The sequence below is a fragment of the Vidua chalybeata genome, chromosome 6 (assembly GCF_026979565.1).
Source record: "Vidua chalybeata isolate OUT-0048 chromosome 6, bVidCha1 merged haplotype, whole genome shotgun sequence".
NCBI classification, from domain to species: domain Eukaryota; kingdom Metazoa; phylum Chordata; class Aves; order Passeriformes; family Viduidae; genus Vidua; species Vidua chalybeata.
Window position 1 is genome coordinate 9,444,428 of NC_071535.1, and position 133,817 is coordinate 9,578,244.

The 133,817-nt window shown below is 43.0% G+C and overlaps 1 protein-coding gene across 1 annotated transcript; it reads right to left on the minus strand.

Moving 5' to 3' along the window:
* Positions 1-8,479: 8,479 nt before the first annotated feature.
* On the minus strand, positions 8,480-102,731 carry KIF26A (kinesin family member 26A). The gene is made up of 15 exons (XM_053946521.1): positions 102,489-102,731; positions 102,054-102,299; positions 71,740-72,240; positions 55,440-55,603; positions 36,656-36,839; positions 24,569-24,778; positions 22,491-22,584; positions 21,740-22,002; positions 21,306-21,489; positions 20,860-21,019; positions 19,018-19,180; positions 15,083-18,461; positions 11,465-11,655; positions 10,440-10,590; positions 8,480-9,952 (listed from the first exon to the last, which is right to left on the minus strand). Exons 1-15 carry the CDS (start codon positions 102,540-102,542, stop codon positions 9,777-9,779), a joined length of 6,120 nt encoding a protein of 2,039 aa, XP_053802496.1. The 5' UTR covers positions 102,543-102,731; the 3' UTR covers positions 8,480-9,776.
* Between the last annotated feature and the right edge of the window lie 31,086 nt (positions 102,732-133,817).

Genomic DNA, 133,817 nt, shown 5'->3' on the forward strand with positions numbered 1-133,817 from the left:
CTGAAGAAATGTGCTAGAATTGTTTTCACCTCCAGTTAATTCGGTTCCATTCAATAATGTGCACGAAGCCCGTAAATTAGAGAAGTGCCTCCTGAAGCATGGCAGGGAACTAAGGAGTGTGTGAGCATCCTTTCTAAAACGCAGGTGATTTCCTGAATGAAGGAATGAGGACCAAATCCTCTCTTCATCAATGCTGATGTAAGTTCAAACAAACTGCATTTACCTGAGTGTACTCTCAGGTAAACCTGTGCCAGCGTAATCTGTAACCAGAATCTGGAGCTATCAGAAATTCTCCTAAGCAAATGCCAGGACAGTGCTGTTTTCAGCTTTTCTAACCCCACAGAGCACAGAACCACTGGCTGCACTGATATTCTCTCTTCTCAGCTACTTAAAATTCATTCCTGGAAATAAAGCAGAGAAAGGTGTTATTTACTGAGAATAGCAAAACCCTATTCCAGATGTATCTCATTATAGACAGATCTCATTATAGGCAGATGACCTCAGGTTTAGGACAAGAAGTCACTGAATCACTCAGGACTGTGTAGCTTCATTGTGTATTTTTCTGTTCTAATACCATGCTCAGCTCTGAAAGCAAATTATTTAGATAAATACTGCACATAGGAATGCATCTCACTGCTGAGCCCTATTATTCAATAGCACTGTACATCTCACCATTCTCCCCCTTTCCGCAGTAACTGGGAGAAGGGTTGGCCAACATCAAACAAATCTGATCAAGGACAGAAATCTCGGTGATAATTACATTCCCACAGGGTTTCATGAAAACTGGCAGTGAGATAGAGGAGGAAATTAACTCCTCCACCAAGGGGAGGCAAGTCAGGCATCTCACTATCCCTGTGGCATCAACTGGCCAGGCAGCCAGCACACAATTTGCTCCATACTAGCCAAGGCACACACTGCCTTTTGTCTGCAGGGACTGTCACTGGGAGCATGTCAGGAGATCAACTTTAGTGGGAGGGGGTTTTAAGTCCATAAGAAACTGTGCTACTCTGCTCCTCCTGCCAGATACCATGCACAGCCCGAAGTGCAGGCCATGGGACAAAGCTCTCTTGTTTTAATATTAATATATTACTGGTGTGTGGGAATGGTGCTGGTCTAGTGCAGAACAATCAACTCAGAGAGAGTTACTAATAGGCACAGGTTCTCTTCTGCTCTAGTGTTCTGCAGTTTTCCTACTGTCGTTTTATGATGCAGTCAGAACATGTCTGAAACACCCAATATAAAAAGCAAACTGTGTTTCTATTCAAAGGCTTTTGGACAAGTTCAGGTTTGGACAAAATGGATGCCTGTTTGCTAAGGTATGAAACATCTTACCACTGTCTTTGGTTCATCATGCATCTTAGAGGAGGCAAAAATCAACATAAAGCAAATAAAAAGAGCAGTTTCTTTTTATACAGAGCAAATCTCCAGCTCTTGTTGGATTGATAGGTGTGGTGAGTCACCAGCACATTGCCAGGGCTGTCAAGTTGTCACTTTAGCTGGCTGCAGTACAAAGCTGAGTCCTTCCACATGGTCACCACTCCCCTCTCTGCGTGCAAATAAAGACTACAGCCTTTTCACTTCTTTTTCCAAATGCACAGGGAAATCTGTTCTTTCTTCATCAGTCTCGCATCCCCCTGGGCAATGGGAGTGCTCATCATCTGATGCATGTAAATGCTAACAAAACTCCCATCTTGACATTAAATGGTTTAAAACCTATAAAATGGCAAATGCCGCATAGTAATGACAAAAACTGGCAGGTTTCAGGTGGCCTACAGCATTCTGCCATGCTGGCAGGGACATCTGTGACATTGCTAAGCTAGCCCTGGGACTTCCCAAAGACTGGGAACTAGCAGGAGGGCTTGAATTATGGTCTGGTTGCCACAAATATTTCTGTCAACCAGTGGAGCTGCTCAGTCATGCACTGACCCTCCCCAGCCTACGTGGGTGCACTTCAGAAAGGAAAAGGAGCAGCAGGTTCCTTAGATGAGCTCGTGCCAGTGCGCTGCAGGCTGGCAAAACTCATCACTCATTCACTCTGATAAGATGATAGCACAGCAAAGGCAAGGCTGATGCAACACCTTTGTAAACACAGAGCCACGCTGGCTTTGTTGAAGTACTGCCACATTTTAAACCTACATACAAACAGCAGAACTACTGCACCATGTTGCAGGGGGAGGCTGCAGCCAAATCACCCCCTGCAAAGCAACGAGAGCTCTGTGTAAGCAGCCAAACGAGTGGCAGCCACTTGAAATGCATGCAACAACTTGCACTGGTCCTCGAGTGCCGCCAGCAGCCTTGCCCCTCAGTTGCCATCAGCTGGAAAACCATTAACCAGCTGCATCCATGCAAAGAGCAGAGAGAGGCTTTTGCCAGGGAGAGGGAGGCGGGGCCCTAGCGTTTCCAAAGGGTCCCAGTTAGTTTGCATACAGTGCTGTCAGACTGCTGTGCTCCTTTCCAGCCTGATTATTAACATTGCTAATGGGGAGAGGCCTTGGAGGACAAGGACTGTAGAGCTGCATGTCTGGTGCACACAGAGCCAAGATTCCTGGCCATATTCCCAACATATACAGACCTATCTACTACATTAACGGATTTTATAACATCAGAGATTCAAACAGCACATCCACACTATGGAGGGGTTAATTTTACGAAAAAATTCAATCCTATATTTACAATTTACACACCTGAAAAGGGATCTTTAGTTGCTATAGTAAGCTAGTCAGTGTGTTGTCAGTATATTGTAAGACTTTCCTTACCTAGACCTGAATAGATTTCCTAGTTCTCATTTTGGAGGAAAAATAAGTGAGACATGTGATTGAAGTATAATGCTTTAATGCTATTTCAAATCTTGGTTTGTGTTGGGTCACCTATCTATCAAGGACAACCCCATCAAGAAACTTCATTACCATCACACAACAACTAATAGTAAACAGCATTTACAATAGGATTATTAGTAAAGAAGAGCAGGAAGAAAAGGGAGAGAGAGTTTAAATACTAAAGAGCAGATCAGAGACCAAGTGAGGCATCCAAAGAGGAAACAGCAAGAATTGACAATGTCCTACTGAGTACTTAAAAACTGAGAAAAGGGAAACCTTGTATTTGCCAAGTGTTTTAGAAAATTTCTACATCAAAGCTATACATAGGGGGCTTGCGAATGATTTGGTTGGTATGAGGCTGAGCAGAAATCTCACCAAGGATATAAACAGGGGAGCAACACACTCCACTCCCTTGTGCTTGCCCAGAATGAACAGCTTTGCAAAGAAGTGCACAATCCATGTACTGGCATTTTCTTCCATTATGGATGTATTTGTATACGTCATTACATTTTCTTCCTTCTGCTTCTCTCCCCAAAAGCCAAATCAAAGCTTTCCCTCATTTCCTGTTGCATAAATAAGTAACATTATCTTCAGTTTGAAAACTGAGCAGTTTGAAAATGGCAGCCCATTGGAACCTGTCTGTAGGGTTTCAGCTGCCACAGCTGAATGTTTTTCTCTGTATTCAGCAAAGGACATTGGAAGAGACATATTTTTAGGAACTTTTATAAGCTCAATTTGAAGGCAAACACAGTAGTCCATTTTGTCCTTCCCTCTCGTTCCCTGTCTGTTTAGGCTAAAAAATTGTGTTTGTGCAGCACTTAGCCCCCTGAGACTGAAGCCTTTAGGTACAAATGTAACTCATTTAAATGGTAATATACAACAAAATGAGTGGCACTCTTCAAAACAAGCAGCATTTGTAAGTGTATCTCTGCCAGGTGCTGACAAATGGAGGGTCATGGTTGCAGGCAAAGGAAAAGGTCTCGGTGAGACAATATTTAAAAGTCAGTTTTTCCAGTCAAAGGCCAAACTCTAAAACGTCTGCTTATTTCTCTACTGCCTATGCCCTGAGGCACTGTGCTGCCTCCCAGAGAGCAGCACATGAGGACTCCAAAGGTATTTCCTATACAAGGTCAGATCAATTAAAATGTGCTTTAAATAGAGTCACGTGAGCCATGTGCAGGAACTCCACAGCCTGATTAGATCCCTGACACACTGAAGGGCAGAGTCTGAGACAATCTACTGACCTCGGGTAGGAAAGCCAGATATCAAGGAGGCAGGACCTGCTTTTTACCTACCCTGGGAATGAAGGCTTTGCTCCTTCTGGTCATCTAATATTGCTTTAACATCAGAGATGCCAGGAGTTAACTAGTGACCTGGTTCTTTTCCTAATGAAGTCAACAGCAGAACTCCAAAACCCGGTCTTTCAAAAGTCAGAGCAAGCTCTTTTAGCTGTTCCAGCAAGCCCAAGCAGAAAGGAGTTGCTGCTGCTGCCACCCTTTTCCAGACTTGATAGGAAGCTCTCAAAGAAATGTTTACATTAAAGAAATAAATGAAGCAAAACCTTGGCAGAGTGAAGTCATACTGGTTCATGCCAGGACCTGGGCTGTCCACTTGGAAGACAAAGCAAACAAAACCTGTCTCAGAGAGACCTTCTTACAACCAAGATTTGAAAGGTCCTAGTCTCAAGAGGTAATATTAATATAAAAGTGCAGCAAGTGAATTATGCTACTGAATAAGTGTTGATGCAGTGGAGAGATGGCAGAAATATTATTTGTGTCTGCTGTAAGAGCACCCCTTTACTCTCTACCCCACAGTGAGATGCAGTCTAGTGATACCTGCCCTTCTGTCTCATATCAGGGTCCCAGGAAAATACTAAAACCAGGAATGACCTGTCTCAATCTAAATTCAGAAGCAAAAGACATATAAACAAGGTTAAAGACAGGCTGCTGAGGGAGTGCATCACCTGGAGTCCCTGTGTGGGTTGCCCTGAAATATTCCCCTCCCCTTGGCTCCAGCTGTCCCACCCACCCTCTGCATGTGGGGAGGCTCTTGGGAAGGGAAACAAGGAGTGAAGCCATTGGCTTCCCTGTAAGCTACTCTAAGGTCACCGTCATGCCAAACACACCCCATCATCCAGCAGTTCCCCTCAGGCCTGATAATAAATCTCTGAGCATTTACACTGTCAAGGGTTATGTCTTATTCTGTGTATTCCACAAGCATATTTCTGCAAGTCAAATTCTGCATAAAGCCATAGGATGCTACACACAGAAGCAGCCTGGAAGGCAGTTTCTGCTTTCTAATTTGCACTTGTGATATCATTGCACATCAATACCTTTCCTTCCTCCTAAATACCACTAATAAATAAAATTATTTTAGCAGGATTTTCATCTGGTGAAAGTCAGGGTAAAACTCTGCTGAACCACTGCTAAAGGAATTTACACCATCTGAAGCCCTGGAGCAAAAAAAAAAAAAAAAAAAAAAAAAAAAAATCCAAGTCAATGGGATATAAGCCAAAATTGGAGTGTTTTGCTGGATACAGACCAGATTTACTTGCTTGCTTAAACAGGTGCCTAAGTGCTGTAGTGAAGTGGGTCCCAAATATGAAAGCATTTTTTATTTATGTCCACTTCTGCCAGCTTGGACATCTGATACAGAGGTCATCTTATAGCTAACATTTTTGTCTTAAACCCTGCCTATAGCCCCACTATAGAACAGCTGCCTGTGGAGTTATGTTCCACACATAACTTTAAAAATAAAATGCAAGTGACTGGAAATCGTGGGTTTATAACTAGAAAGAGAATACAAGTGTACCTCGAAATAGAAATAAATGAAACATTTTCTGCATACTGAGAAAAGAACTCACAATCTTTTGTTTCTACTGCATTCTCTTTTAGTACTGATGTTTCAATCTTGCAGTTTCAGTGTCCTAGAACTGCCTTAGCTGGAACTGGTTAGACCAGAAGCACTGTATGGGAAAAGGGTTTACACATACATTAAAGAACTTTTTGTCTACAGAGCATCTTATTTCTCTATAGGGAATCTATGTTTGTACTAACTGCAATTCCAAGCACTTGAAGCAATGTCCCCAGCTGAAATGCCATCTCCCAGGAGTAGTTTTATGCATTGAACCATGATCACTGAATGGGAAAAGGCAAAAGTAAGCATGGAGGCCATGTCCAGAACACAAGCTCCTCCTCACTTTCTCCAGTCCCTGGTCACCAGATGAGAGTCCTGCCTTCTCACTTGATTTCTGTTCCAGTCCATACTTCATCTCCTCCTGAAATAGGCTTGACCATGTGGGGACCTCTCCTCTCCTTGTCCCTCACACAAGTTCACCTCTGGCCTCCTTGTGAAACCTTGTGAGATGTGAAGTCTGGGGAAAAGGGAATTTGTGTCCCTGAGATTGAATCTTTAAGCTTTGAATCACCATTGCACTGGTTCCAAAAAACCCAGCAGCTGTCAATACTTTTTTTTCCCCTGTTGTTGAGAAATAAGTGTGATGTGAGCTGCTTGATAAACTGGGCCATCAAGGGACCAGGAAAGTCTTGCCCCAGCAAGGAGAAGGTGAGGGATTTAATGGGAAGAACTGTGAGCAAAGGAGAAAGAATTCCAGTGTGAACTATCCCTGCCAAAAGTTATTCAGGCAGCTCTCCAAAGCCAGTGGGTTTCTAAAGTTTTATTTGATACCGTAATAAGCTCAACACAATAAGGTGTTTGAGTGTGCAATTTAATGGCTATTTTAAACCATTACATTTAAATAGACAAGGAATGAAATAAAGCACTCAGTTTAATTTTGAAATTATTATGTGTAATCTATTTTTTTGTAAAATAGACTCAAATAATAAACTAAGTATTTATTTGTATAAGTTTTAGCTGGACAGAACTGCAACAGCTAAAACAGTAAGCTAAAAGATTATCTCTTGAAAGATAATTGACTACACCCAACTACTTATAAAGAACTCTATTTGCATAGTGAAAACTGTATTTCATTCATCAGTGCCTCACCTTATTTTGCATCTCAGGTTTGTTTTGTGCCACCAAGCCAGAGGCTAAATGCATTTACTATGCATATTATTGCCATGTTGACGTGGAACTCAGTAGCCCTGAAATATTTCATTTGTTTCTTCGTGGCAAACCTAACTATAGTTAGAAACAAAGGAGAAAATATCAAAGGATGCAAGTCTGATCAGCAAACACTACACAGGGGAATATTTAAACAAATTATCAGGTTTATGGAAACTGGGATGGATGATTAGCAGCTTGAATTTTTTTTCAGAGGATGGTAATATTGCCAGGGTGAGGGAGAAACAATGAAGACATCCAAGGAGAGGATAACATGGCTGGCAAATAAATAAAAGAAACAAAAACCCTTGGGTCCATTCAAGATGGTGTTAGAGGCTACCCTGAGGAAGAGTGTTTGCACAGCCTTACTGTGCAAGGTTCAGAGGTCCCACAGGTCACCTCATCCTGCCACAGCACCCCTGAGATGTGCATCCCCAGAGGACCAGTGCAGAACCAAACACCAAGTGCAGAGCTCATCATGAATACATTCTCTTTTTGCCATCATGTTTGTGGAGGTCTTCCCTTTTGCTAATAAATATTTGTTCCTCACCATGCTACTTTCTTTTGTTTGTTTGTTTTTATTTATCTAATCCTTGCTCTGAAAAGCCCACAATGCATTGAATCACTACGTGGTTTTGATTCTATATTTGAAGAACTGTGACTTTCTGCACACAGAAGTAAATTTAGATGGAATTTACAAGTTAGTAAATATAGCTGGTATTCGAGGGTATCAGCAAAGGGATCCTCCAGAAATTCTAGATGCCATATTCCCTTGCATACAACCAGACACAGTACCAAGCACCAGTAAACAAACATGGTGCACCCTTTTCCAGGGATAAATGAGAGGGATAGAGAAGGGCACTCTTTGTAACCCATGAAGTCAGACAGCTATTTAAGCATCGAACTCTTGCTCTGACTCTCCCACTTCTCCAGCTGCAGAATGAGGAGGAAGGAATTTACCCCTCCTCACAGGCTTCTTGTGAGTGTAAGAAAACAGTGCATGGATGCAATGCTGTTAGGGCTACCTAAGGAGAGAAAAAGAGGGAGGGAAAAACTTCCCACAGATCTGCCTTTTGGCCAAATGGCTGGGAAACACTGGAGCTGGTGTCACAAGAAGCTCAAGCTTTACATTAACCCCGTCTGGGAAGCTCCAGCCAGCACCAGGAGCTGAGGACAAGGCACAGCTGCTGTCCAGCCAGGGAGCAAACACAGCAGTGTCACAGAGAAATGAACGTAGCAGGTTGCCATCATGGACCTGTGGGGCCCAGGGCTTGATTCCACTTCCTAGTCTTCCTGTGATTCCAGCCCCATTTTTAATTGCTTTTTCTCATCAGGGAAAACAAGTATGTGAGCCACAGGTCTTTGCTCTGTAAACTATCAAGTGCTAAGAGAATATGAGTATTATCACTGCTATTTATTTCACCCTTTGGTGTTTTGTCTCTCTTTCCTGATTGGTTTATGATGACGAATGTCAGAACTCTGTTCCCAGTTATACACCTCTTGGGCAAGGAGACAATGTAATGTGACATTTAAAACAGTGTACCAGAGACCATCCTCCCTCTTCTGAATACTGAGATCACATACACAGCAAAAAGCACTCGTAACAATAGATGTATCTTTTATTCACAGATAAAAACAGAAGCAAGCTGTTATAATACATATTTATACAAAGGATTTGAAAAAACCATAAAAAGGAAGATGATTAGAAAATATGATTCATTATGAAATGTGGTATTACATACACTATTAAACCTTTTCAAAAGTATTTGTTTGGCAACAATTTATCAATAGTTTCCACACTTAAGTGGCTTCCTTCAAAAAAGCACAAATCTCATGCAGCATGTATAAACTTGATCCTGAGGGTTTGCCTTCCTTAGAAAAACTGTAAAAAGATATACTATTTGTCTTAAAAGTTCAAAATGCAAATGCTATATTTATAGTCAAAACTATATAAAAATATGGACCTAACTTAACATTTACAAAAACTTTTTGCTCCTTTTTTTTTTTGCTTGTTTTATGGTTTTGGTAATAAACATAACTCTCAATTCCTGCAGTCAGAGAGGAAAAAAGAAAACTAAAACAAACCACAGTGCCCTTTGCAGACTTCCTCACATAAAGTTTACGACTCCAAAAAAGACCAGGTCTGTGAAAAGTGAGGTTAGTAACCAAGGAAGTAGGTAAGCAGTTAATATATATCTATATATGTATATATAAAATGGAAAACAAACATTTCTTTTGATCTGAAAAAGTAATAATACAAAACCTGAAGGTAAAACAATCATCTCAAAATGCCATAATACTCCTTCTCAATAGATAAATGTTCATAAAAATATCTTGAACCCTAACCAAGAAAACAATTATAATACAATTTTAATTCTGCTACATAAAACAGCTTTTCTATGAAACAAGAAGGCAAGTTCAGGTATGAAAACATAATTTACTTATTGCTTTTGCTACAATGTTGTTTGTTTTTACATATAGTCATAAATACACTATACAGTATAAAATATTTCGTAGGAATACATTTTGTGGTCTGCTTAGGTTTGCTGGCTTTAATTCTAGCACCAAATACAAAAATGAAAATCAAATGAACTTTAAAGGCACTTCCATTTCATGTTTGTTTGTTAATTAACATCAGGGTTTGTACGAAATTTCTTCGCTTCCCTCTGGTAGAAGCAATACTTGATCCTACTTTTACCTTTGTACAGCTCAGGTCACATTGAGGCACCAAATATTTACGAACATTCCCATTCCTCAGCTGTTTCTTTCTCTTACAACATTCATTGTTGCTTTTTAGTCTTCACCTTTCCTCCTTCACTTCCCAGCTACTTTATCCGTTTACTTCTTCATGTCGGACGACCCAGCTTCACTTCCCTCAGTCCCTTGAAAAACCTCTCTTCAAACCTCCACCTCCCGCACTCCATCCTGCGCATCGCTTATCCCGATATCGAAACACGTCACTATCATGATATGTGACTTGCACAGATTTACACACTGCTCCAGTTCTTCTGTCACTTGTTCCAGTGCCTCCAGGTACTCCTGTGACTCCTTATCAAGATCAGGATCCACTTCAACTGTCAGACAAAAAAGTACTCAGTAAGAGAAACAGCTTATCATAAACATTATTCTATCACAAAGCAGCCAACATGGTAGAGTAAAATTTAGTTTCTCTTGAACTAAACTCCCCCCCTTTGTTCAGCAGATACAAAACTCTACCTTGAAGCTCCAGTTATGCACAACACTCAGTCTGGGAACAAATCTCATGCCTCAATTTCACAGCTATAACATGGATATGGAAACAATTTTTTTCCTTCTTTGCAAAGAAGAATAATAAAAGACTAATAAAAATCACATTTAATATTAATGGCACCATTTTAATGTTCTCTTCTGGTTGGTTTGGATGGGCTTTTTGTTTGAATAGCATATTACAGAAACACAGATTGAGTCACAAGTCAATTCAGCAAAATGTCTTAGCAAGTGAGTAAGTTTTTCAGTGGGACTGCTGACATGCTGAAAATCTGTTAGAGGCTGATCATACTGCTGTTTTTACAAAATACTTACAGTCTTCTTTCCACTTATTTGGATCCATCATCAACCTGCACTTTGTCTCTTCCAACTCTTCCTTCAAAAATTCGTGCTTTGCCTTTATTTCTCTGATTCGCTGCTGGCGCCTCTCTAGTATCTTCAGCTTGGTATGGAAATACATCAGACCCTTTTAAGACATAGAAAGACCATTCCATGAATTTTCCTGTTGTGAGCTGGCCTGTAACAGTCTGACAAAAATTGCTCTCAGCTCACTACTTGTAAGAGAGAGCAGGTGGGTTATTTTATTTGGTTGTGGGGTTGGTGGGGTTTTTATGGGTTTTTGGGGGGTCTTTTTATTTGACGTTTACATTAATGGATTCTAATCTAGAGGAACTGCAAGCTACATCACTTGAGTATTTGTTGCACTTCTCTGAATTAGCAAGCATCTCTTAATACATTGTGAAATTACTACTGTTTGTAGATTTTTTTTTTCCAGTAGTGAAAATGATAAACACAGACTAATGATAATGTCAGAGTTACAGTTAATACTAAAACATGAATTCTTGTTTTCTAAAAAGCATTCCTACCTTCTCAACATCCTGGAAAGGCTATTATAAAAGAAAGGGGGAAAAGGCATCAGTAGAACATAGAATTCTGGTCTCTAAAACAGAATTAGCTGAAGTGTTTTCCAGTTACAAGTAAGTTAAACTCAGTATATCCCTGGTTTAATAGAATCCTGTCATTTACATAAAGAGTTAATGACCCTGTCATTGAGGGAGGCTGTAAGGTTCCACCAGCCAGTCTAGGATTATGAAGTCTTCTCATAATGTATTCATTGGTAACTTCCATTTACACCATCAGTCATGTTAGACACAATTAATTTTAGACAGTAATCATTTTCATTTTCTGTGTTAAGGGTACCCCAACATATGAATTGTAAAATTAATAATTATAGTACTTTAATTGCATTCAATTTCCTGAACACCATTCTGGCATTCAAGCAAGGACTTTGTCTGTATATTGTAATTTAAGTTGTCTACAGTTGTAAAATATGTGCTGACCTCAGTTTCCTCTTGTCTGTGTCGCTGTAATCGTTCCACATCATCAATCTCATAAACTTTAATTTCAAATGGCTCTTTCAAAGTGCCTGGCAAAGGTGGTAGATCAACCCATTGGCCAGTGACACTGGGTTTTCTTCCTAATGAGGCAGCATCTGGCAATGGTGCAGGAATCAGTCTGCGACGCTGGAGACCTGAAACACAAAAACAAACATTCCTCAGGATCTAAGAGACTAACACGCTGCAGAACATACTGCAGTGAATTAAAGAAAGATCTAGGTTCTCAGTATACTTAGGAAGAAATGCTTTTCTTGATCTTTTCCTTTTAGTAAAATACCCTCAGGCTGCTAATTGAGTTACTGCCTTGACAAAGTAGGTTTCATTTGGTTCCCAGATGGGAGAAACAGCAGTTCCTCTCCCAAAGCAGATGTCTGAACATCAGTTCTTTATTCTCTCCTTGCAGAAATATTTTGCCTGGACAGATTTTTCTTTGGTGGACTACAGTGTTTTTCATTACCTTGCAAAGGCAGTGAGATAGTGAATAATCTAAAACTAATACTGATAATGACTTACTTATCTGGAAATCTTCTGCTCCCCCAGTTAAAGCCAAGCAAGGCTAAGACCTTGTCACTGCACTACATCTTTGCAAAGCTTAAACAGTTCCCTCCAAAACTACTGACTGCTATTTTAGGGTGCTAAATACCAGCCGTTTTCAGTGATTTTGTGGGATTGAGAGGCATTCAGAAGGCATCAACCAAGCTGCAACTTGAGCACCTCTAATGTTGAGACATCTCACACCTTTGCACCAGCACCCAGAAGCTCAGTGCATGACAAAACTCACCAATTCTGGGAGCCTTCAATAGAATGCACCCAGATTTTCCAAGAAAATCATACTGCTCCATTATGCTTCTGCTAGGGTTCAAGTTTCATGAAGCAGAGACTGACTTATATCCTTCAGAAATGCAAGAGCTGGCACTCTGGTGCCCAGAAGGTTTTTTGTGATTATTAAGTCTCTTACCATTCTCTAAAAATCTGACCTTTACAGTACATGTCCCAAGCATAAGTACATGCATAGAGCTGGTCAGGCAACATTAACAAGCCTGCAGCCCCATCCTTAAGAAGAGGAGGGCTGAAGGCCACCAGAAACAAGCTGAAATGACACAAGGTAGCAGTAAGTGTAAGCTGACTTTAGGTGACTGGTGACAATAAATTAAGTAATTAATTGCCTCTTCTTATTAAAAACTAAATCGGAGGTGAAGAATCTTGTTTCTTCTGCTCTTATGAAAGGGAGCACATCAAACAGACAAGGCAGCTCTGCTCAAAGGACAATGCTGCCAAAATAACTTCTGGGCTGAGACCTCTACAGGAGATGTAAGTGGAAGTTAAGGCTGTCAGATAAGCCCTCTCATGAACTCCAACATGAAGACAAAATCCCAGCAGGGGCACTCCCAAAGCAATACACCTCCAGTGATACCCCAAAAGTTACCTGCTTTACATATTCTTAAGAAAAACATCTCTCATTCTTAATTGTATCCTTGCTGATTTCTAAGTAACAAGAACAAAACGGGAATGTTTTCAAAAGGGGAAGGAAGACTTGATTCTACTTCTACAAAACCATTCTCACAACCCAAACCCATTCAGCCTGAAACACCACTATAGTCCTGTTGGATGAAGCCACCCACCGTAACCCCGACCCTGTAACGGCTGACAGGAGATCCCTCTGAGGAGGACACCAAACAGATGTGGTCAAGCATGTGCAATAAGCAGGCAAACTTCATTTCTCCAAGAAATGGGAACCAAATATCATTTGTCCAAGAATTAAGTTACAGGATAAGGGGACAGGTTTACAGTGACATACATGAGAGTAAGATGTGTCCTTAAATCCAGAGACTCTAACATAGTCTGGTGTTACATAAGCTATTCAAAGAATATCTAATAATGTGCAAAGATTACTATTATTTTAGAACAATAACAGCTCTGAACCAAACATTTCTCGTAAGAAATATTTGATGCACTTCCTGGTAAACCACATTTCATGCATAAAACACATTATTTTCTCAAAGTCTACAGCACTCCAAAAAAGTAATACATAATTTACAGATATAGAGCAATTACAACTGGAAAAAGAAATAGTTTGTCATTTTAAATGACCATATAAGTATTTCCTGGGGCAAAAACAAATACAAATCCATCAGGGGGTAATGCCTTCTCAATATGTGTGCAACTTATACAGCTGTTGATATTGATTTGTGGGAAAGGTTTAAAAGGCAGATATGCTATGGAAAGAAAAGAGCAGCAAATATTATACTAAGTTTCCAAAATGATTTACCACTTGCTGAAGCAACTCAGTTTTCTTGACCAGAAAGCCCCATGAGATCAACTTCATTCATTTGGCTTTACTGCCAGGACTGAGTATTGTGGGTATCTACAGGGATTGCAGTAATTGCCACTTTCCCACCAGAAGTTCAGACCCAGCACATTGCTGATATTAGTTCCTACTATATTTCCAATAGTCAGTATGCCCAGGTTGCTGAAGGAGGCTGCTGATCATGATCTACATGGCACTGGTTGCCATTGGTTCTTTACAATACCACAAGATCTCAACCTAGATCTGAGAAATTGTCACTGTAACACCAACCATATGAACCAGATTTTGAAGCTGACTACAAATACACTTGGACTGCAGCTGCACTTACATGAGCACCAGCAGTGAGAGCAATAGGAAAAGGCACCAGAGGGAAGGAAAGGGGACCTGGCCCCCATATACCCACTTTTTCTTGGCATGGTCAGACACAGTGAGCCAGAGTTGCCTCTTCCAAGCAACTCTCCCAGTCAGTTTCCTACTGCGTACACTATCCACACACACAGCCCGAAATTTCTTAATATAAATACTATTAGAGTGCAATACAATAATGTTGTGACTAGCTAGTCACTGCATCTTACACACTTGCCCTACTGCTCTAAGCCTTACCTTTGGGTAATCCAACGTACATTTAGCAATCCTCATTAATTCACAAACACTCTTCTCCCCTCCCAGCTTATTCCTTTGTTTCTAAACTACAGTCCCAGCCAGTCTCTCTGGCATTCCCTCACAGACACCTAGCAGCAGAGCTCCTCCTCTCCTCACTGCCCTTCTCTCACCAGTCTTTCAGGATCACTCACTCAATCCTCACAAAAATTCATCAGCACTCAGCCAGCACCTCACTTTTCCCATCCCACCCATAACACCTTCCTATTTGGGCCACCCTGGCCCTGGCCCTGCTGAGGGAGGAAGGAATGTCCCCCACCTGCCAGCAGCCACCTGCTGCCTCCTCCCTCACAGGGAGGCTGCCGGCACCCCGGGGCACCCACACCTCTCCTGCCCTCTCCACCACAGCACCTGTGTCACACCTGCAGCTTTGAAGTAAAATAAATGACAATTAGCTGCTGTCACAGCAATACACATGCACACACAAGCGCATGCAGTCAGTCCACCTCCCTGCTTTGAGCTCGCTCCAAGCCTCCTCTCCTCTCTGTCAGCGATGCCACAAAACACCTCCATCCTCAGTGGGGCACCAGCTGCCTCCACTGCTGCAGTGGGGCACCAGCGAACACCTGGCCACCTGCCCCTTCATGTCTTACCTGTTGACCGTTTCTTGGGGGATTTCAGGCTCCTCATCCGACCCGGTGACGACATCCCGCTCTCGCTCATGGAGTCGTGTGCCGAGGAGGCACTGCCGGTGGCCTCGCTGTCCCGAATCATGCTCTCATAGCCACTGCTGCCCCCACTGTGGTAGAACAGAGCCGTCCTCCCCATGGCTGGTGGCAGCTCCCCGCTCAGGACGCTGCTGTTGTCGCTGCCGTGCCCGCTGCTGTAGCGCTGCGGCCGCCGCGGTGCCGTTATCTTGCTGTAGGGAGACGGCAGCACCGGCATCTGTGACTTCTCGTCGCTGAGGTTGATGCCACTGTCGTTGCCACTGTCAGAGTCGGTGGAGCCTCGGAAGTGTCCCGCCTTGGCAGAGCCGCCTGACACCAGCTCGTTCACGCGGCTGTTGGCCGCCCTCATGGCCTGCTTGGTGCCCATGATGGTCCCGCGGCCGGGTTTGCTGCTGACAGGCTGCACAGAACGGGGGGCTGCCTTCCCACCAGGGGCCATGCCAGAGCCCTTCCCTGCAGGCTGTGCCAGGGACTTCACAGAGGAGCTGAGAGACTTTGACCCACTGGCAGAGAGGCCCCGGGTTTTAGTCCCATTGGCTTGCACCTTTTGGTTAGCTGTGGGTTTTGCCTGGTTGTTTTTACCAGGGGCAGTGAAGGGCAATGGTAAACCCATACTGGAAGCAACAGGAGGGACCCCCAGCCTGGGGACAGAGCGTCCTGCCCGGCTGTTGCCAGTGCTCCCGCTGTCCCTCACCAAGCTTGCTTTGGATCCAACTGATGTCAGGCTGTCACACCTCTCCAGAGACATGTGGCTCCCGTATCGGTGAACAGTTTCACTCTTTGACGCCTTCACCTTTAAGCTGGACGTCATCTTGGGCAAAGAGTGGTCACCCTTCAAGTTCATTTTGCAGCTGGCACTTTCACTAAAGTAAGAGCCAGCTTTCAACCGCAAATCTGCTTCATCTTCAGCCTTTGGCGTGGCAGCTCTGGCAAAGTCCAGGCCAGAAGCTTTCCCCCCACCATTACCCAGACCAACAGGTTTCTGCTCCAGGCTCGATTTACGTACAGGAGGTGTTGGAGGTGTTGGCCCACCTGGTCTGGGCAACATGGTTGATTTCTGTGGTGCGTTCTTCTTTCCCAGGGACGATTTCAAGCTGCCAGTGGCCAAGGGAGCATCTGAATTCCCTCGGGTCACACACTCCGGCAAAGTACTGTTAGCGTGTGACACTGGCATCACTCCCAGTGTGGTGGCTCCTCTCTTCAGCTGTGGCATCTTCATCGCAATTTCTGACTTCTTGGCAGCTCCACTGGAAGATTTACAGGCCATTTCACAACCATCCACAACCCTCTGCGAACAGGCGAGCATAGTCTGTGACTTTGTTGGCCTGGACGCTGTGCCAAAACCCTGGGCAGCTTTTTCTGGCTGCTTCTCAGTACCAAACGTGTGAGGTTTTGGAGACAGCAGCGACTCTGCAGGTTTTGCTTCCAAGTGATAATCGGTGCGTAACAGCCAAGGATCTTCAAATATACCATGTGGATTCTGCAGCTCTTTATAGCTGAGGACAGTATTATTGTGGATTGGAGAAGAGGTAGTTTTTGTTTTCCTAGGAAGACTAGAATGTATTGTTTCTATCACAGGCGCATCACGAGAATTACTAAATTTAATTTTTACTGGCTGATCAGTGACACAAAAAGCACTTTTTATCTGAGATGCTTTGGTAGTTTCAGAGGTTTGAGGGCTTTTACTGATGCCTGAGGAAAGCTTGCTGGAACTCAAGCTCTCACTCTCCAGCTCAGAGAAGCAAAATCCACTGTCATTCAGAGCACTTTTCAGGGGGACACATAAATGGGATGAGTCCAAGTTGAAGGGTTCCTTGGACTTATTACAGTTGTAAGATGACTGTGCGACAAAGCTGTCACTAGACTGGGCTCCATCACTTTCAATTGTACAAATGCTGACTTCACTGAGCCAGGAACTAATGGAGGAACGTCTGCTGCTGGTAAAGGGATCCTTAGCAAAGGGCACAACAATATCAATATTTACACCAGTAGAAGTCTCCTGTGAGGTATAAGCATCAAACTCATCATTTATGCTGCTGATAATACTGACCGGCCTCGAACCCGATGCAAGGGCCTGAAGGGAGCAGTCACTGTTAAAGCTAATGATACTGGAAGGTCTCCCATTATCCATAATTCCACTAATAGAGAGCTCTTCCACCACTGTGAAAACAAGCTCATCCTCTCCATTCAGCTCAACAGGCTGCTGCAAAGTCACTGTGGTGGTCAGTATATCCCGATCAAAACATTTCCCTCTGAATGCTGACCTGAAGCTGTGTACCTCTATCGCACCTGACTGACTCTGGGTGTTGCTACCAACAAGGAATGTGCTTCCTAAAGGGTTTTGCTCGGGTTTGTTTCCCATCTGTTTGCTCATTCCCACAGGAGGAGTCCGAACTGCATTGCTATTGTCCAGCTCCAAATTCTCAGCTTTGGAGCTTGGGGAGTGTTCTCTCTGCTGTGGAGGGGGAGGTGCTGGGCTTGGCAAGGGTCTCTTCACATACAAGGACTTTTCCTTAGTGACACATTCAGCTGTGGCCTTATTCTGCTCTGGATTCCTCAAAGGGCTACACCTTGAAGTCTGCAGGGAATCAGTGATTGTCTCTCTCTCCCCCTCTAGGATAGAGTCTATTATTTTGTTGTCAGCTCTGCTCTGCAGCTTGGAAAGCTCTGCTTTCAAGTGAGGTGTGCTATTTTCTTGACAGTTGCCATTGCCACCCCTTGGTGCAACAGCCTGGAAAGGAAGGTTATATCCTTTTTTGGGAGATGCAATTTCTTGTGGAATCAGTTTCTTAAATCCTCCAGAAGGAGAAGATACTTTTTCCTTTATCGACTTAGACTGTGCATTTTCTGTACTTCCAGGAGCAGAACTACAATTGGATCCAACAGAGATTTCTCCACAAGCAAATTTCATGGGTTCCTCACTTCCGTCAATGCACTCTAACCTTTCCTGCAGTTCAGCAAAAGTGTTGCATTTGAAATGGTCCTTGTCAGAACTCCTACTAATAGCAGAATTGTCTTTACTTCTCTTCTTATTTAGGGATGGGATAATGGGAACAAACTCAGGTGGACCTTCGTTATCTGTCAATTCCCTGTCGGACAAAGCTGCACCGTTGGGACCAACATAGATGACAGTATCACAAGACTGTTCACTGCTGGAGGAATAATCAGGATCACTGGATATATTCAGGACAGGAAGGTCAGGGTCAAGGGCAACAGTTCGTGGGTGGAATGGTCGCAAATGGGGCGGTCTCCGGACATGTCCTTCCTCACATGAACTCTCTCCTCCAGACGAGCTGGATGCATACTGCAAATGACAAGTAACAGCAAATTTATTAGTATCAATTGATAAATAAGTATACACATGTACAGAAATTGATTAAAAGGTCAGGTTGCAACATAATCTGTGCTTTGTGTATATTATCATGACTACATCTAGTGGGAAAATATTAGAGGGAAGGGTAAATTAAAATAACATGCTACATAAATTTTACTGTATGAGTCATAATATAACAATCACACCCTTTCAGATAATTTCCATTAAATATTATGCATTGTCTTTCTCCTCAATAGTTTTCTGCTCCTCCTCTATTGATTTTTAATTAATATTGATAGAAGCTTTTGAGATAGTTCCACATGTAAGCAAAGAAAGAATACGTGTTTGAAACAAAAAGAAGGGAATTTCAGGATTAAGGATTGGGGGCAGGATGATGGCTCAGTGCCAAGTCATTTGTCAGTTCCTCTCCTGAGATTTTACACATTTTGTATTACTTCCTACCATTGAGAAATCCCATGTTCCCCTACTGAGAGGTTAGGAAAACTCATTTTCGAATGAATTAATTTCTGCTGCTTTCTGAACCAACCTTGGATTTCTTCTTTCTCATGCGGTGGATTCGTGATGCGAGCTGAACAGTTGTGAGAGTCTCTGCATAATTGGCTGGGGAGTCAGAAATGTGTGCAATCATAGTAGTCCTGCAGTTGATGTTCCCAAGCGATTCCCTCAACAACATTGTCAACTTGTTGTCCCTGTACAAAAAAAATGGTAACACCAGGATTATTTAAAGAAACCACCCCTTTTTTTGCAGAATTTTACACCACAAGCTGTGTTTTCATTCTCATGCATGCATGGTACATGTAGATAAGAAATATGCTCCTGTTATTGACCACACTTAAAATGTGTCTAAATGTACACATACAAAGGTACCAATATTTTAAGTTATCTGCCTGTGTATTTACAGTATGGTAAGTCATTTTGTTGCTCAGAAAATTGTAAACCAATTGACTGATAATTATTTTTCTCAGGTTTAGGTCATACTACCTAAAAGAGCTCATGAGTGCTGCATTTTCAGCTGAACAGATATAGTACCTGGACAGTTACACTCTGTGAGCTCTATGCAAACACTTTTAACAATAATAAGTAAAAGAAGTCAATGGAAATGGTAAGAAATCTCTAAACAGATGTTAGATATCAGAAATACAAGTGTCTCCCCAACTAATCTACTTTCCATTCTGCCACCTGTGGTCTGCTCTGACATAGCAAAAGGGAAGCAGAACTTATTTCTGAAGGCTTTCCTGGTGATATAAAGCCTCCACTGTGGATAGTAAATCTGACAAGACAAGTGATATTTTGTCCTCCACTGGTCTCCAAGACATCTTTCCTCACGGCTCCTTGGAGTAGGAAGCTCCCTGCTCCCTAAGCAGTTCCAACCTGAAGGAACTCCTGTCATGTCTGGTCACTAAACCACAGTAGGTGACCAAGTAGAGGATCTGCCCTTCCCTATTCTAACCCATCCATCCTCTATTCCATACACAAGCCTAGCAAGTAGCCTGAGGAAAATATCTCTCTGCCTAACACAGAAGGAAAAAAAACACCTGTTTGAGATGCATCACTAGATAAATATGTGAAATGACATGATTGATAATGCATTATAACTTTGTGCTGTTGTTAAGACAAGCAGCAATTAAATTTAAGGACTGAAGGCCAAGTTCTGGTAAGGGTGTATACAATGTCACTGTTGTCTTTAAGCTGGGCTCCCCACAGGTGTGTTTGACAAAAAATTGTTGTCACAGACACTCCACAAAGGAACACACCTAAACATTCACTTCTGCTAAACTGATGTTCAACATGGTGGTCCTTTTTTTTTTTTTTTACTTTAAAAGTCGTATCAACCAAAAAGACACACAGAAATAACAACCTTTGCTGACTATACTTGATCAATACTCAATTATTTTCCAAAATTTCAGTACAATTTTTACATTTTCAAAAAGAAGAGAAAGTCCTATGAAATTTGGGTTCAATTATTCACAAAGTCCAACTGGCTGAAATCAGCCAGAAATTCCAAATCCAGGAAACAAAGAGAGAGAAGGAAGAAAAACATGGTAGCCATTTTTCCCTCACTTTTTTCAAGAATCAAACCCTTCCCAACAGTTCACCCAAATTCAGTATATACTAATATACCATTTTTGGCCATCTAACTAAGAATTTCACGTTACTTGAACATTTGAAAACCTGTGTGTATGTTAGTATGGACAAGGAGATGAACAGATACGTGTATCTATAGGAGTGACCTTAAAAGAAGACAGACCCCACTCTGACAGCATTTCCTTTAACTTCATATTTCATGAAGAGTAAATTGTTGATGCAATCCATTTCTCAGGTAACACCACCCACAAATTTAAGATAATGCAGACAAGAACTGACTTACTTATATGGCACATGCTTAGCACCATTAATTAAGGCCAAAATTACGTTGCCCAGGGCAGAGAGAGACAGACACAGAGAGCCTCCTCCATCTCGGCTCTTGCTCAGCACTTTTTCACAGCTCCCTAGATCAATGAGATGCAGACGACTGCGTCCTCCAGACACTAAAACAAAAAGGGGAAAAACAGTTGTACATCACATTCTTGCATGGACTCAAGCCAAACTTGGTATTCAGAAGGCATTCAAATGAGGAGAATAATGAATACAGAATGGGATAATGACCAAATTAATATTTAATTGTAAGGAAACCAGGTATTAGTCACAGCTACAGAAGTTAAAGGTGACTCAACTGGCTTGAGAGATCATCTCTAAGTTAATGGCAAATTATTATTAAAACTAATGCAAGACCACATCATTTAAAAATAAACAATATGGTAAGAACATTCATACTTCCTCCTTTGCCACTCTTCTCCATGCGATACTGGTATATGTGAAGAGTAAAGAGCATGTGTGAATTCCTCCTATCTTCCTCCTCACATTCAGGCTTGCTGGTGCTCCTGGCAGCAATTGCAGCATCAAGGAAAAAGGCAGCTTTCTCTGCTGTTGGGGCCCTTAGCTCACTTTGGTTTTGAAGCTTGAATATAGACAAGAAAATGACTAATTAGCACAGGGGCATTTTTTTTATTATATTTTTGCTGAACATGCTAAATCTCCAGGGCACTAAGAGAAACAAATATGTACGCCATGGGAGATGAGCTTATAAATTAAAAGCAATACATTTTTTTACAGGCTTAAAAGTTGTCATAATTGTTGTCAGATAAAAGGAAATAAAAAGTAGAAGAAAGTCAGGCTCAGAAAAATCTATGTTGTGATATTCATTATACCTGGGTTCCACATATTGGATCTTCTCTCAGATAAACCCCAGGAGACTGGCCATCCTGAAGGCTGCCAGTGGCTACTTCAGCTAACAAATCCTTAAGGTTTTCATCTTTGCCACTGATCTCTACAGCAGATACTCTAATAGAGAAACGAGTTCCAGTTTTTTCTTTACGTTCATTGATCAATTTGAAGAGCCAAGAAATTGCACAGGGGATGATACCAAGGCTTTGTGTGGAGTTATCCTTCCCAATCATGGTAAAAGATTTTCCTAGAATGAAAAGACAAACATAAACACAATTAACCTTTCCTGTACAAGGCAGTGTGTCTTCATATTGCTACCTGATATCATCACGGCATTACATGTAATGCCATGTGCTGCACAGATAAGGGAAAAAACAGATGAAAAAATTGAAAGTATTTAATTAATAACCCATTACTATTTATTCAATTAGGTTTGCAAGTTGTATAAGCCAGACCCACAGCAAATTAATACTAAAAACATCTCTGATCGTTTGATTTTCATCACAATGCACCTACATAAACTTGCTCTTGAATAAGCTAATATGATGCTACATTTTACCTTTTCAAATTAAAACTTACAATCACAGTGTAGAAATAAACCATGATAAGTTTGCAAAGCTAATTAAAAAGAAATTCTAATCTATTCATATACTCCAGGTTTATTGTTCCAGGAGCTGACAGCATGTAATTACCAGACTGACATAGTAATTAACTGTAACGAATTTGGGAGCTCACCAAGCTTGACATGACCAAAGCAAAATATGCAACCATCTGCACCATTCACAACAGACTGGATTACTTCTGCCACCGTTCCAGAGCATACCTCAGCCTGAAAGAAAAATTGGAGACAAATAAGTGAAAGAGCATATAGTGCTGTGGGTTTTACTATTCTTCTGTAATGAAATGAATGACTCAATATTTTTGAGGTGCAATATTCTCCCCATTTTTATGGCATCAGTCCTATTATTTTAGTAAGTATGCTATCTTAAAAAATAATAAAATATGCTACTACAGCCTAAAATAGTTTTCAATTCTATTAAACCTATTCTCTTGGAATATTGATTCTATGACTAATGTAGCAAACTGAATGCTATCCAACCAGGCTTCCTGCTGGTATAATAGCTTAGCCAAAGCTATTCAGTAATAGTAGCAACTCCACTGAAATTAAGCTACTCAGGAGTGCTCACAGGAATTAAAAAGACATCCATACTGGAGAAAATGCATTAAGATCCCTGAATAAGATTTCATAGTATCACATTTTCCTCTTCCAGTGGAAACATTATCATCAATAAAGAAAACTTGCTAAAATACTTGGTTGTGCTAAAACCAGTTTATCCACGTCAGGGAAGGTTTCAAATACACAATAAGATGATCTATTATTTACAGCAACTGGGGGCAGGGGAGGGGGCTGCTGTAAATTTGTAACTACAGTGAAATTATAAGGCTCTGCTTGCAGATGCATGGCAGCAAGCTTGCCTGCAGCAAGAACACCTCCACAGAAGGGGCTCCAGTGGCCAATGTCACCCAAAAACATCACAACAGGACACCCAACAGGCCTGCCACAAGGCACTGAAAAACCATCCCAAACCAGGGGTCAACAGCCTGAAGGACTGGTGCCAAAAGCAGCAGACACACAGGCTGTGAGCAGCCACCTTGCAGCAGGGCTGGCAGCACAAGTAAGAAAGCCTTACTTCCAGTTCTGGACTCACACTGAGATCACTGTTGCATACTTCTGCACAAAGACCCTGTTTGAACTTATGCAGGATCTAAAAACAGCTTTCAGATGTGGTCACCTGTGCTTTGGGCACTGATGTGTGGGGGAAGGTATTCTCCATCTTTAGTGCTTGTCTAGAATTTAGACTCAATAGATAGTTTCTTATCTACAGTCTGAGACCCAAAAAATTAAACAAAACCCTAGGAGAAGATCTGAGGAGGGGATTATGAACTAAACCTTGTCATATTTTCTCAACATTAATAGACTATTTTCACCTTGGATGCTTTGCACTATATTTTTCACCCTAATTTTTTTCAAGCAGTTCAGACCTGGTGTAGTTCTTCAAATGCCATTCAATTAGTTATTTTTAAAGCTGTTCCAGGATTTTATTTTCTGAACCAAAGATTTTTCACAGAAGGAATTATTAGATGTCCATGAGTGCAACCTCACTGAATATACAGCAGACCCCAGTCCTCTCAAAGACCAGCCATCCTGTCTGTGTAGCAGATTTCAGGACTTAGGCTACTACTGAATAAATGTTCCCTTTTGCAGGCCAAAATAAAGACATGCACCACCATCAGTACAGCCATCAATATAAAATAATCAGTCAAAACCACAGTATAAACAAACTGGAAAAGGTGCAGATAATATAAAAGCTCCCTATTCCAGTAAAACAATCCCAAGGGGTTAGCTTTATCTTTCCTTCTAACAGCATTTAGTTTAACATTAAGCACATGTTTATTTCCCATTGAAAGCTGTGGGGAAGGACTTTATTTCAGTTCCATCAAATGGGTTAAAACCTAGCTGGATGGAAAACTGGATTTCAAGCTGACTGTGTGCCTTTCTTTAACAAGAGAATACACAAGAAGGCAATTTTGTCAGCAAATCTATCTCCCCAGCTATTATTCCTTAATTTTACATCTCAACTAAACAGAAGATGTAAGAATTTACCCACTTGTCTATTAATTACCATGTTTTTTTCCAGGCATTAAAGCAACTCATTCAAATAAAATTCCCCAGAAACAGAAGTAACTCCTTAGGCAATCAAATGCAGTGGCCAAGAGCAGAATCAGGAGGTTTATGTGAGTGACTCCAATACCTGTGAAGCGTCCTGGGGGAAAACTGCATCAAAGGCAAACATCTTTGGGACAGCAACAACACCTCTTCTGTGACCTGCATTGGAAGGCCCAGTTGCTGCTGGGTCATAAAATGTGATTTGCTTTTTTCGTGGGTCTACCTTTAGGAAGGACATGGATTCAGATGTTTCGTGTGTCCCTTGAGAGGAACAAATCCTTACCATCACTTTCACCTGCAAGGATTCAGAAGAAAGCAACAACTTGAGTTCCCAGCTACAGATAAACATATGCAAAGTATTCCTCCCAAACCCACTCCCTTTCCCATGATGTGTTTGTTTGTCATGTTTAGGTGTGTCAGAACAACCATGGGACAAAAACAGAGCCAGATTTTCCAGCCTGGGGTCTTCACTGAACTAATTAGGTTTCAAAGGTGCACTTCGTCTCTTCAGCTGGTGCTGTTCAAGTTTTACCAATTAAATTTATAAATGTCTGATCTGCAAGTATGATCCACTGTAGGTGTAACATGATGCCAAAGAAAAGAAAATTCTAGTCTCCTGCCTTTCAAGTACTCAATGTGACCGAAGGGACACTTTGAAAACCAGTCTGAATAACACAAGGCTCAGACACCACTGCATTAGAAATAAGTCTAGAAACTCTCAATTTCTCATTCATATTATTCTAATAAAAAGGTGTCTCTCTTACAACTGTCCCAGGCAGTTGCCTTTATGCTGTCCTTGCTAGGCTCTTCAGTGCTTAGTTGCAGATTTAATTGGGGGGGGAGGGGGGAGAAGAAGGGAAAATAAATCAAACCACAAACCACTAAAAGGTCAAAAAGCTTGAAAAGAAACCTCTCACAAAGGTACATTTTTATTGCAGCATTACAAATGATGATCTCCTACACAAAGGTTTTTAAGACAGTATCTTTAGAAAGCTCCGACATGTTGGCTGTGATTTCCAAAGCACCTTATGGGAGCCAAGTGACTGGGTGTCAGGAAAATTCAGCCACAGCTGCACACCTGCTTCTTTTAAGCTTCCTGGAAATCATACTCTTACTTTAAAAACCTGTGAAATACTGCCTCACACCCACTTACAACCATTTATCCTTATGAAATGCTCCCATGTCAGGACCAGCATATTTTATACACCTTGCACTGAAGTAAATTACTATTACAGGTGCAACTTCAACTCTGAACTGCCCCGCAGATCAGACTTCAGAGAAAAGCAATGTTCAGTCAGAATTACTTTTTCCACGGTGTATGAAATGTTTCAGTAACAAGCTGAACAACACTACAATCTCCTTATTCAACTACCAGACAACTCTCACAGCACCAGAGTTAACCAGGTAGTTGAAGAGCTTCCATGGCTGTGATATACCACAGCTGGAACAATTTATATATGCACTGTCCACAGCACCCATCAGCACCTTCCTATTCTGCAACACGGCTACTGAGCCACGGAACACCCACTCCTGTTGAAGCCCATGCTTTAGTGGTGGGCCTGGCAGTGCTGGGTTAACAGCTAGACTTGATCTTGAAGATCCTTTCCAACCTAGACAATTCTACGGTTCTATGAGTCAGGCTCACTTTTAGCCCTGAGCTGGATATTGCATGTAGAAGCTGTGTTTAAAAGCACTTGTCTCTGATAAAGAATGATTCTCTATTTCAGTAGGATTTTTCCTAAATGTAACCTTAAATGTGCCAGAACAATATGACTTCTACTTACTTAGTTTCAAGAACGTTATGCCATTAAAATGGTGTGCACTTACTCCATGAACACATTCTTTGTGTCTTTACCAAAAAAATGGACTTCGCAGCCAGCACTTCCCCATCACTTCTGTGTCCATAGAGATACAGGCAAAGGAAGAACCAAAGCTGAAAATCTACTTCAGCAAAGCACAGCATGTGAAATGCAGGCAACAAGCGGAGACCAGAGCAGGCTGAGGCACCCTCAGGGACTGAGGGACCAGACAAGATGAAAAGGTGACAACAGACACATCTGCACCCAGTGTGTGCAGTGAAATGCAGTGGCCAAGCCAGGATGATCCACAGCAGATCAGGAAGCACCATGGAGCAGCAGGAAGCACCATGCTGAACTGTCCCTGCCCTTACCAGATGAGGAGGGCAGGTAATTCACACATTTATGTTCTCAACTATCCCATTCTTCCATCTCCCTCTCTCTATGGGGGCTAAGCTGCACACAGGCATCCCTACACAATTCCTCAAGCACCCTCAAAGGAAATATTTTCCACAAAACAGCTCTAAAAGCTTTTCCCCAACATTTCTTCCTGTAAACAAAGAGGTTAAGAAACAACCAACCCTTCCCATAAACACTGCAGGAGGCTCCACCAAACACAGCAGCAAATTCTTCTGCCTATTGACTAAGCTGTCCCCTGATTCAACACTTTCTTTTCTTTTGCCTTTCACAGGCAAAAGAAAATATGAAAATACAGTCCCAGAAAACAAGCAAACCTTAGAATAAATGAAACAGCTGCCTCAAAGTGCATCAGAGGTGACACACTCAAGGCTGTTTCCCCATAAAAGCCTCATGAAGCCAGCTTTGTGTATTAGCCTGCTAGCTCAACCTTGACATGCTACCAAGGTGCTCATAAAAAATTACCTCCCTCAGGGCAAAAAAAAAAAAAGAAACAAAACCTAAATATATAAATATATGTAAGTATAAATGCCCACTTCAGGGTCACTTGATTAAAATGAATTTTAAAACATATGCTGTTTTCAAAGCACTTATTTAAACAGTCCTTTCTGTTCTCTCTTCCATCTATTATTAGATTATAGCAGCCAGAGCTTGGATAAGAGAAAAATTGGTTTGCTCCTGACCTAAACAGCAAGTTACCTCCATCACAGCATTGCTCCCCCTAAACACAACAATGGCTTCACCCACAGAAAATCCTTGTGTGACAAATTAGCTTTTTAAGACCACCTCTCTGAATCACAAACATACTAAAATAGCTTCCCACAATGGATCAGATCCCAAACTTAACAGGACTCAAGGGTCATCTTCATGTTTACAATGGAAGTGAGCTTTCAAGACAAATGTGAGCAGGGGGAGAGAAAAGCAGCTTGAGGGATTTCCTCTTTTAGTGTTTTGTGTATAAAAGCTGATTTGCAGAGTAGAAAAACAGATTTCACATTTCATTTCCCTGCCCACTAAATATATCTGTATGTGATATCTGTCAGTAATTGTCGAGTTATAATGTGCCACACTCATTCATGATGCTGAGCCAGGCTGATTTTACTCAGAAATAAAGCAGAAATGCTCATGGATGTACCATCAAGCACAAAGATTACTCAAACATATCCCTTCACAAGAGCAGAAACTAAGAGCAGGCAGATCCCAGGTGCATGCACATGCTTCTGTGTGTACAAAGGAAAGGTTTGGTGAAATACTGTTTATTCTTCTCACACTTCCTGCATGCCTGTGCTTGAGGACCAATCTTAAGTGACAGGTTTATAGTCTCAGCTCCGAAGTTCATCCCAGTATTCTTCTGGAGTTAATACTGCAGGAAAACAGTATAGTGTGAGTACTATAGAGCCAGCATGGCTCTTGCCTTAAGGATCAATTTAACTGCAGCTTCTCCTGTGTCTCTTTATCTACTTCTCATACAAAAGGCATGCTCACCTGTAGAGACAGCAATATGTGGTGCAGGAAATCATCCAGAAACAAGGGCTTGCAGGGAGGGGAGGATTCAGGATAATACAGGGACTGTAAATTTGAAAGTAACTCTGGCCCATAACTAAGAAGCAAATCAGCAATGACTGCACTCTAATGCTTTTCTTTGCTTATGAAAATTAATTATTAAAATTAAGTGCAATTAATTTCAGGCCCACTCAAGATCACACCTTTTGGGGGTGATTATTTGACAATATGTCCAAGTTTCTGGAGTCAACTCCAACTGCAGTGGTACCAGCTACTGCTTACATTTGTACAAAGCAAGGAAACACAAGGAATTTAGAGGAGAATTAATAAAGAAATGGAAGAATAAGACAGGTCTAAAGGAAAAAGAACAGGTCAGGGGAGTGGGAATTGAAGAGAGCTAAAAGGATTAGGGGTGAGGGGAGAGAGAGAGAACACAAAAAATGAGAAGAAAATACAAATTTGGTGATTTCAGAAAAGTCATCTCAGGCTCAGGGCACCCCACAACTCTTATATTCCTTAAGAAGAGCTAACACAGACATCCATCCTGTGATGGGAATGACCCTTTTTGCTAAAAGTCGGTATTATTACTACCTTTTTTCCTCTTTTTTTGTTTCTTCTTCAATACAGAGAATTCCACAAAGTAAAAACTACAAGTGAAAGTTTATCATTATGAAGGTATAAGACTTTGTATATAGTTATTCATGCAGGCATTGAATACTGGATAGAGGCTCTATTTTAATGAGAATGTTGATGGAAAAAGAGGCTAGGTTTGTATTTGAGTTCAATTTCTATAAATAAAAATAAAAGAAACATAAATATCACAATATTTGCACATTATTAACATTTTCCCAGCGCCTGAAGACAGCCTAAGTCATGGAAACAACTGAAGTATCTCATTAATTAACTGACTCTAATCTGGTGGGGTTTGTACACTGGGGGTTCACAATCCATTATTGAACTTTTCCAAATTTGTGTATATGCAGAAACCAGGAGGTCAGCAGAATTGCTGAAGGAAATCCTATTAAAATCAAAAGTGTTTGGGAAAAGAAGATGGTAAATATATCTTGAATACGTCATTACAAGATAAAGAATTCAAAAAAATAAATAAACAAGCATCTAATTTGGAAAAGTTCTAGAAATGAGTGGCATAAGGTCAGAGGGCCCTCACCCAGCACAATAACAGATGTAATTTTAACCTTCACTGGCAAGGGTGAGAGAAATTTTCCAAGCAATCAAATAATTTTTTTTTTTTTTTAAGTTTGTCTGTCAGCCTACAGTGGAAGTCAGGGCAAAGAAAGGCAACAAAAGAAAACAGCCACTAGAATTCATTTGCTCCAGCTATGCAAGGGACGGATGCTGAAGCATAAAACCAAAAATCACACCAGTTTTATGCAAACATATGGAATTTTAAGGAGACAAATTGGCAAAAGGGTAGATTTCTTTAAAAAAAATTAATTAGGGGAAAAAAGAGAAGTCCTCTGTGTGGAAGACAAGGCTATGTGGAGGACTCTGGGGCAAAACCCCATAAAGTTTTAGAAACATCTGATGAGATCCACTCAAATATCAGTAACCTGTTGGAGTCCAGAGACAAAACTCTAGACCTTGAGATCTTTAAGCTTTATGAAAGTCAAATCTAGATGGATATTTAACAGTTTTCACCAGAACATCAAAATATCTCAGAAACTGAAAGATGTACATCCTGGCGGGCACCAGCCCTTCCTCCCTTTGCAGCACTCCTCCTCCTTTGATACCAGCTACTCCATTTCACACAAGGGTCACAAGGAGAGACCTTCTGCCCCACTGTTGTGTGGAGTCACTGTTCCCATGCTGTGACCTTCTCCAGCACTGCCATGTGACCTGCTGGTATGGGCTCATAATTTCCAGCTCTCCCCAACACACTCAACGAGCTGGAGTGGAGGAGAAGGGGACAGAGGAGTCACACCAACCAAAACAATGGGCTGGCTTCAGGACTCATCAAGACCATGCAGAGCATCAAGTGTATGTCAGTGCCAGAAAGCAGTTTGGAAAAAGGAAGAGACAGACCAAAAACTTGTGACATCCAAAATTTGAAGCAACTGACAGCTGAAGGTGAGATGGATAGTCAGAGGCAAGCTAACAATTTTATCTAGTAAGGCCCATATATTTTGGATCTGAACTGAATGGAGCTGCAGCAAAGCCACACATCAAAGAATCAAAACTCCAAAACCAGTGAGGCATGTGTTGTCCCAGAGGAAATCATGTCCAAGCCTGAATTTGCAGAGAAAAAGCCACTGAGAGAATGACACAATCCTACATAATTCTACATAGAAACAGACAGGAGACTGACAATCCGGTTCTCATAGATTATTACCCCATAATCAAGAGTGATGGAAAGGCTTGAAACCCTGAGATCAGAGAAAGGGGAAGGACCATCTCACACTTAAAGAACCAGATGATTTGAATTCTGTTCCTAAGACTATCATGGATTTCTACTACATGTTTTAGGCAACAAATAATATATATATATATATATATCTTAGAAAATTGGTCATTCATCTTTCAGTGGAGGGTGCCAAACACTCTGCACAGTTTAATTAGGGACAGACATGTAGACAGAGAAGACTCCACTAATTCACTAGGTAATGACTAGATTCCATGGCATTTTGAATGTTGAGGAAATTAGGTTCCTGACCCAGCCAAGTATGCTAGCACAGGCATAACTGTAACATATGGTACCTCCTTTGAAATCAATGGATGTGCAGTGTTTATGTTTCTGTAGTGATGCTTTGTTAGCATCTGATGCTTATATAGTTGTCAAGTTTCATATTAGACATAATGAGAAGGAGAAGGAAAAAATGAAAAGGAATGGATTAAAAAGCATGTAAAATTTTAAAATACATGTGCTCAAGCCTTTTTTACTAAAATGAACTCTGTCTGTATTTTGGGAAGGTGCTGGAAGTATACTGGAATCCATTCTAAAAATGCTGGTCATATTGTGCATTACAGCAGTATCATAATCCCTAAATGAACAAGCAGTTTGGTCTTTAGCAATAAATGTCATTATAACAAATTTGAATGGACACTAAATATTCCCTAGAAACACGTATCCTTGACAGGCATTGTGCAGCCAGGAAGTTAATTTTGTCCAATGTTCACAAAATGGCGTATAACAGCAGGTTAATTAAATAACTACATTAAGACACCCACCATTCTGAATTAAGATTTCTTACCAAGAAATTACAAGGAATTCAGATTCCATTGAATAAAGACCATTTTCCAATGAAATCACTTATTTTTAAACTACAGTGTAAATCAAATTACAAAAGTCCTAGTTCAGAGCCAACATTTTTCATGGATTTAATTGTAACTGACAGATATATAACCCTTGCTAAATTGTTTTACTGTGGGTGGTTCTTACAAGCCTTTCATATACTGCCACTACCAATGGATGGCAAATTTATATGTGAAATTGCCACACTAGCATAGACCATCTAGCTCCCCTGGGAGAACCTAAAATAAACAGAAAAAAAAATCACTTCTATATAGTACTCTGCTAAAAGAGAATTGATTCTGTACTCTTACAGAACATGAAGGAAAACTATTTCATTTTTTCAAGGTGAAAAACAAAGTACAAGAAGTTATGTATTTTTATCTCACTTTTCCACATTTTTGTTTAAGCAGTTCAAGGTGTTTTTGCAGGAATGCAAGTTCCTTGGATGATACAGTGGTACCTGCATCGATAGGCGAGTGCTTACTGTGATACATGACTTATATTAGAAATAAAGCTTCAGTCATTAGGGAACAAGGAGCAGTAAAGATGACAAAATTAAGTACCTATTTGTTATCCGTCATCAAACCACTGTAAGAACCAGTGAATGGGACACACAGCACACTTAAGACAACCCTGCATGATCAGTAAATCATATTAGCAGTACCTTAGCTATGGCTTAGTAAAGCATAAATGGAAGTAAATATCTAAAACTCATAAATGGAGAGCAGTATGCATATACCTGTCCAAGAAACATGTCTGACAATTCAGCCCTGTTTAAATGCTCCACTTCAATTGTCTCACATAGGAGTTCTGTCATTCTAACATTAAAACAATTGACAGAATCCTTGGAAGAGACAAGCACTTAAAGTTGCTGTTGTAAGTGATGCAGTATTATAAAGAATGAGCTGAATAGAACCCCAGAAAATAACATTTTGCATGAAAAAGGCTTCCCACCATGCTAAAGAAAAATAGCCCATTAGAATGCTATACAGCAGCCACTGTAAAAAGGATGTCTTTCTTAATACCACAATATGATAAATTATCTTAAGTAGCACATTAACGTCAGAAATTGAGTATAATCTAACTTCTTTCCAGTGACAATATTAAATGGCTTTCAGACGTCTTTCCTACTATTCTGACATTAAATTTAATAACACCCAGAGAGACCACAAAAATGATTCAGTTACAAGAATCATAGTGCGCTGGATCATTGCCTTTTAAGTAGGATTCAACTAAATGGCTTGGACTCTGATGCTTTTGGCACATTCAAGAGAAAGGTATGAATTTTGCTACGTAACATTTATCAGCTAGTGTGCAAAATTCCTTTCAGTATCCAGTTTGAATTGATAGTGGGATCTTCCTTTGTGCATGAGTTGATTACTGTTGATTATATGAAACACAGGTTCAAGGCAGACCTGCTGTTCTAAATTGCTGCTTTTTTTCAACTTTTCCCTGCTTGGTATTCCTGCATGTTGACAACCCCAGCAAGCACCTGTGAGAGTGTATAACATTTTGCAATCTTACTAAAGAAAATTAAGCAAAAGGCTTAATTAAAGATTTGTATCACAGGACAAGTCCACACACTTCTGCTGAAATTATTATACACAGAAAAAAAATGGTATTTCTGAAATGTAAAAGAAATTAATAAGACATTTATTTTCCACCTTCCAGAAGAATACTTGAAACAGTGAGAAATTATAAATACAAATTGCAAAAGATATGTAACTCTTACTCTGCTGCAGTAAGTCTCTAATAACAAATGTATTCAACCATAAAAACCGTACAGCAATTTCACCACTGAAGAACTGGATGATACACATGGAGATGATGTGAAATTAAGACTAAATTTAGATCTTGGGCTCAAATAATCAATAACTGAGTGCAAATGCTAAAACTGTCTATCACAATCTCTCCACATTTCTGTCTCGCCCAGCAGTGCTCACAATGCACAGTAACTGCACTTGCTGCAGCCATGCAGCTTATGAAAAGCAAGAACTCAAGCCTCTTCCTTTCCCCAAATGTGTGCTCTAATGTTCAAGACAAGGTCTCAGAACCATTGGCAGGACCTGTTCAGTTCTTGACACCACAGAAGAACACAAGATAGTCCAGATGCTGCTTTCAGTCATTTCCTTAGATTTAATTGTCCATCACCCAGTTCAGAATAACTTCTATTTCTCTGTTGGTCCCAAAATTTATATCACATTTTCAACGTTGCTTCTGTGTCTCTTACAAAGTATTGAACCAACCTTGAGTATCAGTGGATGGAAAGAATTATAAGAATTACCATTGCAGAGACAATACAGAAAGCCAGTCATATTTGCCATTGTAAATGCTTCAACATGTACTTTCCTCTAAGCTTCCAGTGGATTTATGAGAAATGGGACTCCACAGAATGTGTCAGTACAAACAATAATTAATCACTGTAGTATTCAGGCACTACTCACGTAGAATAAATAGTATTTTGGCACAGTTGGCATATCATTCATCTCCTCATTTTTTCATAAAGGGAGGCACATTCCTCTCATTGAAGCATCCTGGATACTGCAAGGGTTTCCAGTTTGTTACTTCTATTTTTAATTCTCACACAACTTCTCCTCGGAGGTGAGGGAGGAATAGGCAGCCCCACCAGCTGTTTAACCCACTGTAAACACACAGTAATAGTGAGGGACACTGCTGACATGGGAATGATCACCCAAACCACAACAGAGTACCAACCACAGCCACAGATGCTGTGGTAGGAAAAAGTGACTCCAGAATTCATCACTGATTCTGTTGCATATGTATATCTTATATTCATTATTGGACAGGCTGCAAGAAGAAGGCGAGGAAAATGATAATCAGGAGGAATGGAAAGTAAAAAGCTGTTAGAAGAGAGACTGATGTTAACAGAGGACCACGGCACAACTGCCAGTGTTTACTGATTGCTCTGTCCATTGCTGCAATACTTAAAGTGGTGAGGAAGAAAAGTAACTATTCCCATCACCCTCATCATGAGACCCCAGCTGAGTAAATCTTCATCAGCAGAAGCTGATGAGTAGGAAATAATGGAGAGTGTTAATGCATAGTGAGCTAAATGCTACCAAAAGCTGTTTGGCATTGCTCAGAAAAGGTGAAACTATTATTTTTTTGTACTAAAGAACACCTATAGAGAGTGACACTTCTCCTTGGATCACAAGTTCTAAGAATTCAGACACATGAAATTTCATTTGTGCTGGCTCATAATTTTTAGAAAAAGCTGTATTGCTGGAGGGATTTTTAAGGCAAACACTGATATTTATAAAGTTGCAAAAGAGGAATGGGTTAAGAAAGATTTAGTAGGTACTGCATATCTTGCACTGTGTTTCAGAGATGGCTACTTTGGGTTTTGAGGAGCATTAAAACTGGTAACTAGCCCACCCCGTCACCACTTGGATGTTCTAAATCTCAACTCAAAAACAAAGGGGCTGACTCAATTAACAGAGAGCTCTTATCATCTCCAGAAAAGCACAGTATTCTTCCAAATTGTGGTCAGCAAGTATTTGGTGAGAAGGACACAGTTGAAATCTTCACAGATTCACAGAATAAGCTGAGCTGGAAGGGACCCACAAGGATCATTGAGTCCAACTCCTGGCCCTGCAGGGGACCATCCCCAAGAATCATAACAAACTGAATCTTCAATACTCCATGATCCTTGTAGGTTCCTTCCAACTCAGGATATTCTGTGATTCTATGCTTTTAATGTTTTCAGCTGAGAGCCAAATAACAGACATTTTGAGAGTCAAAAGAGACAGACATATCCCATGCTGGAGGAGAAGCTCCCACAGCTGAGCTGATCAGGGTCCTGCCATATCCTTGGAATTTTGGTGGAGCTTCTCCCTGGAAAAGTTCTCCGCTCTACTCACTAATGAAAACATCACCCAAGGTATATCATCTCCTGCCCTCTGAAATCATGCACTTGATCACAGACTTTGTTAATCTGTTTGAAGACACCAGATAAACCAGTGCTTTCCATGAGGTACAAGTCATGCAGGGAAGTTCCACCAGCCACCCTCAAAGCACAGACTTTGAGGCTGTAAAGAAGGCTGTGGTATCTTGGCTTCACACAGCTGCAGGACAAATGCACAAATGCAGACACAGTTTTACTGTGCTGTAGGCACAAGGTTATACAATCATACTTTAGAGGTGTTCCTAGGGCAAAGTGCCTCAGAAATGCCAATTCTCCCTGTTATTCCTGGTGCCACGGCCAAGTACTGAGTCACACAGAAAAAAAAAAAAAAAAACCAAAAAAAAAACAACAGGCACAAAAAATGGGTTTTGTTAAAATTCACACATAGAAAGGACATTCCCTCCTCTACCTGGGCATGTCTAAATTACTGTGCCAGGTTTACTGTATTCCATCATTACATCCTCTTTTCTGGAAAAGCAGGAGAAAAAAAACAATCCATTTTCATCTGTAACTTTTCACCTTCTTAAAATAGCCTGAATTTCTCCTTTATTTTCCATTAAGCACAAACTCAGGAAATACGGAGTATTCTCTGTGAGCAAGTGTCAGCTCCAGGTATTTAGGCTGACAAACTCTTTATGTTAATGCTGATTTGTATAGTTACTCTAGGTGCATATTTTAGCTCTCCTGTGCACACAACATACTTCAATTCTATCTTCAAACACTACTCTCTTGTACCCTATGTAAATAAGTATTCAGACTCTGTTGTGTGGGTGATTAAACAGCTATAAATATGAATAAAGCTCCAAGTAATTGGGTTGTATTTTAATTAATTCTAGATAAACTTAGCCCAAATTTTTCAATTTCAAAGGTGCTGCATTTCCTAAGTTGGTGAGACTGCTACTCCATTTCCATACTCTTACAATGACATGTGAAGCAGAGGGAAACAGAGCCCCCTCAGCATATCTCCTTAACCTCTGCAGAGTGACAGCACCAGTGCCTGAGTCCTGCTGGCAACACAGAGATGACTTCTTCCACAGCTGGAGCCTGCGTGGGCACTGGGTTTGGACCAGTGGGTTTGGATGTGAAAGGAAATTTTGTCTCTTACTCTTTGCAAAGTCCACAGGAGGTAACAGGACTTGGGCACATTCAAGTGGATGTGGCTCTCTCTCTATCCCAAGACCCTTTCCTTGAGTCGATCCAGCTCTGTTCTAGGCCGGAAGCTTCCAGCCCGGTTAAAATTTGTCTAGAAAAATATTTTAAAATATTGAAATCCAAAGTTACCTTTCCAATGCCAGGGTTGTCCTTGATTTTGGACACAGCTCTCAGAAGGCATGGTGGTGCTGGGGGAGGACAGAGCTGCAGGATGCCACTAAAGTTAGTAGCATAAATAGAGAAGTCGTGTGTGTGTGGCAGGGGCGGATGGTATTTCTTTCTCTTCGAAGACAGGTTAAGCTTCTGTGCTGCTCTGTATAAAAGTAATAGCAAGAAAGGACAATGTTACTTAGGTGTTAACAGGAAACTGAATCAGACAAACAGATGCTCATTGTCATCACTGCCTGCTTAACAAATCAAGTCATTGCATTCTAATCTGATTTCATAAGGACAAGCAATCAGGACACTAATAAAGGAAATATGGGTAGAAAAATTACTGGCAAAATATTCAGTTAATTTCTCCACCAACAAAATTTCAATTATAATCGAACTTGTCCTTCTTTCCCCCAACAGCCTAACATCTGAATCCTAAAAAACTAACATCTCACTGATGTAATAAAAAGCTGAAATAATCCCCTTGTCACTGGCAGAACCAGATGGACTTTGCTGGTGATAACATTATGAAAGTGGTTCTTTGTACTCTACAAGTTACTCAAGGCAGAGGATAGCACTCCAAGTCAGCCGAGCTCAAGATCCTCTCCTGTTGGCTGCACAGAAAATCCTTGGATAACAGGAAATTTCCTTCAAGACAGATTGATTTTGCCTCCCCAATTCCATTCTTTTGCATTAAAATGTAAAGCTATTAAAAAGACACACTTTAATGTGCTGAATGATAATGATCCTGCTTTTGAAATGTAGAATTTCAAAACATAAAAGATGAAGAAGGAGCAAAAATTAGAACACACAATGTTAAATTTGTAACATTCTTCCTTGTGAATAAAAATTGGAACATAATCTGTTTTTTCTGCTATTCCCCATCAGCAGCACCAAACAAGAAACCAAAACAGAAACTCTTCCCTACATCAAAACCCACATGAGAAAATAAAATTCACACTGCAGAGTGATTATTTTAAGCAGAATAAAATATATATGTTAGCAAGCACATGCTGGGCAACTGGGCATGGCAATGAGGGTGAAATCTCAGTTCTCTCAAAGTCAAGGAGAGCTTTACCACCTGAAAAAGACATGTGTGATCTGCCCCTGAGACTGTCAGTAGACAGTCCCTCCACGGATAAATACCATAAAAGCATCCCAATTGTTACCTTCTAGCATTACTTTGAATGACTGTTAGGGCAGCAAAAGCACCGGGTGTCCCACTGCCAGCATCTGGGCACATGCTGAGACCACACTACTGATGCCAGCAGGTCTTCTGGGGACAAACCACTATTCTGCTCCATGCTTGCAATATAAGGGCTTGTCACTTTGAACCAATTAGTAAGCAACTTTATAAAATGACTACTTTGTATTTTCATCATGCCTTTCAGCCCAAGATCTCCAAGTGAGATCAAACTGCCACTAGCATATGTGAAGTATTATATGCAACAGACCTATGGAGAAAGCAAGGCAGTGTTTTGCTGTCATAATGAATTAAGGGTAAATCTAGAACCCCAGTCTTGCCATGCATCTTATCATCATTGTCAGGCAGCCTCAGGCTTAGTAAGCTGATCAGAGAGCGAAACTGTTCCTTTGCTTACATTCATTGTCGGTGAGAAATAAAAATTAACACCAAGAGCAGAAGGGCTGCACAGTTTCTTGCAGCTGCACTGTTGGCTTCAAATGAGCAACAGTACAAAGAACTGGCTGTGTCTGAGGAGCAAAGCTGGACACTTGAGTTAAAATTAGACATCTAGTTAGTACGATAGCAGGACTCTCAATACAGATCTCCAAAATTCCCAGTCCTTTTCTCTATATTCCAAAATGTGTGTGTGTTAAACTCCTGAACCTTTTTATTTCAACTTCTAGAGATGCAGACCCCCTACATGCTTCCTTCTCCCTCTATAAACACTACAGTATTTAGAAAAATACAAAGATTCATGTGATGAAAAAATGAGGCTCTAGTTCCAAACTCAGAGGGAGCCCAAAGCCACTGTCTTTTGAGGAACAAGTTAGACTTTTGCCTTTGAGGAAAGAAGCAGCTTTTGACTCCCACTGCATCCTGAAACCAGCAGGAACTGCATCCCACAGTGAAGCAAAATACCACAAGCATGGGTTTATACAGAACCTCAAGAGTTTGGTGGCAATGAGAACTGATTTAACTGCCTAAAACTCAAATCCCCTTGCTAATACTTCATTCAGTAGGAAAACATATGCTGAAAGAGGACACCAGGAACACAGTTGCACAGCTTCACTGGGGTTGCAGCTGCACATTAAAACTGTAATGCCTCCTAAATTATATGCAGCTTTACTGTGCAGAAAAGAGTCTCTACCTGTTGGTACTGTCATTGTGGAACTCAAGACAGTCATTAGCATCTATCTCCAAGTACCAATTAACAATCCTGCTTATTATTTAATTGTCTTGTTGATTAATATGAAAGATAATGTTTATTTTCTTGTTTACATGCTATGATCCCTTGTTGAAATTATAAAAACTCCTCAAGAGAATGCCTTCAAAGTGCAATCAAGATATACATTAAATCCTGATGAAATAATTACTCCTGCAACAGATCTGGCTGAAGGAGCTCCTCTGGGAAACATACATGAAAGAGAATGAGATACAAAGGACAAATTTACTCGGGAATTGTGTGTTCAAGCAGCTAACTAAGCACCACACTCAATGAGTAACTGCACCCCAAAAGGCCAAGCTAAGCAACGCATATTAAAAATGAACAGAAAATGCCACTTTTTACAAGTACAGCATTTCTCAAAATACCTCAGTAGCACATTTGTGGGACATTTTGATAAGCAGATCCAAGATACTGAATCTGTTACTAATTACCTTAACTTCTGCACCAAAACAGAACCACTTTCAAACAGGTTCACTTTGACAATATGCGTAACCCTCCTGCACCTCCACCGTTCAAAGGACAATGGCACATGCTACCTAAAGCAATTAACTGCTGTACTGCTGATAAATCCTCTTCCTGGGAGTCTGGAGGGCAATGATTTTACTAATAAATTTGGCAAAGGGACTGTTGATGTCCATGTGAGATAACAGGAAACTGAAAGCAGAGGAACTGGAGTAGCTGTTGTAGAAAACAATCAGTGCTTTGATGGGCAACCAGCCAACTGCACTAATAATGATGTGTGTGGTTCACACTTAAAAAGCATCTCTTGTCAGGTAAAAGTACACAAAGCTTAATTACAACCTCTCTGTGTTTGAATGCAAGAATGGCTTTGCCTGCCATTAAAACAACGTTATTTCTGGAGCTGGAACACCACAGACAACTTGCAAAAGCAGTATCAAATAGCTTACTGGATTTGATTTTGTTTGTTGTTTTGGGTTTGGTTTTTTTTCTAAAAGGGAAAAGGGTAAGGATCTAATTGAAAGCATAGGGCAATTTAGGCAAAACAAAACATCAACCTATCTATTAAACTGTAGACTCTGAATATGAATTCAAGTAATTGTCATCCTTAGCTCCTATAAAAAGCACAGTCAATTCTTTAACAGAAAGCCAATTGAGCAGCCCCTTTCTCATGCTCTGCTTGGGCTCCTGGACAGGTCCAGTCAAAGAGCACAACAGAAACACTCATCAATCCCTACGTGCCTCTTGCAGAACAAACAATACACTTAGTGACATGCCAGCTACTTACTCATTAGGTCAAAATATAGGCCAAGCTGGTCTAGACATGGGCCCGAACAAATCAAGCAGAATTTAACTTCAGAAACCTCTTTACTTCAGAAAAAAATCATGAGACAATGCATTTACATGAAGCCAGTCCTGAGAAACTCCAGAGTGCCAGACTTTCTGCAGTCCTTACCCAACAACACATTTCTGAATTTACACTTAAGTTTTCAGTTGTGTTTTTTCTCCAGAATTCCTTTTCTCGGGGGGAATTTGTTCCATGGAGACAGGATTGGAAAAGCTCTCCTAAACTGTGCCCTTTTTGCCTAGCACCAGAAAGACAGAACTCAAGCTCATACCAGATCACTTTCTGTAGGGAGCCTAACTTGGTGCCATGTCCGTTGCCTGACCTGCTTCTTTTTCTCAAATTTAGTCTTGCACAGGAGGCCCTCACACACACTTTCAGCACCACAATGGGCTTTCTGACCTTGTCCAGTATCAACTTCTGTTTCCTCACAGGGAAAATTATGACCTTTAGGGAATTCTACACAAAATGTAAGCATTACAGTAATTTGTTTCTCTGGGCATGTGCCAAACATTTGCCATAGCTCTGACAGAATTTTACACTTTTCATCTATCTTGTCTTTCCCCATTCAGCCTTCACAACCACTCTTCTACAAAACACTCTTACAAGGGAAACTAAGCCCCACGCTCTTATGCTTCTCTTCCAATTAAAGTATGTGAGACATCCATGGATATTGCTTTTACCTCCAGCTGTGAGATCTACTGTCTGCATTTTGCTTAACTCTTTCCCTCTTTAATAGAAAATGTCTTTTAAGATGCTCTGGAGAGTTCTTTCCTCATAGCTAGGCGTCACAGTAGAAAATAAAACTAATATATGGCACATGCAGGGGCACTCAAATATCAAATGACAAGGGACAGTCTCTAACCTGCTCTTTCCCCCACATGATTTACAGATTACTGGGTTTTCTGCCATGCATGGATGAGACCAGTGAGGAAAACCACGGCCAGATCAATTACATAATGCTCAGCACCTAGGGAACAAGACTGTGCAACAACAGTAGCTAAAAAAGCCTGCTCGTTGAAAGAGCCATGCCATTTTTAATTTTAAATTCTGCCTATGTTGTTAGCATGACATTTCAGATATTCTGATGTACAGCAAGCTGCTTCTAGCTTACACTCCCTGCACACATTCTGCACATTATAGCTGTGAAAGTAAACAGCACAATTTAAATCCCTAAAGCACTCCTTCTGAGCATAATTTCTCTACAACTAAAGAAAATTAGATTTGAAACTTCCATAATTATGCAAAGTTATAAATTTTTTTTCTAAAAACTTTGTGAATTTTATTAACCTTCAGAAGGAAGAGAGCTATGAAATATACTCTGGGGCACATACTATAAATCTGAGATAAAGGCAGAGGACTTAATGGACACAGTACATTTATGAACAAACTGCCACAACTCAGAAATAGAACTGGGACTCTTGCTTCCCATTATTAAGCTCCACTGACAAGAATAATAAAAGAAAACTTCTGCACATTCATTTCAACATGACTCATTAAATATTAACAGTTTTAGTGTTCTTGGCCAGTCTTATCTTTCAGAGATCACTATCATTTTTCACATTGTGAAAATGCTGAAGGGCTTCACTGAAAGGGTCAAGGCCAAACAAGTGTACAGTCCAAGCCTTAAATATCCTGAACTCTGGACTTTACACAAGAGTATGCTTACTCAAGACTTTTGGTTTGACCTTGACAGACATCACGGAAGTGATTTTTATCCTAATTCTGAGCCATCTCCTAAGTTTGGAAAATTATGGATGCAGGCTTACACTGAGAACCAGTTGACTTTAAAGGAAAGTTTTCCCAAACTTTCCCAGTTCTCAGCTCAACAAGGCATAAATTCCCCCACATAACCAATATCCCAATCTTTTCCTGCTGCCAACCAGTTCCGAATGAAGCAGTGGGAAAGTCACAGCCTGTCATCCTATCTGCAGTTCCAGTTATTGTTTCCTTAATCACTCCTCAAAACAGGCAACAAATAGACGGATGTCCCACAATACATCCTCCAGCACCCTGTCCCAGGCCTTCCATAACTCACAGGACAAACTTGGTTGGCATTATTATTTTTATTATTGTTATTGCTGTTTGATTTGCAGTTCAAAAATTAGAAAGGTAGCACAATGAAAAAAAAAATGCAGTTGCTACCCAAAACCACAAGCAAAATTGAAAAACAACAAGGTATTTGATTCCACTAACAGCATTCACCTTGGAAAACATAATGTGATTTTAAAAACACATTTTTAAAGAGAAAACCAGAAATGTCAAAATACATAATGACATGGTCAGGCATCATCTATATTTCTAGAGTAAATTTTGTCCAAGAAGCCACTTATAAAGCATATGATAAACTTTGAGGGTATGGTCTCTTCCTCCCCCAAGCTTACTAGGTTCTTGTGATGGATGTCCAACTTCTGAAGGACAAAACACTTTCCCCACTTCATACCATTAAACAAGTTCTGCACCAAACCTTTGTTCATTTAGCTGTCCCAGCAATGTTGCTGAGAAGCACTGCCAGGAAGAACAAACAATTAATGTTCCTTATTTCTGTGTTTTGACTTCCTCAATAAATAATTAGTTCATCTGGATCACAATGCAGAGCCTCAAACAATGGCATTTTTATAATGGGTGAGAATAATAAAGTTTCAATAGAAACCCATTATTCTGAAACATTCCAAAATGTCAAACCACATTTAATATTTTGAGGATGTTACCTCACCAACACTGTAAGAGCAAGTATCTCCAATTCGAGACAAAGTTCATGCCTTGCCTCATGCACATAGCATAATCTTGCAATTCAGACTTGAATTTCAGCCTCTCACTTTGACCTTGTAATTTTCTCTTACTATCTCTTATTAAAATCAGCAAGGAAGAAATAAAAATCAGCAGTGTTGACATATTAGGAACATCGTTGTCTCACAGTTTTTACTAGACAGTTTTTCACTACTCTTACTCTTAGAAAATTCACATCTCGTGTCTCCCATTCCTTTATTTTTCCCCCACCTCACCAGCAGGCATGCAGAGGAGCTTACTTCCATCTCCTGCAGCAGCTGTTACCTGAATGAAAACCACTACCACACTGTAGTCAGTCTTCTCTTTTCAAATTAAGAAGTCCCAGTCCTTCCAACCTCTCCTCACAGGTCAGGTTTCCTCGATTTCTGACCATCCTTGTTGCTTGCCCCCGGCTCTATTCACAACTTCATGAAATATGGAATAAAGGCTTTGTGCATCAGTGAGCAATAATCAAGGCTCACCTGAATTCAGACAGTACAGACTAGGCAAAGCCACTTTGGGAGAAACTCAAAACAATCTCCAGAAGATGAGAAGCTAAAATAAACCAGCAAGAGGTATTCCTGACATCAGAAGAGCTCCCTCATACTGTAGAGACCCAAGAGGTGGCTCCTCCACTCAGCTCTTTATTAACTTAACAGAAGCAACCAATCTAGCCCATATTCAAGCAGTTTGCATATACATATCCAAGAAGAAATTTTCACCACACTTCTCTGTAATTTTCCCCCAAGTATAAGAAACACCAAAGGGCAGATCCTCATGAGCACTACAAGTCCACTCCAACCATTTTTCCTGCTCTCCCAAACCAGCAGCTTCTGAAGTTGCTGCTACAAAATTGTCACTTCCACGTTCTCTTCAGCTTGTAGATTTAAGACATTTTTCTGGCCAAAGAACATTGCTTCAGCAGCCAGAATCAGTGTTCAAGAACTGATATATATATATATATATATATATATATATATATATATATATATATATATATATATATATATAAAATTATGTATCAGAATAACAGCTAGTCACAGCAGCCTGCCACATACCATTTCCAGCTCTGCTCACTAAGGATGTTAAACAAAGCCAGAGCAGATGAACATATTGCTGCACTTCCACACTCGCTGTTTACAACTGCACCATATGACAAACTGCTGAAAACTTGTGTCAGTTAATCTTTAAGTAAGCAAGACTGTCAACACTTAATACAGAAATATGTCAGCTCCTGGGCTGCACACTGCATGGATAGCTGTGTACTGAAAATACAACTACCTGAATGTCAGCAATATTTCCCCACTCTGTTTCATGAGCTAAGTGAGCTAAAGCAGGCAGAGCCACATCAATCTAAACTCACTCCTTAGGCAAAAAAAAAAGTTGGACTTATTTGCCAGCAAGACACAGATGCATGAAATAGTCAGGTTGAGCAAAATATAATTCTAGTCTTATTTGTATTCTGTCAAGAAAAAGTAAGAATGACATTTTTAAAACTACAAAATAATGCAAGTGAAACAATGGTGCTAACTAGCCCTTCACTATTGAAGTAACACTAAAATTGATTACTTAAAATTTTGTTTTGCACGATCAGCTCCTGGTGTACAAAATCATTCTGCTTCAGGGAAGAGATAGACATATTTGCAAGTGGAAAAGATGAGAGATAAAATACATGATGTGGGCTCATCTGAAACTCCAGATTCAGACAAATACCTGACAGGAGGAAAGAGAAGGACCAAAAGAGGGGGAAATTCAGTGTCTCCATGTTCCTGATTGCATATAGCAGTTTGAATACAAGTTAGCCAGTTTGAATACAAATTAGCATCTGTGAATACAATGCCTTCTTTACAATAAAAGCTCTGAGGTAGGTTACATTTTCCTGTTACCTTCCTTTGACCCAACATACCATCCCCATAGATATACCTTTCTCATCAATTCCAGATCCCTCAGTTCCATATTTTATTGCATATCTAAAAAATGCACAGAGGATCAGTTCCCACTTCAGCTGGGTTTTATTTCAGATGCTTAGTCTAAGGCTTGACACCTATACTGCCAAGCAAATAACTTCTCAGGGGGGCATTTACTTATTCCTACTGTTAGTGAGTTAAATGGTCACTGACAGCACTAAATGATGCAGTGGAAATCATCCAACTACAGAAGTGGTATGCCTGCACAATGAGTATTTTTAAACAGAGGAGAGACACATGGGCTTCTAAACCCAGGGTTACTATGATTTATTTAACTGACATCAGTTCTGAAGTGATACTTCTCAGAGGTACAACAGGCTGCTACTGCAGCTCCCTTTACAATAGCACTTAGTAGGAAAATTTGAGATGCATGTTTTTCCATCACTGCAGATGGAGAGGTCTGACTGTTTCTGACCCAAAGATGGTAACTTCAAATTTCAGTAAAAATGAGCAACTCCTGAAGACCTGCTTGAGACACATTATCAAACAATATTCTGAAGCTTGCCCTGAAGTCCAGAAAGCTTCACTAATAACATTTAGATTAGATTTATTATATGCTGATTAACATCTATGGAGTCCTTTCCTCCAAAGGGCAAGTGCTTCTTAATAAGTGAGCTCCAACACTGAGGACACAAAAAGCCAAACAAAGCAGAAAGCAAACCCATTGGCAGCACTAACTAATGATGAGTGAGATACTGGCTAAGCTTTTTGAAATGTCCTGCCAAAAGAAACATCTTCCATACTCCAGCAGGAAGGATGAAGGAAGTTTTAGAAAGCCAAAATTCAGTATTTCATAGAGAATTAAAAAGAATAATCAGAGTAATCCTGCGGTTGATCAAGCACTGCAGCTATAGTGCTGGTGCATTGTTTTGGCTTGACATTTTATTTTTGTAATTAATGATAATGTGGGATGCCTTGTTTTGTGACAAGCAAAAGCAAGCAAAGCAGTTTAGCTCTGAAAAGAGACAGTGCCACTTCAAAGTCCATCTGCCCTGCAAACCACATTCTGCACACCACAAACTGAATGTTAGAGTGACTCCAAGTTAGCCACAAAAACGAAATATTCAATTAACTATCAGTCTGATTTAAAACTATTTCACCTGCTAAGTCTGTCTGTCTTAACAATGGTATTAAAATAGTTAAATATGTTATGGAAGAGTCTGAAAGTCACTAATAAAGTTGTAAAAACAGGTGCAAACTGTCAAATTACATCCCCACAGGAAAGTCACCGTTATCATTTTACCTATGGAATGCTCCGTTCCCACTGCAGAAAAACCACCAGTGCAGCTGCCACTGCTGCCAAGCTGAGGAGCCCCAAATAACGGAGTCAGAGCAAGCGCTGGTGTTCAGGAGTCCAGGAACCAAAAAAGCAGGCAGACTGGGAGGGCTGGGCTGAGGGGGAGGCAGGAGAAGTGCTCCTCTTGACAAGCTAGGAAGGGCAGAAAGAAAGGAAAAATCCAAGGGGAAAGAGAGACGCCTGCAGCTAGGCAGCAGTGAGATTCCATACACTCAGGAAAACAGAATAATCAAGTGCATTCAGCTAGGCAGGAAGGAGAAAATAAAGAGAGGGTCATATAGAAAAAAAAAAAAGAAAAAGAAAACCAACTAAAATTAAGGGAGAAAATATTAAGTCCGGGTGAGCAGAAGATCCAAGAGAGGACAAAGTAAGAAGAAATATCTGCATGACTCCAGTCAAGTACTTCAGATCTTTTCCTAGTTTAAAATCCACTGACCACCATTTACACCCATAAATAAATGCAAACCTTGGTAGCTCTGAAGACATAGTCTCTCTCCTACTTGTGGGCACATCTGTTTTAAATTATTCTTTTCTCTTCCTCATGGGCATCAAGAATGCCTCAGTATATAGAGCTGATCCAAAACCAACCATTGCAACCACTGTCTGCACTGAACCACCTACAGCAGCTCAAAAAGTCACCACATCTCCTGGGAGGGCTGCCTCTGCTGCTCCAGAACCTCTTGTATTATCATTCATCAAGGCACTCAGGGCTGACAAAAATCAGGCTTCCTCAGGTGCAGCCTCAAATTATAAAGATCTTTAAGGTATTTGGTCAGCATAAAACACTGGAAGTGCTTTGTTGTGCCCCTATTCTGCTTCTGCTCTCAAGCTATATTTAAGACCTAGAACATCCTCTCCAAAATCCTGACCTCATCACATGGTCCCTACATTACTAGATCCATTTTCCCCCCTCTTTTCTTTTCCCCCTCTTTTCTGCCTCTTCCCTTTCATATTTCTTGCCAAGATTCCCTCCTTGCTTTATTGTGCCACTTCCTGCACAGTCCCACCTGCTCCCACACAAATCCTAGAGCCTGTGCTATCCAACAGAGGCTTCTCCTTCCAAACATCTCCCTGACACTGCTGTCTTGCATTATCTCTTCCATACCATGATTCCTAACACTCCATACAGGAGCTTCATCTTCCAAGGCAATGTCTCACAGATGCCCAGTCCTGCTTCACCTGGTCACCAGTCTCAGTTCCCTCTGAGACTCTGTCAAACCCTCACCATGGGCTCTCCACCTTGGCTGATCATTCAGTGCCTCACCCCTCTAAATCAATAGGCATACCCTGAGCACAGACCTGTTGGCCTCTGGGACCTTTTCATGCTTTGCACAGCATTCTAACTCAGCACTATTAATTTCCAAGCTCTGCTTTGCCTCTTCTCTCAGCTACTCCAGTTTCCTCACCTCTCCCTTTGCTGAACCACAGCTCAGTGTCTCATCTCTGCCCCGTAAGCCTCACAGTGTCACAGATGAGCTGTTCCTAACAGGAAGCCTGGCTCATCACACACCAATAATGCAGTGTGTAAATGCATGATGCTGTATTAGCAGTGATACCAGTAATGATGTTCTGCTGTTAAACACACTGTCCTGAGAGTCATTTGTGCTTCCAAGAACAAAGCCTAATAAATTCAGGCTTATCTCCTAATTTATCCTCCTCACGGCCTAACGTGAAATGGGATATACCTAAAGCTTACACTCTTTGTTTGTCCTTAATTATAGGCAGTATTATGCTGCCACAGCAACTAGGAAAGCTTAAGCTGCCCTAAGTGATACAAGATACTGCACAAAGCCTCACACCCTGCCCCATCCCCTGCCCCCCCCTGCACAGGCGTGTGGGTCACGTTTGCTCTCCAGGGACAAGGAGCAGCCACATTCCAGCAGCGTGGCATGGCACAGGCGACACGAGGCCAGCCCCTGGTGACCCCCGCTCCCTGTCCATTTGCACATCTGCACCAGGGCCGTCTTGCTCGCCCTGGCTCCATGCAGAGAGGAAAAGGGGGACAGGAGGGCATCCCCTGTCCAGCCCCACGCATTCCCCTGCAAGGATCAGGCTGCTCCAGTTCCTCTACTCTAAATCCAGAGTAGGGACTCATTAAGGAGGAAACATTAATTATGTATTTGGCTGCCCCTGAAACAGCTGGGTGCTCTTCATCTGCACATCCACAGCTCTCCCTCAAGCTACAAATTTCTCAGCCACCATTCTGCACAGTGACCAAATGGCAGCAAGAGAACGTGGGGCTTTTGGGGCATTTAACAAAGAAGGGATGGTGCACTGAGAGGCTGCTGGGCTGCATTAATGCCAGCAAGCCATCACATCCCTGAGGAGCCCTGCAGCTCCTATCCTACTGCTATGGCACCGTGAAATGGGGACAAACCATGCACGGGGTTTGAGTGCATCTGCCAGCAAAGCAGCCCTAATCGGGAAGGGCTTGTACCCCACTTTCTGAGGTAACTAGTTCAAATTAAATTTTCCCACATCACATCAACACAGGATTTCTTGGGCAGGGGTTATGCTTACTGAGGAAGCTTTAACAAGTGACTCTGCTTCTTCTCTTGACCCATGATTCATCAAGAATTTACTGTGGTTACCTGCAACTACAGCAGGGATTTCTGTTTCAGCCTCACAGACTAGCTTAACTACCACAGGTCAGCACAAAAACCTGTAACTCAGGATGCAATGAATCACATATTTTCTTCACCTTTTGATGAACTGCTACTTATTCATAACCCAGTTATTCATATTATCTGTCAAAGAGGTTTAATTTGTGCCAGCTCTGCACAAAGTCAGGATACCTGTTCAACTCAGCAGTGTACTGAGCAGAAGTTTAGAGCTATTAAATACAGGGAACTGTGAACTACATTATGAGCTTAGCAGAAATGTAATTCTTGCTTTTAACAGGACAGAGAATGACAGGCTGAAGTGATTTACCTAGAAGCATCTTAAACATGGCAACATATTAAAAAAATGTACTTGTCTTTTTTTTTTTCTTTTTTCCCCTGCATTAAATTCTGAAAGTACTGATAGTCATGGAATAATCATGTTTAACAGGTTAACAGTAATATATGCTTCAAGTGTTCCTAATACATCATAATCTTCTTTCACAGAATTTGCATCACTGTCAAACTGAACTACTGATTTTCAGTTGATGCTTTTAACATGTTTCTATGGTTACTTTCCAAGGTCGCATCAGAGAAGCCTGAACAGCAGTTCAGAAAGACAAAAGGCATTTTGCATCCTTCACCATATTAAATAATTTATGAAAGTTAAGGCATCCTCAAGGAAAAAAAAATCATAAAAGAATAGGTTCTGAGGTTATTTTCTTTGCAACAGTTTGAAGCACAGCAAAATCAATATCTCTACAAAAGCTTTCAAGATGAGACTATTTGACTAATGTTCCATATGGTACAAAATGCTAAAGAACACATTCTAAGTTTGAATCTATATGCACAAGCCTAAAAGAACTGCATGAATGGACTTTAAAGCAAAATGTGGACATACAATTTGCTGTCAGAAGCTTCATCTTTTAAATCAGGCACTGAGGCATTGTCTCAGTATTCTACATTTAAAAGATGCAAAAATAAAACTGAAAAAAATTAAGTAAAACCAGTAATGACAAGCTTTATTATTTCCACCATTTCTTATTCAAAGCCACACAGATTTCATTTGTCCCCTAAATGTTACAAATTTTGACTAGTATAATGAAAGCTTCTACAAAAAACATCTGAATTCTCTGCCTACCACTACACTAGATCAGAGTTTATTGGAACTAATTGAAGTGTCTAAGGCTTGGAACAAAAACACATTAGTCATTTAGTGGTTGTGCTAATATTGCTATGCCTTTCCTGCAGTTTCATTAGATACAAACTGCTTCAATACCCTAATCATATGCTCAGTCACAGCACAATCAGGACACAGAGTACTGACAAGCTGTCCCACCATGCCTAAAGCTGATAAGGTGTCTGCTCTATGAGTAACCTCAATTATTGACTGTATTTTATGGTCAATCTAATGACCAAATGCTTATCAGTGAACCATCAGGTGCCTGTAATAGGATAGTGACCCTTAGTTTATATGTACCATTACTGCTCATTAGTGAATAATTAGATTCTTTAATCCAAATTCACAGGCATTAAAATATGATGGAATATCCTGACTCCAGTAAAAGACAACTATGCTTATTTTAACTCTTCAGATGTTCAATTACATTACTCAGAGACTGTATATATTGTTAAGAAAAATCTGCTTTCAAAAAGCATATCATGTGCAATGTTTTATATCATGCCTAAATTGACACAGCTTTCCCAAACATGCAGGAGGATGACGAGAGAGGAAAGATAATGGGTGTGATTCACCACTGTGATTCTCTGGATTTATTATCTTAAATGGTTTTAATCCAGCAAAGCCCAGCAACATCGCAAATAATTTAGAAACCTGAAAACTAGTGAGTGCTATGTTTGGAACATTATTTTCAAACAAAAGCAGGTGGATACAAGGGAAATAGCTGCAAATATACAGTTATTTCCCCACTTCAAAGGCACCAGTTCCACAGCAGCAAATGCAACCCTGTCAGCAAACCAGTTTGAAAAGATCAACGACATCAAACAAGGTGAGAATTCTAGAAGAGGGACTTAATGCAGTTTGTCTTCTGCTCAGCGCTGCTCAGGGTTGCTTACTTAGATACATACTTTCTTCTTGACAGTTTTGATTCCTCCTCGCTGCCCTGTCACTGCTCAAACCTTCCTTCCAGTTTGTGCACTGAGGGCAGGTGTCCCTGTTCTCCAAACGCCACACCCCCCACCCAGCTGCGCAGCCACTGCTGCCACCACTGTCACCAGCCACCAACAGGCGGAAATGGCACGTTAATGGTGACAGCTTCGATTTATTGGGGGTCTTGATTCTTCTCCCAAGGGAGTGGTATTTTCTTTTTTGTCAGAGAGCCCATTAACCTCTTCCCAAGTGCATGACCATTCTCCTCCTTGCTGCCCTTCTCCTGATCTTGGAAACACCATTTTCTCTCTTCCCCCACTGTTCGCGTGACAAGAAAACCCAACTTTGTTATAAAGCTTATTACAGCTTTATAACAAAATATGGCAATATTTACTTAGCTGCAAGCATAGCCCACAGAAGGGTCCTACAACTATCTCACATATTTTCCCTTCATAATATAAAGTTTATTCAGGTTCCTTATACAAAAAAACCCACCTGGAAACAGGTATAAAGTGTGGAGCACTAGGCAAGGTACAGTTCATGCCACACCAAGGGACAAAGCCAGCTGCATTCTTCTTAAATCTGAAGAATGCAAGAATAAACTTCTCTTGAAATGTAAGGGGGAACTGGGAGTCTCTTCATAGCCATCCATGAACATAAGCTGTGCTTTTTGCCCAGGCTTTCTCATTCTGCCAGTGACCTACTGAGAAGCTCCATTTTCTGCTAAATCCTCTGGTAACACAACCACTGAGTAATGTCTGGCAATTTGCTTGCGTGACACAGTCAGATGTTAATCAAAGCTTTCCTCCTTCTGTGACAGATCACAGTGAAGAAAAAAGCTTAAAACTGATTTAATTTCTTAATATGCTTCTCTCTGCTGTCTTTAATATTTGGCTTTGATTTCGAATACTTAGCGCTTCTCTGCATTTCTTGGTAATGAATAAAATACTTTTTTTTTTTTAAAGCAGAACATAATTAAGCTTGAAGAAATTAAATATGACATTCAAATGAGAAAGAACTTTGGTTGAATATGTAGATTCAGGCTGCAAATATGCTTAACAAAATCAGTGCATTCCCTGCAAAGAGTATTTTAAAGATACTCATTTTAACCATGGGGACCTCTTATGACCAGGTATCCTTTTTGTTGCATCTCTTAGCTATTGTTTTCCAGGTGAGGACATGAACTCTCTGTCCTGTCTTCAGAGTTTGTGACCTTACAAACACAAAACTGATTCTCATCAAGGAACAAACTGGAGGTAAAAAAAAAATCCATCACAGGTCTTCCTTCCCAGGCACAAAACAGTCCACAAGCAAGAGTGTAAGGGTGTTATTTCAGCAAACAGAAACTCCAGTTTTAATGTGAAAAAGGCATTTATATGTGGCCAGGAAACCATGTCACAACCCAAAAGCTAGTTGTGCTAGGACGTGTACAAACACAGTGAATGCTGTTTCATGAAAAATAAGATTGGAATACTTTATTCATGTGGAAAAAAAATGTATCTAGTGTTGCTGTGGCTCAGGAAATCACAGATGCAGTTTCCACAAGCACTCTATGAAGTCTTTGTCTTCTAAAGTAACTAACATTGCACCCAAATACACTGGACATTAACATATATGCATATTTTTGCCTAGCGACTTTATTCCTAAGGCAAAACAGCCCTTTTAACAAGCCAAAGTTTCAACCACAGCTCCTCTTACAAAAGGAGGATGAAAACAGTTGAAGGTCCTCAGTAGACTTAGTCAAAGAGAGGCCAGTGATTTGCAAAAAGATAAATATGTGTGTGTGTTTGTGTGATTGTCAATGTATTAACTGCATTTATTTCAGCAGAGAACAAGAACAAAATCTGCCAGGCTCTGCATAATGTGAGTAACACACTGGCCTTGCTATGAAGTTCAGATTTCAAGTGGCTGAGGAGTTTCAGTATGGAAAAAAAATCAGCAAATACAATGAACGGGGACTACAGCATGACACTACAGCCATGAGTCTTCTGTCACCTCCAGGTGCTTCCTGAGAGAGGATTAGCTGAACAGAGAGATGAAGGAGAGACAAGTGAATGCTGCTGCAAAAGAGTCAAGGCAGGGATGACCTTCTTCCTCAACAAGTTCAAGGCTGGATGGTGCAAAGGGAAGGAGGCAGGAGTGGAAGGGTTGAAGCAAAGAAGCCTGAGAGCCCATTTACTGACAAAGCCCCCCAAACTGGTGATATCCTAGTATCTGTGGCTCCTGGATAAGCCATTTCTGCCAGTATCTGTGTCATCTCTCACTCATCCTTGAGGATTTCTGCCTCTCCCTTTCCCCTCCTGCTGAAAGGACTGCATGGCTTGAGGGTGGAGGACTCAGCATGGAAACTTGGATTCATTAAGGTCCCAATGGCAGAAGAGTCAAAACAGAAGGAACAATGGAAGACTGGGCCTCTCCTGAGGCTAATGCCAAAGTTGGGAGAGCAGCCTGGCCATGCCCTTGTACCCATCTGAGAATCTGCTCTACCTATTTACAAGTGCCAGGGATCAATGATGGATCTCTCTCCCCGACAAAATCACTCTGAGATTTGGGGTTTTTTTGTGTTTCAACAACAGAGTAAGAAACCAAAGTGCTTTGTGCACAAAAATTTCCATCAGCTCTGTCCATCAATTAAAAAATTCAAGAGAATCAATTCTGAATATAGGAAACATGGGTAGGGAGTAAGCAATGTACTAATGGGGTTTTAAAATGTTTTAGCTAGCACAGAGCTGCTAAAGCTATAAAATTGTGATTCACTCAAGCAAAGACAGACTCATGAGAAGCAATTAGGGCCTGATCCAACATACAGTGATGTCATTTGCAGTCTTGCTGCTGACTTCAAGATTCTTTGAATTACGTCAGTGACACTCAACAATAAAAACAGAACTGAGTTTTGCTGACCAGTGCCAAAAGCATCAGTGAGAGAAAGTATTTTGGGTCTTATGTTATACTATTAGGCACTGATTTCTTTTTCTCAGTTTCAGGGAAGGTATTTTATTTTCCAGCTTCCCCAGTGAAAGGGAAAAATCTTTGCATTTGCTTATGACATACAGATTAACACTGAAATAAATCTGAAGTGGATTAAGCTAAAATCATACCCACAATATGAAATACAGTAAAAAAGCTGCGCTGCAGTCCCATCCAAATATTTTGGAAAGGATATATCTGTCCTTGCTTCAGTAACTAAAAAAGAAAAGAGATGTCTGAGCTTCTCCCTTTATCTTTCTTCTCCATTCCCACTGATTATTTCAGATACCTGTCTTTGAATGAAACAAATCATCCTCTGCAGGATGATTTGTCCTCTGTGTTGACTTTAAACCCACAGCACAGAGACAATCCACTAACTTACACACAGTGCTCTTAGGGCAGTCATTTCCCAACCTCCTGTGTACAGACAGAGTGTGACACACAGGCATTTGGCACTTCAAATCATTGTACTACGTTCTTTTAAAAAAACAGAACTTGCAAGTCGAGCCCTTTCTGAGGTCAGATTGTAACTTATAGTAAACATCATTTATTTAATTGTACAAAACATCTTAAAGACCAATGAAAAGGAAACAATACAATTACCATTGTGATTACATTCTGCAAGGGATTCTCAGTGCATAAATTTTACTTTAGTGCGATTCACAGACATACGCTTTTCAATATTGTCTCAAAATATGTTCAGTTCAGAATTAAAAAATGAGTTGGAATGCAAGTACAAAGCCCTGAGTTTTGTTGTTTTAACTACCATCTGCTTGACAGTGTATTACATTTAATCAACACTGCTAATTACAACAAATATCCAAACAAAAGTAACATATTTTTGTTATAAGACACCAGAACGGAAAAAAAAAAAAAAAAGAGAGATTGTTGTGGGCTATTGCTAAAAGAAGAATGTCAAACTGTTTTATTGCTCTATCAGCAATGGAAAAACTTTTATTTGGACACATAGGCCGTGCTATTGAATAAAAAATACCTTTTTTTAATCTAGATCTGAGAGAAAAAGACTTGTTACTTCAGCTTTTGCTCCAAGGAAACCTACAGAATAGCAGACTTGTGGTGAAGACGGCCATTAAAGACGAGACAAAAACCAACACAGGTTTTCTTGGGTTTTTGGTCAATAGAGGTTCCAGGTCCCCAGAGAGAGAATCGGGGTGTCCCCATCCCATCCCTGCTGTCCAGCGGCAGCAGAAAGCCACAGTCATGACCAGGTGACAAACTCCACTCCTCAGCAACCAGCACCTTGGCAAAGACTGAATAGCATTTCCCAGCTGTCTGAAGACCCACGAGCAGTTATGGAAACCAGAAGAGAAACTACCTTATGAAGAAGGAAGCTGCAGCCGAGGTACCTGCCGAGACCCCGGCTGGAGCCACCACGCTCTGGGATGCTGCCGTGCCGCCCGCGGGGTCGGAGCTGGGCTGCCCTGAGCTGATCGGAGCACTGGGAACATCTCGGCCACTTTCTGGAGCTGCTTCCCCCTGCTAAAAAAATACAAACATGCATACAGGTTAGTATTCTTTAATACATGGCCGTGACAGGGGAAAATTTCACACAGCACTTCCAAAGCGACTCTTTGCAAGGGTGAAGGCAAAGATCAGCGGCAGGTGAGGAGTGATACAGGTGGACAAGTGAACCACAGCAGGTTCAGCAACAGAGAAAGTAAAAACCATGACTGCAAGGGAGGAGCAGAAAAACACAGAGAACCTTTGTGAGGAGTAATGCACAGTTAAACAGTTTGACAGGCATGAAGAAATGGAAAACGATAAGCAGAACCCTTTTGTTTTACAGTGTTATTTGGGAGCTAGCAGAACTGTTTATCTGGCTCAGTTATGACTGTCAAGAATTATTTCTCAGTGGCACATCACCTACAAGACCTATCTGTTTAAGAGGAACTAACCAAACAGTCACACTTGTAATATGTTTCCACATGAATAACCCCAAGAACTAAATAAAAGAAAATTGATTTTTTTTAAAAAATATATACAGCCCTGTTTTTCTGTATTATTTTTCTTAGCAGCACAAGTGTACAACACTTTTCTTCTGCAAACCATTCCAGTTGAAGAACAGGAGAGACTGGAGATGCATCTTCTCCAGCATAAAGCATTTGCAGTGTCTGAGACACAGTTTGGAAGGGGGTAATTGTTTTGAGATTTTGCCAGAATTTTAGACATCTATATTGTGAAATTATGTCAGGTCTATAACTTTATGTTTAGGCCACCAACCCTTTCAAGTTGGTTTCAAGTTGAGCTCAATTAAGACCCATCAGTCAAATGCTCATTGACAGTGCTGGGAAGCCTCCTTTTCAGAAGAACCTGCTCTCTGTCTGGGAGTCCTGAAGATTTAATTAGAGATGACACCACAATAAATATTTGTCAAAAGAGTTAATTGCTTCATGTATGATAATATATGATGTTTCTGTCATCTGAAATACTACTTTGACATTTCCAACTAATTAGCTAAAATAGATTCCAGGAAAGGAGACAGCCTTGTAATGAAGCACAAGCACAATTAGGTACTTCCTAGGATGCCACCAAATTTTAAATTTTGAGCTGACATAGATCATGTTTTACAACTGCAGATATGCAGACATGGCAATAGGGCACTCCCAATTACATACACACCCTCAATTTTCTCATACACTGACAATACAAATAGAGATTTTCTCATGAGAACTGAGGCAACCCAGTTATTAGGTACCGAGGAAAAAAACTTTGCTAACCAATTAGTGCTCAACTGGTGCATGAAAGCCTATGTGGAGTTTCATTTGGACTCATTTCTATAGGTTGAGTGCTGTATTCCCAGTTCCCAACAAAGTCAACGAGAAGAAAGTGCACCCAGGTCTTCTGAAGGTCTGCTCTTTCAATATTAGTATTATTATCAGTATTATGGAGTGGCTGAGTAATGCTTTAGCCATTAATGCTTTTTGTGTAGAGTGCTACACAAAAAAAAGTACTTTTATAGAGCTGACCAAAGAGATCTGAGGCTGAGGCACAAAATTCATTCATGCAGATTAACTTAATCCTAGTGAAGCTACTCATGCTAGAAGCCAACCTGGAAATTTTGAACAACCCTCTGCAAAACCCTTCACTTTGTACTACAGGAATCTCATGAGATCAGATTTCTCTGTGATGAAAGCAGAAAGACCAAGCACTGCTAGAGATAAAGACAGGCACAAAGAAACGGTGTGGAAGGAAAAAAAGTACTTTAAAAAGGGAGTTTGTCCATCCTACCCATGATCTACTGGCAATGACAGCCAGGAACAGAGAAGCTTGGAAAAGGATCAGATCCACTCAAGTGGTTAATTGCTCATAACTAAGTGATGGAGTAATGAACCTTGAGGGGGTCGATAAAGCAGGTATTTGATCATTAATGCACTGAAGCAACCAATGTGTGCTCTTGACCTGCACCAGTCACAGAAAGAATATGGCACATGGAACAACATGCAGTGGGTAAAACCCAGTGTGACATCTGAAATTCAGAGTTACATGAACTGACACAAAGCACAGACAGCAAGTGCAGTTTTTTTAGTTTGTAGATTCAGCAATCCACAAACTAAAAAAATCTACACCACAACCTCTGGAGCCAGCACATGGAGCTGTGGCACCATGAAGAGTGGCACCCCAGGGAACCAGGGACTGCCATGCTCAGCAGCAGTGACATGATGGCCAGCAAGAGGAGGACCCAACCTGCAACCCCTGGCAGGATAACATCTGTGTCTGAAGTCCCCCATGTTCTGTCAGGGAGACAGAACCCTCTGCCACAGAAGCTGCTGTCTCAGATTAAGAATTACAGGCTCAGGTCGAACTCCCAAGACATATTTTTTCACTCACTTCCAACAGGGGCTATACTAGACAGAAGACCTTGACACAAAGAAAATAGTGTTCAAACAACCTTTTGAAAAAAAGACAGGAACAGCAACATGTTTCTAACCAATCATGCTAATTAATGTATTATCAAAACGATGGCATGATCTAAAGCTAAATATGAAATCTTTAGAGTTAGTACAAAACTTCATTGCATTTTACAGCAAAGTGTAAAGACTTGTTAGAACTGAATGGAATCTGTTAATAAATCAATTCCTGTAAAAGCTATTCACACTTAAAAATATAAGCCATGTGTAACACACATTCCTTTTACACCACTTTTTTATTTCTATGAGAAGTTAAAAGCCTACATTTCTAAGAGACTGATGATTGTGGACAAATCAGGCATGTAACTTGAAATACCCAAATCAAACCTGATATTTCAGATGGCAGATGGTTAATATACATTCCAAATCAACATATCTAAGTTGGATAAATTGCTATTACCACATTAAATACATTTGAAAACTCAAACTGTAATTTCTTTTTCTGTAAGTTTTATTCTTTATTCTGTAAGTTTTGTGTGAACATAAAAAGAGGATGAGGGGAAGCCAATAAGAAGGCACTAAAGGAACAAGAAGTGAAGATATACAAGATAAAATCATCAGAAGACTACTGCAGAAGACAACCCATATAATTTTCATTGTCTTCAACTACCCAATTAATATTAAACACAGAGGTAACATCAGTTTTGCTGCAGGATGAGAACCTGAAAAACAACAAAAGGTCTTCCAAGTTGAGGATTCATTTCAAGGACTGTTTGCACCATCCAAAGGTGGCAGGATTTTCTCTCCCTGAGAAGCTACATCTCTCAGGTGATGAGGAAGGCTCAGGTATGAGGAAATTTGTCAGGTCCAGGTCATTTACCCTGAGGCAAGAAAACTGAAGGCAAGTAATGGGACCCTCCTGGGCCTGGACACTCCAGTTTGCCACACCACATAAAAAGAAAGGGGCATTTTTTTTTTAACTAAATGCACCTCCCTCATCTCAACAAATATTTTTCTGAGGACTGTGTGTGGAAAATAGAATTCTTTAGAGGAATTTGAGCAACTTTTGACTTTTCCAAGCGTTCAAGTCTGCAGAGAGAGAAGGCTCCAGACTGCAGCGGAGAGGGAACTGTTCTTCTCCATTTAATGAATTTTCATAAATCATTAATGATCAAATGCAGAAAGCACAACTTTGTCACTATAAAGTGTTACTGACTGCACTGAATATTTAAAATGTCATAGGGCTCCACATCCAGAGAGTAATGTTTGTTTCAATTTTCTAAGAAAATATTTGCTGGACAAAAGCCATTGGAAAAAACCAAAAACCCTTTGGAAAGATGCTAAACCTCACAGGAAGGCTTTCTAAAAGTGCCCTATAGAACCCCTTCCCTCTACTCTCTCCAAAACCACATGAAAACTGGCACCAGCAAGAACACAGCAAGGATGACATTTGAAAATGTCACACCAAGCATTTTGCACATGCAGGAATCAGCAATGTCTTGGTGCTTCATGTCAGTGCCTGTGCCATGGACAGGAGGGTTTTGGGACCAGGTCCCAGCACCCCTCCTGAGGACATAGGGACAAGTCAGCCCACTGCCACTGCATTCCCAGCTGGCAGCATCCACACACACAGCTGAAGCTGGCAGGGCCACAACAAGCAGTTACAGCATGAGTTGTTCCCAGCTAAGAGAGCCAAAGGTTGGGGGAAAGGGCAGGACGAGATGGAGGTGACCTGACATCTTCAGGCTATGGAGGTGGAAGTGGCCTGGGCAGAACGGGGGCACCCCCTGTCCTATCCCTGATTCCCAGCACACGAGCTCACTGTTGTGACTAGATGGCAGGAAACATCTGCCCAGGCTTAAGCAAGTCAGACTAGTCCAAAATTACACTATAAAGAAGTTGGCCCTAGATGAAATTTCCAGATCCACAGGACTCTGTCAGGCCATTACCATCCAAAGGACAATTACAATTCTAACACACTCTTTACACATTTGAAGTGCAGAGCCAAAAACTAAGCCATAATGTTTCCAGTTTTCTGAGTACTTCCATTCTCTGGACATTGACCTTTGTCCAGAGAATGTCCAGGAATCCAAAAAAGCCAAACGAGGTCATGCCACTTGGTCTCTGAAACGCATGCAAAATATGTATCTGGCAACAGGAAAGAAAACACAGAACTATAAAAACCTATAGAAAAATAGATCAGTCCCAGGATAATACTGTCATGGCAGAAGAAAACCAGAAGGTTGGATAGAGCTGCAAAAGGGTATTGAGAACAGAATCACTAATGAGGGAATGAAGAAAATTACAAGAGCCTCTATGAATCTGATACATATCTGTTTATCAGAATCACAAGTCAATGTAATTTATTTTACTTCCAAAAATTGGTCCCATAATGAAAGCACTTAACAGGGCAGTGCAGGTGAAAGACTAAGTGCTCTGGGACAGCCTGAGTCTGTACTGATGGATTTTTTCCCCTAACTAATTTTTTCTAACTTTTTTTACCCCTTTTGGACTAGCAGGCAGACAGAGGATTTTGAGAATTTGCTCTAACTTACTCTTTTCCCCTTTCTGACTAGAACATCACAGTCAATTAAACTGTAAAAACTGCTTGATGTAATGATTTTGCAAAATATTAAACCTACTGTTTATATATGATAAAACAATAATTTTCCACCTAAATGATTCATGCAAAGACTCTTATGACCTACTACCACTGACTGGAACAAATGTGACGTAAATCCCGAGCTGGGTAATGCTCACACTGCAAACCCTTCTTTCCCATAAGCCTGGGTGAGTCCTGCACGCGCCTCCTGTGAGAAATGTCTCCTCCTGACTGACGAGCACCACATAAAGTTAACAGGGCAGCATATGCCAGGCTGAAGTGAAATGTGTTCTGGATAAACTTTTTACTGCCACTTGGCATTGTTTCTGCCAGGGCTCATTATAAAATAAGTAGGGCATTTTATAACTACAATACACTACTGTAGTCATTTATAACCTGCAGCTGCGATGTGGTAACAAGAATGCCTAAACCTGTAGTTTCAGACTTTTATATGCATCTCGTGTTCAAAGTAAATCAAATGCAGAGCATAATATCCCTCTCTCAAAGAAGGTTTTTCAGCTACAAGAGTTGCTAATGCCTGGCTTATGATCAATCTCTGAAGATGAGGCAGAAGGAGAAAAATTATAGAGAAGGAGAATTAAATAGAAATAGGAGGCCCATCTGTTGTCACAGACTGGAAAGTAATACAGGCAATCCAAAGGCAACCTCAGAGTGCTTGCTTTTTGAAATAATATCTGAATTACTAAAGCAGGTTTAAGGTTTGGATCTTTACCACCAAGAATCATTAGCAGTCTGTGCTCCATGCAGAAAGGACCTCAACCTTTTGGGCAGGGCACACACCCAGCTACATCCAGCATGGGCATCCTTGGCAGTGCCAGGACGAAGAATCAGCAGCTTCTCCCTTCTGACTAAGGGCTTTGATTTCAATCTGACCCAGATCTCTCCTAAACCATGCTACTTGGTCCTTTAAAAATGTATTAGGGTTCTGGGCAGGCCTCAATCTACAAAATGAAACGTCATTCTTTCCTTCCTTCAGATTGAGAATGTGGGCAATCCCTGCAGACAGGGCTCTGGTTGTGCAAAGATATCAGCAGACAGTGACAGACCAATTCCTTCACATTTCAGCCATTCAGTACACCCATACCAAAGACACAGCGAGGAATGTTCTTTTTTCTTTCCTTCTTCACAGCGATCTGACCGCCAGTCACATGAACAACACCCTCCTATCTGCACATGTAAACCCACCCCCTCCAAAGTCAGGAGGGCATGAAATGAGCTACCAACAAGGACATAGATCCTACTGCACATGAACACTCTCAAATCAGGACTTTTCATGTGCAGTGCATTTAAAACAGCCAGGCTAGAGGAACTTCCAATGCCTCTAGGCAAGCATCAGAAAGTGTTGCCCCGAGCCCTCCCTGTTGACTTCTGTTACAATAGCTACAGCTTCCAAAGCCAAAATATCTGGCTGTGTACTTCCCTGGGTATTTATTCAAATGGACAAATATACAAGAAAAATCCCTGCTTTTTGTCAAAGGCTGATAAGAGCAAGCAAAGGAATTCATTAGCAGGTTCATAATAATGCAAATATCTGTCATTTTAGGACTGGGTTTCCTACAAGAAGACAAATGTTTTTCCATTAGGACTGACTTCCATGGGCCAGATGTGTTTCTAACAGCCACTAAACACAGGGGACATGCAGAGCTTTGAAATGGGAGAACTTGTTTCACCTTCCTGATTCCACAACAGCATTTCTCAATGATTTGGGCAACTCAACAACAATCTCATCATATCTTGATTACTCTCTAGTCAGTAAAAGAAATTACCATGTTCCCAATTTCATTAAAATCACTGTATTGTTATAATGATTGACATACAATGTCATCAAATAAAGCAAAGGTGGATGGAGATTGTCATACCTAATTTCTACCTCAATCACACTTGAACTGCTTATATATTAGATGTAACTGCTTTAAAAAGAACATCCCTTGGGATCAATTTGCCTGACAGCTACCACATGGAAGGCACCCACTTGAAGAGGTACAAGCCCTCATTATCTGAAAGGAAAACTGGCTCTTTATTACAGCCATATTTAGAGACCAAGGTTCAGTTACAGGCAAGCTCATGAAGCAGCATAAAGTTTGCAAAGACAAGGACAGCTGTGATCATCGGTATCATTGTTGAAGGACACCAAGGTCCTAAATTAGGGATAGAGTTGTGCAGATGACACTCTTTTTCTTGTGGGTGTTCCTGCTGACCCCGCTGTTTGCTCCCTGTTTTGGGGCCATGTAACCCAGACATGATTCACCATGACTAGAGTGAAATCTGCAAGCCTGCAGATGTCCCAAAGCTCTTTCAAGTAACAAAATGCCAATAATTAGGAATTCCAGAAGAAATTCCCAAGTGTGACTGTGCAAAGCAGCTGCTCCAGGAGGAGAGATAAAAGAGACTGGGAGCCTTCTCTTGCTTGGAGAAGGGAAGATTGAGGACAGCCTGACTGAGGTTTACAAAGTAATGGAGCTACTGAATATATTGAATGAAAGTGAATTCTTCTTTGCACTGGGGTAGTGAACTCATGGAACCTGCTGGCATACAGAAGGCTGAGGAGTTAGAGAGTATTTCAGGGTCAGAGAGGGGTTGGATAAATTCCTGAACGTCAGGTCCCTAAACAGATCCAAAAGGGAACAGACAGGTATGTGTCCCTGTGAATTCTCCAACTGGGCATGCTGGGGAGTATGAACAGACTGCAGAAAACAGCCAGGCTCCATCCACAGCTCTCCCTAAATACCATTTCCAGCTTCACTGCTGGAGACAGCCTTGGGCTAAACAGGCTGCAGCTGAGACTCAGCAGGATATTACTAATGTTCTTATCATTCCCATTCAATCTTCTCAAGAGAATCTCAGCGTAACTAGCAATAGGAGGTTGTGCTATTCCTGCATCCCCCATTAGTACTTCAGAGTCATTGGGGGAGGCTGACAGGACTCAAGGTGATGTCCACACAGCTATCTTGCATTAACCCAGACCCTTCCCAAGCCAGGCATCACAAGGGCCACTCTCCCCTTCCTTATCCTTCCACTGCCAGCTGACCCCTAAAACAGCCTTGTACAACTTCATCACCTTGGACAACTTCATCACCTTTTTCAAGAAGTACAACAGAAACTGTTCTGAATGGCAGATCCATTATCTTTTCCCAAAAACACTGAAAACACAGCAACAGACTCATGCCTATAGCACCTTTCAAATTCTTCCTTCGCAGAAGGTATCACAAAAGAACAAACTCATCCAGATTTGAAATAGTAGCAGCCATGCAAATTCAGAGGAATTAACTCAGTTGTCTCTTTTCCAGGCTAAACAGGCCCAGCTCCCTCAGCCTTTTCTCATAAGAGAGATGCTCCAGTTCCCTCACATCATCTTCATAGCCCCTCCACGGGACCCTCTCCAGGAACTCTGTGTCTCTCTTGAACTGGACACAGCACTCCAGATGTGGTCTCAGCCAGGGCTAAGCAGAGGTGCAGGATCACCTCCCTCGACCTGCTGGCAATGCTCTTCCTGATGCAGCCTTGAGTACCATTTGCCTTCTTGTTCACAGGGGCAGTGCTAGCTTGTGGTTAACTTGCTGTCTACCAGGACTCCCAGAGCTGTTTTCTCGTAGGTCAGCCCCCAGTCTGTACTGGTAGATGGGGTTAAACCTCCCCAGCTGCAGAACCCTGCGCTTGCTTTGGTTGAATTTCATTCTGTTCCTCTCTATCCACATCTTCAGCCTGTCCAGGTCTTGCTGTATGGCACAGCAACTTTGTGATACCAGCCATTCCTCCTCAGCAAACTTCCCAAGGCTGCACACTGTCCCTCCATCCAGGGCATTAATGAATATGATGAACTAAACTGGAATCAGCACAGACCCCTGGGGAACACCACTGGCTACAGGGCTCCAAGTAGACTCTGCATCACTGATCACAACCAAGGTCCAGCACAGCACCTCTCCTCACTGGCTCTTTTGTCATTTGGAGAAGAAAATTATCATTAACACATCCCACATTGCTTATGCCCTGCTATGTTGTTGTCCCTCCAACAGGTATCAGGGTGGCTGAAGCCCCTCATGAGGGCCAGCACTTCTAAACATGAGGTTGTTCTCATCTGTCTTTGGAGGACCTCATCCACACAGTCTTCCTGGTTGAGCAGCCCACTCTCTGTAATGTCACTGTGAAATTATCTCATTGTAGTTTTAAAGTTCTATTTATAAGTCTAGTAATCCCATCATTGATTACAGTGACTGTATTCAAATTATAAATCCATTAGCTGCTCAACAATGAAATAAAATCAATAATGCACGTAAATGGGAAAAAAGGAATTTAAATGCATACATTAATGTCACTTGAAGTAGCACTATTTTATGCACCATCTCTAACAAAACTGTGTCACATCATTAGCAATAATGTGAAAAATCTTTTTCAATTAACAGAGCTGATTTGATGCTATGCTCACTAAAGTGGCAATCCATTCCATTAAACACACACATATGAAATGCTTGAAATATCTATGAACTCTATCCATACATCATAAATTCTCTCCTAAGTGCTGAAACACAAAAATAGATACATCATTTTCTATTTATGCTTTTTAAACCTCCTGTCAGAAGCTACCAGGCAGGGCACTTCAGCGACTCTAGCTGCAAGTAACAAAGAGCACCAATTTTTGCGCCATGCTCAGCCGCTGAAGCCACAAAACAGGAGATGCTTTCACCAATGCTCACACTGTGCAGAGCTCAACCATCAGAGTAAACAGACTGTTGAGAAAAGGTCAAATTCAAAGCACTTTTCAAAAAAAAAAAAAAAAATTATGTTCAAATACTATTCTACACAACTGGGCAATCCTAGCTGCATTCAGCTCCAGAAATCAGTTCCTTTCATGTACTGTACACACCCCACAGCAAGACTTTCCCCTCCACCCACCTGCACACGACTGAGGTCTGAGCCCAGCCTGAATTTATTTGGTTTCTCTGCTGCATTAACTTCTGAAGCCAAAGGGTATTATTCATCTGAAGCCCACCCTTAACCCATGTAGCCCATACAACAGTAGCCTTGTAAAAGCTGTTCTTTCTCAAATCTTGGGTGACACCACTTCTGAGCTTCAGCCAAAAAGTATGAACCTTCCCTGTATGGCAGCTTCTAGCGCTGGGGTGGCATGGGATGCACTGATTACCAGTTCACCAGAGGATTTATAGTGGCGTAAATTCAGAGTATAAATGGACCAGCAGGAAGCAAAAGAAGCTGAAGAGAGCAAAGTGAACAGAAAAGGCCAAAGAAACAAGTTGAAAGGCAAGAGTAGAAAATTTAAGTATTTGGGGTATTTAGAGTAGCTTGTGATACACTTGCCAGATGAGAGAATGAACTGTGGGCCAAAGGTAAATCCAGTGGATTATCATTTCCACATAATCTCTAAAGTCTGCTTGTCTTAAATCTATCTCTGATGAGTTACAGGTGAAGTCTGGGCAAACATTCCTTATTATTGCCTGTTGACTTCAATTGTCAACAGAGGCAAGTATGGACTTGTTTCCTCATGAGAGCTGCAATAACAACTGCTTAGCCTGGGGGGTGAAAGATCAAAAGAACTGGTTTCATGTGGTAATTTGAGCCACAAGAAGTTCTGAGTCCTCAAATAGTTACCCTGTCCCACAACTGTAAAAACCAATACCATCGTGGAAGTGTCAAACACAATAAAAAGAAATGCAATACACACCCTCACCCAAGAAAAGGCACATTTCCATCTTGTAATCAATAACCTTTCTGTTAACTCTTAATATTTTTCCTGTATCATTCTGATACCTGGAAATACGTTTAAAAGTAACCTTGTTTTCACCTTCAGCACCCTGCACTGGGGACAATCTAGAATAAGAGTGCACAAAGGTCCCATCAATACACACAGCAGAGGGCTATGCTTCCAGCTGCACGTTTAAGGCTGAATTCCCAGCCCACTCTTTGGGCAGGGTCTCACTGACAGTGGCAGTGCTGTCCTCCCACATCACACCCTCCCTCTGCAAGGCAGCAAAGCTCAAAGCAAGGCACGACTGCCCAGCTGACATGCAGCAGTCACAGCAAAGATCTTTTCCATGGGAACATAAATTAGGTTAGTATGAGAAAGCATTTAGTAACCTGGACTAAAAGGTTTCCTTCTGCTGTTGACACTTGTTATCAAGGGTGATCAACACTAACTTTGAAAATTAGTATTTTTTGCCACCCCCTTTTCATTTATGTACTTCCTCTACGAAAGCAGTGACACCAACACTACTGGAGCTAAAGAGGAAACAGAAAAGCCTCTGTGCAGTCCCTGCCTCACCATCTGTCTAACATTGACTTCTTGAGGATGAAGATGTTATACGTGGAGTCTGAGAAATGTCCCAAAGCTCAAAGACATCCATATGTCTCACGGACAAGATTTATGGTCAATGCACTGTATTTTAATTGTTTCATTACAAAATATATTTCCCACATTGTATTAATAAAAGGTCACTGAGAAAGCTATCAAGTAGGGGTTTAAAAATTAATTTAAAAATCCATTTGGCATGACATTTATCAAAGTAAAAAAGTAAATGCTGGAGAGTAAATCTTGTCATTGTTCTGTTTTCCACAGTCAGCTTTTTATTGCATCTTTTAAACAAAATGTAAGTCACCCTTGCTCTAAACAAACAAAGAGGCTTTAAGGAAAGTCAACAGAGGCTGAACTACTCTCAGACAAAACCATCTGGTTTAGATTAGGGTAAGCAGAAGACTTACTCAAACTACAGGAAAGCTTGAATTGTGACTAAAATAACTCACAGGTTTTTCATATAAGACAAATAAACATAACTTCTTTAACTTTACAGTCTATGCACCATTTACATGTGCTGTGCTGTGGGTGAATCCACCCTCTCTGAACTTCACAGACCCAAGCAATAAGCTCATACCTAAATTTAAATTTGTGAATACTCTCAGGAACATACATCTGATAATTTTACAATTTTGCATATATAGGCTTTAAAAGTTTTACTTAAGGCACTTTGAATTTTTTAGTGCTCCAACTTTTTCAATTTCTTAATGGTGCATTTTTTAATATATTTTTAAATCCACTTACAAACCGGTAAGTGTTCAAGGAGCCACAATTCTTTGCGTTATAACCAGTGCCAACTGTATATATTCAAGTAAGAAATACACAAAATGAAATCCTTGTCACACTGTAAGATGAAAGAAAAAGCAATTTGCAAATAAGCTCTATTTCACTGAGATGTCTATAGCACATGCCATGGCTACTTTAGCACTTTTATGCAGTACATAACACTGCATAATAATACAGTCAATTTAAAATATACAGTAAGACCTCTTTCTTTCTACAATACACAATAAATGCAGATATTTCTAATATGTGTACAAGGTATTTTCAGTGGTTTTAATGTTCTACCTCTCAGCCAGATTCCAACACATCTGGGAAGCCCAAACTCCCCTCAGTCCTCTCCTTTTGCATTAGACTGGGTGGCAGTGCTGAGCACTGCTAATGTTCTTTTTTTTTTTTTTCATTCAAGTAGTAACCTTATAGTCACTTGTCAGGTCAAGAACTGAAAACATCAATATAAAACTATTTATTAATTACAGTTGTCAGGTGTCCAGCACAAATCAGCTGCTTTACCCAGAGTTATACCAGCTCCCTCCCCTCCACTGTGTTCACTGTCTGCTCAGACAACTTATCACTGATACTGGTGATTATTTTTTGTAATTTTTCACAACAGGCCACTTGGGTAAAGCAGCTGATTACATCTTCACCTTTTGCACCTTGGTTGCAATCCTAGTCTTCCCCTCCCTGAACCTTCCTCCAGATCCTTAATTACTGTTCCTCTTTACAGCTCCCAAAGCCCATGGTTATTATTTTCATTTGAGCAGCACACACACTACGCTTCAAACACACGTTCCTGTTCAAAAAATTTATAATCTATATAATGGATTTTTCACACTTGAACTCCAAACACATATTAAAAATTTACGATGTCCTGCACTTCTGACCCCCAACGCTCAGTGCAGAAGTGTTTTCACAAGCGTAAGTGACATAACAAGGTAATACATGCGAGTTTGGGGATGGAGATGAGAGCAGCAGAAATCAAATTTTTTTTTCCTCTTCATCTCTCCACAGACAATTCCACTGCCGCTTCTATTAGAACTAACCATGAATAAAAAATACAGATCCTGGAGAAATGTGTGCAGCTGCAAGGTCTCCTGAGGCTTGGCAGATGTACACTGGGGTGTATTTTCACACTCAGAAGGCACTGGGGACACAGTAGGCTGCATCCAAAATAGGATTTGCTTCACATGACAAGCTTGGGGCTCTACCAGCACCCTTGGTGGACAAGGCAGGCCAAGAGAGACAACCAAGGTGAGAAGGACAAAACATCTCTTTGAAGTGCCTGTTGGTCTTCTACAGACACAAAGGAAGCCTCAGTAATTGTTATAATAAATACCTGGGGTTTTGATAATTAAAAATACTTGAGATGAACCCCAGCCTTTACCTCTGTCTTCCCAAACTTGTAAAATTAATCATGCCCACTTCATATGCAGCAGTGAGTTAAACCACTGGGAGGGCAGGCATTGAATAGAAGCCTCCCACCAGGGAGTTCAGCACCAGTTTCAAGTAACCTTTGGTAAGGAAAAAAGGTGCAAGTACAGATTCCCAGTGAAACAGGAGTATTTACAGGGTGGTCAAAATAACTGGCGTCAAAACCAAGAATGGAAACTCCCTGGGAAAAGAGCCATCTTTTTCTTCTGCATTTGTGCAGCATGTTGCCTAAATGGGGGCTGAAGTCTTCAAAACCCAGCCACACTTAATAAATAGTACATTCAATGCTGTTCTTTCTACTGCAGGGGCTCTTGCTCCAGGATTCCTCTAGCCAGACCAGCTTTGTGCCACAAGACAGGAAGTATTACTACAGACAGACATCACTAAAAGTATGTAAATGAACAGTTCTCTTCTGGGTTAATCTGAAACCTAAACCCTGTCTCTAAATTCAGGAAAGAAAAGACAAAATTACCTCTCTAACCAGCAAAAAAAAAAAAAAAGTAAATAAATCAAATAAACTTTTCTAATAGGGAAGGAAGTTCAGATGTGAGAGTCAATTGAACTCGGAAAATCCCAGTCTTTGAAAAATTGTAAAATTATGTAAGATAAGCATTGGACAAGAATGTCCTGCAGTGGATACTATCCTAGACAAGGGCTAGACTGGCTGTTTCCTGAAATCTCTTCAATCCTGTTTCCTTCAACACCTGTGATTCCTCAGGGGAAGAGCGTAGGGGAAGCACTTTCTGCCTCACCCACCCAAACAACTTCATCAGACACAAGGCTCTTAACAATACAAAAGGCAGTGGAAGAATTCCGACAGACACAAGAAACACCATCTGGAAAGAGATGCACTCACAGTCTTCAGTAACTACATTTGGGTTTAAATGAATAAAATATATAAAGAGAGAGGAGAGATAAAACAACTGAAGACTAGCTTCCCTCCAAAAACTGCTTATAAATCTAAATGATCCTTGCAGATGACTGGATCACATCCAAGCTGCCTCCAACACTCACAGTGTTTGTCCTTTCATTAAAGGTCACTGTTTTCCAGGCTACTGAGTTCCTTTGCACATTTCTAAATCACACTTAAGCTCTGCTGCATTATACACATTTTTCCTTCACAGAGGTTAAATGAGGCAACAGTTTTATCTTAGAATAGCGTAGTGGTTAGGGAAGACCACATCTATCAGTCAGCATGGTTAAGCAGGAAGAAATCTGCAGCTGGCTGTTACTGAATTATTTAGGACAAGAATAAGGGCAGACAAAGAATGAGCAGACAAATGAAAATACTTCTCTTTTCAGAGTGCAGGCTTCTTAGCCCAGCAGCCTTCCCATTTTTCCTTCTCTGTTTCTGTGATATACAAAGAACTTAGAAAGCAATTTAAAGGTAACATCATATACCATACATGGCCAAATTGATCCTTAATGCATGGAGCAACATTTTAGAGAAAAGCTCTCATAGCAGAATTTCTTATAAACTACGAAGAGCTGAATGGGCCATATTCCCTTTTCTCAGTGAATGACCTGATGTCAGTGGAGATTCACTGGATTTAAATAGAAACCCCTCAGAGGTGGAATGTATGTGGATTCACAAATTTCCTTAAGAGAGAAAAGTATGGGAGGGAGGAATCAAGTCTCCAAGCCTTTTCTGGAAGGAAACACAAGTCAGCCTGAAAAAGTAATGTTACACAGCAGCACTCAAATATTTATCTCTGATGATCTTGGAGCTCAACCAGCTGAAGCTACCAAGCAATATTAGGTAGTGTTTACATACAACAGCACATAAGGCATTATGTTAAATTTAAAGCTGCTTGGCACCAGAATACCTGATCTTGCAAGATCTGTTATGTCATCTTCAAGTAAAAAGCATTACTTCAAATTGTACACATTTCATTATTGCATACACTCCCCCATTTGCTACCTGAAAACTGGTCAGGAATAAATCTCAGTCAAAACCAGCCATGTACTGTATCCTCCTTCTTAGCACAGTTCCATAGATAGCCACAAAATGAATTTGCTTTTAAAGGTAACATGCACCACACACACACAATACAGGAAAACAACATCAAGGCTGAAAATCCAAGTGCAGTGACATTTACAGGCATGTGGCTCTGAAGCAATTTCGTGAGCCCCTTCCTCAGCAGCAAACTGTTTTGCAAGACATCTAAGCTGCAGATTAATGCTGTGCATCACAGTCCCTCAACAGCAACTGCTGAACTGCACACAGCGTTAGAAGCTCAGCACTAGACTTGAGGGTCAAGTTCACCTTTGATATAATCCCATGAAGCTCCCGGAGCTTCATGTGTGACAAACTTGGCCTTTTGTGTTCTTCTAAAGGAGTTACCAGGTATGTGACAGACAAATAACATCACCTGCATACATGAAGCTAAAATAGGTGCAAAAACATCAGAGGAAAGGATCTCACCATGTGAGATAAGAAAGCAAATTCCTTGTGACATCTGATAGAACATCTTCCAAAACTCTTCAGCTCTTGAAACATGGCTTAGAATACCATTAACTGATCCCCACAAAGATAATTATATATAGATCTCAAATTTTATCTGTCTCTCTTTCTGTATGTCCACACACATGCAAACAGAACTCAAGCAGCTGAATTATCACTACTTACTAGACAAGCCTGAGGCAGGAAGCTGTTCACTCTGGAGATACTCCACATGCCCTCGAGGTACTGCTGAGCTTGGATGGTGACAGAGCTCAGGGCACCACTGAGACCGCTGGGGGCCACTGTCACTTGAACGCTGGAGTTGGGAAAACTGCCCACAGCTTGAGACCATCCCAGTCCTTTCTTCCTCTCTGCAGCAGAGAAGAGATTGGGCGACTTTCCAGGCTGCCTGCCCACCTGTCCAGCAACGAGTGGCAGGTCCCTCTGGGAAGAGACAGTGACCATCCTGGGTACCATGCTGGTCACTGCCCCGGTGCCGGGCGGGAGGTCGGGCATCTCTGGGTAGCTGGCTTGGCTGAGGGTGTGCATCATCTGAATGGCTTCCTGCTTCAGCTGATTCAAGTGAGTGGCACAAGTTTCACATCTGCTCTCTCCTTCATTCCTGTTTTTCTGTAAATAGTCAGGCACTTGAAGCTTGTCAAAAATTAAAGCTGATAATCGTGGGTCCTAAAGATGTGAAGAAAGCGGGGAAAAACATAGTCAGTTAAAGTGGTGCAGAAAGATAAAAAGGAGAGGAAAAAAGGAAGTTCTCTGATTTGCTCTCCACTCACGGAAGTGCTTTAAATCTGTTCTGGTAACTCTCAGCATTTTTCCTGCTGAATACCCTAACAGGCCCACAGTGGATTAATAAACCAGAAGTGAATTCATTTGTATTAGACCCAGCATGAAAATTATCATCAGAATTAAACAGTGGAGCTGCAGTGCTCTTGATAACTGCTCGTTCTTCTAATTATCTCTGCTTTGGAGACATCTACAGCACCCGTGTTTCTCATGCTCAGGAACAATGTTAGTTGAGATGCTGAACCTACAAATATTGTAACTTGATTCAAAGGCATACCACCACCAGAAACCAAGGAAAATTAGACTTGAAAGTATTTTGAAAAATTAATGCGTGACCTGGTAAACATCTTGCTGCCCTCACCCTCAGAAATGATGAATCAACTGGCATAAAAGCCAGTTTACATGGTGCTGCCCACAGGACTGTTATTTCTGATCTTTTCAACCCAGATGGTTGCAATATTCCCTTCTGCTACACTTGCTTTAATGAGAAATAGATTTGAGCCTACAGCCATGTGTGAAGGTGTGACAATGTGCACACTAAGACACTGATTTAAAAGCAACACCTATTTTGTTTCCACAGAGCAATTCCCCACCAGCCCTTGGCTAGTTCATTTTAAGGCTGCTAAGACATTTTAAAACCCAGTACCGTGTTTCCACTTCAGAGATAGAGTTACCTATCTCCTGAAACACACGAACGCCCTCCCATCCCAGGCCTGCTACTGTAAAGATTAGTCAAGAGATTAAATCCAGCCCTGTCGTAAATCTGCTATCGAGGCTAACACCAGGCAGTAAAACTGACCCAACTTCACACACTCTCATAGAGCTCTCTAAACAATTAAGGTTTTAATGAAATCACAGCACAGCCAAAGGTTTATTTGTATAATTATTTTAAATGAAAATATTTAATTTTCTTGTTAGTAAGTAGGACACACATAGCTGGTAAATCAGCCATCCAACATATGCTGGGGATATCCCCAGATTGGCACTTGTTTTTAAAAATGTATTACTTTATGCCAAGCTGCAATTGCTGTCTAGGAAATGAATGTCCTATTAGAAAACTCATTCTGGTTTTAATTACAAAGCACATCAATAAAACTCTTAAAAGAAGTCTTGGCACTGGTACTTTGGCTTTGCTCTGAATTCAGAAAGTACTAAAATACTGCTTAACTTCTGCAGCAGCAGCACAGAATTTATCTCATGTTCCCCTGTTGGACTACTCCTGCAACAGTTTTAATCTCTCATGAGACACGCTACAGTGTTGATAGAAACCATTGTAAGTATATCTAGCATCACATTATTCCACAGCCAAAAGCCATTAACCAAAGTTGTTCTTTCTGCAATAATCTAAATTATTGTTCATTGACTTAAAATAAAAAATACTTCTCAGGCTAAGAAAAGTTCCTCCTGCCACTGACTGAACAATAAATTGATTCACATTAGTGAACCAGTATAAAAAGTGAAGTGAAAGACATTGTTTCATTTTTGTCTCTTCTCTTTATTGAGGTTTAGATCCTGCTAAAAATGCCTTTGAAGTTGCACCATTTGCTTACCCTCATGAGGAAGAAAATTCTTTCCCACCAAACCTCCCAGAAGATGGCAATGCTAAATTAAGAGATACTAGTCAGAAAAAAAAAAAGAGCAATTAATATTTTAGAAACTTTTTTCTATCCCTTCAGCAGAAAGTGCTAGTGGTTAGACTTTTTAAGAAAAAACACAGAGACTCAGTGCTGCAAGCACTGTTTAGCCTCGGGTAAAACAAAGGCCATGCAGTCTATCTCCCAAGAAAAACAAACAGCACCGTGCTCAGCGCTCCTCAGAAACTTCTCCAAGGGAGAGCCCTCTGAGCAAATACTTGCTGAGGCTGACACACAGCACCTATTCAAAGAGCCCCAAAACACAGCACCGGGTGCCCCGTCTGCACCAGGCACATCCCTGGGCTCACTCCTTTGATCCAAGTTGGGCACACAAGGAAGCACCTGCACGTCCCAACTGCATGAGCCTCATCTGGCAATGTTTAAATTGCTATCAAATGTCAAAAGTTTCAAATAAGCAATTAAAGCGAATTACTAGGTGAAACAGGCTTCTCATTTAAAAGAAATTACTTCTTTTGATGTAAAGAAAATTAATGACCCCAATTCTAGCTCCATAAACACAGTTTACAGCATAAGGCAGATCAGAGTGAGGCCTGCCTCACAGTTACAAAGAAATCAAGTCGATGTCATATTAAAGGGGGGAACAAAAATAAATTTTAAAAATATATATATTTAGAAAATTACACAGACCAAAGCTTATAGACACATAGCATGCCAAATTTAAACCTCATGATTTATTTATAGTAAAAGATAAAGGCATCTCATTTCCAATGCTTGTATTTTGCCAAGCTTTACAAGGAGCCCCTTAACCCACACATCCAGCCTCTGTGACCCCCAGCTGGCATTGTGGCCAACCTTCTGCAGCACCTCAGTGAGGGCCCAGCTGGATAGTTAAATTACTTTTATTTTTCCACTCTGAGAGACAAAACACCTGGCTAATGGTTGGGTGTGAAGGCCAGAGGAAACACAAGTTACTGTTAAAAACATTAACCATAACTTAAAAGTTTAGCCAGCCCCATTAAAGAGGTTTTCCTGCCCGGTGACAATGCCTGGTCCTGGGGAGCCCCTGCTTCAGCAGCTCACACCCTAACAAGGCTGGGGTGGGAGTTACTCTCTCATGTTTAACAGGGGGAAGAAATAAAACTTGAGTGACCAAATGTGTGACACACACGGGAGGGTTGAAGCAGCCAAAGCCATCCTTGCTACAGCTCCACCAGCAGACAGGCGAGCCAAACAAAGGGGGTGTGCAAATTGCTGAGGGGAATGGCACAAAAATTAAATGTACAACACACAAGCCTCTGTTCCAAACAGTGCTCCAAAACCTCTTTAGTCTGCTGTGCTACAAAGAACATGACTCTTTTGTTCCTCTGCTGCATAAATAAACTATGCTGTCTTTGTCACACCTACTTTCCAAATGCTCTTCTTTCCTCCTGAACAAGCAGGATAAGCAGAATACTGTGATGCTGTAACATTCACAGCTTCCCCTCCCACTGCAGAAACCAAAACCCTAATTTCAGACTCAGCTTGTTAACTTTTGCGTACAAATTTTAGATATTCAAACATCACAGACTGTTAGAATTGTAAAATAAATGGTCCCACTAGGAACTGAGGAGCCCAGCAGCCCCCAGCAAGGTCAGGGCATGAGATAATTACATGTTCTTATATGAGGACAAATTTCCTGACTGCTTGAATTTACCACTGCTTTTCAGCAAGCAGTTCTTACAGACACAAGCCAGCTTGCCAACTGCTGCTGGGAGATTAGACACACACATGCAAACTGCCCACATGAGAGGAGCTCACAGAAATGGTCTGCAAGTTCAGCTGGGCAGGATGGTAAACTTGGAAAACCGGGATTGTGTTCCCGCTAGAACGCACAGCAAAGCACTCCTTTCCTTCAGCACTGGAGCATTTAGCCCGAAGCCTGCCTTCAGGCTTTACTTCTGAAAGCAGGAGTAGGGAACAGGAGCACTGATTTGAAAGCACATAAAAAGTTGCTACTTGCAACAGCAAGAGGGAAACAGTCTCTGTAATTGAGGTTTCCCTCTCTGATGTAAGAGCTCAGCTCTGCTGCCTCCACACGAAAACAAGTGAGGACCAAGCAGGGTCTCAGCTGTTGGGGTAACACCATGTGCTGCATGTGGGGCACACAAACAAGACCCACATTTCACAGCTATAAAATACTACATCCCCAGACCACTGCCCTTGAAACTACAGACATTACTCAAAGCAACTGGGACGTGGCCAAAGGCCAATATCACCAAAAATCCCTGCTACAGCTTAGACACCAAAGTCACAGCCATGTTTTCAAAGCATGAAACACATTACCTTCCTGGACCTGAACTATTCTGAGAACTTGAAGCAGTTTGTCAGTGATAACTGCACTTAAATTAAATTACTTGGAAATTAAACTTCAGTCTGTAATTTCCCATGTACTTAGAGTTTGCAGTTAGATTTTCTGTTCAACTAACAAGAAAGAATAGAGAGGCTTTTTCTACTGAAAAAGAGAAACAAAGATACAAGCTTTGAATCTTACCTGCAGCTACTGACTTCTAACTCCCAAACTAAGCAAGAGAAGAGGAGGCAGCACAGCATCTGGATTCTCACTTAAGAAGTCCCTGAAGTAATACCCACCCATCTGTAACCTAATCCTTTCAGCGAGGAACTCTGCACAGAGTGCGAACAAACGATGACGAACAAATGATGAAAAGTCAAATTGCCAACAACCATCCTCAGTAATTACCCACAATTTTCCCTGGCACTGGCTTCTGCAGTGCGAGTGCATCCGGAGCAGTATTCTGAATTGAATTAAATTAAAGTCTTGATATAAATAGAATTTAAGAAAAAGAAGAATCATTGAATGTCACACTGAAATATATAATTAAATACAGACTGAGGTGAACAACATTTTAAAAGGATGCTTTTGGAGAAAGGAATGTACTGTCCCAGTGCACAAGAATCAATGTTAATGATTTTTTGTCTTAATTGTCCTTCCAGATCTCTGCTGTGCTGCTTACAAATTAGTTTTTATCTTACATGACATTGTGAAATATTCCCTAGTATCTTCTATATTGACAAATACCTTGAAGGTTGATGCCTGCTTTCAACTATATAGCAGTCATTGTGAAAACAAACAAACAAACAAAAAAAAAAGTAAGCACTATATTCAGCAAACCCAGAGAGTGTTCAATGCAATCAAAAGGAAAAAAAACAATGCTGATGATTTTTTTAAGAGAAGTTTCCAACTATCTAACTAATCTCAAGGGAGTGAAAATATGAGCTTTAAGTCTTCAAGTAACCCATATTGTGAATTCATTCAGTCACTGACCTCATCTTATCAGAATATAAACAGTCAAGGAAAAACAAACACATGAAGCTTTCACAAAAACAGAATTCACCTGAATCACAGAATTCACTCATCTCCTGCGGGATAAGGGTATCTGGAACCTACAGTGTAGCTTCACTGTCCTTGAAAACATTCCTCCTTACAGTAATGTATCACTACCTTTAGGTGGAAGGTTCATTTAAGCCAACGGACTGTGGCCCTCCTCCCATTCTATCTCCTAGCAGGACTTCTTCACATCTCCAATCTCATTATTCTGTTTCCAGCCACAACCTGAGGTAGTGCACACAGACATATCCCCCTGACTCAACCCAGCTGAGACTCAACCCAATTTCTTTTCATCTCTGACATCCCAAAGAATTTGAAGGAAAAAAAAAAAAAAAAAAAAACACAGGCACATTTTCTTACTTATATAAAAACTACACAGTATCTCTTTTAAGCAGGGCCCATCTTTCTGACAAAAGCCAAGCAATACGATAAATCCGCTCAAAACCGCGTGACCCCGCACTAAAAATGACTGCGCCGTGTTTAGTTATTCGGCAGCTCCACTGAACTCTATTTATTTCCATTTCCTGCCCACTTTAATGTACTTCAGTGGCCTGCAGTAAAGTTAAAGCAATAGGTGTCTGTCATAAAGATGAATGGTGCTATTGGAATGCATAATACAGTGGAAAGAGGAAATGAGAGCAATCTGGTTTATTTACATCTCAGGCTCCCATCAGCACCTCAGCCCACCTCCCAATGGCTTCAGCTGCCTTTCCTGTTATCTTGCTGTATAGTCCCCTGCAATGAGTTGGCTTTTAACCTCTCAGAACCAGAGGGGATGAGCTGATCTCCCAGATTTGCTTTCATGAGCTGGCAGAGTACTGGAGCAAACAGCCATGCAGTGTGTTCAGTGCAAAGAAAACAAAATAAAGGTAGTGGTTGCCATTTAAATTAATTAAAAGACACAAACAAAACAAAAGACCCCAAAGAGATCTGCTATCACCGGTAAATTTAGATCAACACACAGGAACCTGACTACTTCTGAAAAACAGTAATTACTGTTTCACAAAATATTACTTTTAATCTTCTTTCTTTACAATCTAATTAAACAGATATTTTACTTGCCTTTGCAAAATGTTTTTCTTAATTTCATCCAATTTTAACATTTGGTGTGTTCTATAAACTACACATCCAAACTAGTATGCAATTTTATGCTTATTTTTAATAGTGTATGACTTCATTTAAAATTTATGACTTTTAATTTGCATGTTTATTGTTGGTTTTAAGTAATCTTTTAATTTTCCCTCTTGGCTGTGAGGCTTACTATAACTTCACAATGTAAATTCAGTACTGATTTTGTTCATGTAAAAACACCATCTTCCAACACACATTGTGTCTTTTTTCATTTCCCCCTTATTTCTTTTATAAACCTTCAGAAAAGTATTATCACTTGGAACAGCAGCAAGAAATAGTTGCATATCTATCACCACACAATACTTGGTGTCTGAAAAGCCTTAGTTTGACTCTACTTTCAGAAATAGCCACTTGGACGAAGCTGACTTTCAGAAATTCAGACAAAATCCTCTTACAGAAATTAGACATTTTTGTTTAAAATATAAAGACCTTTCCATGCCTAATGATTTTTTCTTTGAAACCAGGGAATAAATTTTGGTTAGCCTATGAGCACAGTAAATCAGATTATAAAAATTCTGCCTATCAGAGTCACAACTGCATAAAAAGGCACAACTTCTCTTTCCTCTTCAAAGCCAACGAAGTGCGCATGGGTTAGAACAGCTGCTTGGGAAAACAATGCTGTCTGATGTCATCACACTGAATGCCACCAACTCCACATGCAGTTTGAGTTCTGTGAGGCTGCCCAGATAACAGAACAGCTCTGAATTTCAGCATAGGGATGAAAATCAGAGCACAGCACCATGACACAGAAACATGCTGCCTTGTCAAAATGCCTTGGAAACACCAACTCTTAATAGCATTTTATGGGAAACAAAAGGCTGTTCCTACTATTAGAATTCAGTCAACAGCCTGTGTTTCCAGAATTACAAATTGCACTGTGAGCCTGGTGAAAAGGACTCCCTCAGTGATGAACTCTGCCCAGCAGCCCAGCCCAGCCAGCCCAATGGACTGTGAGAACAGACACGCCCCAGATGAGATCTTCAGCATGTTTAAGTGATCATAACTTCATTTGTCCCAGTAGAACCGTGCCCATTTGTATCAGACAGACCTTTGATGAGGGAGTTCAAGAGCAGCTGGACACCAGCCACAGTGAAAGCAACTCTAACTTAGAAAGACTGCGTAGGAAAAAAAAAATTGTTTGGAATGCTCCTCTATATACGAACCCTACCACTGCTTCAGTCCAACCATCTGAATCCAATTAACAGAACACTGAGCGGCAGAAGTTAGGGAGTGGACACATTTTCCAAATGAACATCATTAGCATAATGTAGATTTAAAATCAACTATGGAAACCAGCACTTGGCATTGGATTACACTCTCTTAGTGTCTCATTCACTTGCTCATTTTATCAATTATTTGGTAAATGAATATTTGAAGACCATACAGAAACGATTTAGCCTTCACAACCAAAAGGCTGCCCATTGTGCACTCCCTTGCAAGCTACAAATTACTGCATCCAGTGCACAGTTAGCACACCATGCAGTTTTTATTATTACAAAAGTGGATTGCACTTATTCTTCATCTTAATTAAGTACCACTGCATCAGTTTGACTGCTTCACAAAAAAAAAAAAAAATCTTGTTGGTTGAAAAACTTTGGGTTTACATCTGAATTTAGGGAGTACTGTAGTGGAGCTGATTTTCAACTTTTTCTCCTTGCCTGGACTTCAGCAAGGAAAAAAAAAAAAAAGGAAAAAAAACCTAACAGGGATGAATAGTCAAGGAATGATGAAGAGCATCTGTAACTCCTCAACCACAAGCTGGCCACACTCTGCCTGAAGAGTCTGTTTCAGTTCCTTTGCTTACTAGGTGGCATGTATGAGACACCACCTCCCTCTCCAAACTATTAATCCAGGAACTCTTTGAAGTGGATTATTGGATGGCTTTTTTTAATACTACTCTTCAGCAGCACAACTTCAGCAAGTAAATTCACAAATCTGCTGTCAGCTACCTGTTGGTCCTGTGCCTTCTGTGTCCCTGGACTAGGATGGAAGTAGGGTCCACTGGTGTCCCTCAGTTTCACATAGGATGCCAGGGCATAGAAGTAATTGATCTCATTCTGCTCACCCCAGCTTAGAAAGAAAAAATAAATATTCAGATCCCAAGGGATTTCTGCAGGTGGAGGACATTGCCCGAAGAATTGAGTGATCCTCCTATGGAATCTCATTAGGGTGAAGTGTGATCCCAGCCAGATAAAACACAGCTGGAGACAGACCATTTCAGGCATGTCTACAGGACAAATAGCAGTTTAAAAAACAAGAATGTTGTAGGAAGTTAAAGGAGTTTGGTTTATTTAGATTAGAAGAGTGAAAAGTAATCAGAGTCCTCCAGCACAAGAAGTGGTTACAAAGAGACTGGTGACAAATTGCTTTCTAGATCCACTTGGGTAAGAAAAATAGGAAATCATTCTACTTTTAAGCAAAGGTAACTCAAGAAAAACTATCAAAGGTGAGTGAGCACTCGCAATTGCTATACAATGCTGTTGAGAAATCTTGTTCTTTTGAGAATTTCTGAAGAGCAGGTGAAAAACATCTGTGGGAGATGATCAAGAGATAGATGACCCCATTTCAGAGGAGAAAGCTGGACTACTTTTTAAAAATCTGAAGTTTGCTCCCCAGCCCTAAGATATTAGTTTTGGAAAGATGGGTAACATATCTGTGCACAGACTCACTGCTTGGGTCCAAGGGCCACAGACTTCAAAATACTGCTCTATTTAGATGAATATTAGTTACTATTAGTAACCTACACTATCTTGCTCACAGCAAGTTTTCCAACCTGCATCATTCCTGTATTAATTTCATACCTCTTGTCCTAGTTGTGACCCTCTATACACTTTGCAAAATTATTCTGTCAAATACAGCCCATCATCACCACACTCAAAACTTTCTTTTATCATTAATTATGCTACATTTTATATCCCACCTTCAATTTTCCTTTACAGATACAAAGTATAGAATTGCTACATTTTGTTCCCTACAACTTCAGGGACCAGCTTTAGGAATCCAAATGAGATGCCTAAATTAGAAGGTGCAAGTCCAGCTGCTCCTATCTGTCCATCTCAATGGACATCAGGTACAAGTGGTGTCCCTCAGGGTCCGTATTGGGACCGCTGTTATTTAATCTTCATTAAGGCTGATCAAGGGCAGCCTCAGCAGATTTGCAGATGACACCAAGCTGAGTGGTGCAGCTGACACAGCTGAAGGACAGGGTGCCATCCAGAGACAGCTCGACAAGCTCCATTTGATGGGAATCTCATGAGATTTAACAAGACCAAGTGCTGGTGCTGCGCCTGGGTCAGGACAAGCCCCAGTACCAATCCAGGCTGGGGATGAACAGAGTGAGAGCAGCTCTCAGAAGAAGGGCTTGGGTAAGAATTGCCTTTATCAGCCCAACAAACCACGGTCACGTGAATGGAATGACAACAGTCTGGTGATGAATATCCACCCATAATCCTCTTGTTAGGAAGCCCTGCAGTGGTCCTGTGAAAACTGCAAGATGTGCAACATCTCATCAGCCAAAGGACTGGTGTAATCAAAGAGAAGCAGCTCCCTTTGCCCAAGGTCTGTATTCTACAAACATAAATCTGTGGGGCTACGCCCGCAGACAGACAAAAACCCACTCTGCCCATGCTCAAAGCATCTCAAAAGCCATGTTAATAGGGTTTATAAACTCTGCTAAGGCACGGGATATAAACATATTAAACCCATGGGCAAAGTGAGCTTATGTCTGCCTGTAACACAAGCATACATAGACATGCCCACAGATGATTGGCAAAAATACCTCTGCAAACTCTTTCAGGCTCCTCACACACACACACAAAACAAGCCTTGTCTCCTGAGACACAGAAGCAATCAAATACCTGGCAACAACTTTCAAAACCCTTCAAACCAGATCCTATTAAAACCAGCAGCTAAGAGATGAAAGGCACTAGCTCTCCTACCAGTCACATTTAACAAGGCTCTTAAACATTGACTGTATCTTACGTTACCTCTGTAGAAATTCCACAACTGTAGACAATGCCTAACATCATAGGATACATTTGTGTTTCCGTTCAATTGAAGGTACTACATAAAAGGATGTTTTTATTTTAATTTGTGTTCTGGGACCTTGGAAAAGAAGCTGCCTCATCACCTGCTGGAAAAGGCCAAGTACAGAGGAAGAAAGGGTTCTTTTAAGAATAGAAATTATAGCCCCAGAGTGAGACCTGGGCCCTAAAGAAATCCATGGCAACATTCATACTGAATGCAAAGTCATTATATCTCCCTCTAAATTGAAATATCCCTGTTCCTAATATCAAATTAGCAGTGAACTCTTTCACCAACCTGCCTCTCCATTTCATAAAATGCCCATGAAATGCATGTGTGTAGTTGCTGGGTGATGACTTAAGTTACATCTTGGTGTGAAAACTTCCCCATTCTTTTTAAAATGAGGTTTTCTGGCATTATGTGTCAAATTTGCAGTGAATCATTAAAAAAACCCCTGACACCCAAGTCACCTTAGTATTATCATTACAGATGTAAATACACATTTTAAACCAGTTGTGTAATCCTTGCTAACAATCTTATAAAATCTTACAGTTTGTCAAATAGCCCCCATTGTGGACCGCACTGAAGCAGTTCTAGAGATCATCAGAACTAAAGGGCAGTGAAGGTAAGTACCTTGTCCCACCTCCTGCACATCACAGCTCTGCTAATTTCAACCATGAGAAGCAGTGAACCTGACAGGCTTCTTTAATGAAAATAGATGCTTTAATATTTTAAGAAACACTCACTTTTATTTAAGACGCTGTGTCTTCCAGACCCACAGCACTTCTGAAAAAAATAATGTTTTTAAAGTACACAGTATATGAATAAAAAACACAATCAAGCAGGCAGGGATAGCAATTGAGGATATAAATCCAGCACTGACACACACTACTCTTTGCTCCTGTGACAGTTTATATCAGCAAGGCCAGAAACCCTGCTCCCAATGGTCAACTTGAAAAATCCAAGTGGCTGATTCCAGGACTCTCAGCACCATTCCAGGCACTGACTGTGCACTGTTAATATTTGATGTATGCTTGCAGCTCCAGTCTCAGAGAAAGCCATTATGCAGGATATGCTCAAAGATGTGTGTTTTACTCCACAGGCCTGATGCTGTGATTCACAGGGAAAACCTGCACAGAAGGCACAGGCTGGGATGTTACTGCTCCAAGCTCCATCAGCAAACAGTCACTGAAATAAATTAACATCAGCATTTCATTGAAGTTTCCTGCATGAGAGTGTTAGGCAAGATTTATTCAAGACTACAGTCTCTGGAGCAATTGATCAGAATCAAAGGTAAGCCAAAAACTAAATAAATTAAAATGGGACCAGATAGCATGACAAAGCAGCACGGCCAAGGCAGCAGCCACATGACAGCCAGAGGCATCTTCAGAGTGGTCAAAACAACTGTCCACAGAGCTTGCCAATGAGCCAGATGCTGCTGCTGGAAGAAGGGTAGTGTTGATATAAACTCAGAGATACAAGATGCTTAACACCAAGAGCAATCAATCTTGATGATTCCCACACGGCTGCCAAGCTTTGCTATTATGCCACAAAGAGATGAAAACAAACTTCATAAAGCACATGTAGATCCTACATGAGGAACTTCCTCCACCCTCCCCTTACTACTCAGAAACAAACCCACAATTTGGGTGTAGCTGTAAATGACCTGATGCTTTTCCTGAGTTAACAACAGAATCAGGAAAGAATATCGTTGGCTAAACAGTGCACTGTACACACCCTGCCAGAAAACCAATGAACTTATCATACTGTATAGGAAATTCCTATCTTCCACATCAATTAGTGACCCAAGAGTGATTGATTTTATAATCCCAAACTTGACTTACAAAGTGACTTCCTCTGGGGCCAATTTTCCATTATCCAGCATGTGGAAAATTGCATATGGTCAGTGCACTATGAAAACCAAGGAAAAATAAGTGCTATTTAAACCCCAATTCTACCATGCCTCCACATTCTTGCTTTCCTGAGGGAGATGCACTTTTGACAGTTACTTCCTTTCCCTGCCCTAACATCCTATCTGCACCACACACCAGCTGGGCACTCAATCAAAACAGAAACAACAACAGGAACTAGCAGCTATTCATTACAATAGGATCAAAACATTTCTAGGCACTAGTGCTTTGCCAAGTTACCAGCCTTGAAGACCTGCCACAATCCTCCTCTTCCCTCCCATCACAGACACCACCGCTGAAAGTGGCCCCACTTCAACCTGAAGCACCACATTTTGAAGATCACGGCTTTTGAATCAGAAGCCACATCCCAGAACTGCAGGAGAGAATGGAAATGGGCAGCAGAAAGGTGAGAAAATTACCCAGCCAACAACAGAGGCTGCTGTTTGTCCTTTATTCCAATCAAGACCACATTAGCTCCAGTCTATAAAACCAGGATTGCACTGCACACTAACTACCAGGGTAATCACAGAAACAGCGCCAGAATATGATTACTGGGTGCTAATTATATCTTATAAAGAGTTAAAGACAATCAAGTACATGTAATAAAGATTTATATGCAGGTTTTCACTGACCTAAAACAGCTTCATACATTAGTAGGTTAATATTACTGCAGGAACAAAGCAAACAGTTACATCTACATGATAAAATACATGAAACCCAAGAGCCAGATGTTGGGTCCTTTCATCCAGGAAGCAATTATTTAATTCCTGGGAAAAGATGATCTTTCTCATTGTTTCATCAACACATAATATATCTCAGAACCAGTCCTGGCACTCTGGCCTGGTCTGGGTACAAATCTGCAGGACTGCACAGGATCATGAATCAAGGATCTCCTTTTCCTGCACTGCCATTGCTTCTGGGCAGTGAACACAGAGCACCTGGAGATATCCTCGGTCCGTACCTCTATCTCCCCATTCATGCACAACAGCACAGACCCCAAGGAGGCTGTAAAGAAAGACTCTGCTTCCCCTCACACCCCTCCAGGAAGGCCAGTTCTCCATGGCTAAGCACAACAGGGAATGCCAAGGAGCTGCCCACCCTCTCCACCACAGCTGCTGACCTCCAGCTCTGAGACACAAAGGGTCCCTCCACCACCAACTAAGGGCTCCCTGCTCCAAGCACCATCAAGAACTGCTGACCTTTGGTGAGCATTTTGGCCACACCATCCTCATCTGTTGTCCACCCTCCCAGATAACAACACCCCCCAGCTCTCGAGAGGTGGACAGTCAACAGCCACCAGCAGCACCCACCCAAAGATCACAGAATACTTGATTACACAGGACCCTACACCATGAGCAATTCAGCAGTTTTGCTAACTACACTACAAACAACATAACTGAAAAAGCACATCCCTCTGCAAGGTTACTCCAAGGCTGTCACTGGATAAACCAGCCTGAGCATACCACATGTAAGGAACACTCCTGAACAAGGCACAACAGATAGGAACCCTTAATAAACACAGCCATTAACCAGGAAACATCCCTGCAGCAATTAAAAGTTTGCAAAACACTACAATGTACACCTGGTTATTGCTCTGACATCTGCTTAGGTTTTCTGTGTGTTTGTAAGTGGGACCAAACAGGAAGCTAATTGAGTTTATGGGCATTTCATGGCAAAAATGACAACAAGGTACTGCTAATTATTCATGAAAAATGGCATAAAAACTCAAATGAAGCACATGTAGTGTTTGAAATGCTTAAAAGTTACCACATTTTATAATGAACCATATATGACCAAATGGCGTTTCTCCTACTAAAGAATAAAATTATTCTAAACTAAGGATTTCATCATAAAATGAGAGGAAATTCACAGTCTGAACAATTGCATATTGTGCTGAGCACATTTTAAGACATATGGCAACTTTATAACGGTCATCAGGGATGAAGAGCTGGAATTCTGTTCCAGATTTTGAATTTAAGACATTTCACATAAAATTGCATCTCAGGAAACAAATTAATTGTTAAGTGTGCATCCTCATAATGTTGCAGACAATATTTGGCATATGTAAGTATGACTACCTCAAAATATGAACGCTATTTTCAGTACAATTACTCAATTGTTTTAGAAAGGCTCCAAATAAGTTTTAAAAAATTGTGTGAAGGCTCATTCAAAGTAAACAAATATAACAAGATCTGCCTTAACTTTATACAGAATTACTGCAATATTATTCAGCTACAATATGTTATCCAGTGTTCACAAGTAAATGCCCCAATTACTATTGTAAGTCTGTCATTTAAATAGTTCCTTCCTGTTTAAAACATGGAGAGCCAAATGCATTTTCCCACCACTAGGTATTGTGTAAGACTCCCTTCTCTTCAGCAAGCTGGCTGAAGATGGATGAGCTTCCAAACTGATATCATTTTTAATTACGTGTTTTTCTCTCATTACTAATTTCCTAAACACGTCTCTAATCTCGCACTGAAATCTCTGAGCGCAGTAGGTGTATCCACATACATCATGCTCTTGAAAATTAAAATGAGATAATGATCAGGACTGCCATCACAACATAACCTGAAACAAGCAAGATACATGAGAGGTGATACATACTGATAAGACTCTGATCTCAAGTGTTTCTGGAAAGCAGTAGCAATTGGATGGTTTCCATCCTTCCCGTAGCCCCTTCTGGAGCCAGTAACACAGCTAGTGGGGTCTAGGAGAGGGAGATGCTTCAAGCCTCACACTTTCCACCAGGCATTTACAAGCTCATGATGCCAAATGCATTTCCACCTCTTCCCTCCCTTCCCCTAAACACCGCACCAAGGAGCACTGTGTGCATCAGGGAGCCAGAGCAGCTGCTCCTCTACAGAACACAGGCTCAGGTGTCCCAGGTCCCTCCCGCCATCGGAGCTCCAACAGCTCCTTCCACCTAGGCCAAGGTCTCCTGAAGGGGCTGCCTTCTCCAGGAGCCCAGGAGAGCAGAAGTGTTGGAGACAGCCTCACCCAGCAGACAGGTAGGGAGGCATGTGCCCACGCAGGCCCCACGCACCAGAAGGGGTCACACCCCCAGCAGCTGCTGCTGCATCAGATGCTCTCCTGGCAGGAACTGGTACTATGTATAGACCTGTCAGATTAGGTCAACCAAGTGCCAGCCAGTCATTCCCATGGGATCCCTCTCATTCCTCAGATACCTCTCACTACCTGAAAGGCATTGCACAGCTGAGCTGCAGCATTCTTTAACCATTAAACCAGCAGGGCAAAACCGAAGCTTTTCGGGGGTTGGGGGGGAAGCAAAGAAAACAAAAACAAAAGGGTAATTGTCACAGGGCTTTCTTCCCAGCTAAACACTTCACACACCAAATTCCTAAGGGAGTGATGCTTTCAGCACATCAGCTGCCTTCTCATCAACTGACACTTCCCAAATAAAGGAGGAAAATCCTAGAACTGTTCAGAGTGGCTGACATTTAAGGAATCAAATAAAGCAAAACCAGATAAATCACAAGCACTTAAATAAGTTTATATCTTCTAAGCAGTCTTAAAATACGTCGAAGTATGATTCTGCCTACTCACTCAAAGGAAAGGGATCTCTGCTGTTTTGCAGCCAAAAAGATGAAGGTGGAGACGGGCTCAAAATAGGCTTGAAGTGCACACATCAGATTAATGCTCATAAAACCAGTGCATGTCTAAGGAGCACCAACACCAGGGCTCTGGTACATATGCATGCAAGTCACTAGTCTGTAATCACAGGCTGATCAAAATGCATGTGCTAAATAGGGTAAGCTTATCTAAAAATGTAATGCTAGCTGAATTGCCCTGGGCCCCTAGGGAGGCCTGCAGCACAGTGTGAGTGGGCTGGAGCTCAGATGTTTTGCTGTATTCACACAGGCTGCTGTGGAAGCTGGATGATGGAAAACCCACACAATTTCATATTTTCTTCTCAAAAAAAAAAAAAAAAAAAAAACAACAGTGCACAAAATTTTATCCTGTTTTTTTTTTTTTTTTTACCTGCTATCCATCCACTGACCTGGATCAAAAGCTCTAAATCCAGCCTTAACTTCCTCAAGAACTTGATGAAGAAATTCCTACAAGAACCCAAGAACCCCGGTTCCTCTTGACAACAAACACTTCTCCTAAACTTCAATCAGTAGAGGGAAGGAAAAGCTGGGGGATGCTCCCGTGTTCTTCTTCCCACAGCATTTTGGAAGGACCATAAAGAGGACACCTACAGACCCAAGCTCCACCAGACCTTTGCTTTGCACCACCCACCCCTTGACTGGAAGCAGTGCCCACCTGGGAGTCAGGGTAAGGCTGAACTGCACAACACAACCCTTGACCTCAGGTGGGAATTCACCTTTCATGTGACTCCACTGGGTTATGACTGGGCTTCTACTCCTCCTTAATTCTCCTTAACATTTGCTGACACCTCCTTTACAACCAGAGGGACAGGTTCTTTATGAGAAGCCGTTTCACCTTCGCCAGTTAATGTCTTAATCCACAGACTGAAGCAGGTCACATTATCTACACTTATCAAAGGCAACATTATGCTTCATAAGCTATTTTTCTGCTTCAGTAAGGAACAAGCACGTTTTATTTCTTACTATGTTTACCCATTAGCTCACTGAGCTGCATTATTGTTGGTCTTTCTGAGGCTCTCCTAGAATAGGAATGCATAAAACAGGATTTCCTCCAGCTCTGCATACCTACTTACTCCAGAGTCATTAATGACATAGGACTGGATTGAACAAAGACTTAACATCAAATGAACATTCAAAACAGCTGGGAACAAAAATATATCTGCCTGGAACACTGCATCTGTGTTTTGTCTTTTGAAAAATGCCAGTGAAGAGAAAATTCGCTTTCAAGACCACTTTTACAGGGATGTTTTCCTGAGAAAAAAACTAAACACTTGCATGTGGGACATGTATCCCAGTGGGCTCCAAATTAAGTTTATAGCAGTTTTTATACATAAATCTGCGAATCAGGTTGTCCTCTTTCTGGAGATCAGATGTAACTTAACTGCTGTCAAAAGGAATTCTGCAGAAAAGACCCAGGAGCTGCACAAGAATCCTCCAAAAACCCAAATGTAAATTGTCTTCCATGTGATAACAAGCAATAGCTGAAGTACCCAAGGGTAGGTAACTATCTTCAGAATGCAGCTCTGAGATTTTTAAGATACCTATAACCAATATTTTAAGGAAAACTTACAGATGTGTACATGTAAGAAAAATATGATAGTGTTCTAGGATTCATAGAAAATAAGGATTGGGTTCAGTGTTTAGCACCCAAAATAACCTTGGCACTCTGTTAAAGACCTCTGTATGGGTGGAGTACACAAAAGCAGTGGCAGCCAGCAGGTTGGGAGGCAATGCAGGGATGCATGAGGAGAAACACCACGGGCTCTCTGCAATGCTGTCAGCTCCCACCTGCCCCAGGACATTTCCTACCTCTGCCTACAAACACAGCGATTCTCCAACCGCTAAGTAAACAGCCTTTGGAGATAACAAAGCTTATTCTAATCCCCCACTGATGTCACTCCTGCATTGTACTCAGCTGAGCTACAAAACTCCTGGGTTAACTCACTGAACAGACCACTCCAAGAATCACTCCTGGGGTTAACTCACTCTGTAAGATCAGGATTACCTTAAATCTCTGTTGTTGCACAGACTTCAGAAATCCTGTTCAGGTACAGAAAGAAGTTTGTTTTTCACACAGTGATTCTATGTCTTTTCTTGTTGAATAACCAGACATTTTTCTGCTCACTTCCTTAGCAGCAGGTGGACCATGTCTTACCATTATGCTTAGTGACACAGTTTCCCCAAAGAAAGCACAAGCACAGCCTCTAGGAAGGACAGAATGCTATAGAGAATTTTTTTGACCCCAACCTCCTGAGAAAATTCACTTCCATGTCAAACCATGGCAACTAGCAAACAGGACGGTTGCTCCAGTCACAAGAAGGTAAAATCAGATTGGGCCTGACCAGTGTGGTGTGATTCTTGGAGTGGTCCTGTCCAGGGCCAGGAGTTGGACTTGTGGGTCCCTTCCAACTCAGGATATTCTATGATTCTAACAAGAGAAATTAAAATAAAAATCGTAAAAATAAAACAAAAAAAAGTAGAGACTTCCAATGAATCACCTCAGAGGACAATGTCTTTGTGCTCTCACTTGTGTTCACTTCCCAGGGTTATGTGTTCTGCATTTCAGTTCTTTAACTATCCACTCCACACTTCTCACTGCACCCAACCCTCCAAGAGCCAAACCCTCCCACAGGAATAAAACACTCAGTGAAGAACTCAGGGTGAGTCAGGAAAGCCAACCCCGCATATAACACATCTTCTGTGTCATCAAAAGACTTGGCAATAAGAAGCTGAAACCCAACTAAATTCTTACAGCACTGAGCTATTTTGCTTTTGAGCTGCGTGTGCTTATGAGCAGCCATGACCAGAATAATAAAAGAACACACAGCACAAAGCTGAGAACAGGAGCTCAAGTTGTGCCTGAATATTCACGCTCCCTGTCAGTCCCAAAGCAAGGTTTCTTTTGGAAAGCCTGAATATTGTCAGCCAGGGTTTTTTCCTCTTCAATAAGCTACATCACAGTTATAACAAATAGATCCTGGCACTATTTCCACACACATACACATAAACAGGTAATTATGTTCCCACTGAACAGAAAAATGAAGAGGACGTGCTGGAGAAAAGCAGATGGAGGTAATGATACCAACACAGAGAGATGGATTTGGAACACAGACATTGACCAGTTCTGCCGTCTGGCTTCCTCTGCAATTCACCCATGTAAATCAACTGAAACTGCACAGAGCAAACAGGCTTCATTTTCCACCTGTTAACACAGGTTATTGATTCCACTGTCAATAAAAGAACCACGATGCAAACTGCTATGAAATTAAAATCCAGTGTCGCATTTAACCAGAGACTGAAGTAGGGAGATGCACATTCAGGATGATGTATTGCTGAAAATACTCTTCCCCAAAACCACCTATGGCTCCCCAGAGGGTTGTTACCAAAGGCATGACTACTTCCCACTGCCAAACTGTCCTCAGGGAGCCAGTAAGACTCAGCCAGGGTGTTGCTCCTTGTGATCAACTGAGCAAATGCTGAGCACAAACTCCACCTTCCACACAAAAATCAGAGAAACCCATTCATAGCCTGTTTTTCACAACATGTCAGCATGAGAAACTGTCCCAACCACACAAATATTCTTCTAATCATTTGGCTCTTTGTGGATGTCTCAGATTTTAAACTTGACTAACCAGTAACTTCAGCAGAGGTCAGTCAAGCAGCAGTAAGGCTGCACGAGGTGGCAGGTTAAAGCATCTCATGTGTACAAGAGTACAAGTATGAAATTCAGAAAGGGCCCCCAGGGATCCCAATGCAAGACATGAAGATGTAATTAAAAACCATAAATCCATCAAATGAAAAATATGTAAACTTAATGTATTAACTCATATATTTTTCTTCCTTGAACACATTTGTCTTACTCTACACTCATTTGGAGCATACAAATAAAAAATTAAAAGTATCAGAAGAAATATTTCTTAATATGTAAAAAGTGAGTATGAATAATAAATGCTTTTTACTTTATTCTTACAGGTAATTGCTGAAAGAAGCTTTCTGAGCAGTCTGCTGAGATTCTGTGCATATTATGAATTATTTCAACTATATCTCCTCTTTACAAAATCCACAAAAGGACAGTATCCTACAGTGTTTCCATGCCACTCAATCATCCACACAAAATTACCCTTGTAAGAGCTTGTTGGAGGAATGTCAAATGTATTTGCCTGCCTTTGCAACAAAATCTTCAGAGAAAGACAAATAGCTCACAGTTTACAGTTACACAAGTTACACTAACACCTGAACATTTTAACTGCAGCTTCTGGGTTTAACTTTGAATTTCGAGCTACAGGCAAAATAGTTATAGGCCAAGTCCTGTCCCATGCTTCACCCACAGCATAGTTTTCAAGATACCTTACAAAAGCTCTGCAGTACCTGTAGATCAGACTAGGTCTAAGGCACATCTGCTAGAATGGGTATCTAGGACAAACAAGCCCTTCCATCTTCTGCTCACTGACCAGAGATGTAGCACCAAGTATTGACCAGAAATGACAGTGGCAAAGACATTTGTCCCTCACCTCCATCCTTCAAAGGCCAAATTTTGAAGAGCAAATTTGTCTCTTGTCATTAATGACATTTCCTTGGAACCAGGTTTCCCAGGGCCACACAGCAGTACGGCAACACCACCGGTGACCCAAAAGGAGTAGAGCAATTGAAGCAAGGATGGCCAGATTTCCTGATCATACAAGCCACTTGTTGGTCCTCAAGTTTCTGACAATTGTTCAGATTGTCACATTACACAGAGTCTTTGGAGACAGCTCCAGCTGCCCAGTTTTGGGGTGGGAATTGGACATGTGTCACCAGGCTGGCATAGTGCCACCGATCTCAACCCCTTCAGCAGTCTCACCTCCTGCAAAACACTCAGCAGCACCACTCTGCTGAAGGCTATGTGATGTACCCCGGGCATAGACACCATTCCTGAACTCCTCAGGAGCCACATAAAAGCCATGCAAAAGCACCAGGCAACCCCTAAAAAGAAATTTTTACTTGATAAAGCCAAATGCAAGCTGTAGGAAACTGCTGTAGTCTGAGATCTAGGAGAAAAGCAGCAATGCCAAAAGGAGTAAATACATGCTACAAAATACAATACAGTGAGAACAACATAAGGTAATAAATACAGAATACAATACAAACTGAGTAGATTTAACATCCCAAATTAGTTCAAACAAAAGCCAAACGCTGCCCACTTACAGTATAATCAGCACTGATAAATTTATACACACAGACAGCAACACAAACCGTATTGTTACAAATGGTATGTTGCAATAAAACAGGAAACACATTTAAACATAACCTTTTGAATGCTGTGAGAACCAGGACTAATGCTTCTCTTTCACTGTTCATGCTGAAAGCCAAGTCAGTGCCCAGCCTAGCCAGAAGTATCACATTTCAGTTTTGTACAGAAGGCCTCCCATCCCATTCACCTAGCAGTGTAAAATCCATCAGCAACATCAGGGGAAGATTTGCTAAGAGCTAAATGAAAATTGATCATGATCATCTTCCCAGAGCTGTCCAGTGTTCCAGTCAATCCTGCACAGATACTGATGTTTGGTAATAGCAGCCCAGCCCCAGCCAAAACTCTGAGCAGCTTGCAAATTTCAGGAAAGCTGATCAAGGACAAATTTTAAGACTTGGCTCAGAGAAGGAGGTTGTACTCACCTAAGCTTCTTTTTGTGATCAAGAGCTGAGATTTCTCTGATTCATTATACAGCAGTCAGACTCTTGGTGATAAAACAAGCACGCAACAAGGGCATTATGCTGCCTAAAATAGGTGGATATATTTATACTAAACATTTTTTGTCCAACATGAAAATGAACATCTGCCAGCTATGTCTTAAAGGCTCAAGCAACTTCAAAGCAAAGTCAGTCCAAAGAACTATATGGCAAAGATTTACATTCCCTTTAGCATATCCTAGAGAAGAATACATTATTCCTTCTAAGTGACATATTCCCAGCATATTCCAAATGATAGCAATAATAATTTGAAGCTTTGCTCTTAAGTTCCTCTACAAAATTTAGCTTTCTTTCCATTGAAAAGTAAAACATTTTTAACGAAAAACTAATAATTAATACACTTTGGCATAAACTTCAGCAGCAGTAGGAGGGACTGAAGTCACTGAGAGCCCCCAGTTAACAAGGCCACATCACATTTCCACAAGGTAACTTTCCAGTTCCATCACAGGGAGGCATCGTGCAGTATGCAGATAAAACCTTTTTAGGTACTACCAGCACAGCTCTAACCCCTGCTCCCTGAGCTGATCTGACACCTGCTGCTTACTGAAGCTCCACTTCAACTGAACACAGACCACAGACCTTCAGACTTCTTCCACAGCCTCACCACTCCTCTCCCCGTGAGCTAGCAGATTTTCAGCGCTACCTTTTACTACCTTTACAGTCTATCTGAAGTCCCCAGATTTTTTAGCTCTTTCTGCTGTTGCAGTGACCCCAGTTCCAGAAACCCCTCCCAACACCTGACCTGAAAGTTCAGTTGGAAGTCACAGAGTCCACTATTTTCTGTGTCCCTGTGCTATATATTCTTATTATGCACATTACAGGAGCAGTCAGCTCTTCTAACAGCAGTTGATGATACTTAATACCATACAAGCAAGAGAGAGTCCCCACCACAAAAAAAGTTTTTAGTGCAAATGAACAAAAGACGGAAGCATTTTCTCTTTGCTGAGCAAAGGAGAAATTAAGCCCATGGGTATTAATCTGCTTGCCCAAATTCACAAATTCAGTGACAGATCTAGGGATTAATTCAGATTTTGCATCCCTGCAGTGGGATAATTCCTGTTAACAGAGCAGGAGGTATGATTCTCCTTGAAGTAAGGCCCCAGTTTTCTCCCATAAGTCACTATCCAAAATTAGTAGGCACTTGTAAAAGAAGCCAGGCAGGTCCCAATCACAAGCACAGCCAGCAATAGACAAGATTCCCACCTTTCCAATGATGCCTTTCACTTGGGGATATGCTGGACACCTAAATACAAAATAGTTATTCCAGTGCTGCAGGTCTGCAGTCAGATGACAAGGAGACAAATCCAGACAAGTTGAATTCCACTGATTTCCAGTAAATAATAAAGAGCAGATACAGTACTTCCAACTGGACAGCTGCCTGCCCTATTCAGTGTGACCAATATCCAATATCCTTCAGGATCTAGTTCCTGAAGGTAATCCAATGTTGAGAAAGGCAAAAGCATTGGCATGAAAAAATATTCCATAAGACATGCAGATGCTTTCAGAGAGGTTCTCCTTGTCTAACCAGGTGAAGCAAAATCTCTGCTCACTTTTCATGACAAAATATTCATCTGCCAGCTGAAAACCTAGGGAATAACTGGCTCTTCCCTACATCAGCATCTTCACTGTGGCAAGAACAATTCAGACCCAAAGAGTGCAGCTATTTTGGGGTACCCGAGCAGCAGGAGACACGTGCAACAACTGTGAACACTGTGGGTAATCCTGGTCGTGGAGGGGAAAAAAAAAAAGAAAGAAAATCCTGGTGGTTTCAGTCATCCCCACTCCTATACCCTGTAGTGCCAGGTCACAGCAGCAGCCACTATCAGCTGCTGTGAGCCAGGGACGAGGAGGAGGATGACTACTGCCTCCAACAACCTCATTGTTAACAAGTCAGAGGCTGGGATCACTGTAGGTGGAAACTCTTGGCAAAAACAATAAAGCAGCTACTACATATTTCAACAGGTTCAAAGTAACCTCAGATGTTAGGAGCAGATGCTCTTTTCCACCCCCTGGGATTTTGAAATGGTTTATGTGTTTCCTCCCTTTCCCCTAATAGGGCAGGGTGCTGAAGGAATTAGCCAGAGAAAGAGCCAGAGAAACACTAATTACCCTCAGCTACCCAGGAGACCACAGCACCTTCAGCTAATTGTGCAACCCCCACTCCCCTACTTCAGATCCCCCAGAGAGAAGGTCTCTTGCCTCCAGCATCCAAACTGCAAGATAATCCCTCTCACCTGTATTTTAAAAGGGCATGCTTGAAAATCCTAAGTGTCTAAAGCAAAGTCATTACAATTAGTTTCCGCAGCCTATCCTGTCACACCGGGAACGACTGCGCCGAGTCAAAGGAGGGAACTGCTCGTGTCAACATATTTGACACAGTGCTGTCACTAACCCTGTTATTAGACTGCACACGTACCTGAAATCCACATCTGAGCTCATTGCCTGGAGCTCTCCACAGCCAAGTCTCTGCAAGAGTCTCTCTCACATAATTAAATATTAAATGTGCATCTTAAAAAAATGCCCCGTAGTTTCATATTTATTAACTAAGACTTTACTTTTCGACTTACACATTTTTTAAATGTTAAGTATAGAACATTTTAAGGCACATTTAGAAGAGCCTTAATGCTTGCGAAGAGCCATGAAAATTGGATTCCTCTAGAGAGCAATCTTTAAAAGACAGCTCTCCCACTCAATTCCCCTTATCCATATCAACCCAGATGCAGAGAGATCTCCCACGAAAATGAAAGAGCCCCCAAGTAACAGAGGACCCCAAACTTAGCCAAGACTCAGCTATGTCACCATTGTGACTGCCAAATTCCAGGCAGTAAGGGCTACCCCAGTAGTAAGGGTTGACACACTAACAGAAAACAATGGGCACAGGCAGGAAAACAGCAGGAACTGCTCCTAAAAGCTTACACCAATTCCACATGCACCTCAAGTGTTGCAAGAAGCCCCCATACATGAATCCTTGTTCTTTCAGGGAAGCACGACCCTGCAGGCAAACACTGAGGACACAGAACCCTCTCCCAGGGTCCTCCACATGGAGCACCCAACAGTGCACAGCGAGGAGACAGGTACTGGCAGCCAGGGATCACGAGCTCTCCTTGCCTCAATTCCTGCTGATACCAGGCCATCAGAGCGGCCATGGTGGGAATTACAAAGCATCCCTGACTCTCACACATCAAGACTACAGTCCTCAATCCCATGCCTGTCCTCTCAGCCTGGTTTTCAAGAGCACTAGGAACTACTGCATGGTCCTTCTTTCCAACCTTCTTACTTACAACCCTTCTTAATAGCTTTTGAACCTGTCAAATGATCTAAAATTGAGGCAGAAGGCTCAGAACAAGTTCCTACAACTTCCACAAACTATGAGAGAGATTGGGCAGTATCCACATGTTATTAGTTGCTTGGCAGAAGCCAGATGGCCAAGCCCTAGCTTACTGTCAACCAACCAGTGTGTGCAGCTGTAGAGAAGATGCTGCCTCTTATGAAGTCATATGGGACAAGGAGGGAACAAATACAGTTCAACATCCATCCTACAGACCCTGCTTCCCTAGTTCTGCTGCTGGTGGGAACGTGGGGGAGTTATTTAGCACACAGGAGAAGCTTATAGGAAAGAGCCTGCCCATCCCAAAACTCTGTTCTTCATCTCCCCTTCAGGTGATGCAATCAGCAGCACACACAGGTGTGCCACCAAGAGACCATCACTTTGCCCAGACGGAGGAGTGATGGGAGCTCAGTCCAGCAGCACTGCCTGGCATTTGCACAAGTAAGACACATCCATGTAAACAGCACATCTAAAGCCACTGTCATCTTCCCTTTTTTCCAAGAGCACCAGCACTCAGAAAAGCTCTTCCTCCAACACTGGCTGGTGTAACACTGAGCCCTGACAAGGATACAGCAGGCTAGGACTTGCTTAGCTCTCTCAAATGATTCATGGTTCATCAGCAACAAAGGCATAACCTGTCCTGGTCACTGAGCTGGCAGCGTGATCCTTTGTGCCCAACTGCAGTTTATCTGGGCAGCTGGGAATACAGGACTTTTTAGGTATTGAGGAACAAAAAATTGTGAACTCCACCAGCAAAAGAGCCACATTCTCTCTTCTGTGTCCTTCAGGCCCTTGGAAGCCGTTCAGTGGTGTGCCTCATGTAACATACAGTGCAGATAATGCAACAGGGGTAAAAATTCAAAACAAAACAACAGAACAGGGAAGAAAAGAAGCTCTTAAAAACTAAGACAGCAAGAACTTCCTGAACTCAAGCTATAAAACAAAATTAATGTTTCTGCCCTGTTTAATGTTGCCTCTAGCACCTGCCTGCACTGGCAGTAGGTACAGTATAAATTGCTCAGACTGGGGGTGTCTGGGGTGAGGGTGGATGGGAACAAGTGAAATGCAGTGTCTGAATCCCTGGACTGGGGAAACATGATCATCAAAGCTAATCACTTCCAAAGTGAACGTCTGCTGGTCTTGGCCTCCTTTCAGTACAGATAAAAAAATTCTTCTCATACAGTATACCTGGGCACAAGCATTACTTTTCTACAACCAAAATATTTACACCAGTATAAATCCCTTCTGTGGATGTAGTTGGATGTGTGTGTGTGTATTCCTAACACCAGGAGAGCTTTTCTCCTCTGCTCATAAGGGATTAGCTAAAACCATTTTACAGTAGCTTTATATCCTTAAGGCTATTGCCTGTGCCAGAGGCAGCACAGAGTGCACCTCCAGAAATGCAGCTACAGGAGCACATCTCTCATATTGAACAGTCCCTTCCTCTCCACTTCCTTGTGGAGACACACACCTCAGTCTGACATACACCTCTGCAGAAGTGACAGCATGTTTGGGTTTTACCTAACAGGGGCAATCACACGAATTTATTAATTAGCATTTGTGAAACACAATGAAGAATTTAGGTGCTAAGAAATATTATTACTAATTTAATCTACATCCCATTCAGTACTCAGTGTCTCCCGAAACTGCCAACAATGATGCCAATTAGTGGTAATTGTGGTTTGTGACAAGGCAATTTGCCAACTGGGAGTGAAACACAGACCACCAACTCATTTCCCATGGATTGTCCCACAGCTGCCAACAGCAACAACTTCCAGGCACAGCAACCTGCTCTCCACTCCAGCCAGAACTCTGGCAGTAGGAGATGCTGTATCCCATTACCAACTCTCCAAGGACACAGCCTGCAAAACTTTCAATTAGGGATAAACCAAGATACCTTGTTTTTCCCTCCTACATTAGTTCAGTACATGACCCAGTAACTGATGCCAACACTGCAATACCAAAATGTTAATCTGGGATAATTTCAGATTAAACTTCACTTGGCTCCATCCACACTTAATGAAAATCACATTTTGATTCACACACAGGCCTCACTGTGGTAGAAAACTGTAAAGGCAGCAACAGTAAACTGAAGGGAATTGAGAGTGTAGGATGCAGTAAATCTTGAGCTTGGGAGACTGTTTAAAGAGTTTTAACATAAGCAAAGAGGTGTATCTTTTTATCAGCTGTCCACAGAGATTTGGAGGACTTTGAAGAGACACAAACAACTAACAGTATTCTGTAATCAATGCACATCATCTGAGCACTGAAACTTTAAATTATTTATATATTTTAAATATGTCTAATTGAAAGGATAGCAACACAAACTGTATGAATCATAGCCCTCTCAAGTAATTAGATTTGTTATCCCTGCAGACTGCAAACAGTACCTCGGTTTTCTATTCTAATGTGAATTCAATCCCTTGTCAGCTGCCCCACGCATGAGAATACACCTCCACTCTTTCATCAGGAAAGATATCAACAGCAGGAAACTAGCCCTTCTTTCATCTCTGAGGCACCCACCCACCTTTCCAAAGGGTTTTCAACCAGGTGTGGAAACCTTTCTGAATCTGTGCTGAAAGATCTCTTAATTATTATGGCAAAGGAGGTAAATCCTTTGAGAGCAGCATGCTCCAAGCAGTAGCCTTCTGGTGTTTACTCATCCAGTAGTTGCTTAGTTTGACAGAGCATTAGAAGAGCTTGTAGGAAACTTCGGACTTGCATTGTATGGGCATGAAACTCTTACAGAGAGGAGCTGCTTTTTCAGATGTCTTGTTATATAATTAAACAAGAGGAGGGGAAGGGGGGGAGGAATCGAGCAAGCTGCCTTTTTGGCACAAACATTACATACTGCTCACCCTGCCAGCATATTGCATCAGATTCCCACTGCAAGGCCAATTCACAGCAGCTGAGTAGCCGAACCCCTGCCTATTATCTCCTGCTAACCTACTTCACGCTCACAAGGCAGTAAGGACAACTGTTTATTGCATCTTCCTTCCTGAGGAGCTGCTCACCACACCAGGACTAGAGGGAATCTGAGCTTGCAATTAGGCTCCAGGTCTCACAAGTGTCAGAGAATGCAGTTTTCAAGAGATTTCAACCATCAAGCCTTACTGCACAGCGAGTGAACTCCAGGTGTCTGTTACTCGGTGCTCAGGTCTGCCGAGGGTCTGACACTGTGGTGACTCCTATTTTATTATGTTTCTAGGCACGCTTTGAAACCCTGCAGAAAAGGGGGATTAATTTACCCATCATCAAGTGCTTATCAAGGAAGTCCCCCGAGACCTGCAGGAAGGAGACCACACAAACAGGCCTTTGCTCACAGGTCTCCTCACCTGAACACCTGGCTGAGGCCCCTGACTCTCCCACACTGGGAATTTTTTTTTCCCATGGCAGAGATCCGCTCACAGATAGGACCCAATTCTTTATAGGAGAGGCCCACCCCAACATAGGAACATGGGTTTCTGTGCTCCTCATTGAAGCAGCCTATCTCAGGCACTTCACAAGGGAAATTAAACTTCTTTCCACCATTTGCAGCAATCCAGAAAACAAAAGGTCCAACAGTCCTGAATGCAGTGAGATAAGATATGTGACCTTTTACACCACAGAAATAAGAGCCTACTCCTAGCCCAGCAAGCCAAAAGAGAGACTCCTGTCGATTTCAAAAGGCTTTGGATCTGGACTGAAAATGCAAACCACACTGTGCATTCGGACACTGCTCCACAATGCACTTCCAAACAAAACTATATTTAGATTCAATGGGAATTCTGTAGATCATACAGGAACTCTTTGAATGAAAACGAAGGTCAGTAGGGTTTGGCTTCCTCTTCAGACCCTCCCCCCCATTCTTGCAAACATCCAGATAAGCATTGTTTAGAAAACAATACATTACTTCCAAATGTTATCAAAACCCCAACACAGGTTTCGTGTGTCCTGAAACAGAATCTCAGGGTCTTCTGTTGCATTTTCCCCTATCAGCTAATTCTCAGGATCTCTTCAGATGTCTAGGCAAGACTCTGTATCAAGACTGTATGTTTTCACCTTTCAAGATCTTTGCTCTAGCTGCTCTGACAAAGGAAAAGCAATGAGGATAATAAAGGCCTTTGATAGGAAAAAAAAAAAAAAAAAAAACCAAACACGGAAAGGAAAAGCTGTATAGACAACTACAATACATGCCAATAAAGCTGCACCTGTGTAAGAGGGAAACTCTTGGCATCCTCATGCACTTTCTCCATTCCCTACCAAGTATTAAGTGCCACCGTGCAGCACAAACTGGAGGAAAATGACACAGCCAGTGCTTGCCCGAGGGACATTAAGGACAGGAGTAAGCCCGTCAGCCAGGCACGTTCAAGCACCCAGAGGGCAAAAGCACAGCCCACTCAAAAATCATCCATCCCACTCAAAGTTTCCTCCAGCGCCACAGACACAAGTGTTTGATTCTCAGCTGCACTTTATCGGCTTCTCGGAAGGAGGAGCTGAACGCCTGTCACCGGCAGCTTCTCTTAGCGAAGCCAAACCCCAGTCGCAACACCGAGCCGGCATCCCCGGGGCGGTGTCAGCAGGGCTGGGCGGCCCCGGGTCCTGCGGAGGCACACGGGGAGCTCCCCCCGCACCCGGGCTCTGGGGTGCGTCCCGCACGGCACCTGCACAGCCGCTTCTCGGCTCTTTCGCTCCTCTTGCCAAACTCCCCGTTTCATTTTTAACTGTTTCTGGCAGCCGGTGGCTGTAGCAACGGGTGAGCGTCCAGCCGCACAGTTTCGCTTTTCGATAAAAGCCTGGGACGGGAAATCCTTGAACTTCTGAAGAACCCTCCCGGGTTGGAAGTCTCCGGCTTTGCCGTCACGCTCCCCTCCCAAATCCTTTGGGGATGTACCTGTGACCCCGTGCGGGCCGGGGCCAGGCTCCAAAACCCCACCCCCACCCCCCCCCCCCCCGCGACCCCCCGGCGGTGCTGGGCGCTGCACTTACCGGCGGGGCGTTGGGCGGGCAGCCGCCGGCAGCCAGCCGGGCCGCCTGCCTCCTCAGCTCGGCCAGCTGCGCCTGGCAGCTCCGGCACCAGCCCCCGGCCGCCGCCCGCTCCAGCGGCCGCGGCTCGGTCCCCGCGGCGGCTCCCGCTCCCTCGGGCGGCGGGCGGCTGGCACAGCGCTCCTCCTCGGCGGCGGCCGGCGGCCTCTTCCGCGGGGAGAGCTCCCGCACCCCGCTCCCCTCCGCCACCTGCGGAGACAGCACAGCTCAGCAACGCGGGACGCGGAGGCAACGCTGCTCCCACCCTCCTCGCGAGGGAAAAAAAAAAAAAAAAAAAGTGAGGAAGATTTAAAAAAAAATAAGAAAAAAAATTTTAAAAGGGAAAAAACCAAGGAAAAACTCAACCGCGGGGAGGAGATGAGTGTTGTAGGAACTTACCCCCGGCGCCCGGGGATCAGGTCCCGGAGCCTTCCTGCCGGCGGCCGCGATCATGATAGCGGGGGATGCTCCTCTGCCCCGCGCCCCGCTCCGTTAGTGCGAGCGGCGCGGTGCCCGGCGGCGCGGCCGGCCCGGGGCGCCCATAGCGGGACGGGGGTCAGGGGTGCCAACAGTGATCGCGCCGGGTCCCCGCCGCCCGGACTGCCGCTCTAGGTGATGTTGCCTCCCATACTGAGACGGGAACGAAGTTTGGGATGGGAGAGGGAGGAGTGAGCTCCCCACGGCGGCACGGGGAAGGACCCAGAGCACCGGAGCACGTCGGCAAAAAAAGCTGGAAAAGTGCTCCGAGGCCAGGGGAGGAGGGACTGGACTGGGCTGGGCTGGGCGGGGTGGGGTAAACGGGGCGGGGGAGCCTCGGCCGGGGCGGGCTGGGGTTCGGGTTTAGGTTTGGGATACCGGCGGGGGGAGAAAGATGCCATTTCATAATGGCCCTACGGGACAGTGCCAAAATCAGTGTGAGTCGTTGCTTCCTTCACACTCTAACACCCAAATTCCTCGGGAGTCGGGAAAAAAGGGCCGGCCGCGGGGTGCGGTCCCGCCGCAGGGCGCGGAACAGAAAAGCGGTGCTGGGGCTGCGGACCAGCTGCCGGCGGGGGTCAAGGTCCGGCCGGGGTCCGCTCCCCTCGCTCCGCCCGCGGCTGCCGCTCTCCTGCGCGGGCTGGGATACGGTGCCCCCGCTCCGCAGGCAGATGCGCGGTGACGCGGGACACAGGCCCCGCGGGGCCAACTCTCCCGCCGCCCGGCGGGCGCGACGGGATGCTCCTACACGCGAAAATTGACCTGACAGATGGAGAAATTAACGTTCGCAGCTAATTGTCTACTTGGCTGCCGCTCCGGCTCGTGTATTTAGCACTTTTCTCCTTTTTTTAGTTTTTACCCCCCCGAGAGCGGAGTGCGCGCCGCTGTCTGTCACGGGGCCGGTCCCGCGCGGGCGGCGGTGGCGGGGCCGGGACGTGCCCGGGCTCGGCGCGGCCGCCGTCCCTGTGACCAGAGCGCCCCCTGCCGGCGCCGCCGCGCCCGCGGTCCCGCCCGGGACGGAGCAGCCCGAGCCGGGGCCCCGCGGGGCCGCGCCGGGTGACGGCGGCCTCTTCCCCGGAGATGCCAACGCGGCTGCTGGGGCCCTCCCCCGCCACCGCGCGAGTGGGTGCTGGTGGAGCATGGGGTAAGGTCTTAAGGTCTGTGGTGAGGTGGGTATCGCCGAGCACAAAGAGTGGGGAAACACATACATATGGGGGGAAAAAAATAATCCCGCCCCAGGAGGCACCTTTACGCCACTGCTTTAACTTTTCTGTCTCTCCCCGCACGTGTGTGAAGCGCCCCACCGGCCCCACCCCTAAGGGTGCATGCCCTGGGGCAGGGCTGGGGCCGTGGGCGACAAGCACAGCCCTGAGGCGCGCCCCGCACCGCGGGCAGAGAGAGCCCCCCTGCACTGTGATCGCTACCCCTCGCCTGCCCGGACCGCCCGCAGCCCGGGAAAAGTTAGGGTGCGAAAGTAAAGCGGTGACACGGGGGACACGGGTGGGTACCCGGGGGCTGCCGTGTGCCCCTCTTGGGGCTGGCGAGAAACCGGGACTGGCACAGACACAGGCACCAGGGCGCCGCGCCCCAGCTCCCTTCTCCCGCCTGCTCGGGGTAATGCTGCTCTCCGGGAAGTTGCTCCGAAATTTCCTGTGCCCAAACAACGTCTGCAAAACCCTCCCGCGGCTCCAAGGCTCGGGTTGGATGGGACGGGGGGTAAAGGGGTGGGCTCCCCGGCCGACGCTGGGCTGAGCCGCGCTACGGAGCTGAGCAATTTCCTTTTCTTAGTAAGTACAAAACCCTCCTAGAAATAGCGGGACGCGGTGCCACCACTCGCCATCTGAACCCGAGGTCACATAAGGTGCCGCGGTCCTCACGGGGAAGTCTCAGGAGGGCTCCGGCAGCGCGGTTCCCCCGCGCCCCTCCGCGGAGCCGCCAGGACTGTTCGTGGTGCTGAAACCTGCCCGACACCGCCGTCCGCAACTTCGCACCGCCAAGTTCGACACCCGCTTCCCGTGAGCCGGCCCTCGACCCCCTTCGGGGCCCCATCTGCCCCAGACGGCGTCAAGATCCCCTTACCCTGGCTTTCCTCCGCAGGAGGTGGCTGGTGAAGCCGAAGATGATCTCCGAGTCCAAGCACAAGGCTCCTATCTCCAAGAGGCTGGGATTTTTCCTCGTGGCGTTGGAGGCATCGGACGATTTTTGAAAAGCCATAGTTTGGGGTTTGAAATATCCTGCTCCCTGAGCGGAGGCGATGTATTTGTATACACACACAGAGGAGGGAAAAAAAGAAAAAGGATAAAATAGCAAACACCTCCCACCCCTTAAAAAAAGAAGGAAAAAAAAAAAAAGAAAAAAAAAAAAGCCAGGCGCGGGTGAGTTACTCCGTCATCTGCCAGGATGCGCCGCCGGAGTGAGGTAGCCAGCAGCCGGGCAGACTCGCCAGTCTCCTTGCCTCTCTCTGCTGCTCTCCGCCGCTCTCCCTCCTCCCGTTTTATCCCCCTCTCAGCGCACCTTGCCTGACGAGCGAGCGCGGGCGCGGAGCCCTCAGCGCCCCACAGGCGCTGGGGCCGCGGCCGGGGCCGCCGCTGCGCTGGGTGCGCGGGGCCGGCAGCGCCCTGCTCCCCCGCCGCCGGCCATCAGCTCGCCGAGCGAGGGGGCTCCCACCGCCCGCTGGCCAGGAACCCGCACTACGAGCCTCCTGCCTCCCCCCATCCACTGCTGGGTGGGTTTAGTGGCTGGGTTGGTGGGTTGTTTTTTCCCTCCTCCTTCTCCTCCTCCTCCGGGGTGAGCGCAAGGAGGGAAAAGCTGCCAGTGAAAGTCAGTTTAGGAGGGAAGAAAGACACGCACAAAAATAAAGGAAAAAAAACAGGGGAAGGTAAAAAAAAAGGAAAGCCTGAGGGAGCAGAGTAAAGCACTTTCCGGAAGGGACGCGGTCTTCCACTCCTCCAAAAAGCTTCCCCCTCTTTTCTCCCCACTGCTTAATTGTATTTGCAGTGGGTGCGGACGGCAGGAGGGAGCGAGGGGCCGAGACACAGGTGCCCGATGGCTGCTCCCGGATCGGGCAGCCCGCCCTGTGCGCTGCCTCTCCGGCCGCCGCCTCCGCCGCGTGTCCCAGCCTGGGGGCCGGGCAGGGCTCGGGGGTCCCCGCAGGGGCGCGGCCCATCCCGTCGGGGCGGGCGGGATGGATGGAAGCGGCGAGGGGGCTCCGGGCAAAACGCTAATCCCTTCCCGCGTATTTTGCCGCTAAACAAATAATCCCCCCCCCTGACAAAAGCATTATCCCGCTTCATATGGCCTGCAGTGAAAGGGAGTCGAATAATCTATTTATGCGCGCCGCCCGCCCCGCCCGGACACCGGCTGCTGCTGGGCGGGGGGCAGCCGGGGCCGCTGCTCCCAGCTGCGACCGGGGCAGGGCTGAGGTCCTGCTCCGCAACCTGGCCCCGGCCGGAGCCCTGCACTTCGGGAGGGAGCTACGGGATGGTGGCGGCTGCTGGGGAGCGGGGGGGGAAGGAGGAAAGGAGGGACAGAAATGAAGAAGGGGAAGGGGAATCGAGGGGAGGAAGGGAGGGAGGGAGGGAGGGAGGGAGGGAGGGAGGGAGGGAGGGAGGGAGGGAGGGAGGAAGAGGAGAGAAGAGACCAAAGATAGAAGTCTTAAGTCTCTATGGCCATGAAAGGACACCGTAGTTTATTCTGAATTTAATCAGATGTCTGTTCTGGGCTTCCCAGCTCATGATGATTCTGTGTGTTAAATGAAGAAAGTGGGTTAATGGGTGTCTCTGTAGGATGGAGGTGTACAGATGTAACAGGCAGGCACTAAAGCAGTGCTGGCAGGGATAAGAGGACTGTGGGAGTGGTGAGATGCTTACAGCAAAGGTGCAAGGATTTGTTTGACTCCTCACTGCATTCCTGCGTGATGTCCAGCTATCAGAGCAGAGACATGCCAATGTGTTAGCTGGTCCCTGAACGTATCTGGAAATGGTGTCTGCAGGGACTCAATCCCTGGGCCACCTTGCCCAGACTCACCCTCTCAACCCCCACCAACCCTTTCCCAGCCTCCTGTCCTGCTGTGCACCACTATGGCCTTCAAAGTCTTCCACCACCCTCCCCTGCACAAGTGGGATGCTCCCCAGCCACAGAAGATCCCGATGCTTGGAAGGTCTCACATTGCCAAGGGAGTACGAATAAGTGGGTGAAGAGGAGTGCAGAAGAAAAAACTATTCAAGCAAAATGATGGTATGGACATCAACAGTCCAGGTAAAAAGGGTCCCCACCCAGGCACTCAGTTCAGGTGTTCAGCATGTGGTAGAACAGTGCCCATCACAAGAACCAGAAGCATGAAATGTCACTTCCCAGTCACTGGAGTCTTTCCACCTTGGCTTGGAAACATTCAACAGCAGAGAAAAACTCAGCCAGGTCAGTAAGGCTTGTTGCCTTCTCTGGAGAAGGCCTGGGGCATGTGTCTCCATCCCCCACATTTTCAGACCAACCAAATTTAAGCACTCACACCATGCTCAAAGACAGCCCAGGCCTTCCCTGTCCTCATGCCACCTACAGCCCACCGTGACTTCCTTCCCCAACACAGTTTATCCCTCTTCCCTGACTCTTGGCAAAGTTCCTAGGAAAGTCTGGGTCTAAAATATACCCTGAATGTCAGGTACTGAGGGTCCCTGTGCAATCCCAACCTCTCCCCTAATCTTGGAGAGTCTCCCTTTAATCACCCCTATTAAAGCAAATATCTCCCCACCTCACTGCCCTCAGGTGTCTTGTCGATAAACAAGCTGAAGGGAAAGTTATTACCTTTTATTCATGGTGTCTAAACTAAAGTAAAACATCAACAGGGTGACTGTACATAATAATATACTAGATAAAGTCAATTTTTCTTGGGCCCTCTGAAAGCGATTCCTGAGCATTAAAATGGGTCTCTTAATAAATACCTTATCTCCCTGCCACAGAGCCCTGGCTGCAGATAACCAGACAGCCATTACTGTACCTCTGAAATAACCCCATTTCCATCAGGGCCACTTCAAACAGGCTTCTCTTTAAAGACCCCCGCCTCTTCCCCCAGGGGAGGTGGGAAAAGGCTTGAACCTCCCTGGGTGGGGGATTTCATCCAAGTCCCCAAGCATGGTGTGGGGTTACTGCATTGCAATGCATTCCCTTCCGCAAATAACCATGGAGCAAGGCATTCTGCCTGCTAGCCACAAGCCAAATCCATCCCCCTTGTGCTCTGCTTTGGGGTGAGCAGTGCTGCGCTCCCACAGTTCTGCTCGCCTGGGCCTGCTCTGCAAGCAGAGAGAAAGTTGGGCAGGAGAGGAGGGACGTGGCAGGCAGCTCCCACCTGGAGGGAAACAGCCTTCCCAGTGTGTGCATCCCAGGCTGCAAGGTGATGCTGTACAGGTTGCACTGGAGCCCTTTATGAATACACCATACAGGTGATAGTGGATTTATTAAGTATATTGCTGTGATTTCACATTTAATTTACTAAGAATACAATGGTTTGGGCTAGAGGACCCAAGGGAAATCTAGGCAAGAGTGAGCAAAAATCCATGAAATTCAATGTAGCACACTAATCATGGAGGCATTATAGTATTAATTGCTATAATGATATACTTCTAATCCTATCTTACACTGCACCACATAATTTCATTGGGTAAGAGAGGAAAGGAATTAAATTTAGTTCAATACAGGCAAGCGTGTAACTTAATAGAGTAGTTCAACTCCAGCACACTCTGGGGTTTAGGGCTGATGTCACATAACATGGTCAGCAGCAGGGAAGAAGGATGGCACAAGACTTTTGACACCCTCAATGAAATCTGGAAGCAATATGGGAAAATGTTAGATATCTGCTTTTCAAGAGGCAACCTGGCCATATAAAGGATAATTAGAATTCGTTGCAAAGATGATTTATCATGTCTATCATTGTGCTTGAAAAGGCTAGGTCACCCATGAATGCTGATGAAATTTCAAAGATCTACTCCCCAAGGACTTTCTGCATCTGCTGCCCTCTGAGATGGGGAAATAGCCTAGGGCAAGCTTCTCATTAATACAGCAGGAAAATATAAGCATTTTGTCCAACATAACATTTTTCTTCAGTATTATACCTGACACGATCAGACCTTTAAATAACGTGGTAATAGGGCTCACTTTAAAGTTCATGTACTTGATGTTGTACCCCCCCCTTCCCGTTCTCCCCTCCCTCCCCCCGGTTTCAGCTGGGTAGTACCTCTCTCTAACAAGCCAGTGTTTTGACCCGAAACACACTTTCTCCCGTAACAAATATTGTATGAGGTGGGCGGAGGTGGTAAAAGTAGCTTTTGATCTTGTTTGTATAATATGCAAGAGGACATCAAAGCGAGGGAAGAGGAGGAGGGAGAGAAAGGAGAGCAGAGCAGGAATAACCCTAGTCAGTGTAACACCAAATAGCTCATGAATAGCTAAATAAAACATAATTAGGAACACACGAAAAATGAGTGGTTCTTTAAAGAGAGCGATGGCGAAGCGGGCTGGGAGGGTGACCGGGGAGGCGGGCACAGCCCGATTCAAAGCCGGCCCCGAGGCAAACCAAGCGGAGCCCGGAATTTAGAGGGGGCAGCAGGACGGGTCGGGGACCCGTTCCCCGCCGCCCCGGAGGCGGCTTCCCCCGGCCCCGTCCCTCTCGGGGAGCCCCGGGGCCCGTGGGGTTCCGGGGGTGTCCGGATCCGCTCCCTGCGGGTAAAGGGGAGCTGTTTCCCCGCGGGGCGCTGCAGGTTTCGGGGCGTTCCCGGGCGCTTTCCACCGCGGGCTGCCCGGGAGGCGGGGGGGGCAGTGGGAGCCGCGGGGGTGCTCGTTTGTTTTAGGTTGGTTGGTTTGTTTGCTGTGTGGCCTCCCCTTTATGCTGATCAGGCCGGCTCTGGGTTTAATTGATCTGCAGGGCGGGCAGCCGAGACCATCAAGGGAAACTTCAGCCCTTGTAGGCTGCGGAGAAAATAAGGATGGTATCGGTGAAACCGGCGTGAAAGGCAGACACAGCCCCCCGACTTCCCCCGCGCGTGTTCACACGCAGGTGGGGACGCGGCTACCCCGGAGGAGCGGGGGATGCCCGGCGGAAGCTGCAGGGCTGGACCGACTGCCTGGGACAGCCCTGGGGCCCAGGAGGAGGGTGTTTGGAGAAGCCCCTGGCCCTCTCCCGGTCATCAGCTAGGAGGATACCAGTACCAGATCCGGAGTGACTCTGCACTAGCTCAGCAGTGACTCCGCAGGCGGGATATGCCTGCACCAAAAGGGGCGGGAGGAACACAGGGAGAAGAGTGGCTGAATTCACCCCCAGAGGCAGATTTCCTCTCTGTCCCCGAGGTGAGTCGGGCTAGCCAACTCTGTCCTAGCTCTCCTTCCAGCTGTGTGCTTGGGTGCCTCTTTCTGGAGCTCTGCCCTCTCTCTGCTCATCTTAACAGTGCTTCCTAACCACACCTGTTGTCCTGCGGGGCCCAGCCCAGCCTACAGAACCCTTTTTCAGTTCCCACCAGTAAGGAGCTCCCTACCATGACAAGACCATGTCCCGCCTGCACGTAGGGCAGTGCAGGCCACAAGGTGGATCTCACAAGTCTGGAGCAAAGCAGGGGCTTTAGAAAGCCCCAGGTCATGACCTGCATCGTAGGGAGGGTAAAAGAGCTTGGTGTAAGGGCTCTACTGCCCTGGCCTGGGCTTGGCAGCTCAGAGCTGATCTTGGGTCTGCTCTGTATTGGTCTCTTGCCTCTTCGTGACCCTGCTCTCCAACAGGAGATGGAAAACCCTCCTGTAAACAACTGGTGAAGGTCAGGGGAAGGAAAGCCTGACACCACTAAATGAAAGACAGTTACAGACAATCTTTTGCTCAGTTGTCCGTGTCTGGGAGGCGTGGGGATCTCTGTGTTCAAGCTCTTTAATTTCCATTCTAATTTGCAAGTCATAAAGAGAGACAGTATGCCATCCATGGTCTCATGTTTAATTTCTTGTCACCCTAATCATGCCAGTTTAACCCTCACTTGCTTGCCTACGTGTTTGTTATGCTCAGCCCTAGCTACCATCTCCTCTGTGAAACAGCCTGCACATTAGTAGTGTCCCGCTTGCACTGTAGCTTTGAGGTTCTAATACTATTCCAATGACTTCTGCCCAGATGCATTTGAGCACCCACAGCCCGTAGGAAGAGTGGAAAACAAAGAAACAAACAAAAAACAAACAAAACGAAAAATCCCGAAGCCCACAGCTGCCTCCTTTTCAATGTCTGGTTGTGTGGTTTTTAAAGGGGAGGGTAGGAATGAGGATTACTTTTTCCGTACTCTGCCTGCCACTTTAGAACCGCCTTTTCCCCCGGTGCGGGACACGCTCCCGGGGAGTCCCCGGCACGGCTGTGCAGTACAGGGGGGTGAGCACAAGGCTTCCCCTTTCCGTGCTGCCGGCAGGGACGGGAAGCCCGCGGCAGCTCCCGGGGCTGGAGCGGGGTTCAGCACCCTGGAGAGCGGCTCTGCGCCGGCGGCCGCTCCCCTGCGGGGGAACCGAGAAGGTGCCGCACGACTCCGCCTCAGTGAGGGACAAATGTCAAAGAAAAAAAGAGGTTTTGACAGCAGCTGGGCGCTATGGCTCAGTGTCCTTGTGGCTTTGGCAGAGGAATCGCTCGGGCTGCGAGGGACTGGTGGTGACGGACGCTCCCGCAGAAGTGGAGCTCAGAGGATTGTTCTGCTCTGTCCCGTGACAGGTTTGCGTTACCGAGCCCGCACAAACAGTGAGAGAAGCAAGGAAAATCACCTGTTCCTTAAACAAGGAAGCAGCCCCGCGCTGCCCAGCTCCAGAGTGCCACGGCTTTGCTGAAGGGGCATGAACTGGCATTGACCAAGCGCCCTCCTCTTTCTCACATTAGCAGAGTGACTCTGGATGGCCGGGAAACTCTGCCGTGGGGTTGTGAGAATCCTGAGGAGCAAACAGGAACTAGGGGAGACTTCATGCAGGGGGGGGAGGACAAAGAAAAAGGGAACAAACCGGCATTGACTTCTGGCCTTAATCATAGAGTTCCCCATCTCCTCAGTAGGGCGCACAGAGGCATTCCCAGAGACAGTCTGCTTTGTGACAAAAGACTCTCTTTAAAAGATTCAGCTTTGCTGGCCATGCATAGCCTGGAAGTGAAGCTTCCTCCCCTCCCTTATCCTCTCCTACACAATGATGATTATATCCCAAGCAACAACAACAACAACAACAAAAAAAAAAAAAAAAAAAAAAAAAAAAAAAAGTGCTACAGAGAGCTCAGTGTGGCCTCATCTCAGGTCACATTAATGGAGCTTACTTACTGGAGAAATTGCTGGTTTTATTTCCTACACCACATAAAATCTTGAGTGCATTTTTCTAACGGCCCCAACCAAAGCCAAGCACCTTATTAATCCTTTAACCAAGCAGATAGACTCGATTTCCCAAATCGAGTTTTAAAATATATTTATTTGAAAAGAGAAAATTGTATCTCTCAGCCAAAAAAGAGGCTGGTTTACCAGTGAGAGGCGCAGAACACAGCAGGTGATTATATTTCATCAACCGAGTGGCTCCTCAGAGCAGATACCACTCGCTGCAGGCAGGAACTTTTTGATTGAAAGACAGTGGGAATCCTGAGAACTACATTGGAGGCGCTGGATTCCCAAGCCCGGGGAAAGACACATACCAGCGACTATCCATCCATCCAGCCATCCATCCATCCAGCCATCCATCCAGCCATCCCCCCGCGGCCGGTGCGGGGCGCTCCCGGCAGGTGGCGCTGCCCCGCCAGGAACCGGCCGGGACGCTCCGAGCGGGGCGCGGGCGCTCGGGGGCTCCGGGACGCGGCACGAGGGACGCCGGGAACGCCGGCATGGCACCGCGGGAATGCAGCCGTGCGCTCTGCACGTTAGAAGAGGTCCCACAAAAAGCACATTTCGCAGAATCACAGAATGGTTTGGGTTGGAAGCGGCCACTGGAAGCCATCTGGTCCAACCTCCCTGATCAGGCAGGGTTCCTTAGAACAAGTTACTCAGGATTGTGTCCAGACAGCTTTTGAATATTTCCAGTGAGGGGGACTCCACAACCTTTCTCAGAAGCCTGTTCCAGTGCTCAGTCACTCGCACAGTAAAGAAGTTATTCTTCAAGTTCAGGTAGTAGTTCCTGCCCACTGCACCTCATCCTATGGCTCAGCAGTACCAAGAAGAGCCTGGGTACATCCTCTTGATACCCTCCCTTCACATGTTTACATACACTGGTGAGGTCCCCTCTCAGTCATTCCTTCTTGAAGCAAAACAAGCCCAGCTCCCTCAGCCTTTCCTCATAAGGGAGATGCTCCAGTCCTTTAAACATTGCCATTGCCCTCCATTGGATTCACTCCAGGAGCTCCATGGCTCCCCCGTACTGAGGAACTCAGAACTGGACACAGCAGCACATTCTGTGCCACTGATCACAATCCCCTGAGACCTGCCATTCAGCCAGTTCTCAATCCACAATGGCACAATAAACAAACAACAGATCATCAATAGTTCTTTCTCTCCCCACCTCACCCCACTCCTTCCTGTGTGAAGGTGCTTTACAAAGGAAGTTTTAAAATCAAGTGGCTAGATTAATTAATTAATCATTTAATTGATTGATCTTCTCCAGAAAAACGTTCTTTTTCTAGTTCTTTGGCACTGATTTTTTTTGCTGTATATTGTCTTTTCTCTGTCCTAGGATAGAAAGGGTGAAAACCTGAATCACTGGGTGCTGACAGCCTGAGAAAGAAAAGGAGAATCGATGCAGTTTTCTGTGAAACAAGGCAGAAAGGGGGTGTGAGAGAATCAGTCTTGCACATGGAAAACATTGCTGGAGAGCCTATGACACAAAAAGTGATGACAGGTTCTTGCAAAATACAAATGGTTCCCTAAACTGGAAAACCACTCCCTCTGTACCCATTCTGACCCAGACATTTTCAGGCTACAAATACTCTACTGGCACATGAGGCTCCTACGGCCTTACCAATGTATCTCTGGGCTGTCTGAGCCAGGAATCAGCATACACAGGGGAAATGAAGAGCAAGACCAGCTACAGCCACTGGCAAAGCAAGCAGTTGTCTACAGCAGAAGGCAACCAGACATGGCCAAATGACCACGAGCTCCTGTGCTTCTATTTCCTTTGCCAAAGTTCTAGAAAACCAGGCCAAAAGTAAGGACCCTGCTGTGGAAAAAGGAAGATCTTTTTGGCCCTCTTACAGGCACATTTTCACCAAAACTGTAGGGACACCAAACCAGAATCTCTTCCCTGGTATTTTTCTTTCCTATTGCAGAAGACACCTGGCCAATATCCTTATGTATAAGACAGTGTGTCAGATTTTGGTTCTTTTTGCTGCATAGCTGAGAAGCTTTCAGCCAGCTCTGCTAAACACATCAAGACAAAACAGTCCATCACATAACAGATGCAAATTGATCATTCAAACAAAGGAAAAGTTTGTTTCCAGTGGGGAAGGACAGAATTCAGACACATCTCCAAAAGACTAAAACAATAACTGGGAGAGGCAATCTCCCTGGTTCACTGATTCTGCTAACTAAACCATAACTGGGTCTAACCTGGAAAATCTAGCAAGAGATTTGAGCAACAAAGGTTGCCTTCTCCTCTGGTGATCCTTCTGGCAGGTGGGAACAGAGGAAGTGGTTAGAGTGGAACAGGATTTGGAGAATGCAGTCACAGGAAAAAGAGGCATGAAGATGACAGGAAACAAGAGGGAAAAGAGAAAGAAACAGAAAATAAGCAAAGACAAAGGGCAAAAAGTTATCATTCCCACACAGAGGAAGATGCCTCACTGGGGGAAAGAGATAAACATTTGTTGGAAAAGACCCCAAAATAAATGAATACCTAAGACACTTTCTTTTCTACTCCTTTCCTAACAGATTCATCCTAAATCCCATGCCAGGGCATCCATTCCCTTCTTGCCTTCTTTTCACCTCTCTTATCAAGCAGGAGGTGAGTACAGCACAACAAACACACTGCTTGGCTGCTTTGCTAGGCCAGCACCTCCCCACACCAATCCTGCAGCAAGACACCCATCCACCCACTGCCAGGCCACCATTTATCTGCTCCACAAACAGCAAGAGCTTTCAGCTGCTCTGGCAACACAGCAGCTCTCCTGGCCCCACAATAACTTACAATTTTCAGCTCCTTAATAGATCTTGCTCAATTTCCAGTACACAGACAGGAACAACCCCAGTTTACACAAGGTTGTACATACTCTCCCCAGACTCCCAACTATTCAGGAGTCATTCACACCTACTGGGATGGTGATAACAGTCAAGTCTTTGGTTATACTGCTTATTTACCTTGGCAAAGATGATGATAGTTTCCATTTTATCAACATCAGTGACCCAAAAGTCATGATTGAAAGCACTCAAACAAAAGATCTCAGGCATCCAGATTAGAGCCTACAGCACTGGGACTTCAATGTTTCTATCTTCTCTCCAGCTTGAACAAATAGAGCAACACAACACATGTTGCCACTAAATAGCCCTTTGCTACTTCCTTTTATTTAACTAACAACCCACATATGAGAAGAGGCACAGGAGTGGATGGTTTGCCATTACAATTAGGTCAGCTCATAGTCTGTTTTTTTCCCTTAACTGCCTCAATTATATGACTGCTGGTACAGCTGACTGCGGCAAAGCAGCTACAGGGACACAGGGCCCACAGGTGTCTCCTCTTGTCTCTGAGTGAACTTCTGTCCCACGACAGAGCAGCTGCTACCAGCAGCAAAGGGTATCTCTTACACAATGCTGAAATGTCAGCTCTTAAAGGAAGATGGGCAGCAACTTATTATTATTACCATTATATTTAGAAAGTTTCTCAAGAGACATTATATAAAAAATCTGATTATAATCGCTTTGCTCTTTCTGGAACTTGTGGTACATAGAAGATTATTGATAGGTGCTCTCAGTAGAAAGCCACCTGAAACCAGGTTAGTTCTCTCTGTCAAAAAAAAAAAAATACACTTTTATGCAAACACATTCTGGATTTGTTTCCACTGATCAATAAATAATAAGTAATAATAATAAATAACTTCATGGAGCCATGTCCACAAACTGTGTGATAGAAACACTTTTCTGTGATCACTATAGCATCACTAAATAGCATCTAAAGTCACAGTTGTATGGTTCAGACTGACTCCAGCCCAGATGTGAAGAGTACTGGACAGCCCATGAATACTGGAAATGCCTGTGTTCCTGGATGCTGACATCAGCTCCTGGAGGCTGAAAGATGCAGTATCTTCCATGTTGACTTTCTAGACCACTTAAAATTAAGTCTAAATATTAATTTTGGAGCTTAGTTTAGTCTTTGGGTCTGGAAAGGCATGACTTTGCAGGAGGCTGGCCTCTCTTGGAATATTAGGTCCTTAATACACAGTCTGCACAAACATTAAAATCCAGTGCTCTTCAAAGTAGTGTGGTCAGTCTTCTTTTTTCTTTAAACCCTCATTACCAAATGGAATGCATAAGAAGAGCCAGGAAAAATATGTTTGTATTTACTAGGGAAAGAAAAATAGAGAGGGAAGATGTGAACAACATTATTATATGTGATGAATCTCCTGTTTATTTTAGAGAGTCTGGAAATTGCCTCATTTTTTCAATTGGACCACATGTCCTTGTTAAAGATGTGTTCCACCCTAAACCATAAATATTCCAAGGGCATCCTACTAGCAGTGTTATGAAAGAGAAGGAACTAGATTATCCCAATGGAAAGCATTCACACTGCCTCCTGACATGCATTTGATGTAAGCAAATCTTCTACACTCCCTCCATGACAAAGGAGATTCTGTCCTGGAGCCTTCCTACAAGCCCTCTGTCCTCCCTTTGAAGATAAGCCTCTCACACATGCCATCTAAAATTGGTGTCATGTGACTATCCTCTTCTGGCCTTAGAAACTTAGAGTCTATGAAAACAATAAAACACTATTCTTTAATTTGACATGAGCACAAACCAGCCTTTTATGATTGTGCATCTGAATCTGGTTAGAGGGAGCCTGGGATGCCACCACTTTGACCTTTAGTACTTGGCACTGTGCTGCTCAGGTACAAAGCCAAAAGTGGTCCCAAAGAAGCCTGCACAGTTCTGCTGAGTCCAGACCAAGCTGTGAGGATGAGGCACAGTAGAGTATGTCCTGATGGGTCAAGTTTACATACAGGCTGCAGTGAGGGGGAAAGGATCAAACTGAGATAAAAATCCGTCTGACCTCCTCCTAATTTTAAATCACTTTCTGGATCTTATCCATCTACTGGGGAGATTAAAGGGAACATGCTCCACAAAAGTCATCATACTCCTGAGGAAGCTGATCTTCAGGGAAGAAAAATCCAGAAGGAAGCTCTAGACATTGGAAAGAAAAAGGCTATGGTGCGCAGAGCCACTTATTCCTTTGCCTGGAGCCAGGTACTTATGAATTCTGTCCCCAGGCAACACAGTCATCAAGGGAACCTCTTTTCATATCTCTTGCTGCCAGAATTTAAACTGCCCTTCTCAATTGCTCACCAAAAGTAATTTTTCCGTGTGTCAATTGAGCTTCACAAGCCTTCTGACCTGGTAACAGATCAGCAAAACACAGACAAAATTTGGGATTGGGAATCCCTGGTTTTACCTGAAATGACAAATCCACAGATCACTGTAGCAGTTTTAGCATCTTCTCTCTGTTTATTCTGTTCCATCAGTGTACACAAATAACTGGTGTTTTTCTGGGTTTAAGCCCACGTGAAAGAGAAAAGATTTGGCTTTCTGTTTGGATGTCATAATATTAATAGAGAACATCTTTAGAGGCTTATTACAATGCAATATTGCCGATTCCAAGTGTTAGGAAAATGAAAGAAAAGAAGAGGACATAATGAATCATTCATCCCCACCCTTCAACAAAAATCACGAGAGTAAAAATGGCTTTAATTCCATTTGTTTACCAGTTTCTGAGCATTTCTGTGTTGTCAGATTACTATTTCAGACTCTTCTGCCACAATGGGAGCTAGGAACTGTCTTAAATAAAGATTCTCATTGTCTTTAAATCACACAAATCCTGAAGCTTCAGCCTTTGGGGAAAAAACATCTAACAAAACAAGCTAAGAAGGTAGTTGGGATGAAAATATCAGAGCAATTAATGAGCCATCAATACTGAATAGGTTCATAAGGTTGGCTGTGCTGCAAAACCCAGAAAAGATGATATTTGCTGGAACAGATTTAAAATGCCTGAAGTGAAAAAAAGGCCAACATACTACATTTTAGGTATTAACCCAGATCAACAGTGTTCCTAGGAAAAAAAAAATATCAAACAAAACCCACTCCCAAAAAATAGTTGGGGCTTTGTTTTTATGCCAGCTCTCCCAGTCCAGCTATCTTATGGAGTCAGGAAAAAAGCTACTGGCAGGAATAGCTCTGTGTAAGGCTCTGAAAATGTGGTAACTAAACATTATTATAAATTTATTTCATCTTGACACCAAAGCCAGCTCTACAGCTGTTTTATGATACTGTGAAGGTTAAACTACTACGGAACAAGTACTCCTGCATGTGGCTACTATAAAAGTGTCACGGAATTATTTCTAATTTTAGTGCCCGTTGTTCTAAAAATTGCTTCCCACTGCACTCCAAGAAGCAAGAAAAAAGGTGATTCACATAAACCTAGGCAGCTGAGGACCTAGATGGACATAACTGATGGAGCAGAGCAGCTACAGGGTTCGTATTGGACTAAAGCTGAGGAGAGATTCTCAGGGGGTTTAAGTTGCCATGGACCCCAATATGTCAACCTTGTAACTGATTTAGTGATGCTGCCCCAATTTCTGGCAAACAGGTACTTTCAGGGCTGAATGAGACTCCCTTAGTTCAGCCACCCAGCTTAAGATAATGAGTTGTATCACACCTGAGAATAGCCATTTGTCTGCACCAACCATATAATTTGTTTGGGCAATTAGAAATTTTATTTACTTTTTTTTTTTTTTTAGGTGAGTATTATTCAAGTGTTCAATAAAAGGTAAATTGGCAGAACACTACTCCAGCTACAAATACAGCTACACCTCCACCTCACAGGACTCAAATATGTCACCAAAAAAGGAGGGGAAAAAAACAAGCTCAAACAGTAGATATTACACCTTGCTAATATTCTTGACAGAAATTAGTACTCTCAAAAGCCATTGCCTTTACTGGTATTTCCAAATACAATTAAAAAAAAAAAAGAAACCCAACGAAAAACCATTGTCTGTGAGCTGGATCTATTTAAGACATTAAAAACATGACACAAAGCCATGTAAGCTAAAGGGAGATGTAAATCACTGGTCTCTGTTAGTGAGATGATCACCAGCCCCCACAACATCACAGAACAGTTTAGGTTGGAAAAGACTTTGAGGCCATTAAGTCCAACTGTTAACCCAGCACCACCTCTCTCATCCTAGACTCCCACAAACACTGTAGCAACTGAGTAATTTTATTCTCAGAAATTGCTGGATACCATAAATACCCTTAAAATGGGCATCATGCAAATTCTAAATCACAGGTTTTCAGTTTTTAGTTAAAGAAAAGAACCAAAACCAAACCAGTTAGCAAAGAATTCATGCCTTCATTGTTACGAAGCACAGACTTCGTCACCCCATTTATCTTATGGGGATGCTATTACTGTTGATATGGGCAATTAACTGTATTTCAAAAATACATTTTTCAAGATTTTTCTGCATTTTCCATCATCAGTTTTGAGCAGAAAATTACTCACAGGGAGAAATAATTTCAAGACCTGCACCTGAGTTGGGGTAAGCTGTTACAGCTAAACAGAAATAGAAAATCATACACCAATTTATACAGGCTGAAAGAATGGTCATTAATTCATGTCTAGAGGATTGGAAGCTTCCAGTGTGTCCTCCAGGTCAATAAAGCAAATGGTGAGATGAGGCCTAAGAATTTTTTATACTTGAAAGTGGTAGATGTGTGGTCTCTCAGCATGAAAATTATTGTGTGAACAACACTGCAAGTCCAATCCCAGAAGTTAAGCATACCGCCCCCAAATGCTTACTACTGATATCTATATATACTGTTTAGTTGGTATTAGTTATCCATAAAACAACTTTTACTGTTGTAAAAAACTTTTTCTGTTGTAAAACTTTTACTGTTATTTTTAAAGAGTTCTAAGAATGCAACTACCTTGTTCAGAGATGCAACTCTTCTTGTTCAAGAATGCAAGTATGACACCTAAGTATGGTGCCTACGATGCCCTGATTACTGCATTATTCAATAGTCAGTAGCACCAGTATCTAGATTGCTTCTGTGCAGAAGGGCATTATTCAGCAGATTACCAAGAAAGGTGTGTTCCGGGGTTGCTCTTTCTTAATTCAAATGTGCATTTGATTTGAATGCATACTTTACTCCGTGTTGCTACCTGAAGCTCTGACCAATCAGCATCTCACCCAATGTATTTGTGTGTGCACTGAAACTCCTGGATGCTGCCAAAGCATTAAGCAGCCTACAGAAAAGGGTGGGGAGGGAGGAATGTGCTTCTACTTCCTCTTCTTGGGTAGAGCACACAGTAAGAAAGACCTCCTTAGTCCAGAGGTTAGTCCAAAACCAGAAGGTTTAATCCACCTATCCTTCAATCTGGTCATATCATCTTTGCTATTCATTTTAAAAGGGAGTAAAAAAATTAAATGTTATTATCCAAAGGCCAAGATTTCAGTGATAAGCAACTGAAATATTGTCTGGGATTTTAATAGTAAGAGCTAAGAGCATGCTCTGCAACTGCGGGGCAACATTTTACTAAGTTTGGCAGAAAAGTCTCCTCCCTTCATCCCCTCAGGCTTGTGCCTAGCTTAGACAATATCACAAGGAAGGGCTGTTTGCCCAGAGGTTTTCATTGCGAATTTGTTGGGGATTTTTGTTTGTTTGTTTGTTCATCCACATGGCTTACTGCCAGATTATGAAAACTACAAGCCTGTCATCAGGAGTTTACCCAGTCTGAGAGGAAAAACAATGGTTAGAAGTCAACCTGATACCATACCTTAAAAATGTCACAGAATAAAACACACGTAGAAAAGACATTTCAGTAATGTTGTGACACTTCCCAATTTCAGCAATGGACTACAATGAAACACTGGTTTGTGCAAGCAATCAGGAGAGTCTTGACCATGTCTTGACATGGACAACCCAGAACAAGACATTAAGATCTTGTCTTTGTGTAAGCACAACCTCCCCCACAGGTTTGCATGATTAATAACATCCTTAAAAAAACAAAACTCTTTCCTTAATCAAACAAGTTTCTTCCAAACTTTTTCAGGGCAATTGCACTCAGACATAGGGAAAAAGACTTGTATCATGTTCAGCTGTACTAAGAGCGAAGAGGATTCCCTCAGAACAGGAAATTCTACTTTGTACAGCTAGTATTCCTGCTGAAGCCAGTGGACAACTTGGATAGAGCCAGCTGAGAGGATCAGACTTATCAACTGCAGATAGGCAGGAGAGAAAAAACTCTGGGTCAAATCCCAGCTAGGGTAAATCAGCGTAACTCCACGGAAGTGAAGAGGGCTGTGCCGATTCAAGCCAGCTGTGGATCTAACTCAAAGTGTGTTTTGCAAGTCCATTTTCAACTCTTCAGGGCTCTGCTCTGTTTAAACATCCACAACACCCACTGAAATTAATGAGAACTGTGTGTGCAGAACACTAGTATTACTTTTTAACTATTTGGGAGGTGCTCAGACACTGTGATAATGAGCACCATATATTAGAACCCAGACAGAATGGTATTGAATCATCAGACCCTTAAGTGGGACAGGTCATTAATCTTTTCCTTGGGAGAGCATTTCAATTTTTGCCATGGCAAATGAGGATTCATCATTAATAGATGTGGGGGTTCTACGTTTGCCAAGTCCCAGACAAAGTGTGTTTTTCCATTTGCCTTGGGCTTGTGTAAGCTTGCCTAAGGAGGCCAGCCTTGCAGTTTGAGAAACACTGCTAGCAGCCACCATACCCTCATTCCCAGCTAAATTAAACCCTATTATGCTGTAATTAACCTTGCCTAACTTGTTCTGAGTTACAGCAGCAGGTAAAAATCACGCTTTTACTAGGCTGTACCCAAGAAGCATTTTTGCGTATCAGACTTGCCTACTCTTCAAGTATTTCCAGCTACTCTTGGAAGCTCTTCTCCTGAAGATCACAGCTGAACTGCAGACATCAGAACTCTTCTTGACTTCAGTGAGGGTAGAATCCCCTGCAAATTTACTCGTGCACCTCATGTTCATGCCAGATGGCATGTTTTTGGCAGACATGGGAATTCCACAGAAGCGATGGCGAGAATATGTGTATACAAATTGTTAGATTTAAAGGTTTAAAACATACACACAGGCAGGACACTAAGTTTTCTTGGTTAAATTTAAAGCAGTAAAATTCCATTTTATGAATTAGTCTACTGCCCTTTTTATTTAAATGCAAGTTAAGAAAAAGCAAAAGAAACATATTACATTTCTAGTTATAATTTGTTAGTTGGGATATGGGTGAGAAGAATGAGCATAAGGTAAGAAGAACTTCTCATTTACAAAGCTACACTTCTGTAAGAAGAATAAATTATTGGAAGAATTGCAGTTTTCAGATTTTTTTTTCCCTCCTCTTTTAAAAAAATCAAAATTCTTCAGCTGTATTTTGAAAGATCCAGGATTTTTGTTAAGGTCGATTTGATTAAGTCCATAGACCTTCAAGCCAGGCCATCGTTGCCACAGTTCTAAAAGCAGACATCCTCTGAAGTAATTCAACCAAGTTAGGACAAAGTCCAGATGTCCTTTAGCTGCCTGCAGTAAGTGTACATATGCAAAATACAGTATAAAACAGCACAAGAGAAAGGCTATACTGCCCTAAGTAAAAGGTACTCAAAGACAAAAGAAGTGCTATCACTGAATACATCTTGCATATTATTACCAGTGGAAAGGTGGGAAGCCTGTGGAGAATGCAGCCTAGAGAGTCAATCTGATTTTTTTTTTAATCTGTGTATCTGAGTGTATGGTGCAGATAAAGGAGAGAACAGATGGTTATGCAGTATCAGCCTGCCTCTAGCACAGCAGCTGCAGCAGCAGTATTTATCCTCCTTGCTCCTTTTAAGTTATTAAACTCCTCAGTTCCCACAGGACACGCAATAACCTTTTTTTTTTTTTAAGCACTTGCCCTGTCTTTGCTCATTCCGCCATCCCCGGAGCGGGACCCGCGGCCCCGGCGGGTGCTGGGCCCGGCCCTCCCTCGCCTCGCCGCCCGTCCCAGGGGCTGCGGGGCCGGGCCGGGCCGGGCCGTTCCCGCCGGCCCCCGGCTCTGGCTCCGGCTCCTCCTCCCGGGGCCGGCCCGGCGGCTCCCCCGCTCCGGCTCGCTCCGCCGCGGGCGCTGCAGGTCTCCGCCGCTGCCGGCCGATGCCCGGGCCTCGCTGGTCAAGTGGTCCTAAACATTTCACAATTATGCTAGAGAACTGTTGAACTGTTAAGAACCACTGCACCAAGGAGGCTGAGGGTCCGCGGGGAGCGCAGCGGGGCGGGGACGCGCTCCCCGCCCGCTCCTGCCCCGGGCTTGGCTCTTCCTTTCGCCGCGGCGGACCTGGGGACGAGACAGAACACACGGGACTGGCGGGCGGGCGACGACAGCACCCGGGGACAGCGCCCGGCCCAGCCCGGCCCCGCACGCCCGCCCCGCACTCCTCGCTCAGCGCCGCCACTTACTGATGGCCACCGTCCCGCGAGCATCCCCGGCCTTGCGCTGGGGCTGGGAGAGCTTGACGGCAACACGCTCTCGTTACAAAGTGGAAAGAAAAACAACAACAACAAAAACAAAAAAAACCCAAAACAACCAACCAACCAACCAAAAAAAAAAAAAAAAAAACAAGTTTAAAAAGAGCAAACGAAACAAAACCAGCCATTCTCCTGAGGGGCCGCAGCTTGGCGGCAGCCCGGGCCGGGCGCCCGCGGCCGCTCCCCGCCACCCATGTGCCGCGGCCGCCCCTCTGCCGCGCCTGGCCGTGCGGGGCCCTTTTATACCCGCGCGGTACCTCGCGGTGATGAGCCGTCCCCTGCGCGGCAGCCAGGAATGCTGCCCTCGCCCCTCACACGACCAGTTTTTCCAGGCTGCCTTCGCACTGACGGGGCGGTTTTGTTTCCAGCCATCATCTGGGGCGGCCGAACGTCAGCAGGTAGAGAAGGACAAACCTGTTCCGAGGCGGCGCGTTTCCTCCCTCCCTCTCTCCTCCCGCCGCCCTCCTGCCCTCCGCCCTGCCACCGGGGGAAACTGCTCGACAGGTTTCGCCGAAGCTGGAGGTGGCTCCGGGGGTGAGTAAGAGACTCCACCCTGCGCCCTCCCGACAGGCGCTGCCGCTGACGGGCCGCCTGCCCTCGCACCCTTGCCGGCCCCCCTCGTCTGGCTGGCAGCCCTGACAAATAGAACAACAAAACAAAACAAAAAAAGCCTTAAACCGGCACGTCACGTTCTCCGGGGGATTTTACCGCCGCAGTGTGAACGCCCGGCCTGGCCCGGGATCCGTGCTTGTGGCGTCGCGCCTGGCGAGCATGGCCGCTTCCCGCCCGGCCGGCTCCCCGCAGGCCTGAGGTCGGCTCTCCTGCCTGCCCTCCGCGGCATTCTGAACCGGGTTTCTCCTCTTTCCCCACCGGGCAATATTCTCTGACATGGGAAGGAAACCTGTAAAAGCCCTCTGATATCCCTGGGTGAGCCGGTAGCGTTGCCATGTGCTGCTCAGCCCTCCTGAAGGGTAGCACAAGTAGCCATTTCTAATCTGGAATGTTCATTGTCAGATTGACTGTCTTGAGTGTAGTTTCAGGGAGTTTTTTGTAAATGACACGAGAAACCACCTGCTGTGCATGAGTGACTGGGTTTGCCCTGTTTTCCCCCAGTATCCCCACGGTGCTGCTGCTGTTTTCCTCAAGTGCCTTGAGAGCCACCACTGGGGAGCACTAGACCTTTCTGGAGGTCACTTTCTGCTCCTAAATGTTCCTGACCTTGGTTTCAGAAAGGAAGGACCAAGAAGCCAGAATTGAAAAACGCGAAGAAGGTTCTGATGTTCAGAGGTGTTGGACGGCCAACAGGGAGGGAGGACACTGTGAACTTTGACAGGCTAGCAATGAAATCCAGTTCACGAAGGTTTCCGAGCTGTGTTGTTGGGATGAACTGCAAGGTCTTCACACCCTGTAACCTTGGGGTGGGGATTATGGTAACCCCACAGTTGGCTTCCCCATGGTGGCAGTGGGGATGCTGGTTGCTGATGGTGCCAGGCTGCCTGCACTGCCTGACCACATGCTGCTCTCTCCAGCCAGCCCAGGAGACACCATTTCAAAAAGATGTGGATGGTAAACCTTGCTCTGCCAGTGACTCAGCCTCTGGCCTCAGCCAAGTCGCTTTACCACACCTTGAGAGGGAGATAATGCTTACCTACCTCATCTTATGAGGCTTCACTAATGTTTATATAGTGCTTTGAATGTTTAAAGAACTGAGTGCTGTTCATGCATTTTGGTGCTCCAGATCCTATGATCTTTGGCCCTTTAAAAATACATTGGAGACTCAAATGGTCCCAGAGGAAATGCCCATACAGGAGGCATCCCAGAGCACCAGAGCAGGGAGAAGGCCTTGTGGCTGTGCACAGCTCGTGTGAACGTGGTGCTGCACCAGAAGCCGGAGTGCTGGAACCAGAACAGCTTGCTCTAGGAGCCTATGCAAACCTCATGCAGAGGAAGCTCCCTGGATCTAGGCTAGAGGCGTTTCAGTCTGCTTTGGTAAAGCCAGCTCCTGCTCTTCTGCTCTGCCCTCTCACACTCAAACCCAGGGCTTAATTTTGTGCCTTCTTCCACATAACCCAAGCCCTAGGGGATTTCTGGGCCTTCTCTTTCTCCCAAAAGGATATTCGCTTGCCTTGGATAGAGGAGAGTGTACTATCTGTGAGTTCACTCAAAGGACACCTCTGTCCTTGGCATGCATGGAAATCTGTGGAAGCAAGACTGCTATTTACACCCTGTAAGAAGAGGCATTTGTGCTATGACACAGTGTTCTAGGTCGTCCACTCCTGCCAGTGATGTGTACAGCATGTGCAGCATGACTGCATGGGCTGTATTTTATATATAATCCTTCATGGACTACACTGGCAACTCTCACCTCCCTCTGACAAACACAAACTCACACCCACACCCACAGCTCCACAATACCACCCAGCTAAATAATAACCTGACTGTCCATATTGACTTGGTTCAAGAGTCCTTTCCAGCCAAACCAGTCAGAACCTGCTCCTGCACTGGTGAGATATATAATCCCCAGGGATCTCATTGCTGTTCTGGTCCTGGGTCAGACACACATGGCAGATGGCCCCTAAAGGACTCTGAGTAATAAGGGGGGACCTGTCTGAGGCAGCCAGGGTTCTCTGGGGTACCAGAACCTGTATGGTCTTTAGGCAGGATGAACCATCTCCTGCTTTCGACTTCTTTTTAATAAGTCTCAGTGGTTTTACAGTGAATGGGTAAACATACCTCACATTTAATTATATAAGCATTTAGTAAGTTCTGTTTCTCACCCATATACCCTCAATTATGGAAGTAAGAAAGTTAACATCCTGCTTCTTCCCTTCACTAAGTAGAGTCTCCGAGAACAGGCTGAAGGCTTTGAAAGGTAGAAGAGTAGAGGTACCCGAAAGTGGAAATGACAGGCAGCACTAGCCAAGGGATGAGCAATGTGTTGTTCTTCCTCTGTGAATGTATGAAAGGTGATTGAGGCATTAAAATAATAGAATCGGTTTTGAAATTAGTTAGGGGAGAAATGAGGAGTATTAGAAGGAATAGTAATTAGTCCATTGTTTCTATTGATGGTTAAACTAAGTATTGCTTATATCAGTGGGGCCTGAATGAAAAGGACTGTGGTATCCTCCAGCATGGCCTCACCATACTGGATGCTGAGAGCTCTCTGACTGCACCAACATTCCTGAAACCTGGAGGAGCAGCACACTGTAACGTGGAACATGATGGCTCGAGCCCCTTGGCCAGCAGGCAGTTCTCTCGGATGGGGAAAGCAGATACCAGTCACCTTATAGTGTAAAAGAAAGAGGGCAGCACAAAAGGAGACATAACGCCAGGGGTGGTTGCAGGAGACAAAGAGCTGGTCTGGGAGGAAGTGAAGATGAAGGGTAAGCTTGTGGGAGGACATAAAAGGCTGTGCTGTTTGCATGGCAGAATATGGAAGATCATGAATGCTTGGTAATGAGAGGAGGATTTTATTTCAGGGAGGTTCTGCTTTGAAAAAATGAAGTTATGAGAAATGACTGGAAGGTGCTATCATTATTGCCAGTCAATATCCTCATGCTTCTTTGGCAAAAGCTCCCAATACTTCCTGCTAGTTCCTTATTCCACAGGTAACATTATGGAAGGGTATAGGACAACCAAAGTACTATTCCTTGTATGACATGTTTTATCTGACAGTTCTGGACTTAAATCCAGCACTAAAACTAAGCATGGACATGGAGCTTACCATGTCTCTGCTTATTGTTTCTATGTTCCTCATTGTTTCCCCACCAATTTCCTACTCTTACTCATTAATGCTCACCTAAAATTAGGCTGGAAGTTTCTTAAAGAAAGACCAGAATCTGACATGTCCTGGAAAGTACTTTTAATATTTTTGGGTCTGGTAAACAGAAAAAAAAAAAAAAATCTCTGCAAGTGGATTTTCACCCACCTTGGGAAATCAGCATTCCATATGTTCATAGCAAACAGTGATGGGGCAACTTCATGTTTACTTTAGTTGGTTTAAACTCATTTGTCAATACAGCAACCCACTATGTGTCACATGTGAGTATAATAATAGGTTGATACTAACTTGATTTGCAGTAATAAACACCCTGAGAGATGGCCTAATGCTTCCTCATATAAATAGGAAGCCTTTTGAGATTACTGCCTAAATAACATCAAGTGATTTACAGATAATGGATGAGGTGGGATATTTTTCCAACCAAGAACTTTTAGAAAGATTGTGGGTTTGCAATTCAGTAGGTAGATTAATAAAGAAGTGCTAGAAATTAAAATATGGCTAGCAGGTTCTTATGAAGCCAAGAATTCACATTTTATTGGAAATGCTACTATTGTGCGTTAAAATTTTTATTAAATACAAAGTTATCAATTTAGCAAGAGGGAGATTTGTATCTCAAATACAAATCTGCTTCATCTAAGTATGCATTTCAATGTCCTGCACCCTACCGAGGTTACATACCAATGTAATGTGTAATACTGCTTTTCACCATTTTCCTTGTTCTGATTTAACATCTTGTTCATTCCAGAAGCTAACTGTGTAAATTACATTATACAAATAAATGTAGTTTTTCCCTTTTGGGGAGAATTTTTCAAATCAATCTCTGTCTGTATTCAGTGGCACAATAGCAAGCAGCAGATTACAAATTTTCTGGTTTCTATTTCAAATTTTCAGTTTTATTGTTAAACACGTCAGTTCTTCTAATAACAAGTCTAGAATAAGGAAACCTCAAGGCTTTGCACGCTTCCAGGCTGGTTCAGTGGGTACAATTTCCTGTGCTTCAGCAGCTGCAAAAAGAAAAATATGTGAAGAGCAATGGTTGTGATGCAGAGATGGTGTGTGAGCTGTCAAGCACAAGTGTCCTGGGAGATCCATCCATCCCTGCACTGAGACCCTGACAGTAAGGAGAAGCTTCAACTCTGGCCCTTAAAAACATTAGGAAAAGCACATTGCAAACAAAAAGGAGGTACTTCTGCAGCCCTGATGTAGATTATACTTTGCCACAACTTTCCACTGTAAGTTCAGGAGTCCAGCAGCGTGTTGAAATGACAGCTGGAGATCACATATTCACAGAATAGTCAGGATTGCAAGGGACATCTGGAGATCATCCAGTCCCACCCTCCTGCCAAGACAGAGTCACCTGGAGCAGGTGACAGAGGAATATATCCGTTTGGGTTTTGAATGTCTCCAGAGAGGGAGGCCTCTCTGGGCAGCTGTTCCAGTGCTCTGCCACCCTCAACATAAAGAAGTTCTTCCTCATGTTGAGGTAAAACCTTTTGTGTTTTAGTTTATGGCCTTTGTTTCTGTTGCTGAGTACCACTAAAGAGAGTCTGACACCATCCTCTGACACCCAGCTTTGAGACATTGGTATGGATTAATGAGATCTCCTCTGAATTTTCTCTAGACTAAACAGGCCCAGCTTCCTCAATCTACTCATAAAAGAGATGCTCCAGTCTTCTGATGTGGCCTCTGCTGGACCCTCTGCAGTAGCTCCTTGTCTGTCTTGTACTGTGGAGTCCAGAACTGGACACAGAGATGTGTGCATGAGAAATGAATCCACCAAGTCCTCTTTTGCAATCAGCTCTCCCTGTAGTATTTCAAACTTCAGGAAAGTGTGGTCTCATGGTCACTTTTTTATCTCCTTACAATCAATTCTCCTTTGTCTCTCTCTCCCTCTTTTTTTTCTTTTTTATTTAATTTGAAATAAAAATACAAACCAAATAGCCAGTGAACACAATTCTGACATGACCAATTTTGAATGCCTCACTTCCCAGATGCCTGACTCCAAGAAGAGCTGACTTCCATTAAATGCCACCCACCTTTTACTCTACCATGAAGTTTCAGGCTAAACCCTGGAAGCTAACACTTGAAATCACTCAATTTTTCTGAACATTTCAGCAAAGCAATTAATATTTAAGATTAGCTGCTATGCATTAAGTCTGCTTCAATAACTTTATAATTGATTGCAATGCTTAATTGTGATAGCCATCACAAACCTTGCAGCAACTTGATTTTTCATGTTCACCACCCAGCTGTTTTTTCAGAGTTGGCAGGATTACGTGTCATGTTCCATAAAACCATGAGAAAGGAAGTAATTACTAATTATTTGACCATCTATCAAGATTTCCTAGGCTTTTGCTGGTTCAAGCTATTGAACATACAGATTCAGAGTGTGACTTTGCACTGACGTAGCATGGTCATTTTTAGCAACATCTCATACTTCCGGTTTTCTGTCCTTGGAATATAGAACTTTCCAAACAACGGTGAATGGTGACATAGTTGTGGGCAGAGATCTTGGTCAAAGTGGTCCAAGTAAATAAACTGACTTATTTCACATTACACTCTTGTCAGACAGAGAGATAACAGGCCAATTGTCTGTGCCCTGAAGCCCTGGATCTCTACAGGATTCAACAAAGATCTTTGATGGATGCCTCAAGGGTGCTGGAATCATGTCATCCCAATCTGACCCTTCAGTGGGAATAAGGAATTCAGATGTGCCACAAAAAAAAATTGGATGCATTGAAATCCCAACTTTACTGGGCTCTGGTCATAAAGATCCACAGCAAAACATACCCAGGAAGGAAGCCACACCCCCTGGAAGATGCAAGTGTAATTATTCATGCACAGAAAATCCACATCAGAGAATCTCACCAGCACAGCAGCTTCTTGTATGACAGGATTAATTGACAGCTGTCTGTTCTGATTGTGATAACTTCATATCTCTCAGCAAACGATTGCCATTAAGATTCCTTTTTTCTCACCCTGAAATTATTTTCTTTCTACTGAATTGCCAGGATTGTCATTTCCCTTCTTTGCTAATAATTAATAATTTCATGTAGAAATAATCAGCTGGTGTAAACAAACATAATTGTTATTCTCTTGTCCCTTTCTTAGCACCTTTTACTGTGTGGCATCTCATCTCATTTCGCTTTTAAGCCCTTAAAACCAGGATTTGGGACTGTCAAACACCAAGCACAAGAGCCTAATGGTATCTACAACAGTGAGGAGAAACACATTAATTATGCACATAAACATGTAATAATGAGGCTTATCTGTACTCAGAAGTGCTGCTGAGGATACTTAGCAGGCAGCTTTGGCCAGGCAATATCTCCCCTGGCCACCATTCTTCTGATCCCATGTGGAAGCTGAGGAGATGTGAAGGAATACTGTGGCTTGAGAGAGTGGTTATTTATTGCTGTGGTATTTACTGCTGCTGCAAGACAGGGAATGATATCTCAGCCTTTTCCTGCCTCGTTGTGCAACGTGCCACGCATCAGGTCGCGCAATGCCGAGGCCTGGCAGGGACCGCGTACGGAGGAGGCTGCGGAGCAAAGCTGCAGGATGTTGTTGGTTGGCACCTTCCCATGGATTCCCTGTGATGTGCAGCATCCTGGAGTGGGAGGGAGGTGCTGGTGTGAAGCTCAAAACGCCAGTGGGAGTGCACAAGATATGCACCGGCTGAGCGTGTCCCAGCAGGAGAGCCTGGCAGGGCAGGCTGAGGGGGAAAGGGGCACAGCCTCTGCCCTGCCAGCCTGTGAGGAGCGTGGTCCCACTTGTTATAACCTCCGGCTATATCAGTGCCAGATTTGGACATCAAGGACCAAATCTTTTGACCCTGAGATTTGACTCAACTCTTCCCAACTGGAGCCACGTTAAGTAGTGCTGTTTAGTGTGGTTCACACTAGATGTTTTGCTGCCATGATTCAGGATTCTTGTCTCAGCTACAGTTTTGAGACACAGGCTTCTGCCTCTTCCCATTCAGCTGATCACAGGTAAACAAATGTATGTATAATGAAGTCTCTAAAGTAATTTTTAGATAGACACTTTGCAAAATAATAAATCTGGTAGTACAAGATCTTATTCTGACTCATGGACTATCTAAGATGGCAACATTTGAGTCCCACAGATTCATTTGTATGGGACTTTACATATCTTATAAGCGTTCTACATTAGTAGCTTTTCTAAAAGAGTCACTAAAATTAAAGTGCTGTTAGAAACATGCAATCAAACACCACTGTGTCATAAAACATTGTTAAAGAATCATGGGAAGACTAGTCATACTAGTCTAGAAGATGATTATACTGCTGATAGAGTCCACTTGGAAGACACAAACATATAAGCTCTGCTTCTGATAATATATGCTGCACACATTTGAGCAGTTCTTTATAAATTTCTTGTTTTCACCCACTGTGTAATTACTTCAGGTTTATCTCAGTGATCTAACAAATTGTGTTGCTGGGAACTAAAAGGATTTTGTTTCTTATCTGCTGTAATAGGTCCTATGGAGGGATGAGCATTGGTACCTGGAGAAGGGCATTACCCCTATGGCTGCATTTGATCACTCTTTGGATCCCTTAGTCCTTTGTGTAAGTGGAACTGGGCTCACTTTGTCTTCTGTGCACCAGGGTCATTTCTCTCCCTACTCATCTCACTACTTGAACAAGTCTTAAAAATGGAGGAATCTTCCAACTAGATCACAATCCTTTTGGAAGAATTCCAGTTGATCACACTATTCAGAAGACTGCAAATAAAGGAACTCTGATTCAAGGAGGGGTTTCATTCCAGATAAGAGATTTCATTATCACTCACTGCTGAACAGCAAAATCCTGTATGAGGCAACTGAGACATGCTACAGTATAGTAATTCTAAGTTAAGATGTGTAAAACTGGAGATATTTAGCTATTTAAGTTGAAGGAACAGATACTGAAGCCTTGCTGGACATGATTTAATTCAGCAAGTACTGATCAGACACAGTCAGTCTGTCTGGGGATCAGGCAACCTTGTCACAGTTTACTGTCAACATTCAGTAGGAGAGCAAGCACATGCTGATTTTTCAAATAATTAAGAGTGCTCATCCATGACAAAAGCTTTATAAGAGAATCTCCAAACAGAAACTTCATATTTTCAGCCATCAGTAGAAAAGAAAGTGGTTGCATTCAGGAAAGAAAAGCTGTAGCTCAAATCAGACAGGAACTTGGGCATGTTAGTTGTGCAAATCTCTGCTTTCTGCAGTGTTAAGAGAAGTGCTGACATAGGCCAAGTAGTCCCTATCCCTTGGCAGTATTAGCTGGATCATTAGGAAAAAGAAACAAAGTGGAAGCTGGGTGTTGTCTTTCAAGTGAAGAAAGCTGTAGAATTGATGTAATGTTTGACTTTTAGAGGAGGCATTCATAGTGTCTCCTCTGTGGAGAAGCAGCAGAGCTTCCAGCACCAGCATTCATTCCCAGAACATCACTGCAACTTAAAACATTCAACACTGGAAATAAGTCCAACATTTGTGCAGCAGTTACAAGTGTGACATTATTGATTATGCCTTTATGCTGTTCTGTAGTCACTGCTGGAACTTTGTACAAGAAGATGGTCCAGACCCTCAGGAGCCTCTCTGACACTCACACAGGTGCAGGCTGGGAGCTTGTGTACTTCCCTGCTGTGGCATTTGATTTGTGGTGCAGGGCAAGGGAAACCGCAGTCTGACCACTTGCATTATTACACTGGGGCTGGAAAAGAATGGGAGCCAGTGCCATTTTGTAGCAGAAACTAAAATGTCACTTTATATTCCAATTAAAAACTGATAGTAAATAATATCACAAGCTTTTCTGCACAAAAAAACCAAAAACAACAACAAAGCCAAACCCCAAAAGTAACTTTATCCAGCTTCCACCATGCCATCAATGTGTACTGTGTATAAAATACCAAGCACAGATCTGCAGCTGATCCTCACAGTGCCAGATCTCCCAAACTGCAGATGGACGTAGCTATGGGAGGGTACATGCACATCATGGGTGTCTGGAGCTAAAGCTGCTTGAGGAGTTATGAAATGGACTCACACTTTGTCCTGGCAATGGAATGAGTGTGTTTGCAGTACCCATAGCCCTGTATGGCTGCTTAATCTGCAACCCTTTACTGAGCAGAAGATTGCTGGATAAAAAGAAGAGTGTATTGGATCTTTTCAGGAATGATCTGAAGGAGAAAAATTAGGATGTTTAAAAAAACTAAGCTGCCTCTGGGATGTCTAGCATACTTCAGCTAATGAAAGACACTCTCTGCTGCTTACGGTACCTGAAACAAATAGGTAGAAACAAACAGGATCAATTTTATTCCTTACTAATATTTAGATTTTACTTTTGAGCAATAACTATGCAAAACTTAAGGGTTACTACACACAAATAGATTCATCATAAGACTGGGAGTTATCACAGAGAGTATAATTATGATTATTAAATCCAGCATGAAGCAAAGGGTGTAGTAGACAAACAAGACAACACAGGATCTCCAAAGTGTTACTGAAGTTCATCTCCAACATTGAGTCAAGAGCTGAAGTTTCTGGCCTTGGTTGGGTGATTCTTGCCACAGCACCCTATACATTTAAGTCAGGTTTCTCTTAACACTTGTAGACTGTTAACAGTTCCTGAATGAAATTCGGACATATATAAAAGAGATCCAGTTCTTTCTCAGATAAACATTAAATTTGCATCCGTATGTCTGCCATTAAAACATACTGGTTTAT

Coding starts and splice junctions, on each gene's coding strand:
- KIF26A (XM_053946521.1), bottom strand. CDS start 102,542: ATGATCGCGGCCGCCGGCAGGAAGGCTCCGGGACCTGATCCCCGGGCG. Junction 102,300..102,488: donor CTGATCCCCGGGCGCCGGGG/GTAAGTTCCTAC, acceptor CTGTCTCCGCAG/GTGGCGGAGGGGAGCGGGGT. Junction 55,604..71,739: donor TCCTGCCTCAGGCTTGTCTA/GTAAGTAGTGAT, acceptor GTATTTTTTTAG/CAGGGGGAAGCAGCTCCAGA.